The 120,733-nt window shown below is 41.1% G+C and overlaps 6 protein-coding genes and 1 pseudogene across 23 annotated transcripts in view; 4 read left to right on the plus strand and 3 right to left on the minus strand.

Moving 5' to 3' along the window:
* si:dkey-103g5.4 (uncharacterized) overlaps window positions 1-124 on the minus strand; it is a 28,785-nt gene extending 28,661 nt beyond the window's left edge. For 6 of the 17 annotated variants that reach the window (XR_009207025.1, XR_009207024.1, XM_058414340.1 and 3 more), the window contains exon 1: window positions 1-123. This exon is cut by the window's left edge and continues 232 nt beyond it. The gene's annotated coding sequence lies outside the window, so the exon portion shown is untranslated. The other 11 variants (XM_058414341.1, XM_058414335.1, XM_058414339.1 and 8 more) reach the window with 3 other exon arrangements.
* Window positions 125-1,938: 1,814 nt separating this feature from the next.
* Window positions 1,939-3,233, plus strand: LOC131367648 (uncharacterized; annotated as a pseudogene).
* Window positions 3,234-3,520: 287 nt separating this feature from the next.
* Window positions 3,521-5,195, plus strand: LOC131367647 (apolipoprotein A-IV-like). The gene is made up of 4 exons (XM_058413075.1): window positions 3,521-3,672; window positions 3,755-3,846; window positions 3,929-4,034; window positions 4,125-5,195. The coding sequence occupies exons 2-4, from the start codon at window positions 3,801-3,803 to the stop codon at window positions 4,909-4,911; spliced, it is 939 nt and encodes a 312-aa protein (XP_058269058.1). The 5' UTR covers window positions 3,521-3,672; window positions 3,755-3,800; the 3' UTR covers window positions 4,912-5,195.
* Window positions 5,196-5,309: 114 nt separating this feature from the next.
* On the minus strand, window positions 5,310-9,186 carry LOC131367646 (zona pellucida-like domain-containing protein 1). The gene is made up of 10 exons (XM_058413074.1): window positions 9,077-9,186; window positions 8,769-8,995; window positions 8,440-8,630; window positions 8,202-8,274; window positions 8,024-8,121; window positions 7,841-7,924; window positions 7,564-7,735; window positions 7,380-7,479; window positions 7,250-7,273; window positions 5,310-5,935 (listed from the first exon to the last, which is right to left on the minus strand). Exons 1-10 carry the CDS (start codon window positions 9,168-9,170, stop codon window positions 5,805-5,807), a joined length of 1,194 nt encoding a protein of 397 aa, XP_058269057.1. The 5' UTR covers window positions 9,171-9,186; the 3' UTR covers window positions 5,310-5,804.
* A 25,110-nt stretch (window positions 9,187-34,296) lies between these two features.
* Window positions 34,297-46,607, plus strand: laynb (layilin b). Of its 2 annotated transcripts, none has more exons than XM_058414445.1 (7): window positions 34,297-34,525; window positions 36,751-37,051; window positions 39,819-39,976; window positions 40,075-40,122; window positions 42,921-42,992; window positions 43,096-43,201; window positions 44,271-46,607. In XM_058414445.1, exons 1-7 carry the CDS (start codon window positions 34,450-34,452, stop codon window positions 44,548-44,550), a joined length of 1,041 nt encoding a protein of 346 aa, XP_058270428.1. In that variant the 5' UTR covers window positions 34,297-34,449; the 3' UTR covers window positions 44,551-46,607. The 2 variants fall into 2 exon arrangements, with proteins under 2 accessions (XP_058270428.1, XP_058270427.1); XM_058414444.1 differs by having other exon boundaries at window positions 34,298-34,525; window positions 43,084-43,201; window positions 44,271-46,606.
* Window positions 46,608-47,677: 1,070 nt separating this feature from the next.
* Window positions 47,678-95,779, plus strand: sik2b (salt-inducible kinase 2b). The gene is made up of 15 exons (XM_058413745.1): window positions 47,678-48,169; window positions 49,928-50,044; window positions 52,208-52,271; window positions 69,734-69,895; window positions 77,792-77,916; window positions 78,802-78,925; window positions 83,043-83,269; window positions 85,524-85,676; window positions 85,759-85,917; window positions 89,250-89,481; window positions 89,931-90,200; window positions 91,123-91,283; window positions 93,229-93,330; window positions 94,013-94,101; window positions 94,501-95,779. Exons 1-15 carry the CDS (start codon window positions 48,032-48,034, stop codon window positions 95,015-95,017), a joined length of 2,640 nt encoding a protein of 879 aa, XP_058269728.1. The 5' UTR covers window positions 47,678-48,031; the 3' UTR covers window positions 95,018-95,779.
* A 5,126-nt stretch (window positions 95,780-100,905) lies between these two features.
* Window positions 100,906-113,271, minus strand: ppp2r1bb (protein phosphatase 2, regulatory subunit A, beta b). The gene is made up of 15 exons (XM_058413747.1): window positions 113,125-113,271; window positions 111,099-111,189; window positions 110,317-110,417; window positions 109,907-110,139; window positions 109,661-109,808; window positions 109,136-109,291; window positions 108,230-108,344; window positions 108,054-108,124; window positions 106,421-106,555; window positions 105,232-105,405; window positions 104,741-104,801; window positions 103,399-103,553; window positions 102,470-102,612; window positions 102,297-102,388; window positions 100,906-102,189 (listed from the first exon to the last, which is right to left on the minus strand). The coding sequence occupies exons 1-15, from the start codon at window positions 113,200-113,202 to the stop codon at window positions 102,173-102,175; spliced, it is 1,770 nt and encodes a 589-aa protein (XP_058269730.1). The 5' UTR covers window positions 113,203-113,271; the 3' UTR covers window positions 100,906-102,172.
* Window positions 113,272-120,733: the final 7,462 nt, after the last annotated feature.

Consider the following 120,733-nt stretch of genomic DNA (forward strand, 5'->3'; position numbering starts at 1 on the left):
CAAAGAAAGAGGCTACCTAATGCAAGCAGGTCATATTGCAGCCTTTTTCAAACCGATTACTGATTTAAGCTGTGCTTTACCTGTCTCTCAGCACCTGTTTGTGTTTGTGACCTTTAATAATACATTTTTCATGAAAGTAGTAAATTGCCTAATGACTAAATCGAATGGGAAATAATGCCCATTTCCAAATAAGAGGAATGATTGACTTTTTGAATGTTTGCTTTCCTCAAAAACAGGTCAGTCCTGCCCAGCCTGTTTATTTGCAAAGCTTCTGTGTTTTCTGGGCTAAAGTTGATTCCTCTGGAAGCTTCCATATCCCCCAGTATACAACAAACATTTTATATTAACTTAAATATGACCACATGAGCAAACCATTAAAAAGTTTTTTATCTCTGCCTATGTCCACAGAAATGGTAAATAGATAATAATAATAATAATAATAATAATAATAATAATAATAATAATAATAATAATAATAATAATAATAATAATACAATTTGAAGTAGTTGGAAACAGATGCTGTTTATACAGTTGCTGTACTACCAAATAATGGCCTTTGGCAAATATACAGATACTACGACCCAAATGTCATTATTACACACATGAGCTAGACTGACTTTTCACCTACTTCATTCAGTGTGAGTACTTTAACCTTGTGAGACATAACTGTCATACAATCATTACAATGTCGTCATCCATAATGAGGTTAATTAATAGTATGTACAGTTTACAGTAATACACTTTACTGGCTTCTTCTCAGCACTATAATTCTCTATGTAACACTTATGACAAGTCATACATTAATAGCCTGTTATAACCGTTCGGTTCAGTTAAATCAAATTTTATTAGTCACACACACACACACACACAAATACACAACCATACACAGTACGACATGCAATGAATTGCTTTTCATGACTGTCTGCTGCGATCAAAAAGAACGTTTGCATAAAAACAGAATTTAACTACATACATATATAGAAAAAGAAGCTATATACAAATAGAAAATATAAATATAAAAAAAAGTTAAGACTGCAAAAAATATATTAAGTGTAAATCTGTGTGGTTGTATGTGCTATAGAATGCTTTGCAGCATTCAACCGAGGTATTTGCAGGGACAATATATGCATGTATGTACTTGCAGTGACAACAGAAGCAGGAAAAATGGGCAAGCGTAAGGATTTGAGTGAGTTTGACGAAAGTGTGATGGCTAGACCACTGGATCAGAGCATCTCCAAAACTGCAGCTCTTCTGGGGTGTTCCCGGTCTGCAGTGGTCAGTATCTATCAAGGAAGGAACAGTGGTGATCCGGCAACAGACTCACGGACGCCCAAGGCTCACTGATGCACGTGGGGAGCGAAGGCTGGCCCGTGTGATCCGATCCGACAGACGAGCTACTGTAAGTTAATGCTGGTTCTGATAGAATGGTGTCAGAATACACAGTGCATGACGGATCAGGGCTGTTTTGGCAGCAAAAGGGAAACCAACACAATATTAGGCAGGTGGTCATAATGTTATGCTTGATCAGGATAAGTAGTCTTATTATAGCTATAAGTAAGTAGTAGTCATATAAGTATTCGTATTACTTGTGACTTCCTTATTACAATGACATAAATATCAACAATTAGGTATTTGCTGTCTAAAAATTTATTTGAAGGTAATATAGCTTGATTCTCTACTGCATCAGTGACATACTGATATTAACTTTGTGTGGTGGTGCGGTGTATATTGTTGCTTTCTCACAGTTCCAGATCTTTTATAATCTGTACAGAAATTCTCTCCATGTCCATGTGGGTTTCCTCTGGACATGCCAGTAGGAGGCCTGGCCACTTCAAATTGCCCTTTGTACACCATGGGGTCCTTTCCAGGGTTTATTTAAACCTTGTGCACAACATTAGGGTTAGTGGGGTCAAACTCAGAATCCAGAGCCAACTTTGCATTGCGCTGTTGCAACACAAAAACTGCATGAATGAGTTGTCCTAATGAAGTTCTCAAACAAACAAAGACCTTAAAACAAAGGCATTTGATGCAGTTGAGGAGGACTCCCTTACTCTCTCCTTGTCCCAGCCACCCCCAGGTCACTACATCTAATATCCAAGAGCTTCTGTCTCCCTTTGCAAAAGGCCTCCAGATGGCTCTCGAATCCAACACCCATCAACTCAATAGAGAAGAGGTAATAAAGAAGATCAGCCAAGCTATGGACGAGAGTCATAAGCAAAGATGCGCTGCTTTTGAGAACATTAAAACAATGTGGAAAAGCCATGTGGTGAGCAGTGACCTTTATTCCCTGGACTTTTTGAACCCCATGGCAGCTGAGCTCAGGCACAAAAACTGAGTCAGGAATCAGACCTTCTCTTTGAGCTCACTTGAGACAGGAACGTCTGGATCTCCGTCAGAGACTCTCTGCTTACCCCAGCCACCCCCAGGCCACTGTGACTAATATCCAAGAGTTTCTGTCTCCCTTTACCAAGGGCCTCCAGACGGCTTTCGAATCCAATACGAAGGCATTTGAGGCAGTTGTGGAGGACAAAGACAGGAGTAGGAAGGATCTATGGGAGGAAGTGACAGCCAGTTTGGGTCAAGAGATCTTGTCATACAGTTACAGGGCAAGATTGCAGCACTGACAGTCTCATTAACAACACTCCTCACTTCATCAGAGCCTTCAGAAGATGAAATGGTTTCCAAAGTGGACCAGTTCTGTGACGGTTCCTCAAGGCAGAACCATAAATCAATAAAAAAAACTTAAAACTTTTTAATGCTATTTGATGTGTGCTCTTTGTTGCATGTATGCATGCTTTGCTTCAAGGACTTCAAGGGCAAACAGAGACAAAAGTAAAAGCATTGAGCATGTTTGCCTACTGGAAAGAATCAATGACCAGAGCAGAGCAAGACCAATTCCACCCACAAATCCCTGGAATCGACCTCACTTACCGTGTAGCTTAGTAAGTAACATCATAATAGCCTTGAGTTTTCTAATAACTGTTAATGTTTTGTGGGCGTAACCTGCAGCTTTACGCACTGTACGTAACGATGAATTCTTGTTTGTTTGGCTGTCAGAAGTTCAGAGAGCTCCACGCTTGGCGTTGATTATCACTCAGTACATCCCAGAAGACAAACAAAAAAGCTCAAACAGCACCTTTGTTCTGTGAATATCAGATATCGATTTTGGAAAGCGTTTGCTGGAACTTTCTCGACGTTCGTGCCACGACAGTTACGTGGGACATATCCTTGTTAAGAGTAATAGCGCCAATTTTATATCCTGCAGCTCATAGAATGACCTCACTTACACGGCTTTTCACTGGGATTTACAGCCAATCTTTCAATCAATATCTAGTTTTATGTGTGGAAACACGTTTGTCAGTCTGAACCAGTGTCTAAACTACATGTGGTAGGAAAATGATCAGAAGTAGCTTTGACCTCGCCTGACTCTGCGGTGCGTCATCGTCGACCTTGCTATGACGACGCTAAGATTACTTTGAAGAAGAATGTTTCAGCTTCGAGACAGCCAATCAAAGGTGCCTCTGCCACTTCTCGCAGCACTCTGCTATCATACTGACCCTCCACGTCTCTGTTGGTCTCTGTTGACACAGGCAGAGTGCAGAAAGGTCTCTGATAAGGGATTGCTTTAAAAGACCGGATTGAGAGGTGTACCTTACAGACCCTTACTACAAGGTAAGAACCGGACACATCATTCTGACCGTGAGCTGTGACGTTCTGATCATCAATAATTCACTTTGTCTCTCCTATATTTCAGACTGGACACGAACGTTGCTTTTGAATTAAAAAAAAAAAAAAAAAACATGCTTCTATATGTGATCTTTGCTGTGATACTGGGAACTACAACAGGTTTGTATCTTTTGTAATCTATAATGAACAGATTTATTCATGAAATAGTCTGCTTTAAAGCTCGCTCTCGTCCACCATGTAGCATTCCCTGTCAATCAAGATGCTGCCAGTAGAGAAGGATTTTGGAGTATCCAGGATGAAAGCACAAATTTGGCCATTGATAAAAAATATGCCCCCAAGAATTCTGAGTGAGTTTTTGTTATTGTACTTTATATTTAATATTATTAGAAAAACAGAAGAGTGAGTCTAAATTCAATAAATCAATTGGTATGTTGCAGTGGAATGTGGAAAAGCCATGTGGTGAGCAGTGACCTTTATTCCCCGGACACTTTGAACCCCATGGCAGCTGAGCTCAGGCACAAACTGAGTCAGGAGTCAGAACGTCTTCGAGCTCGCTTGAGACAGGAACTTCTGGATCTCCGTCAGAGACTCTCTCCTTACCCCAGCCACCCCCAGGCCGCTGCGACTAATATCCAAGAGCTTCTGTCTCCCTTTACCAAGGGCCTCCAGACAGCTCTTGAATCCAACACCCATCAACTCTGCAGTCATCTCAGGATGACCATCCAAGAGGTTAAAGCTGACGGACCTTCGCTCCACCAAGAGGCAATAGAGAAGATCGGTCAAGCTATGGATGAGAGTCATAAGCGAAGAACTGCTGCTTTTGAGGAATTTAAAACAAAGGCTTTTGAGGCGGTTGAGGAGGACAAAGACAGCAGTAGGAAGGATCTATGGGAGGAAGTGACAGCCAGTTTGGGTCAAGAGATCTTGTCATACAGTTTGGAGTTACAGGGCAAGATTGCAGCACTGAAAGTCTCATTAACAACACTCCTCACTTCATCAGAGACTTCAGGAGATGAAATGGTTTCCAAAGTGGACCAGTTCTGTGACGGTTCCTCAAGGCAGAACCATAAATTTGTTGCTGATTTAGTGCAGCAAATATTCATGATTGAGGAAAAGCAGAATAAAGGCGAGCCATCAAGCCATGTAAACATAGACTCCATACAAGAGGATTTCTCCACCAGACTAAACGCATTACTTCAGGACATTGTACACACCATCAACTAGAGATCCTCTCCATTCACGTCATAATTACCTCCATAATGTAAATAGAAGTGCAACTGTACAGTGTGAATTATTGTCTTTTTGTAGAAGACTCCTAAAATGTCTGGTTAAGACAACTTTTGTATATAGAAAAGAAAAATGTCTGTTTGTCTAGTTTTCTCTAGACAAACAGTCCAATGCAAAAAAACACCAACAGACCATTTTTTTAGATGCAGGTTTATTGAGCTTTGTGTAATCAATATCTAAAATGTTCTATTTTTTAAATAAATGCACAGAAATTAAAAGATTATGGTGTGTGTGTGTGTGTGTGTGTGTGTGTGTGTGTGTGTGTGTGTAGATATATAAATAAAATCATCACTTGTTTACAGTCATCTTGAATAAAACTAACAAAATTTGCTTCAGCTTAACACAATGATTTCTAAACAGAAGCACAAAGTGGACACAGTGTATTTAAACCCAGAATGGACATAAGATAAGATTAGATTAGATTAGATTAGATTAGATTAGATTAGATTAGATTAGATTAGATTAGATTAGATTAGATTAGATTAGATTAGATTATCTGTGCAATCTCCAAATGTAAGTGCAATAATAATAATAAACCATTTTATTACCATTTTAATACTTAAGTAAAACATAATATGATGTATTTACATATTGGATGATTGAAAAAAATAGTTTTTATAACCTATAGCACAATATTAAAATATCTTTAATGATATCCTTCCAGTTCCTTCATGCATTTAAAACATATTAGATTGCATTGTGCGGACGTATTAACATTTCTTAAGAATTTTTCGTGTCTCATTAAGGTGCTCTGATATACTAAACTGTCTAGAACAGATGACCAGCTGCTACTGGCTCCTTTATTTGAAAACATAAGGTAGGTCACTATCCTACCAAACCTTCTTCAGCACAAACCATCCAGCCATAACGAGAAGCAATGCACCAGCAGAGGCAAATATAGCCCCTACCACCACCCCAGCCATGTTATCCTGGCTTTTATTGGACTGTCCAGGGCCTCCTGCTGAATGAATAAGTCAAGTCATGTCAAATTTATTTATATAGCACATTCATTAAACAAGGAGCTGTGTAAGATACATTCTGTCTAATAAATTAAATTAAAGTAAATTAAATTTATAATTAAAAAAATAAAAGATAACGGGTTAAAAAAATTAAAGTGGAAATTTGTGAAAGGAACAAACCCAAAAGCTAGACAGAAAATACTTTTTTGTATTCTCCTGTAGTTTTTAACCTAGATCTAAAATGTTCAGAGTAAGGGTGAAGATGGTCCAGTGAACAAAAATAAATATTCATACAATTTTGTTTTCACTTCTAGTGCATATATCCACTTCAAATGTGTACACATAATTTCTTTTGACTTTGCACGAAAGCACATATTAGACATAAAAGAATGTATTTATGAGAGCATTTATAAGGGTTATAATAAATAAATCAAGTCCGCACACAGGTGTCCTCAATGTGCAATAAGAATAATGATAATGAAAGAGAGATGCTGGCAATCGATCAAAAAGAGCTGTAGGACGACCTGAAATTAGCAGAAGCATCAGTTACACAGAAAACAATAAACAGCATCATAATCATCTCTGTTCCTTGATCCCACACAAAACTCCTCTGCTTAAAGAAAAGCACAATAATGTGTGTCTAAAAAAATGTGTGTCCACACACTTATTTCAGACAACTCAATATATTCTGATCCAATGAAACATAAAACAACCCTCTAGCCATAATAATGTTTAGCTTGTCAGGATTTGAGAAAGAATGTGTACGATTACAAGAACATACAGTGAAGCATGGTGGTGGAAGCACTTAATGCTGGGACTGCCTCATCTGCCTAGAAACTGAACCTCTGACGAAGGTGATTCCAAATATACAGCCGGAATGTGGAATTTTTATAGTTGTTAATGATGTGGTCTCTTTACACTATTCAATTTTGTTTGTTTATGTTCATATTTATAAGTAGAAATTAATTACATGTGTACATTTGTAGTAGATATGTGCACTGGAAGTTCAAGTCGATTCGATTTTATTTGTAAAATAGTCTCAAAGCAGCTTTACAGATCATAAGAAACATATATATTATTATATATATATATATATATATATATATATATATATATATATAATACATATATAATATTAGACTTATATTTAAATTTATTTCTATTAATTCCTAATTCCTAAAGAGCAAGCCCAAGGTGAATGTTTCGAGGAAAAACTTAAGAAGTATAAGTTTATAAGAAGTATATTAAACAGTATAATAACAGAACTTTAGATCAGCAAATGACATTCTCAACATAAAGCTTAGAAAATTTCTTACCATAAGCAGAAGCAGTTGGCTCAGCTGAAAAAATCAGTTACAGGAAGCTTTTCAATGATGGATCTTCACAGCTATTTTGCATTCAAATACTTTGTGTATATATTTTGCATTGTGGAGCTTGTATACATACTTTGGGCAGCTGTATAAAGTGGCCCGATCGACAAAGTAGCCGTGGACGGTTGTCCAGACTCCTCCTCCACAGATCTCTTTCTTCTCTTTCCACTGCAACCCTGCACAAGCAACATACCAACCAATGGTAAAATCACACATCGCATCAATCTGCCATGATTTAAAAAGTGAAAACCTTTGCTTACGTTTAAAATGTTCAGGCACTTGTCAGGTTCACAGAGTCTCAGGATGCAGTGAATGAAGATGGAGGATTTGTCTTGGTTGCGATGCTCCACAAAACGAAACGCCTCAAAGGAGAACCTGCTGTTTTTGGATATCCCATTGTTCAGGACAACAGTCCGAGGGTCAATGTTACATCTGCGGAGGAACAGAACTGACTCTTTATTTGTAAAACAGAGTGGATTAAAACAGAACAGTAAAAAGAGGCAGGATGTAGATGTGGACAGAAACTGTATTTCTCACACAGAGAAGAAGTCAAGTTTTTCGCTGTTGTTGAAGGTGTAAGGCGATGGAGTTGCAAAGCAATGGTCCAGGAGGAGATTAAAGCTATAACACAAACTAAAAGTTACTCATTTCTTTCAAAATAAATGAACAAATCTCTAAAAAAAATTTTTACAGTTTCCGCTAGTAAAGAGGTTCACATACTTCCCAGAAAGATTAACTGCTTTGACCTCTACGTAGACCTTGGTTCGCAGTTGTAGTCCATTAGTTGGAACCACCAATGGATAGGAAAAGCTAGAATCCTAAGAATAGATTGGATTATAGTGTCAAAATAAAAGGTATATTTTTAAACTATTTAAAGGATGCTGGTAAATGAACTCACATTGTACACGCTCATGCTGAGAGTATCAATAAAGCTTCCATTTTTTTCATTAGTGGCCACCGACACTGATGATCTGGAAATAAAAATAAAATAAATGCTAAAAAGTCAGTTGAGTTTTTTGGTCTTGGATTTGGATTAGGACAAGACGTCTCATGTACATCTTGCTCACTATTCTACACTACAATTTTGCTTTTTGTCTTTTAACGGGAAATAAAACAGACAGAAATGAGAAACGTACGCCACAATCTTGGTGTTGTTGATGAGGTATTCCAGAGGATAACGGCAGGAAAAGTGATAGTAGAGGTCCGTGGAATAGCTGATGATACCTGCTGAGGAGGTTGGGGTGTCAATGAAGCTGGTGATGATGACCGACTGAATGTTGGAGAAAGAGCTGAAAGGTCCAGAGGCGCTGGGAACCTCGTCTACAATCTAAAGAAGAAAGAACACAGTGTCCATGCCGTTATTTGGTGATAGCATCACTTTTACCATTATACATTTCCCACAGATCAGTTTTATTTATACTTCCATAAGAATTCAATGAGTACAATAAAGATGCCTTGTGTTCACCTGAAGTGACTGCCGGCACAGGTTACCCTGACTGTCATTGACAGCTAGTTCATACCGGATGACAGGAGGGTCCACACTGGTGTCTATAGTACCTTTACACTGGCTATTATTGTGCATGCCATTCAGGGCCAGTCCGTTGGGGTCGAAGCCAGCCCATTGTGCTGTACACAGGTTAACCTCCAGTTTGATGACTCTGACTCCACAGTCCACCTTCAGGTCATCATTATCTGAGTATACAGCCAGAAGATTAGTATCTGGTAACATGAGAAACATGGCAAAAGGTCAGGACTCATAGGGTTGAGACTCACTTGGAACCCTCTCATAAAGGGAGGAGCAGTTATAGAGAGAGAGTACCGGTTTCCAAGCCAGGGTCAGCACTGTGAGACAAAGTAAACGCAGCATCTTCACAGCTGGAGAAAATCCTAAAGAAATTATTATGTACAATTTTGAAGCATTATGCTGTCAAATGTTAGCAAATTCAACGATATTTAACAAAAATCAAGACTATAATGCAAATCTTTTTCTTTAAATGAATCATTATTATTAAAAAATATTTGACAGACTTCTCAGGCTAATGATAATACATGACATTCCAAATTCTCAGAGTTTTAGTTGAAAAGTCAGTATACGCTACCTTGTTTAGTCCTGAGACAGATATGCACAAAGCTGCCCCTTATATAGTGTCAGAAGTCCAGATAAGTGTGAACAGGTGATTATTCAGGTCTAGGGGAATCCCACACACACACACACACACACACATATCACCCCTCCCACCAATGCTGTATGCAGAATGGCTCATATTTTCTTCATCTCTAAGGTGTCTCACAGCTTCAGGGACCATGAGGTCGGTTTTCCATCCTCTATCTACTTGGGTTTCCTCCAGGTTCTCTGGTTTCCTCCTATCACTCGATAACATGCTGACTGGTGGATTGGCTAGGTGTGAATGTGTGTGAATGGTGCCCTGTGACATCTCTGCTCTGTGGATCTGTATTTATGCCTCACATCAAGTGTTCCTGGGATATAGTCCAAATCTATTACAACCCTGACCAGGATAAATCAGCTCCTGGCAACAATGTAGAAATAAGTGGTCCTGAGTGGCTGACAATCAACTATAAACAACTACAGTACTGTGTTATTAGGTTTTACATATACAGAAATCTGTTTCAGTAATTTCTAAAAAAAAATATATATATATATATATATATATATTTGGATTCAACATGAAATAATGGCAGTAAGGTTGAAGTGATGAATCACTGTAATGTAATATCAGTTAAACAACACATTTATATTTACATTCCTGGCATTTGGCAGACGCTCTTATTCAGAGTGACGTACAAGTGTGCTTTGAAGTCTCTATCAATGAATACATTAACGCTGGTTCAATAGGTCACAGACTGAGGATACCATCAGCATAAAAAACTGTGTTGATAAATAAGACCTAGTTTAAGTGTTTCAGGAAGAGGTAGGTCTTCATCCGTCATTTGAAGATGGTTGGTGAGCGGGCTGTTCAGACATCTAGGGGAGGTTCATTCCACTACCTCGGTGCCAGAACAGAGAAGAGTCTAGATGTATCTGAGGGAGCGAGATGCAGTGTGAGGAGTAATAAAAGCTTTGAGGTAAGAGGGAGCTGGTCCGTTCTTGGCTTTGTAGGCAAGCGTCAGTGTTTTGAATCTGATACAGCTACCAGAAGCCAGTGGAAGAGCAGCAGCACTGGGGTGGCTTGGGAGAAACAAGTCAGGCAACTGCAACACATTAGGGCAGTGGTGGCTCAAGTGGTTAAGGCTCTGGGGCATTGATTGGATGATCAGGGGTTCAAGCCCCAGCACTGCCAAGTTGCCACTGTTGGGCCCTTGAGCAAGGCCCTTAACCCCCTCTGCTCCAGGGGTGCTGTATCATGGCTGACCCTGTGCTCTGACCCTATTCTCCAAGGATGGGATATGTGAAGAAAGAATTTCACTGTGCTGTAATGTATATGTGACAAATAAAGGCTATTTCATTTCTGTTCACACTGTTACTGGATATCCGCATACTAAACACTGCATTTTACACCCTGGTAGAGGAACGTTTCACACTTGTAATTTTCAAGCACCACTTACCTGACGAAACTTACGTGCTCTGAAGCTGGTATAGACACGCTATTGTGGTTTTATCCCCACAGTGCGATGCTAAACATGTGCAACGTGAAACTAGATGCTTAGCAACAGACATCTAATCAGAAATTCACTTGAAAACCAGGAATGAGAAAAGTCTTAGTTGCATCAGATGGTCAAGCACGGAATATCACATAAGGAAATAAGAAATACATAACACTGAATAATTAGGAGAATTTGAATATCAGGAAACATCGGGTCAACTACAGGACACACTTCTATAGGCCGAAAAAAGATTACAATGCCATGATGTGTCTTTTTTGTCACTGATGCTAAAGCAGATTAAAAGACAAGCCATTATTTAAAATAGTCGCATGATATATTTATCCAATCTGGCCGGTACAAATATGCAAATAAAAAGGTTAGCCTATGGTTTAGAAATGTATAGTGTGCATTATGAGTAGCCAAAATTAATTGTTAAGTATGTTAAGTATGAACAGTGTGAAATGTAAAACAAGATAATCCAGGATTATCCAGAATTACCCATCAGTAACTAGTTCAAGCCCTGTTCAGGCACACTGCATCTCTGGGACCACAGGTCCTGTCTTCTCATATGTTCAGTGGAATATTTAGGTGATTAAGCTAAACACAAATTCTTATATTTTGCCCTGAAAAACTCCGGGAAAAACCCCTGAAAAAGCTGTTCAGTTGTTTATAGTTTAGTGGTGAGCACTGTATATTGTCCAGCCTCCATGCTTGTTTCTATCCATTGAATTCGGAGGTATTTGGAAGGATCTGAGCAGCTTTGAGCATGTCAGAATTCATCCTGTCAGCCTCATGTCACAATGTTTCACAGTTTAGCCAGTATGTTTTAGATCACAAGCTCTTTCTTTCATTCATCTGCAGTAAGCGCTTTATCCTGGTCACGGTTATGCTGGATTCAAAGCCTATCCAAGGAGAATTCAACCCAGATGGGATGCCAGTTTATCGCAGAGCACTTCACACACACACACACACACATACAGACCCAAAAGCAATTTACAGCAACATTTTTTATACAAAAGACGGTGAATCTAGAGGAAAGCCGTGCTGGGGTTCATGCTTTGAGGCAGCGATGCTACCCGCTGTTCCATCATATACTATCACATCCATTATACATATAAATATCCTACAGCTACAACTACAGCTGTTGTTTCATTCAAACCCAACTCTCCAGCATGTCGGGTATTTCACATACAAACTACGCAATAGCTTTTAAAAACTCCCATCATTTGCTTTTAATTGCTTTGATAAGTACATAAACTACCCTCAAGCGAAAAACAGGAAATGGATATACACTGGAATCAGTGTATAACATTGTGAGCAGTGAGAGGTGAAGTGAATAACACTGATGATCTCCTCATCATGGCACCTGTTAGTGGGTGGGATATATTAGGCAGTAAGTGAACATTTTGTCCTCAAAGTTGATGTGTTAGAAGCAGGGAAAATGGACAAGCGTAAGGATTTGGGAGAGTTTGATGAAGGGCCAAATTGTGATGGCTAGACAACTGGATCAGAGCATCTCCAAAACTGCAGCTCTTGTGGGGTGTTCCCAGTCTGCAGTGGTCAGTATCTATTGAAAATATCATTTAAGTGCTTTAAGTCCTGTAAGTTGTGAGGTGGGGCCTGCTAACATCTTGGTGCCAGATACCACAGAACACCTTCAGGGATCTAGTGGAGGCCATGCGTAGACGGGTCAGGGCTGTTTTGGCAGCAAAATGGGGACCAACACAATATTAGGAAGGTGGTCATAATGTTATGCCTGATTGATATACAGTATTCACAGCTATAAACCCTTTAAACAAAATAAAATATTTGATGGAGCTAATAAATCATATAAAATAACATACAGTTTAAGACCACATGGCAAGCTAAATTAGGTATCATCCCCTGAGGATGTACATGTATGAATACAGCAAATATGATATCACATACAGCACAGTGCCATAAATAATCAACGATAGTCAGCTTTATTATGTTCCAGGATCTGAGAGAAACCCTGACAGGCTAAAAGCCTGTCTGAATGAGTGAAAGGTGTTGATACACAACATACAAAGAAGTAAGTAACATGTTTCTGTCACTTTTGGCACTCACAATATTCATCATCATACAATATTAAAGTCAAATATCTCGTGCTCAGATCATATTAATCCTGTGTGAGCGTAAGGGAACAGTTTTACGTTACACACTCTTCTTTAAATCAAACATAATACTGAAAGGAATATTGTATTGTAATTGACGTAAGAGGTTAGGGCTCTATAAGGCTCTGTTTGCATGAAATACTGTATTGAGCATTTTAACACACATACTGTAAAAAACAAAATAAAGAGGAAAATCAGGAAAAATATTCACGGATATCACCTTGTGGATTGATTTTCTCATCACATTTTGTTTTTATGTTGTTGTTGTTTTCCCTCGGGGTTTAATGCCGAAATTTGTTTGAGCTTCTTGAATGCAGCTTTCAAACCGAGAACAGAAGTGACTCCTGATTAATGTCATACATTGACTCTCATGTAATGATCTCAGCTAATTTGTTATTCACGATCTCATTAGTGAGTACTAACTGCACATAAAAAAAACCTGCTGGATTTTTATTATGACACATCTGATGTATTCAGAGTCACTAATTACACAAATTATTAGCTTGTAGATGTAAGGCCACAAGCGCATCATTAAGAAGTTTTTGTCTTTTTAATTGTCACACAATTAAATCAGTGACTAATTTTAAGACATCTTTCGAAAAAATACATGATCCGGTGTCCTACTAAGATATGTGAAACCATCTGGAGGCCTTAAACAAGCTCGAAATAGAGGCAGGATTAAAAGAAGGAATTTTCATCAGAGGACACAGAAGCTCTAACCTGCTATGTCTGTCATTGTGTATTCGTCCTGGATATGTTTTCAAACACAAACAATTGCATGATCACATTTCTTGAAGGACCTGTGGCCATCAGACTCATTTATGATACCAGTTTAAGAGTGTAAAGAGATACACTGGGAATTGTGAGACTAGACGGACAGACTAGGAAGACTCTGATGCTACGATGTGAAAGGAGTCGTGACTCCATCAGTCCGTGAAGCTCTGAAAGAGGATTCTAGCGTGACACGTCGGTGCATCAGAGGATTTGGTGTTGGTCAACTGCTTTTGAAGTGTACGCTTCATTCTAGGCTGAAGTACGGTGGCTGAGAAGTGCAAAACAAAATAACGAATCAAAAAACACAAGGACAATTCAGACAAAGAGGATAAGGTAGGTATAGCTTGGAATTCCTCCCTCTGATTGGACGAGACATCTGTCACATATACAGGAAGTAGGAAATTGTGTACCTAACTTTATTTCAAGATTCAAGATTCAAGAAGCTTTTATTGTCATTTCAACCACATACAGCTGGCGCAGTACATAGTGAAATGAAACAACGTTTCTCCAGGACCTGGTGCTACATAAACATATAACTACTAGTACAATACAAAACAACAAACAACACCACAGAGCTAGGACAGAAGTTTGTCTTAGCCAAAAAAAAAAGTGCACAGTGTGCAGCTAGGTGCAAACAGAGCATAGACAAGACAGTGCAAAAAAAAGACAATAAATACAATAAAGACAACACAAAAGAACACAGGACACTTAGCGCTGAAAGGAAATAAAAGAACGTGTACTGGAATGTAAGTGAAATAAAATAGATAAAGTGAAATGATGTAGAAAAAAAAGTATTGTGCAAAAATATTGTGCAAAAATACACAGCAGCGGTTGAGGTAGTGCAAATAGAATAAACATAAATATAACTATAGCAGCGGATGACAGGTAGAGGTAGTGCAGTAAGTAATGAACAGTATAAATTATGTGTGTGTGTGTGCGTCCACACAGTCAAGAGAGAGTGTGTGTATCTGTGTATGAGAGAGACAGAGAGTTAATATACAGTTCAGTCCTGAGTGAGAGTGTGTGTGTGTGAGAGAGTGTAGAACAGTTCAGTCCTGAGTGAGAGTGTGTGTGAGAGTGTAGAACAGTTCAGTCCCGGGTGTTGAGGAGCCTAATGGCTTGAGGAAAGAAACTGTTACACAGTCTGAGGGCCCGAATGCTCCGGTAGCTCTTTCCAGATGGCAGGAGGGTGAAGAGTGTGTGTGAGGGGTGTGTGGGGCCAGCCACAATGCTGATTGCTTTGCGGATGCAGCGTGCGGTGTAAGTGTCTGTGATAGAGGGGAGAGAGACTCCGATGATCTTCTCAGCTGTCTTCACTATCCGCTGAAGGGTCTTGCGATCTGAGACGGTGCAGTTCCCAAACCAGGCAGTGATCCAGCTGCTCAGGACGCTCTCGATGGTCCCTCTGTAGAACACAGACAGGATGGGGGGAGGGAGATGGGCTTTACTCAGCCTCCTCAGGAAGTAGAGGCGCTGCTGGGCTTTCTTGGTGATGGAGCTGGTGTTGAGTGACCAGGTGAAGTTCTCCGCCAGATGGACACCAAGGAATTTGATGCTCTTGACGATCTCCACAGAGGAGCCATCGATGGACAGCGGAGAATGGTCACACCGTGCTCTCCTGAAGTCAACAACCATCTCTTTGGTCTTGTCGACGTTCAGGGAGAGGTTGTTCTTGTACATGTGTGGAGTTCTGCCCTCAATTTAAACCATTTTTTTTCAATAGTGCAACTTTAAATCTTTAAAAGAAAATAATAAACATATATATTTATATTTATATTTATATTTATTTAAAAAATGGAATTCTTTTAGCTCTACTTTGAGGAAGGAGGTTCATATGGCGTGATGTTGGATATACTGATAGCGTATCATGGCGTAAAGATTAGTTTGCCATCTCTAAAAACACACCAGGTACAGTATGTTTGGAAGACCAGATTATTCCAGATTAAGGAGCGCTATAAGAGCAGTGTTGTGTTCATACACACACCAATCCACTTTCTACTGCTGCAGACTGCTGGACATCCTGTATATCCTGAGTGACCGATGTCTCGTCCAGTCAGAGGGAAGAATTCCATTTGCAAGCTATACCTACCTTTTCCGCTTTGTCTGAATTGTCCTTGTGTTTTTGGATTTGTTATTTTGTTTTGCATTTCTCAGCCACCGTACTCTTGACAGTGGCAAAAGATTGAAGCAATTATCAAATTGCAAAAAGGCCACAATGAGCAGCAAGAATTATGGAGGAGTTTTGTCTCTTCAACAAGAACTGGCAGCAAGAAAAGCTTACTTTTGGGAAAAACACAATAGTGGTAATTGATGAAACGGTCCCTTATGCAACATTAAAGTCAATTTCTTCAAACAATTGATCAGCCGGAACATTATAATCACTCACAGGTGAATTGAAGGACATGGACAGTTGTAGAGATCAGTGACTTTCACAAGGGCCAAATTATGATGGCTAGATGACTCGGTCAGTGCATCTACAAATCAGTAGGTCTTGTATGGTGTTCCCAGTATGCAGTGGTCAGTATCACTACCAAAAGAGGTCCAAGGAAGGACAACTGGTGAATCAGCAATAGTGTCCTGGCCGCCCAGGGCTCATTGATGACCAAGAGGAGTGAAGGTCGGAATATCAGGCCTAATCCAACAGAAGCTACTGTAGCACAAAAGTTAATCCTGGCTATAATAGAAAGGTGTCAGGACACATAATGCATTACAGCTTGCTGCATAGCTGCAGACCAGTCAGAATGCCCACGCTGACCCCTGTCCTTTGCCGAAATCGCCTACAATGGGAATGGACCTCAAGCAATATGAAGAAGCTGGACTGAGCGAATGAATTACATTTTTTACATCATGTTGAAGGCTGGTGTTTGTGTGCCTCTTACTTTGGGAAGAGAGAGAGATGGCACCAGTATGCACTAAAGGAAGAAGGCAAGCTGCTGGAGGCGGTGTAATGCTCTGGGCAGTGGTCTGCTGGGGCCCTGGCTTTCAAGTGGATGTTACTTTGACAATAAAACCTGCCTAAATGTTGTTGCACTCCAAATATACCCCTTCATGACAACAATATTCCTAAATGGCATTTAATTAGAAAAGATTTTACTCAAAGTTTATTTTACAGATCAATATTCATCTTCAAGTGCTTTATGCTGGTCAAGGCTGTGATGGACTGAGTGTAAGGCAAGAATACATCAGTAATCTATTGCAGGGCATCTCACACACAAGCATTCACATCTAGGGGCAGTTTGGAGTTTGCGATCCTGGCATGTTTATGGGAGGAGGGAGGAAACCAAAGGAAACCTACAGGGACATGGAAAAATGGGAAAATCTACAGTCAGTAACCTGAGATCAGGGAGCCTGGAGCTGTGAATCGGAAACTGGCGCCAGTGTGCCCCCATGGCCAACGCTTTTTGTTTTGAAATGTGCTTTATAAATAAAGCTGACCTTCCTTGACTCTGAACTAACTAGTAAACAAAATAAAAGTCAGAATATATTTATATATATTTTTTTAATCCGGGTGATGACCTTGACCAGTTGACCTTGACCACTTAATTCACTTTAAATATGTGAATGGAATAAAATGTATTTTATTTTTCTAATGGTTCGTTTGAGTTTTATAGTGTTTTAAGAGGCTAATCTGTATAATCCATGTAGAATTGTAGAAACAGGACTATCAGCGCAGAAACATGGCCATGGGAATTTGTGATGAGTTTGTAACCATAGTTCTTTGACCAAGGTCAGGACCATGACACTATGTTCTGACTAATAATGCACATCAGATGATGGTACAGAATTAACAAGCATCTTGATCCCACTTCCCTGACACGACAAGCAAGGGAAAAAGGCCGACTGTGATGTTTTTATAGGCTGCCCATGTGAGGTCAGAGTCAGAGTCTCGACAGCTAATGGTGTTTGGTGAGGAAATGAGAAACAGGAACATTCTAGCTGTGAAGGAAACCACCCTGATGGTCTGGAATGAAAGAAAAGCCATACTGGTTTAAAGCTGTGGTATTTAAAAGTAATACGTTTATCAGAACTTCTTGGAACTGGTTTCTATTTGTAGTGGATGTGGACAGTGGTTAGAAAATAAACTCAAAAAGAAATTGTAGTGACTTTATATTGAAGAAGCTTTTATTTATTACATATACTTTACAGCACATATCTTTACATATCTCAGCTTGTTAGGGTCAGAGCACAGGTTCGGCCTTGATGCAGAGCCCCTGGAGCATGGTTAGCAACTTGGTGATGCTAACTTACAACCCTCTGATCAGTAACCCAGAGCCTTAACTGTTCAAACTGCCCCTTACTCAATGTGCAGCAATGTGTCCTGCAGATCCTAGTAACATTTCCTACTGTCTCTTATGGTGGGGACATGAAATTTTGCAGCAATGCTAAATGTGTAAGAAAATATAGGAGAAACAAAGAGTACATACACTATATTGCCAAAAGTTTTGGGACACCCCTCCAAATCATTGAATTCAGGTGTTGTTTTTCAGGGGTTTTGCTCGGCCCCTTAGTTCCAGTGAAAGGAACAACATACCAAGCAACATACCAAGACATTTTGGACAATTTCATGCTCCCAACTTTGTGGGAACAGTTTGGGGATGACCGCTTCCTGTTCCAACATGACTGCACACCAGCGCACCAGGAACTTGACTGGCCTGACCTCAACCTGACAGAACACCTTTGGGATGAATTAGAGCGGAGATTGTGAGCCAGACCTTCTCGTCCAACATCAGTGACTGACCTCACGAATGCGCTTCTAGAGGAATGGTCAAAATTTCCCATAAACACACTCCTAAACCTTGTGGAAAGCCTTCCCAGAAGAGTTGAAGCTGTTATAGCTGCAAAAGGCGGGACAACGCCATATTACATTCATGTGCATGTAAAGACAGGTGTTCCAAAACTTTTGGCAATATAGTGTATAAATACATTTTTTTTAATAATCCAAAGCCTTGAAAAAGCATTTAACACTTTTCTTCCTTTTATTTCTATCAAATTATTAATATTAACGGTGGCAATAATATCTTAATTAGTAGGAAATGTAGGAATGAAACTCAGGTGTTAAATTGATAAGAATTATTATTTTGGTGATCAATTTTGATCATTGTCCTGCATAGTTATTGTTTTTATTGCTATCCAGAGTATGCCTCACTAAACTTCCACACTTAATAAAATATTAAGTACTAGCAACAGTGAACCAATGGACATATGAAAGAAATGCTGCCATCTAGTGGACAACTGCATGGATTTGGTCTTCTACTTTTGTCAGAGTCGGACTGGGTATAGAGTTGACCATTCGACTGGTTTTCTGATTCTGATTCTGGAAAGTAATTCAATAGAACAAAACATAAGGTTTGGGGTGATTTGTCAGATTTTTTTATTTTGATCTTTGGGATTCTTACTACATATACTGATGGTGTTAAGTGGAAGGTTGAAAAGAAAAACCTAATTATTGTTAAATACAGTAACTGGAAGTGAAATTCATTGTGCATGCAGTATGGTACACTGGATCTGAGTTCTACCAGCTCTACTACACAACACTAGATGGCTCCATCTGTTTCCTCAGAAGTGGTCAGGACACAGGAGGAACAGGACGCATCAGGAGGCCTCGGGGACAAGGGGCAGATCACTGGGCAGAGCAAGAACAGAGAAAGATTTAAGGCCCTGTCCACTTGTCCATGCATTTTTGTAAAAACATAGGGGTTTTACATCCACACCAACATGTGTGTCCACACAAAAATGCAATAATGATTCACCCCCATGAGCACACCACAAGACAAGCTCTTAGGAATTAAGCAAAGGGGAAAAACTACTCATGGACTCATATCACAGCTCAGGAGTTTTATAATTTCATTGGCGTTGTCTTGTATTCCGCTTGGAGAGGCTAGAAAATGCCCAGGATTAATTTTTTAAAAATCCCGAGTGTTGTTTTTAGTGAGTATTATTCATTATATGAGTGATCCAGAGGATGGTGTTTAAAATGACAGAAGATTATGACTGCCTGTTCTGCTTGAGAGCGACAAGACCGCCTTTACCCTTATAGATGTGATGATGGACACTTGCAGGCTTTATACCATCCTCAGAAAAACATTCCAGACTCTCACATCACAGTGTCCCAGTATATGAAGTCTATACCAACCAAGTGGGGGTTTAAAATGTTTGCCTTGAATTACAGCAGTAACGGCTACACAGTGGATTTCACTGTCTTCATGGCAAAAAGAAAATTCTCTCTCCCTCAGGCACAGGACTCGCATTTGTCTCTGATCAAGCCAGCATTCCTAGGCTCTTGTTACCGCTTGTTTGTAGATCATTTCTACACAAGCCTTAAACTGATCCTAAACATAACATACTGTATTGAGAGACAACAGAATGGAAATGTCACCAGTTTTCAATGCTTTGAAGAAAAAATGATCCCAGAGGCTTTATCCCGTGCTCTGTCTGTCTGATTGTCTCACATTCCTCACATTCGGATGTACACGTGTGAGGAAGCTGAATGCTCTACCATACATAAGCCACACAGTACAGAGATGAGTGAAGGCTATTGGACTGTCAAAACGTTCCCCTGAGGCTGGGGCTGATTTTTTCCTAGCCTAGACTATATATCGCCTGCAGTCTATCAGTGACAAGTTATGTCAAGTGATTAAACAGCAGGAAGATTTCATGTCCACATGTGAAATATATCCAAGGATGTAATTGATAATAATTATTCTCCCCAAAATGCATACTACACTAACAGCTCCCTCTTCCGCAAGAACTTCCACAAGCCACAGAGTTCGATTTTCGGGCAGGGTGCTAACCCAGCCATGGAATAGTTAACTCTCAGTGCTGGTCCCAAGCCCGTATTAAATGGGAGGGTTGTGGCAGGAAGGGTATCCAGCGTAAAACCTGTGCCAAATCAAAACATGTGGACCAAATGATCCGCTGTGGCGACCCGGAATAAGGAGCAGCTGAAAGAACAACAACTGTATCTCAAAGTAGAGTAATGAGTTAGCTTTTGGAACATATGCACTGTGTTTATTATTGCTTACATATATATATATATATATATATATATATGTATATGTACACTTATATTGCTAAAAGAGGAATGGTAAAAAAATTCCCATAAACACACTCCTAAACCTTGTGGAAAGCCTTCCCAGAAGAGTTGAAGCTGTTATAGCTGCAAAGGGCGGGACAACTCCATATTACATTCATGTGCATGTATAGGCTGACGTCCCAAAACTTTTGCCAATATAGTGTGTGTATATATATATACTGACTGACCCAGATGTTGATCAGCAATTTGGCTGCTTGTTCAGTTAAAAGACTAATATAGATTAAGTTTTTTAAAAATACAACCTATAGCCAAAAGTTGGAAACCTGACTGTACTCATGCTTGAGCAACACCCCTTTCCAGATTTACTCCCCCTTTTGTTGTAATAATAAACTTTTATACTCTTTAGGAAGGCTTTCCACTAAATGAAGCGTGGCTATGGGGATTTGTGATCAGTGAGCGTTATGGTCAGATGACCACAAATTTTTGGACATATAGTGTAGTAAGAGATTGATGGTAAAGGAAGACGACATGTTGACTGGGAAAAAAAAATATAGCAGTTTTCCAGGTGCAGCAATTTAAGAATATTTCACTCAATCAAAATTTATGTTTGCATATGCAAATCCCATCTTATGTCAATTACCAAAGCAGATGGTTCCAAAACACACATTTTAGACCAGAGAAAAGTCTGTGGAATAGTTTAGCAGGTTGAACGGTTCATGCTGAAATGTTTTATGTCTAGACTTTGTGGTGTGGTGAAACAAGTAAGCACAAATTAATTAAAAAAACACATATATACGTATATATATACACACATATATATATATATATATATTCAAGATTCAAGATTCAAGAAGCTTTTATTGTCATTTCAACAACATACAGCTGGCGCAGTACATAGTGAAATGAAACAACGTTTCTCCAGGACCTGGTGCTACATAAACATACAACTACTAGTTCAATACAAAACAACAAACAACACCACAGAGCTAGGACAGAATTTTGTCTTAGCCACGTAAAGTGCACAGTGTGCAGCTAGGTGCAAACAGAGCATAGACAAGACAGTGCAAAAAAGACAATAAATACAATAAAGACAACACAAAAGAACACAGGACACTTAGCGCTGAGAGGAAATAAAAGAACGTGTACTGGAATGTAAGTGAAATAAAATAGATAAAGTGAAATGATGTAAAAAAAAGTATTGTGCAAAAATATTGTGCAAAAATACACAGCAGCGGTTGAGGTAGTGCAAATAGAATAAACATAAATATAACTATAGCAGCGGATGACAGGTAGAGGTAGTGCAGTAAGTAATGAACAGTATAAATTATGTGTGTGTGTGTGCGTCCACACAGTCAAGAGAGAGTGTGTGTATCTGTGTATGAGAGAGACAGAGAGTTAATATACAGTTCAGTCCTGAGTGAGAGTGTGTGTGTGTGAGAGAGTATAGAACAGTTCAGTCCTGAGTGTGTGTGTGTGTGTGTGTGTGTGTGTGTGTGTGTGTGTGTGAGAGAGTGTAGAACAGTTCAGTCCTGAGTGTGTGTGTGTGTGTGTGAGAGAGTGTAGAACAGTTCAGTCCTGAGTGAGAGTGTGTGTGAGAGAGTGTAGAACAGTTCAGTCCCGGGTGTTGAGGAGCCTAATGGCTTGAGGAAAGAAACTGTTTCACAGTCTGGTTGTGAGGGCCCGAATGCTCCGGTACCTCTTTCCAGATGGCAGGAGGGTGAAGAGTGTGTGTGAGGGGTGTGTGGGGTCAGCCACAATGCTGATGGCTTTGCGGATGCAGCGTGCGGTGTAAATGTCTGTGATAGAGGGGAGAGAGACTCTGATGATCTTTTCAGCTGTCTTCACTATCCGCTGAAGGGTCTTGCGATCCGAGACAGTGCAGTTCCCAAACCAGGCAGTGATGCAGCTGCTCAGGACGCTCTCGATGGTCCCTCTGTAGAACACAGTCAGGATGGGGGAAGGGAGATGGGCTTTACTCAGCCTCCTCAGGAAGTAGAGGCGCTGCTGGGCTTTCTTGGTGATGGAGCTGGTGTTGAGTGACCAGGTGAAGTTCTCCGCCAGATGGACACCAAGGAATTTGATGCTCTTGACGATCTCCACAGAGGAGCCATCGATGGACAGCGGAGAATGGTCACACTGTGCTCTCCTGAAGTCAACAACCATCTCTTTGGTCTTGTCGACGTTCAGGGAGAGGTTGTTGGCTCTGCACCAGGCTGTTAGATGTTGCACCTCATCTCTGTATGCTGACTCATCATTCTTGCTGATGAGACCCACCACGGTCATGTCATCAGCGAACTTGACGATGTGGTTGGAGCTGTGCATTGCTGCACAGTCGTGAGTCAGCAGAGTGAACAGCAATGGACTGAGCACACAGCCCTGAGGTGCTCCAGTGCTCAGTGTGGTGGTGCTGGAGATACTGCTCCCGATCCGGACTGACTGGGGTCTCCCAGTCAGGAAATCCAGGATCCAGTTGCAGAGAGAGGTGTTCAGGCCCAGGAGACTCAGCTTCTTAATCAGCTGCTGAGGGATGATTGTGTTGAATGCTGAACTGAAATCTATGAACAGCATTCGAACGTAGGAGTCTTTGCAGTCCAGGTGTGTGAGGGCCAGATGCAGGGTTGTGGTGATGGCGTCTTCCGTGGAATGGTTAGGACGATACGCAAACTGCAAGGGGTCCAGTGGTAGGGGTGGTAGCTGTGACTTGATATATGTATATATATATATATATATATATATATATATACTGTATATATTTACTGTATATACGTATATATTTACTGTATATATTTATGAGAACTCTAGGAACCTGACGATTTTTTATACATGGACACGTGTAATTTTTGCACATGGACATTTTCCCCAGCTTTAATTGCATAATCAGTTTGTTTTCTTTGTCGGGTTTAGGGTGAGAATGAACAGGAATAAAACAGGAGAAGTAAAAGGATGCTTTTTTTTTTTTTTTTTTTTACAAAACTGCGTTTTTCCTTCCTCTCTGGTTTCCTTTGCTGATTTGGGCTTGTCTGTGTTGACATTGTGCACAAGCCACAAGAGCAGCATGATTCACTTCGACTGATTCGCTTCTTACTAATGGGCCATTAAGTGATTCCAAATGTTTTAGGCTTCGATTCATTTGATTCACTTGATTCATTGATTCATGACTCAAATGATTTTATTACCACAGTGTGTGTTCAGTGTTTGTTCAGTGTGTGTTCAGTGTGTGTTCAGTGTTTGTTCAATGTGGGTTTAGTGTGTTTTCAGTGTGGGTTAAGTGTTTGTTCGGTGTTTGTCCAGTGTGTGTTCAGTGTGGGTTTAGTGTTTGTTCAGTTTCTGTTCAGTGTGTGTTCAGTGTGTGTTTAGTGTGTGTTCAGTGTGGGTTTAGTGTGTTTTCAGTGTGGGTTTAGTGTTTGTTCGGTGTTTGTCCAGTGTGTGTTCAGTGTGTTTGGTGTGGGTTCAGTGTTTGTTCAGTTTCTGTTCAGTGTGTGTTCAGTGTGGATTTAGTGTGTTTTCAGTGTGGGTTAAGTGTGGGTTTAGTTTGTTCAGTGTTTGTCCAGTGTGTGTTCAGTGTGTTTGGTGTGGGTTTAGTGTTTGTTCAGTGTGTGTTCAGTGTGGGTTTAGTGTTTGTTCAGTGTGTGATCAGTGTTTGTTCAATGTGGGTTTAGTGTTTGTTCAGTGTGTGTTCAGTGTTTGTTCAATGTGTGTTCAGTGTGTGTTCAGTGTTTGTTCAATGTGGGTTTAGTGTTTGTTCAGTGTGTGTTCAGTGTTTGTTCAGTGTGGGTTTACTGTTTGCTCAGTGTGGGTTTACTGTTTGTTCACTGTGTGTTCAGTGTTTGTTCAGTGTGGGTTTACTGTTTGCTCAGTGTGTGTTCAGTGTTTGTTCAGTGTGGGTTTACTGTTTGCTCAGTGTGTGTCCAGTGTGTGTTCAGTGTGTGTTTGGTGTGTATTCAGTGTGGGTTTGGTGTGTGTTCAGATTTTGTTCAGTGTGTGTTCAGTGTTTGTTCAGTGTGGGTTTATTGTTTGCTTCGTGTGCGTTCAGTGTGTGTTCAGTGTGTGTTTGGTGTTTGTTCAGTGTGTGTTCAGTGTGTGTTTGGTGTGGGTTTAGTATTGGTTTAGTGTTTGTTCAGTGTGTGTTCAGTGCTGGTGTAGTATTGGTTCAGTGTTGTTGTAGTGTCGGTGTAGTGTTGATGTCCTATTGGTGTAATGTTGGTGTAGTACTGGTGTAGTGTTGGTGTAGTATTGGTTCACTATTGGTGTAGTGTTGGTGTAGTGTTGGTGTAGTTTTGGTGTAGTATTGGTGTAGTGTTGGTTCAGTATTGGTGTAGTGTTGGTGTAGTTTTGGTGTAGTGTTGGTGTAGTGTTGGTGTATTGTTGGTTCAGTATTGGTGTAGTGTTGGTGTAGTATTGGTGTAGTGTTGGTGTAGTATTGGTTCAGTGTTAGTGTAGTGTTGGTTCAGTGTTGGTGTAGTATTGGTGTAGTGTTGGTGTAGTGTTAGCATAGTATTGGTGTAGTGTTGGTTCAGTGTTGGTGTAGTGTTGGTGTAGTAGTGGTTCAGTGTTGGTGTAGTATTGATTCTGTATTGGTGTAGTGTTGGTGTAGTATTGGTTCAGTGTTGGTGTAGTGTTGGTTCAGTGTTGGTGTAGTATTGATTCTGTATTGGGTCAGTGTTGGTGTAGTATTGGTGTAGTGTTGGTTCAGTGTTGGTGTTGTATTGGTGTAGTGTTGGTGTAGTGTTGATTCTGTATTGGTGTAGTGTTGGTTCTGTATTGGTGTAGTGTTGGTGTAGTACTGGTGTAGTGTTGGTTCAGTGTTGGTGTGGTATTGGTGTAGTGTTGGTGTAGTGTTGATTCTGTATTGGTGTAGTGTTGGTGTAGTGTTGGTGTAGTACTGGTGTAGCGTTGATTCTGTATTGGTGTAGTGTTGGTGTAGTGTTGGTGTAGTACTGGTGTAGTGTTGATTCTGTATTGGTGTAGTGTTGGTGTAGTATTGGTGTAGTGTTGATTCTGTATTGGTTCAGTGTTGGTGTAGTATTGGTGTAGTGTTGGTGTAGTGTTGATTCTGTATTGGTGTAGTGTTGGTGTAGTGTTGGTGTAGTACTGGTGTAGCGTTGATTCTGTATTGGTGTAGTGTTGGTGTAGTGTTGGTGTAGTACTGGTGTAGTGTTGATTCTGTATTGGTGTAGTGTTGGTGTAGTATTGGTGTAGTGTTGATTCTGTATTGGTTCAGTGTTGGTGTAGTATTGGTGTAGTGTTGATTCTGTATTGGTGTAGTGTTGGTGTTGTATTGGTGTAGTGTTGGTGTAGTGTTGATTCTGTATTGGTGTAGTGTTGGTGTAGTGTTGAGGTAGTATTGGTGTAGTATTGATTCTGTATTGGTGTAGTGTTGGTGTAGTATTGGTGTAGTGTTGGTGTAGTGTTGGTGTAGTATTGGTTCAGTGTTAGTGTAGTGTTGGTTCAGTGTTGGTGTAGTATTGGTGTAGTGTTGCTGTAGTGTTAGCATAGTATTGGTGTAGTGTTGGTTCAGTGTTGGTGTAGTGTTGGTGTAGTAGTGGTTCAGTGTTGGTGTAGTATTGATTCTGTATTGGTGTAGTGTTGGTGTAGTATTGGTTCAGTGTTGGTGTAGTGTTGGTTCAGTGTTGGTGTAGTATTGATTCTGTATTGGGTCAGTGTTGGTGTAGTATTGGTGTAGTGTTGGTTCAGTGTTGGTGTTGTATTGGTGTAGTGTTGGTGTAGTGTTGATTCTGTATTGGTGTAGTGTTGGTTCTGTATTAGTGTAGTGTTGGTGTAGTACTGGTGTAGTGTTGGTTCAGTGTTGGTGTGGTATTGGTGTAGTGTTGGTGTAGTGTTGATTCTGTATTGGTGTAGTGTTGGTGTAGTACTGGTGTAGCGTTGATTCTGTATTGGTGTAGTGTTGGTGTAGTGTTGGTGTAGTACTGGTGTAGTGTTGATTCTGTATTGGTGTAGTGTTGGTGTAGTATTGGTGTAGTGTTGATTCTGTATTGATTCAGTGTTGGTGTAGTATTGGTGTAGTGTTGGTGTAGTGTTGATTCTGTAGTGGTGTTGTGTTGGTGTAGTGTTGGTGTAGTACTGGTGTAGCGTTGATTCTGTATTGGTGTAGTGTTGGTGTAGTGTTGGTGTAGTACTGGTGTAGTGTTGATTCTGTATTGGTGTAGTGTTGGTGTAGTATTGGTGTAGTGTTGATTCTGTATTGGTTCAGTGTTGGTGTAGTATTGGTGTAGTGTTGGTGTAGTGTTGATTCTGTATTGGTGTAGTGTTGGTGTTGTATTGGTGTAGTATTGGTGTAGTGTTGGTGTAGTGTTGATTCTGTATTGGTGTAGTGTTGGTGTAGTGTTGAGGTAGTATTGGTGTAGTATTGCTTCTGTATTGGTGTAGTGTTGGTGTAGTATTGGTGTAGTGTTGGTTCAGTGTTGGTGTAGTATTGGTGTAGTGTTGATTCGGTATTGGTGTAGTGTTGGTTCAGTGTTGGTGTAGTATTGGTGTAGTGTTGGTTCAGTGTGGTGTAGTATTGATTCTGTATTGGTTCAGTGTTGGTGTAGTATTGGTGTAGTAGTGGTTCAGTGTTGGTGTAGTATTGGTGTAGTGTTGATTCAGTGTGGTGTAGTATTGATTCTGTATTGGTTCAGTGTTGGTGTAGTATTGGTGTAGTGTTGTGTAGTATTGGTGTAGTGTTGGTTCAGTGTTGGTCTAGTGTTGGTTCAGTGTTGGTGTAGTATTGATTCTGTATTGGTGTAGTGTTGGTGTAGTATTGATTCTGTATTGGTGTAGTGTTGGTGTAGCATTGGTGTAGTACTGGTGTAGCGTTGATTCTGTATTGGTGTAGTGTTGGTGTAGTATTGGTGTAGTAGTGGTTCAGTGTTGGTGTAGTATTGGTGTAGTGTTGATTCAGTGTGGTGTAGTATTGATTCTGTATTGGTTCAGTGTTGGTGTAGTATTGGTGTAGTGTTGTGTAGTATTGGTGTAGTGTTGGTTCAGTGTTGGTCTAGTGTTGGTTCAGTGTTGGTGTAGTATTGATTCTGCATTGGTGTAGTACTGGTGTAGTGTTGGTTGAGTGTTGGTTCAGTTTTGGTGTAGTATTTGTGTAGTGTTGGTTCAGTGTTGGTGTAGTATTGATTCTGTATTGGTTCAGTGTTGGTGTGGTATTGGTGTAGTGTTGGTGTAGTGTTGATTCTGTATTTGTGTAGTGTTGGTGTAGTACTGGTGTAGTGTTGATTCTGTATTGGTGTAGTGTTGGTGTAGTGTTGGTGTAGTACTGGTGTAGTGTTGATTCAGTGTTGGTGTAGTGTTGATTCTGTATTGGTGTAGTGTTGGTGTAGTGTTGGTGTAGTACTGGTGTAGTGTTGGTTCAGTGTTGGTGTAGTGTTGGTGTAGTATTGGTGTAGTGTTGGTTGAGTGTTGGTGTAGTGTTGGTGTAGTATTGGTGTAGTGTTGGTTGAGTGTTAGTGTAGTGTTGGTTGAGTGTTGGTGTAGTGTTGGTGTAGTAGTGGTGTAGTATTGATTCTCCATTGGTGTAGTACTGGTGTAGTGTTGGTTCAGTGTTGGTTCAGTTTTGGTGTAGTATTTGTGTAGTGTTGGTTCAGTGTTGGTGTAGTATTGATTCTGTATTGGTTCAGTGTTGGTGTTGTATTGGTGTAGTATTGGTGTAGTGTTGATTCTGTATTGGTGTAGTGTTGGTGTAGTGTTGGTGTAGTGTTGATTCTGTATTGGTGTAGTGTTGGTGTAGTGTTGGGGTAGTATTGGTGTAGTATTGATTCTGTATTGGTGTAGTGTTGGTGTAGTATTGGTGTAGTGTTGGTTCAGTGTTGGTGTAGTATTGGTGTTGTGTTGGTGTAGTGTTGATTCGGTATTGGTGTAGTGTTGGTTCAGTGTTGGTGTAGTACTGGTGTAGTGTTGGTTCAGTGTGGTGTAGTATTGATTCTGTATTGGTTCAGTGTTGGTTCAGTGTTGGTCTAGTGTTGGTTCAGTGTTGGTGTAGTATTGATTCTGTATTGGTGTAGTATTGATTCTGTATTGGTGTAGTGTTGGTGTAGCGTTGCTTCAGTGTGGTGTAGTATTGATTCTGTATTGGTTCAGTGTTGGTGTAGTATTGGTGTAGTGTTGGTGTAGTGTTGGTTCAGTGTTGGTGTAGTATTGGTGTAGTGTTGGTGTAGTATTGGTGTAGTATTGGTGTAGTGTTGTTATAGTATTGGTGTAGTATTGGTGTAGTGTTGGTTCTGTATTGGTGTAGTGTTGGTGTAGTGTTGGTTCTGTATTGGTGTAGTGTTGGTGTAGTGTTGGTTCTGTATTGGTGTAGTGTTGGTGTAGTGTTGGTGTAGTATTGGTGTAGTGTTGTTATAGTATTGGTGTAGTATTGGTGTAGTGTTGGTTCTGTATTGGTGTAGTGTTGTTATAGTATTGGTGTAGTATTGGTGTAGTGTTGGTTCTGTATTGGTGTAGTGTTGGTGTAGTGTTGTAGTGTTGGTGTGGTATTGGTGTAGTGTTGGTTCTGTATTGGTGTAGTGTTGGTGTAGTGTTGGTTCTGTATTCGTGTAGTGTTGTAGTGTTGGTGTTGTATTGTTTCTGTATTGGTGTAGTGTTCGTGTAGTATTGGTGTAGTGTTGTTATAGTATTGGTGTAGTATTGGTGTAGTGTTGGTTCTGTATTGGTGTAGTGTTCGTGTAGTGTTGTAGTGTTGGTGTGGTATTGGTGTAGTGTTGGTTCTGTATTGGTGTAGTGTTGGTGTAGTGTTGGTTCTGTATTCGTGTAGTGTTGTAGTGTTGGTGTTGTATTGTTTCTGTATTGGTGTAGTGTTCATGTAGTATTGGTGTAGTGTTGTTATAGTATTGGTGTAGTATTGGTGTAGTGTTGGTTCTGTATTGGTGTAGTGTTGGTGTAGTGTTGGTTCTGTATTGGTGTAGTGTTGGTGTAGTGTTGGTGTAGTATTGGTGTAGTATTGGTGTAGTGTTGGTTCTGTATTGGTGTAGTGTTGTTATAGTATTGGTGTAGTATTGGTGTAGTGTTGGTGTAGTGTTGTAGTGTTGGTGTGGTATTGGTGTAGTGTTGGTTCTGTATTGGTGTAGTGTTGGTGTAGTGTTGGTGTAGTGTTGGTTCTGTATTCGTGTAGTGTTGGTGTAGTGTTGGTGTTGTATTGTTTCTGTATTGGTGTAGTGTTGGTGTAGTATTGATTCTGTATTGGTGTAGTATTGGTGTAGTGTTGGTGTAGTGTTGATTCTGTATTGGTGTAGTGTTGGTGTAGTGTTGGGGTAGTATTGGTGTAGTATTGATTCTGTATTGGTGTAGTGTTGGTGTAGTATTGGTTCAGTGTTGGTGTAGTATTGGTGTAGTGTTGGTTCAGTGTTGGTGTAGTGTTGGTGTAGTGTTGGTGTTGTATTGGTGTAGTGTTGGTTCAGTGTTAATGTAGCATTGATTCTGTATTGGTGTAGTGTTCGTGTAGTGTTGGTTCAGTGTTGGTGTAGTATTGGTGTAGTGTTGGTTCATTGTTGGTATAGTGTTGGTTCAGTGTTGGTGTAGTGTTGGTTCAGTGCTGATGTAGTGTTGGTCCAGTGTTGGTGTAGTGTTGGTTCAGTGTTGGTGTAGTATTGGTTCTGTTTTGGTTCTGTATTGGTATAGTATTGGTTCTGTATTGGTCTAGTATTGGTTCTGTATTGGTCTAGTATTGTTGTAGTATTGGTCTAGTATTGGTTCTGTATTAGTGTAGTGTTGGTTCTGTATTGGTGTAGTATTGGTGTAGTGTTGGTTCTGTATTGGTGTAGTGTTGGTGTAGTGTTGGTTCTGTATTGGTTTAGTATTGGTGTAGTATTGGTCTAGTATTAGTGTAGTGTTGGTGTAGTATTGGTGTAGTGTTGTTATAGTATTGGTGTAGTGTTGGTGTAGTGTTGGTGTAGTGTTGGTTCTGTATTGGTGTAGTGTTGGTGTAGTGTTGGTGTAGTATTGGTGTAGTGTTGTTATAGTATTGGTGTAGTATTGGTGTAGTGTTGTTATAGTATTGGTGTAGTATTGGTGTAGTGTTGGTTCTGTATTGGTGTAGTGTTGGTGTAGTGTTGTAGTGCTGGTGTAGTATTGGTGTAGTGTTGGTTCTGTGTTGGTGTAGTGTTGGTTCTGTATTGGTGTAGTGTTGGTGTAGTATTGGTGTAGTGTTGTTATAGTATTGGTGTAGTATTGGTGTAGTGTTGGTTCTGTATTGGTGTAGTGTTGGTGTAGTGTTGGTTCTGTATTGGTGTAGTGTTGGTGTAGTATTGGTGTAGTGTTGTTATAGTATTGGTGTAGTGTTGGTTCTGTATTGGTGTAGTGTTGTTATAGTATTGGTGTAGTATTGGTTCTGTATTGGTGTAGTGTTGTAGTGTTGGTGTGGTATTGGTGTAGTGTTGGTTCTGTATTGGTGTAGTGTTGGTGTAGTGTTGGTTCTGTATTCGTGTAGTGTTGGTGTAGTGTTGGTGTTGTATTGTTTCTGTATTGGTGTAGTGTTGGTGAAGTGTTGGTGTAGTGTTGGTGTTGTATTGTTTCTGTATTGGTGTAGTATTGGTGTAGTATTGGTGTAGTGTTGGTGTAGTGTTGGTGTAGTGTTGGTTCTGTATTGGTGTAGTGTTGGTGTAGTATTGGTATAGTATTGGTGTAGTGTTGGTTCTGTATTGGTGTAGTGTTGGTGTAGTGTTGTAGTATTGGTGTAGTGTTGGTTCTGTATTGGTGTAGTGTTGGTGTAGTGTTGTTATAGTATTGGTGTAGTGTTGGTTCTGTATTGGTGTAGTGTTGTAGTATTGGTGTAGTGTTGGTTCTGTATTGGTGTAGTGTTGGTGTAGTGTTGTTATAGTATTGGTGTAGTGTTGGTTCTGTATTGGTGTTGTATTGTTTCTGTATTGGTGTAGTGTTGGTGTAGTGTTGTAGTATTGGTGTAGTGTTGGTTCTGTATTGGTGTAGTGTTGGTGTAGTGTTGTTATAGTATTGGTGTAGTATTGGTGTAGTGTTGGTGTAGTATTGGTATAGTATTGGTGTAGTGTTGGTTCTGTATTGGTGTAGTGTTGGTGTAGTGTTGTAGTATTGGTGTAGTGTTGGTTCTGTATTGGTGTAGTGTTGGTGTAGTGTTGTTATAGTATTGGTGTAGTGTTGGTTCTGTATTGGTGTAGTGTTGTAGTATTGGTGTAGTGTTGGTTCTGTATTGGTGTAGTGTTGGTGTAGTGTTGTTATAGTATTGGTGTAGTGTTGGTTCTGTATTGGTGTAGTGTTGGTGTAGTGTTGGTGTTGTATTGTTTCTGTATTGGTGTAGTGTTGGTGTAGTGTTGTAGTATTGGTGTAGTGTTGGTTCTGTATTGGTGTAGTGTTGGTGTAGTGTTGTTATAGTATTGGTGTAGTATTGGTGTAGTGTTGGTTCTGTATTGGTGTAGTGTTGGTGTAGTGTTGTAGTATTGGTGTAGTGTTGGTTCTGTATTGGTGTAGTGTTGGTGTAGTGTTGGTATAGTATTGGTGTAGTGTTGGTTCTGTATTGGTGTAGTGTTGGTGTAGTGTTGTAGTATTGGTGTAGTGTTGGTGTAGTGTTGTGGTATTGGTGTAGTGTTGGTGTAGTATTGGTATAGTATTGGTGTAGTGTTGGTTCTGTATTGGTGTAGTGTTGGTGTAGTGTTGTAGTATTGGTGTAGTGTTGGTTCTGTATTGGTGTAGTGTTGGTGTAGTGTTGTAGTATTGGTGTAGTGTTGGTTCTGTATTGGTGTAGTGTTGGTGTAGTGTTGGTGTAGTGTTGTTATAGTATTGGTGTAGTATTGGTGTAGTGTTGGTTCTGTATTGGTGTAGTGTTGTAGTATTGGTGTAGTGTTGGTTCTGTATTGGTGTAGTGTTGGTGTAGTGTTGGTGTTGTATTGTTTCTGTATTGGTGTAGTGTTGGTGTAGTGTTGTAGTATTGGTGTAGTGTTGGTTCTGTATTGGTGTAGTGTTGGTGTAGTGTTGTTATAGTATTGGTGTAGTATTGGTGTAGTGTTGGTTCTGTATTGGTGTAGTGTTGGTGTAGTGTTGGTGTAGTGTTGTTATAGTGTTGGTGTAGTGTTGGTGTAGTATTGTTTCTGTATTGGTGTAGTGTTGGTGTAGTGTTGGTGTAGTGTTGTAGTATTGGTGTAGTGTTGGTTCTGTATTGGTGTAGTGTTGGTGTAGTGTTGGTGTAGTATTGGTGTTGTATTGTTTCTGTATTGGTGTATTCATGAATTCACAAGCTTGCATTCAAGGCTTCCACATTGAATAAAATTTGAACACACCTAAGGTATGTTGAATTTGCTCATTGCCAGTGAGCCAGGAAAGTTTGCAAGCCAGTACTGAAAAATGCTTATGTACAGTCAGTTCTTTGGAGAAAAAAATGTTTTTTCTGTTTGTTCAGCTGGCTAAGAGTGTCGTTCAAGTCATAGATTTTGCCAGTGACTGTTCTGGATGTCACTGTAACTGTGTGTGATTATTTTCCCAGACTAATCCTGTCTGTTATAATACAAATGCATAAATGACTATCTAAATTTAATTTTTCAGCTAACGATAAATGTTTTGCAACTATGCCATACTATCAGTGTGGAATTTTTGATCTACACACTGCACTGCATCCATACTCTTCATGCATTAAACAAGTATGTTAACTCATCAGGGTCATAGTGTTACCACAGTGTGTGTCCAGTGTTTGTTCAGTGTGTGTCCAGTGTTTGTTCAGTGTGTGTCCACTGTGGGTTCATTGTGGCTTAATTGTGTGTCCAGTGTATGTCTAGTGTGTGTTCAATTTGAGTTCAGTGTGGCTTCATTGTGTGTCCAGTATGAGTTTAGTGTGGCTTCAGTGTGTGTCCAGTGTTTGTACATTATAGCTGCAGTTTGAGTACAGTGTGTGTCTAGTGCTGATGTAGTATTGGTGTAGTGTGTTGGCAGACAGCTTTATCCACTTTATCTTTCTCTCTCTCTGTCTCTCTCTTTTTTTTTATAAGACCGAGCAATAGAGTGTTAAGGGCCTTGCTCAGGGACCCAGCAGTGACAGCTTGTTGGACCTGAGATTCGAACACACAACCTTCTGATCAGTAGTCCGTCACCTTAAATACTAAGCTAGTGTAATATGGAAGCAGACTAGAAGATGATGCAGTTGTAGTTCTTCAGAATTTGTGTCATTGGTTGAATTTTCTCCCAGCTGGGAAATCAGACTAGAGAAGTTTCACCACTGTGTGCATGCATCATTTTCGTTGTGGTTGCAGTGTTCCTTTAAGTGCACAATTTATGGCCCTTTTTTCCCCCTTTTCATACCCCTCCATGTAGCCTAGACCGATTTTTCTTCCTTTATCCTTCTTCATGCAGGGATTTTTAAACGTCAGGAAAAGAAGCAAAGGGGAAAAGTAGCAGAGGAGTAGGTTCTCGTGCTGTTGTGCACCACTTGGCATACTTATCACACAGTGCACACTATTTAGTAGGCTTCTCTAGTGTGTGTGTGTGTGTGTGTGTGTGTGTGTGTGTGTGTGGGACATGAGGATTGGAGGACTTTCTGAGACCGCCACACTCTTCTCTTCACTCTTTCTGTTTATTTGACAGCACGACTTTTGGACAAAGCAGAATTGTACTTCAGCATCGATGTAAATAAATATGTGGAGATGGATTTTATGAAGCTGATCGGAACCGTTTTGGCTGTTTGTTGTCATCCAGGCTGCGCACTAAAAGGCTTCAGCAGTAAGTAAGCGGATGTGTAGTGGACAGTGTGTGTGGAAAAAAAAAAACTAACGGTCAGTAGGCCTATTCACTCGTAACAGCTGTCATGTGAGGGTTGCTTAAAAACCTAAATATGTTACGGATAATGGTTCTGTCCTGAAAGTTTCATTAAAAACTAATAGAGGAGAGGGCACTGTAGCTATCGCATGTTTTTAATGGGGGGGGGGGGGGGGGTCTTCGAAAGTGTCCTTGTGGTTACAAAGTAGTTTTAATGTCGTCTGTAGGAGTGAAGTTTCCTTTAGAGTTATCTCAGGAGTCTCCTTTTATTTGGACACGTTTTTAAACACACAAGATAGCCTTCCATGTGTGTATTATTAACTACAGCTACAGCTCTCTTTGTGTAAGAGAAATGTGGGATATTCACCGTTTCGGAGATCAGATCGCTTAATAATGTATTAAATGAAAATCTATATCATTATAGAGTCATTTCATCCAATAATATACACGCATGATGATACTCTGTATAATAATATTGTGAATCCGATCCGATTTCCTAATCCGGATTATTATTCAGGGACTGCTTCTGAATCCACATCTGCACAGGAAATCTGTTTTTCCGATCTCATTTCCTAATCCATTCGGTACAGGGATTAATCATGAATGTGATCTGTAAAGGAACTGATTGTGAATCCGGATCAATTTCCACATCTTATCCTGACAAGACCTGACTCTGAAGAATCCAGTCTCATTTTCTGATCTGCACAGGAAGCGATGTTTGAATCCGATCCGATTTCCTAATCCGGATTATTATTCAGGGACTGCTTCTGAATCCACATCTGCACAGGAAATCTGTTTTTCCGATCTCATTTCCTAATCCATTCGGTACAGGGATTAATCATGAATGTGATCTGTAAAGGAACTGATTGTGAATCTGGATCAATTTCCACATCTTATCCTGACAAGACCTGACTCTGAAGAATCCAGTCTCATTTTCTGATCTGCACAGGAAGCGATGTTTGAATCCGATCCGATTTCCTAATCCGGATTATTATTCAGGGACTGCTTCTGAATCCACATCTGTACAGGAAATCTTTTTCCGATCACATTTCCTAATCCATTCGGTACAGGGATTAATCATGAATGTGATCTGTAAAGGAACTGATTGTGAATCCGGATCAATTTCCACATCTTATCCTGACAAGACCTGACTCTGAAGAATCCAGTCTCATTTTCTGATCTGCACAGGAAGCGATGTTTGAATCCGATCCGATTTCCTAATCCGGATTATTATTCAGGGACTGCTTCTGAATCCACATCTGTACAGGAAATCTTTTTCCGATCACATTTCCTAATCCATTCGGTACAGGGATTAATCATGAATGTGATCTGTAAAGGAACTGATTGTGAATCCGGATCAATTTCCACATCTTATCCTGACAAGACCTGACTCTGAAGAATCCAATCTCCTTTTCTGATCTGCACAGGAAGCGATGTTTGAATCCGATTTGATTTCCTGAACCTGTAATAAGAACCGATTCTGTTTCAACTCTGATCGATAGGAACCGATTCGAAATCCAATTATCTGATCGCTCACCGAACCAGTACTATTTTCAGATCTCATTTCCTGATCCGATCTGTATAAGAACCGGACCTGGTTTTCCTGAACCCATCTGTACAGTTTTGTCTACAGTTTGTATTACATTGCCTGTGTATTTACATTGTATTTATCTGTGCCTCTGGTGTACGCTACAGGCTTCAGTGACAACATGATTCGGGTTCCAGTTCCACACACATCCTGGAAAACCTGGATATTTATAGTCTATTTTTCTAGTTAGGCAGGCACGTGGGGAAAAAAAACAATCGAAAATGGGTAAATGGTCCTGTAAATAGTAAGTGACATCATCCTAAGCTGCTGAAATAGCGTTCATACACAAAATATTTTGAATTGAACGCACTTTAAGATAACCAAGTAAAAGGAGTTTCAGAACCTGCTGCTCTGAGTTTAAGGGTTTAAAGATGTTGGCAGATGTGAGTCATTCTAAAATGACTTTCCTTGTGCAACAGCTGTTATGTATATAAGTCATGGGAAATGTCTTGGAAAAAGGATTTTCTAAAAACATTGGGAATGACTCTAATGTTTAATTTGGTCTCTCAGTTCACTTTCATTTCTTCAGTGTCCTACCAAACGTATACAAACATTCAGCACGTAGTTTACGTAATTAATTATTGTGCATTTTGCTTCACAGGTCAGCGCATATGCCGGCGAGGTACCGAGAGGCCGTGCTATAAGATAGCTTACCACCAGAACAGTTGGTACAGAGCGAGCTTTGAGGAGGCCAGGAGGACGTGCAGGGAAGATGACGGCGAGCTGCTCAGTATTGAAACAGAAAGCGAACAGAGGCTAATGGAGAAGTTTGTTCAAGGCGCGCCGGCCACTGAAGGTGACTTCTGGATTGGACTTCGAAGGAATCAAGGGTCCAAAGAGTCAGGAGCTGTAGATTGCTCATCACAGTATTACTGGCTGGATCATAGCCAGGCCACCTACAGGTACAACTGCTTACATTTCTGGCCCAGAAACTATGGAATGATTGAAGATGTAAACAACTGTCTCGAACACTCCCAGGTCTAGAGACATGCAGTGGGGTCTGAGTCTGACACTACCAGGGAAAATTTTCATTTAAAATGAAAAGGAAACAGAGGATTTGGGAATTTTGTGATATTTTAAATAGAAAAAATAATTGTTCAATATCCTGAATATTTAATATAGAAGATTCTGCTCTATTTCTAAGTAAATTAGTGAATTAGTGATATTGTTCAAGTTAAGTGCTCTGTACAGAACGTCAGATTTTCCACAAGTCTAATCTCTCCTACTGAAGCATGTATTCATAAGACTCTCTGATGGATTTGATCTAAAATAAGTTTTTGTGGAGTCCATGCAAGCTTGAGTACACTGTCATTAAAGCAAAAAGGGGAAATAACTAATGCTAAGAAACAACAAATTCATATATACATGCACTCAAGTCGTTATCAATTATGAAATAAATTTATATTAAATTGTAATTTAATTGTAATTGCATTAAATTAGAAAATAATGCAATATAGAAGCATTTTTATTGGTGCTCAAAATTTTGGACCTGACTATATGGGGTTAGTCTTTGTTTGTTTTTTTTCACTAGGGGGCAGAACAGAGCAATAAAACTAGGGCCCCAAGCTTAGACACATATTGTGTTTTGACATACTGTAGGAAATGAAATGTAATTCTTTATCAGCAAACTGAAGATTTAACATGATAAACATGTCACTTTTCCAAAGAACTTTTTGCCTCACACCTCTGGAATTGGGCATTAAGTGCACAGAGTTTGCATGTTCTCTCTGTGCTTCAGGGGTTTTCTTTGAGTACTCTGGTTTCCTAAGATAGGACTAAGATATATGTAGTAAGCTGATTGGCATCTCTAACTTGTGTGAGTGTGTGTAATTGTTCTCTGTGATGGGTTGGCACCCTGTCCAGGATGTACCCTGGGTCATGGCCTGAGTCTCCGGGATAGACTCCAGGCTTCCCACGACCCTCTGTCGAATAAACGTTATAGATGATGGATGGATGGATGGATGGATGGATATTTGATTTTATTCCCCCACTTTCATATTATGGCCTATTTTGTGTAGATCTCATTTAATATTCAATTTAAGTTTCTAAAGTATGGAAAAGTTCTTCACTAAAATGAATTTCTGGTCCAGCTAACATGACATAAATGAGTTTGGTCTAGGATGTAGTCAAATTCCTGGCAGCAAAGCCCTTAAAGGGCCAGTTCGCAATTTTCTAGAGCCCTCTTCTGCCCTCGGGGTGAACTACAATGAACTACATTACAGTGGTACCTCGGTGTTCAACCTGAATTCGTTCCAAAAGTCTGGCCGAATTATTTTTACCCATAGGAAATAATGTTTTAATAACGAATTAATCTGTTTCAACTCTATGGTTGATCTCACAACTTTCCTCTTGGCAACATGGATGCCTGATTTAGCCGTTTTTCAGAGACATGGCAACTAAAATTATACCACAAAAGATAGCATGGGGTTATAACACAAGCACTCACAGACGATGCTTTCAGAACAGATGACCCGTGTAAATTGCTTCATCTCTATTGTCTACACCAGAGTATACCGCATGGAAAGCATGTGTGGTCAAAATAGTTCTTTTCAGGTCGGGTCGAACACAGAAAAATATTTTCGGAAGCTGAAAAATTGTCGAAAATACAGTTCACATTAACATTCGTTCGAATTTTGTTCAAAATTTTGATATCCGTTGCAATCCTGTATGAAACATGAACCGACATACGGAGTTGTATACCAAAAATGTTTTCTTACACCGAGGTCAAATTGACTCGAAAATTCGAATCGGATACCGAAAATTCCAACACAGGGGTGGTCCGAGGTGCCACTGTACCAAGCCTTCACTATTCCCGAACTGGCACCAGCGTCTCTGTTTGAAACTATGTGTACCTCTGTGATTTGTTTTTAAGGAAACAGGGCAGAGCTGAGCAGCTCTGTTCCAGCTGCTGGTGGAGCAAATTTCCATCCTAAAAATGTAAACAGTAGCCTGAAATACAGAACTGGTTATATTGTGAATCAGGTTTTATAAGATATCTTTGATATTATATGATTGTCTTTCCAACCCGAAAAATGTTCACTTTTCTTGCATCTTAGTTAAGACAATTAATAATAACATTAGCAGCAGCTTAAAGGAATATTTATATATCTCATATTGGGATCTGTATGTCCAGCTCTACACTATACTGGACAATTTGCATGTTTGTTCCAGCTCCTAACACACCTGATAAGCTTATTGCTTAATTAGCAAAACCATGAAACCATTGGATTCTTACTAAACCCATGCAGTCCCAAACAGTCTCTTCCGAAAGTATTTGAACAACTAGGCTGATTCTTTTGTTTTTTCTTTTTTGACACTGGGGTTCAGATGAATATTAGACGACTTTCATATCAAGTTTTTGTTTGAATTGGCCTCGTCTTTCCAGTACTTTTGATGTGGACTGTATATTTGAGTTTTTGCCTCGTAACAGTAAAAGAAACAGATGTGACTGTGTAGGCCTGGTCTTCTTATACCAGAAACCACAGGACTTTGGATAAAAGTTGCTGCCTTCATTTAATGCTGGCCCACCCACCAGGAATCCCTGTGTATACTAGAGGGACAAAGGAAACTTTATTTGAAGACACATTTACTGGTGTAATTATCATAAAAGATCTTGTCTCTTATAATAGCAGCAGTTATTCAGAGGCTGTGTTGTGTTGCCTGTTGTAGGAACTGGCTGCTGAATGAGCCCTCGTGTGGTTTTGACCAGTGTGTGGCCCTGTACTACAGACCCAACGCTCCTGCTTCTCTGAAAAGACTCTATATGTACAAGTGGAGTGATATCAGATGCAACAGCAAAAATAACTTCATATGCAAATACGTGGAAGGTGTGTTACGCAGATTTTATTTATTATATCATATCCTAAATATCATTTTCTAGTCATTTTTGTTTGTTTAAATTTCTGCCTATAATTTATCTCTATAGAAATAACTCCGGTTCCTACTCCTGCTGGAAATTCCACTCCTCACTCAGGTAAAAATAGTCAAAAAATCAGTCTGAATGGTCTAGTTGCTCTTTTATTTATTCTCTTCTGCAATTGTAATCAGCTTACCACAGCAGCAAAGCGTCCAATCGTTCAAACATAGAGCTTTTGTCTATTCTTTTCAGCTTGATTTGTCTAGAATACTAAAAAAAAGAGCACTGGGGCAATACTGCTCATAAATTAAAGCAAAGCACAGTGGATTTTTTCATTTTGACCTGATTTCAAATGAAATCTTTTGGTCATCCATACACATGAGGACCTCTAATAAAGGAGGAAGAATTTATTATTATTATTATTATTATTATTTGGTCGTTTTTGCCACTACTAACAATATTAGAGAAAGAAGTCATGACTTTAATGAATACAGAACCCATTTTAAGCACACAGTCCCCTGTTGTAATACTGAGAAAAGTGTTCATTTATTTTTGCTCTACAATGAAGACATTTAGAGATCCATAGAGGAATAAAAAAACATGAATAGATACATAGACTTTCCCCTTCCACAGATCAGACTTTCCCCTTCCACAGATCAGACTTTCCCCTTCCACAGATCAGACTTTCCCCTTCCACAGATCAGACTTTCCCCTTCCACAGATCAGACTTTCCCCTTCCACAGATCAGACTTTCACCTTCCACAGATCAGACTTTCAGCTTCCACAGATCAGACTTTCCCCTTCCACAGATCAGACTTTCCCCTTCCACAGATCAGACTTTCACCTTCCACAGATCAGACTTTCAGCTTCCACAGATCAGACTTTCACTTTCCACAGATCAGACTTTCACTTTCCACAGATCAGACTTTCACTTTCCACAGATCAGACTTTCACTTTCCACAGATCAGACTTTCAGCTTCCACAGATCAGACTTTCACTTTCCACAGATCAGACTTTCAGCTTCCACAGATCAGACTTTCTAATCTATGTTTCAATCTCAAACCCAAATATCTTTGGGTATCTTTGGGTTAGCCAAAAAAAAAAAAAAGAAGATAATAAAGTGGATTTGTTGTTCCGATACTTTCGAAAGTGATCTGTATCTCAGAGTTTACATATGGGATTATGTTAATTAACATTCTCTGTAGCATCCTGGAGGCTAATTATTACTATTTCTTAAAGAGAAAAATAAAAACAAAAGCATGGGTGGAAAACATTTGAGTAATTGGACCCTTTTACTAAAGTATTATTATGTATCAGCTAGGACGTCAACGTGTAGATAAATAATAAATTAATATTGATTATTTGAATAATGAAGATATTTTACTTTGAAATAACAGATTATTAAACCACATTGTGTTAATCATGCATATAGCCAGCACAGTTATGATGTTATCAGGCTTTAAATGTTATCTAAAAGCTTTAAATAAGTTAATTTTTTTGTAAAAACCTGGCACTTGGCCGGATATGTCCACTTATAATAACGTTTTTTTTTTAATACAACTATCTATACTTTCACTTAGGCATCATATCTCTGACCTTTTTTCCATCCCTGAGAAAAAGAATAACGATTGATAAAAACCCAACAGGAATAGGTATGGCCAGAGTAACAAGCAGTACCATCGATCGTAAGATAGAACGTTCAGGGAAGTAGGCGTCACAGTCGGGAAAACATTGCGGCCCTTATAAATGAATGGAATTGCTTGCAAACATTAGATAAGAATAACAAACCTCATCCATCATAGCTTCTGTTGTTCTACCTGAAGCATGTTTGTTTTCACAGGTTCGAGCTTATCTTTGTACTAATGCGTCTGTCACACCCAGCACAGCTGCTAAAGCAATGGCACATGCGTTCACATGAAAAACTTTTGCTTGCAGTATTAACCCAGTGGGAGAACGTTTTATACAGTAAAACTAGCTTGTAGATCCTTGATTGGTTATATACACTCACCATCCACTTTATTAGAAATATCTGCTCATTTATGTAGTTATCCAATCATGTGACAGCAGCACAATCCATATCAACACACAGATACAGGTCAAGAGCTGTCCAGAGGGCCTGCAGAATTAAATACACTGTTGATGAAAGAGATCAGAGGAAAATGGCCAGACTTGTCTGAGCTGACAGGAAGTCTATAGTAATTTACAACTGTGGTTAGCAGAATAGAAGAATCTCAGAATCTCAAACCTTAAGAAGGATAACCTAGGTTAAGAAGGATGAGCTAACAGCAGAAGACCACATCAGGTACCACTCCTATCAGCCAGGAACAAGAATCATGAAACTGGAAATAGACCAGGTGATATTTTTCAGGAAAATCTGGCAATGTGTAAAAATCCCAGGAGAACAGAAGTTTCTGGAACACTCAAAACCAGTTCATTTAGCATCAAGAACCATGCCACAGTTCACATCTGTGACAGTTCACAGCTCACGTCACTAAGATCAAATTTTTTTCTATTCTGATGTTTGATATGGATATATTTTAGGATGCTTTTAATGGATATACTGTATTTTAGTGGCGAGCCAGCCAGGAGGCCTACAACCTAACTAAAGCTCTTGACCTGTATCTGCATGATTGTATGCATTGTGCTGCTGCCACATGACTGGCTGAAAAGATAACTGCATGAATGAGTGTTGATGTGTTCACTGATAGAGATTTCAAAGCACGTTTGTATGTCGCTCTGGATAGGTGCGCCTGCCAAATGTCATAAATGTAAATGAATGTGTAGGTGTATAGGTGTTACTAATAAAGTGGATGGGATCTAATGAGATGTACTCGTAATTGTAAGAACGGTTCTTTACAATTTAGGCAATGTGTGAATTAGATGTCTTAAATTTAGGCTTTCTCTTCTCTTACCAGCCATAACTCTTAAACCACTTCCTGTCACACTGAATGATGAAAAGATAAACACCGGAATTTCTGAATCATCAGGTAACTTATTTGACCAGCTCATTATCCCATTCCTTTTTTGGCCTGAATGGATTAAAACTTCTTTGTATGGCTGATGCCATCTTTTACTCAGTCTCTCTTTCAGATGAAGCCATCAACATTACCTACATCCTCCTGGCTACTGTACCTGTTCTGCTTGTGATCATACTGGTGGTCTCTGGGGTGTTCTGTTATAAAGTCATGGCGAGGAAGTGAGTGAAAACTTCTAAAACAAACATCTCAAGCACCTACTGTATTTATATTAAGTGGTTTAAATAGCTAAGTCTATTCACGTATGATCCGCTAACTACAGACAAGCGACATGGAACGCATTCATGGAGTGGTCCAGACATTAGGTAGTGATGGATGAATCGTTATTTGCAATAAATACGAACTTTCCCTTGGAACTTGGTCACTGCACTGGCATCAGTCCTTAAAGATAAGGAACTGTGGAACGGTGTTCATAGATGAGCATCCTTTTTACTTTACTGGGAAGGGTAATGTTAACCTTGTAGAACATGGATAAAGTGACCAGTCAGAGAAGAGTCCTTGAAGAAGAAGAGAGCACTCCTTGTAGACTGGCTTGTCTATAGTACTAGACAAGAAACACACTTGGCTTCATGGAATACTACAAGGTCAGTCAACTGATTGAGTGCGAGGTCAAGCACAAGATCGGGTCATATGATGTTGGATGGTATCATTCCAGAGCTACACTATATGTACAACAGTATGTTGAAACCTGACCATTACACCCAATTGTATAGAATAAAGACTTTGTCAGCTCTAGCTTTCCATTCACTGGAACTAAGAGGCTTAAACATCCAGTATGATAGTGCAAAGTTTATGTGCAAGGCTAATACAAGGTTTGCTAAAGTTTGGAGCGGAAGAACTTAACTGTCCTGCACAGAGCCGTGACCTCAAGCCTAATGAACACTTTGGGATAAATTGGATTCCAGGCCTCAACACCTAATATCTAGAAATTCTCAGAAATCCTTTCAGGTTAGCTTATGTTAGCTAGCTGGTTAGCTTTAGTGTGGATTATGTACATCTAGAAATGTTCTCAGAAATCGTGTCAGGTTAGCTCGTGTTAGCTAGCTGGTTAGCTTTAGAGTGTGGATTATAAATATCTAAAAATGTTCTCAGAAATCCTGTCAGGTTAGCTTATGTTAGCTATCTTGCTAGCTTTACAGTGTGGATTATGACTGTCCAGTCACCTTGACTTAGTTCTACTAGCTATTTGTAATTGTTCTATTGAGATTAATAACTTTAATATCTTTTCAGGAGGAAGGAACAAAATGACATCTATGCTGTGCCAGGTCAATGGGTACCTGCTAGTGCCCTGAAAAGCAGCGGAAGCCCAGGCCCCAAGGACGGTCCCAGGCGGAACAGGGCCCAACTAGAATACATGAGCTCAGAAATCAACAGAACATTTAGTTCAGCAGACTACGAGAACGTCCCCAGCAATACCGCTGGCTTTGTCACCAACGACATATATGAGACCTGCAGCACTCCAGCCACCATGGAGGCAGGATGGGTGGATAATGACATTTACGGATACTGAACCTCTCAAGTGATGTGATGGAGACCAGAATCGAGTGACTTCCAACCCACCTGGCTAGAATTCATCTCAACTTCATCTGTGTTTGTGCTTTGACTTTCATGCAATCTAGAGCAACCCAATGCGATATGGGGTCCTGTAAACGCTCATCCCTGAGGTGGACAATAATGCCGGCTTCTCTGAAATGGGCAGTACAAAGAAACACAAAGATGTCATCACCTCATAGCCACTTCCTCTGTGCACAGGAAGAAGACAGTGCATACGGAAACTCGCACAATAATGCCCTGAACTCTCTGCCCATCTGTCCTGACTCTCCTTTTGCCTGCTCACTCTGTTTTTCAGACTCTGTTGATTCTGCAGCAGCCTTACTGGTTCAAAGGCAAAATAACAGCATTCATTTTGCTTAGCTTGGATATTTTTAAGGTGTTAAAAATCCTGTTTGCAGCATAAAAGCATAAAACTGTCAATGTTTCACTCTTCCTGTTGTGCTTTAAAATTATAGTGAATGAAATACAGTCAGAAATTCTGCCATACTGTTTTAACCTGTTTGCATAACAAACATAACATAGGAAGGAATACTGAATTTTTTCAATTTCAGGATTTGTGTATATGTGGAAATACACTACATTGCCAAAAGTATTGGGACAAATACCCCCACCCCCACTGTTTGTGGGAACAGTTTGGGGATGACCCCTTCCTGTTCCAACATGACTGCACACCAGTGCACAATCCAAGGTCCATAAAGACATGGATGAGTGAGTTTGGTGTGGAGGAACTTGACTGGCCTGCACAGAGTCCTGACCTCAACCCCATAGAACACCTTTGGGATGAATTAGAGCGGAGACTGTGAGCCAGGCCTTCTCATCCAACACCAGTGCCTGACCTCACAAATGCACTTCTAGAGGAATGGTCAAAAATTCCTATAAACACACTCCTAAACCTTGTGGAAAGCCTTTGAAGCTGTTATATCCATATTACATTCATGTGCATGTAAAGGCAGACGTCCCATAACCTTTGCCAATATAAGTGTACATCCTGACAGTTATGTTTAATACCTGTTACACTATGATTGAATTCTTCTTAACTCTTGATTGTATGGTATTATCTCAGAACAAGGTATCATTCAATCTGGACAGTGTTTACATTTTTACATGCGTACATGGTCAATATGTTACATTTACACTATTTTGCACCTTTGCTAGGAATTTAATAATGAATTTTTACACATAGCTGTTTTTATTATTATGTCTGTGTTTAAGTCTATAGTAATCAGTCCAACATTATTTTACACACACACACACACACACACACACACACTACACCGATCAGTTATAACATTATGAGCAGTGCCAAGTGAAGTGAATAAGACTGATTATCTTCTCATCATGGCACCTGTTAGTGGGTGGGATATATTAGGCAACAAGTGAAAATTTTGTCCTCAAAGTTGATGTGTTAGAAGCAGGAAAAATGGGCAAGTATAAGGATTTGAGTGAGTTTGACAAAGGTCAGATTGTGATGGCTAGACCACTGGATCAGAGCATCTCCAAAACTGTAGCTCTTGTGGGGTGTTCCCGGTCTGCAGTGGTCAGTATCAAAAGTGGTCCAAGGAAGGAACAGTGGTGAACCGGCGACAGGGTCATGGGCGGCCAAGGCTCATTGATGCACGTGGGGATAGAAGGCTGGTCCGTGTGAACCGATCCAACAGACGAGCTACTGTTGCTCAAATTGCTGAAGAAGTTAATGCTGGTTCTGATAGAAAGGTGTAAAAATACGCAGTGCATGACGGGTGACCGACACAATATTAGGCAGGTGATCATAATGTTATGCCTGATCGGTGTATAATCATATGTGTTGAATGTCATTGCATTTTATTTAATTATACCTTTAGGACTAATAAATATGTTATTAGTGCATTGTGGTGTTAGTTTTGCATATTTCTACCTTACATATTGAAACATACTAATACTGTCTGTTACAAAATGGATGTTGCGTTTTGTAAAATACTGTTAAAAATACTAAAAAATAAAAAAAAACTAGAGCTGTTATTACCGATGTAATAATGAGCCTCACCAGCAGATGTCCCTGTTTGAATGCGCGTGCCTAGTGAGTTGGTCAGAAAAACACATACTAGGTACCTTCTGCTCTGCATGCCAAAGCCACAATACTTTCATGCAGCTTAAGACACAACTGTCAAGAATCAGATACAATGCTGTTAAACATGAGGAAAACATTGCAAATCAAACACATGACGTTCTGTAATGTGATTCATATATGCTACCAATAAAAAGACTTTAGCCATTAGCTGCTTTAAATGGCAGAGTTAAATATTAGGTTCAACTCCAGGTAGTGTACACATCTGTACAATGTTTGGGCCTAAAGATCCAGAATGCAATGCAGTTGCACAGCTACAAGATGACTAACACAATAGTGGTGTTGATGGTACTAAAGCTGAAGCTCTGAGTGTGCAGATGAGGTGAGAAAGTTCTCAAGCGCCGCCGCATCGGTCTGTTTAGACAGAAATGAAGTAAATCGCACTACTGTACAGTGGACTCCTGATCAGAAGGTTATGAGTTTGAGTCCCAGGTCCACCAAGCTGGGCCCTTGAGCAAGGCCCTTAACCTTCAGTTGTACAAAATGAGATGAAGTGAGAGTCATTCTGGATAAGGACGTCTGCAAAAATGCCAACATGCAAGTTCTTTGTGGTGGAGTTTTCCTTTAAGCCACCAGTATAACAGGTTGTGTTTATGCAGTGAGGTCTCCTACATTGTCCTGGTTGGTCTACAGGGTGCAGGTTATGATTATAGTGGAATTAAGCTGAGTGTTGTTCAATATTGTAAATGTGAGCTGTGAGAAACTCTGGACACACTATCGTGAGATCGGAGATCATGTTTAGAGCGCGTGCCACCCCCCTTACAACAAGCACTTGAGTAGTTGATGGAAGTTGTGGCCGACATTACTTCACCGCTCTATCCAACTAGAAAGCAAACTTTTTTTTCTTCTCTTGACGTCAGCGGTGGCTCTGGTCGCCCTGGCGACGAGTTTGGCACTGATGTGTGGAAGCGCTTCAAAGCCCCGCCCCTCTCCGGTCCAAATAACCCCCCCCTCGGCTCTGACGTCAATACACGTCAGCAGAGAGAACACGATGCCTCCCGCGAGTCAGCTCGCGCACTGGCGCTAATAAGAGCTGAAATATTATAGCTCTATTGTATCGGGGGGAAAAAAAAGACACAGAGAGAGAGGTGGAGGGGGGGCGGTTTTTTGGCGTGACACGTCGCACTTCTCTCAAACCTCTTCCCAATTTCTCTCGCCCTTAGTTCGGCTACGGCGGCTGGCAGCGGTCAAAAGTGGCCGCGCGCGCGCGCTGGCGATTCCGTTTCGCTCCGAGACATGGTTCTTGTTTTTACTTTTGGCGCGTCGGTGCCTTCCGACCACCGAGGCTGAAGTCTCCCTGTCTGTTTTTCCCTCCGTGTCCTGCAGTAAAAGCATGGTCATGGCTGACTGTGAGCCGAAAGCGGCGCTCCGCGGGCCAGTGCGTGTGGGCTTCTACGACATCGAGCGCACGCTCGGCAAGGGAAACTTCGCCGTGGTCAAACTGGCGAGACACAGAATCACCAAAACTGAGGTGAGTGCACAGGCTCGAGCACTCCAGCAACAAACACCTGTTCATAGAGCTGTGCAAACTTCATGCACGACTGTCCTTCTAATTGTGCATTACATTTCCGCTGCAACTTCAGTCACCTAACCTCAGTCACATAATATCAGAAAGTATCCACGCGCTATTACTGTGTCTTTGCAACTTTTTTTTTTTTTTTTTAAAAAAACACACACTTTACAAATGTAGCGAATCCTAATGGACAGCACAGCACTATTGCTTTTTTTATTTTATTTTATTTTCTATCTCAGATTTGCTCTGCACGAGACAGTGTTCATTGCTAAGTGAACACTAAGCCTTTCCACCTTTATCCATAAAACCAATCAATACCTGATACTGATACGGAGCATGACGTGTGTGCTGTGTTCACGTGCACGATCTGTGTCATAAAACAATCCGATTCAATTGGGAAAAGTGTAAAAATATGCAATTCTGCTATTTATTGTTGTAAAAGCCCATGGAGCGTGTGGATGTGTGGTGTCTGCTGCTGAATTGTGTGACAGTTGCGATATTGTGATAATAGCTGCTGTTTTGTTCATGTTCAAGCCCTCACTGGTGTAAGCTGACATCTTGTTTATCTCTGTTTTTTTTTTGGCACTGGCCCTCAGGCAGATTTTTATTTATTTATTTATTTATTTATTTATTTTTGATAACAGCAACATGCTCATGATATGCATCAGAACTTTTTAAGGTTTCAGATAACTTCTGCAGGGATCACGTCCGCAGTGGAGAGAGAGAGAGAGAGAGAGAGAGAGAGCAAGACAGACAGATAGAGACAGAGAGAGAGAAAGAAGGAGAGACAGACAGAGTGAGAATCAGAGAGAGAGGGAGAGACAGAGTCAGAGAGAGAGAGGGAGAGAGTCAGAAAGAGAGAGACTGTCAGAGAGAGAGGGAGAGACTGACAGAAAGAGAGAAAGAGCGCGCAAGACAGACAGATAGAGACAGAGTGAGAGGTGAGAATGAGCAAGTGAGAGTCCAAGAGAGAGACACAGAGAGAGAGCAAGAGGGAGAGACAGACGGGGAGAAAGAGAGTCAGAGAGAGAGAGAGAGAGACCGTCAGAGAGAGAGAGAGAGAGCGCAAGCAGTGTGTCAGGGAATGAACACAGCTCAGACGACTGTAAGAATATTGTACACGTTTCTTGATGTGACCTGAATGCTGCAGTTCGCCATCAGGAGTGTTTATGGCTCAGTTTGTCACTCCATGCAAGGCGTCAGCTTTATCCAAGAACCCTGAGGTCATTCAGCGGTCAGCTGGACAAGTCACCACAAGTGATGACATCCACACACTGACAGATTTGATATAACGTGATTAGGACAAGACTGGTGAATGAAAATGTTAGCTTCGCTGCTCGGGGGGAAAAAAAGCACTGAAATAATAGAGTGCGTCCAGTAAACTCTGTAGGACGAACTCATTTATCTCTTCTTTGATGAGGTTGCACTCCTCCTTTCAGAGAGCTGAATTAAAAGCAAATGAAACTCAGAACATTTAAATCAGAAGTGTTTCTAGAGACGTAACCTTATTTCATGTGCAGCGCCTCCGCAATCCGCAGACTAGCCTGAGGGAATTATTTGAAACATTAAAGTTATTTAATCAGTCATGGCAGACAGGTATCTGTCATCACGTCGGTCATGTCATGTGACTTTGAACTTTGCGAGGGCATGTGCAGACTGGACGTGAATCTCAGAGCCTGTCCACTAACTACACAGTGCTGCTGTGTTCTTCGACAGGTGGCCATAAAGATCATAGACAAGACCCAGCTGGACTCGGTAAACCTGGAGAAGATCTATCGCGAGGTGAAGATCATGAAGATGCTGGATCACCCACATATTATTAAGATGTACCAGGTAACGTTAATCCCGCTTGTTACAATAAGCAGACCATGTTTCAGGACGGAGTTAATGGTTAATCCTTCTCTCAGAGTTACCTCACAGCCCCCTTATGTAAGACCGCCGGTCATTTTAGTTGTACGGAATGTGAACAGCGCTTCGTTATGATACGAGCGGTCCAAATGTGGCCACGTAATCGCTGTGTATCATTATTTCCAACAGCTCTTCCATTCAGGCTGCATGGGTCAATTAGTCATTTCCTCTCGGGCCACATAAACAGAGGGCAGCTCGGCAGGCCCGTGCTGTGTCATCTTAAACCCCCAGCTTCCCACAGCCCTGAAACCAGGATACACGCACACACACACACACACTAATATACTTACTCTGAGTTTGGAATGTGTTATCATAATGAAATACTGTATTCACTTAAGAGACAGAAGAGAGATGGACAAAAAGGACACTGCATGCAGATGTTGTAGAATCATCCATAGACACATCCCAGATGTATATAAAATGTTTCATATGCATCTGGAATTATTGCTGAGGAAGACTCTATTTGTGTGTTAATGAGTTATATACACCGATCAGGCATAACATTATGACCACCTGCCTAATAGTGTGTCGGTCCCTGCCAAAACAGGTCTGACCCCGTCATCATTCTTACACCTTTCTATCAGAACCAGCATTAACTTCTTCAGCAATTTGAGCAACAGTAGCTCGTCTGTTGGATCGGATCACACTGGCCGGCCTTCTCTCCCCACGTGCATCAATGAGCCTTGGCCGCCCATGACCCTGTCGCCGGTTCACCACTGTTCCTTCCTTGGACCACTTTTGATAGATACTGACCACTGCAGACCAGGAACACCCCACAAGAGCTGCAGTTTTGGAGATGCTCTGATCCAGTCCTCTAGCCATCACAATTTGTCCCTTGTCAAACTCGCTCAAATCCTTACACTTGCCCATTTTTCCTGCTTCTAACACATCAACTTTGAGGACAAAATGTTGACTTGCTGCCTAATATATCCCACCCACTAACAGGTGCCATGATGAGGAGATAATCAGTGTTATTCACTTCACCTGTCACTGCTCACAATGTTATACTGTGTGTATATATGTATAACGCCTTTATAATTCAAGCCCGATTTGACTAAACACTGACTTCGTGGTCCGTCACATAGAACACTGGCAGGACAATTGTGTAATCTGATTTACATCAGATGATTCGAGTTGGCTTCGAGAGATTTGCATATTTGGCAGCCGGCTTGGAGGAGAAGTACTTTGTGGTCAGCATGTTATGAAAATCTCCAGAAGACAATGCTTCCCATCTAGGGAAGACAAACAGCAGGAGAGCATGCTTTTGGTGGATATAAAGTAATAAGAGGGCCTGTAGGACAATAATCAGGGTGGTGTGATGTGACCCAAAGTGAAGCAGAGTTACCCAGAAGCACATTGCGAAGTGTGTGGGTTTTTGCTTGGTTTTTGTCTGTTGTTCAACCGACACATTGTTCATCCCTTGCTTCTTGTCATGTTATCCAGACACCGCAAAGTGTTTAAAATATTAACAAGTCCCTGTATCAAGCTGGCGGTTCTGATGATCTAATGCTGCTGTAGAAAACGCATCAACATCTTTAGAACAATCCACACTGCTGTGTTTAAAAAGGCCAAGCAGGAATTTTACTTCATCCCCGTAACCCCACACAGTGTAAAATGAATGAACGAATGTTGAATATCAGAAGCCGAATCCGTACCGCATCTATGATTGGCTGCGTTTTATAATAGATCCTCTCCGCCTCCTACTTCTTTTAAAAGCCGTATTCATCTCTTTGTTTTCTCTTCGGCTAATTTTGGAGTCCTCCCACGTATCGCCGCCTCGGTCACGGCACTATGAATCAAGCTTACGACGGAGCAGAGAACCGAGCAGCCGGGCTGATTCACGCCGATGCCATCGTACCGCTAAAGGAGAGGCACGGGTCCTGCTGCAGCGGCGACACAAGGCCCTAAACCAATTGCACATTTTTTATAAAAGTCATGCACTTGTCTTTTTTCCTGCAACCAGGTCAGCTGATTCAAGGCAGCGTTTTTGTGTGTGTCTGTGTGTGTGTGTGTAGTGCAAATATTTAATAGACTGTATATGGAGAGTGTGAAAATGTGAACATTGTCGGATTCTGTGTTCTTACACAGGTCATGGAGACCAAGAACATGCTCTACTTGGTGACCGAGTATGCCAAAAACGGGGAAATTTTTGGTAAGTGGCTCTTAGATTTCATTTGATCATGTTATATAAATGATCTAATATAAAACTCTTTCCTAATCCAGAAGTGAAGTAAGAAGTGTGGTTTTTTTTCTTTCTGTTGCTACATTTAAAAAAATCCCTTTGTTGTAAAGGAGAAAGTGAAAGTAGTGCAGAGAAAAATGAAACTACATGCAAAACGAAATGTTGCCAAACGTTCAGTTTCTGTCTCAAGCTGCCGAAGCTGTGCAGCAGCAGTAAAGCTTACTTCTCTTCTTTCTCTCTTTCTTGTTTAATTTATTTTACCAGAAACACCACAATATCACTCCGTTAATCTAACTCGACTCAGCCCCAAAAACGGCTCCAGTACGTTATCATCTTTCACAATGTCATACTCAACACGTGGCAGCATGTTTATCACAGATGATAACGGCCAAGGTCAGAGCGGAGCAAACGCAAAGACGAGACTAAACACGGAGAGTGTGAACAGCCGTCATGTCCAAATAAGCAAATCGGCTTTCCGTGTGCTCTCATTAGTCATGACTTTCATGCCAAAGCGAACAACGATTCCGTTACGCAACCTGGGCTCGCAGGATCGAAAGCAGAGTGAGTTTCGAGAAGTTGCTTTGGAGTCGCCATCATGAGAATATCCTCCGGGGTTGAAGAATGATATCACGCTAGAGTTAGCTCTAATGAGTTATATAGCAATATAGCAGCAATATAGTCTGGTTAAGGGATTTTTCTTTGCTGCTCATTTCAATACTTGCATCACTATTTACCCCTGGGGAATTTAAGGATGAGTAACACACCTGCCTGAGGTTTATTTTCTGGCTGACCCATTCAGAGTATGCAGATATATACGTTATGTTTAGAGCCAATTTTCCTTGAGTCAGTGCGTCTAAAGTGGTCTAAAGTTAATCTAGAATACATTTATGTTGACAGATGGCTTACATTTTGTACAACTGAGCTTTAAGGGCCTTGCCCAGGGGCCCAGTAGTGGCAGCTTGGTGGAGCTGGGATTCAAACTCAAAAGTTTCTGATCAGTAGTCTAATGCCTTAACCACTAAGCTGCTACATGTCTTAGACTACAGCCTTTAATCCCAAGCACTAGCCTTTAAGAATGGAAACTAAAATCAGGGATAGAAAATACAGACCGAAAAAAGTGTTTCTTTTCTTTGTAATTCAGTGACTAATATATTCATTCCATCACAACCAGATGTTGTTGTTTTTTCGCCTGCTCACTATTCGGGGGTCGCCACAGTGGGTTATTAGATCCACATGTTTCAATTTGACACAGGTTTTACACCGGATGCCTTTCCTGACGCAACCCTCCCATTTTATCCAGGCTTGGGACCGACACTGAGAATTAATTCTTCAGTGGCTGGGTTAGCGCCCTGCCCAGGATTCGAACCCGGGCCACGGTAACAAGAGCGGGGGAGCCTGCCTCTGGAGCACCAGGAGGCATTCCATCACAACCAGATGTGATTTATAATAAATAAAAAAATAAAAAAAAAAAATATTAAAAAACCTTACAGATTTGGGAATTGGTCTCAATTTTTGCCCTTTTTGGGAAGCATTTTGAAGCATGACTGTGAGGTGTTGCGTTGTCAGGTGAGGGGGTCTGGGATGCAGTCAGCATTTCAAGCTGTTCTCTGTGCAGGAAACTCAAGTTCTTTCACACCAACCTCAACAAACCATGTCTGTATAGAGCTTGCTCTGTGCACATCTGCGTTGTCGAGCTGGAGCAGGTTTAGGAAGATAGTGAAGTGTATTCCTCTAGCACATAAAAGCCATTCTAGCAACTCATATCTACAAACCTTTGGCTTTATCGTGTATAAATAGTTCATGATTGTAGTTTTTAGCTCAATGTTAATTTGGTTAAATTGAACAATATGGCTCTCAGCCACGTTAAAGTAAAATAGCACTTGATGCAGCACATAAGGCCTCCTGGTGGGCCAGCGGCAGATCCGTGCTCTCATTGCAGTGGCCCGGGTTCAATTCCTGGGCAGGGCGCTAACCCAGCCACTCTCAGTGCTGGTCCCAAGCCTGGATTAAATTGGAGGGTTGTGTCAAGAAGGTCATCTGGTGCCAAACTGAAACGTGCCGACCAAATGATCTGCTGTGGCGACCCCCCAAACAGGGAGCAGCCGAAACAACAACTTGATGCAGCACATGCAGTCATTTTGCTTTCTTTTTTTTTGTTTGTTTTATATCATGCACTGACTGCTTCAATAGTTTATTCCACCACCTGATCACCAGCACCAGTACCAGAGTCTTGATGCATGTCTTCCTGGTATCTTGAGGGCTGGTGAATCAATTCGAGCTGCGATGAAGGCTCGAAGGGAGCGTGGTGCAGAGTTTGACCTCTTCCAGTTAAAACTGGCTATCGGCATCGATCTCACTTACATAACGTTGTTTTCTCATTCGTGGTGCATGATCCTTTGTGGCTTTTTACCGAGAAGTCACAAAAAAAACAGTGATTCTTGCTGCACTTGATTCCGATACTCCAGGGGTTGACTCAGAATGAAGCAATGTGGCATAGCGGAATTCAGTGTTTTTGTTGGATGCTTCTGATAGGGGTTGTGTTCACAACACCCAGAGATCTGACTTGTTGACAGTCAGTGAAGGAAATGAAAGTCAACCTTCTTGTATTGCCTCCAGGTTGAAAATGAAGCACTAATATAAAAAAAAAATCATTTATCTTAGGCATTAACACTATTCCCAGTACATCAGCCAGATATTATATCAGGCTTTTATTTCCCTGTCTACTGAAGGTTTATACAGGACACAGATATAGACTATGAAAATAAGATTGGTATTGATTCATGTTTTTTTTTTTTTTTCGTAGCCAATCAGAATATTGAATTTGGAAAACAATGGTCTATATTCAAATATCTAGCAAAACATGAAAAATAAAGAACCACATGTCTTAAGAATTAGAATTTTATTAAGTTATTCAATCATTTTTTCCATCTGTTAAACACATTGCTATTCTCAAACCAACCCTTTTTTGTCAGAAATAATTTTGCAGAAATTGTGTTCTTTTAAATAACCTCCAAGAATCGACTAGCGGAGCTGAAAGGTTAACTTGCGCTGCTTCAGATTTGACTCGTAAGTAATAATTTGCATGACGTCATGTTTTCCGCCTCGGGATGTTTTGCAAAAAATCTAGAAAGCTAGCAGTGATGTAACGTTAAAATGATCAAGAAAATATATCTGTAAGCTGAGAGAGCTCCAGCTAATGCTTGTATATAGACCATAACCTTACACTACCGCTCAAAAGTTTGGGATCACTTGCATATTTCCGCTACGGAGGAAGACTCCATCAAGCCAGTCCATCTTGTGGGAGATGCTCCAGGAAGCATGGGGTGAAATCTCATCGGATTATCTTGAAAAACTGACCGCTAGAATGCCCAGGCTGTAATCGCTGCAAAAGGTGGGTTTTTTGATGAAGGCAAAGTCTGAAGAAAACATTCATTATTTCTATCAAAATCATTATTTCTAACTCTGACATGTCAGCATGTCCTGGTCTTTTGCTATATTTTCTATTCAGACCGATTTCGTTTGTGTTTCCTTGGAAAACAATACAATTTTTGAGTGATCCCAAACTTTTGAGCGGTAGTGTATATAAAGGTAAGAAGTGTTGCGTTGTTTATTTCTGAGAAAGCCATGTTGCTGAACTGGAGGTTGAGAAGACCAAGTTCTGAGTTAAAAATCTGGAAAGGTTGCATGGGCTAAATTAATTACGCTTACGTAAAAACGCAAGCATTAATGTTCATGAGATAAATTTAAGTCAATTCAAGGTCAATGAAGATAAAAAAAATAAAAGAACTAGAAAGGCAGGTTCATAGAAAGGTTGATATAGAACATTTAAATGTGGAAGTCCACCATGTTTTCGTATTTAATCATGTCATCGGTTATCACCTTTGACCCACTCTAGAATGCGAAGAACATCTCTAAACGATAAACACCTCATGACCTTAGTATTACAGGTTTCTGAAACCCAGCCGGAGCCACAGAATACTGACGTGAAAACGTTTGTGACACTTGGACTGAAATGTGGCAACAGCGCTTGTTTTGATAGAACCTGATAAAGAACAGTGTCAGGGGTTGAACCGGCTGATTGTGTACGGGGATTAAAATCTAGAACAGGCAACCCGCAGTGTGATGAAGTCCACTATACGGTAGAAACTGGGTCAGAAATGAGAATAGAAAAGATTGTGCAAGTCATTCTCACGAAGACTGAAACGAACAAAAAAAAAATGTATTTGAGACTTTATGAGGAACACAACTGTGAGGGGAATAAATAAAAGCCATGCAACCTTAATAAGATTTAATTCACATCATTTCGATTTACACATGTAATTCACAGTGAGAGCTCTGTTTATGCTCACTATTTATGCTCCCTACATAGGGGATGCCATATATACCTGATCACAGAAGTGTAAAGTTTTATGATGTGAGATTTAGTTCTGAATAAATATCAATGGACCATCTCCAGCGCCCTGCTGAGGCATTTCAGGAGAGTTTCTCGGTCACTGACTGAAAATAGCACACGAGGTATTTGAATGTGGATTTTCTGCCTTTAGATATCTAAATCTTATGACATAGTATTCAAAGGCTGAAATTTATTTTTCTAACTAATGGAACTACATCAAGATTTCTTTAGTATTACGTGGAAGTGACTTTTTTTGAACTACATTCCCACTGCTGGATAATTTCAAGAATCTGATTTGTGCAGAAATTGATTGCAAGGATTCGAGGAATTAAGGAGTCAAGAGTCAGAGGAAAGTCAGTGGAAGTTCAAGGAAGTTCATGCCGTGATAGATAGACATTTAAGACCTTTTATTGTTTTATTAAACTGTTATTATAGATATTATTATATTTATGGCTTTATAGCCGAGGGCACGGCGGATTTGTTAGATCTGGGGTTGATGGATTGATTTCCTGTCTCCATCCTTTGCTGATGGAGATTGCATGTGCTTCAGGGGTTTCCTCTGGGTATGCTGGGTTTCCTCCCTCACTTGAATATGAGTTGTAGCCTGATTGGCATCTCTAAATATTCCATAGTGTGTGTGTTTGAGAGAGAGATTGTGGCTTGGAATGGATTTCCTGTAGGATAAGCTGGTTAGAAGATGGATGGATGGTGGAATTGATGGATGGTGGAATTGATGGATGGGTGGGTGGGTGGGTGGTGGGGGGGTGGATGGATGGACCAAAAGATGGTGTTGGGAGAGTATTTATTCCAGTCCACTTGATCATTTAGTAACCAGCTGAATTGATATTTTGAATGGAAATGTGTGGAAATGAGTCCCCTTTTGATTATCTTATTAACTGTTTCATTTATTTTAGAGCTTCATGGTCCCAGCTTAGGTTCTTTGAGGGGTTTCATGTCTCATGTCTCCTAAAACATGCCAGTAAGTGCACTGGCCTCGAGATGAACCTGTGGAAGAACTGACTTCACATCCACAGCGTATTCCTGTTTCACACCCAGCGTTCCTGGGATCCAAAAGTTGGTGACTGGAGAAGAATGAATAAATGAAATGATGTCATTTAACATCTACATTTATTTTGAAAACTACAGATTTCTTCTTTCAAGTCACATTATTTTCTTTAATAGCTGAACATTAGTTTGATTTTCCGTTCGTTTCTGTGATCGCAAGATCCTGGAGAGACTGTACAATCTTCATAGAGTTCTTTGCAGGAGATTTGTGTAGCTTATGTCATCTCAGTGTGGATTTTAAACAATGTTAAACTATAATGCGCTAAAGATGCTGAAACTTTCCCACTACTTAAAACAATGAGCTTGATGGTTTACGTTCTGGTCCAGAACTGGAAAAAGCCAAAATTTAGACTTTTCCTTGTTTAACAATGAAGAAAAAGTTTCAAGGTCCATAAAACATCCACCATGGATTGTATCTGGTTGGGTTTTGTAGCTATTTGGCTTAATGGTTTCAAAAACCATTTCATAATATGAATTCCGTGATATTTTGGTGGATATTAGATATAAAGCATTAATCATAAAAAAAGTAGAATCCAAGGCATCTTCAAGAACCCAGTTGAAAAATCCTGTAAAATCAGAGGTTCTCGCCTCTCTGATATTTAATATGAACAATATTGGTGTGATGGGTGTGGTCGGGCGTGTAGGATAGAAGCGTGTGGATCCCGGCTGGAAAGAAATGTGCCAGGAAAGCTTCGTCAGACCGAGCTGCTACAAAACCAGCTGAGCTGCTGCAGCAGAGGAACCTGGAAAGTGGGTCAAGCTCGAATAATGAGCTGTGCCAAAGCAGACAGGGAGAGAGAGAGAGAGCAAGAGCACTCAAACACAGGGTACCGGTTTGAAGCTGGAATCAGACTGGAATGTAGGCCATGCATATTTTAGAAATTCAGAATCCTGGAGCTCAGCATAAGGAAGTGCTTGTCATGTGAATCAGATCAATCACAACGTTCACATCAGCCCGCAGCTAAATCCCCTTCCACCCTCCTTCCCACCATCCACCTCGTTATAGTTTCTAATTAAACCAGTAGCTGGATGTTGGTGCGTAGAGACTGTGTTCCACCAACAGTGTTCGGAAAATACACCTTTTTTTATTACTATTTAAAATGAATAATAAAATGACATCAATCGGACAAAAAGGTGGACATTTCTCCCATCATCCTTCCAACACTCCGATTGAAATGGCAGCCATGCTGTACAGATCTGACTTCATGTGCATCTGATCGCTTCCTAGTGGAAGAAAGATGCTGAGGCTTGTTTTATCTCCTGAAGGGAAAAAATGGTTGCGTATGCACTGTAGGCATTGTTAAGAAGACTTTTTTTTTGTCACATATACATAACAGCACAGTGAAATACTTTTCTTCTTATGTCCCAGAGCAGAAAGACCTTAAGTAAGTACCTTGCTCAAGGACCCAACAGTGGTAGCTCAGTGATGCTGGAACGTTTTGATAAGTTGCTTAGGTCCATAATCATTTAAGCCACCTGACGGTAACTCAGGTTGCATCAGTAAGACCACCAAATCCTGGCCAGTAGACCACCAGGGACATGTTAGCCAGCTAGAACTAGCATACATAATGGCACTCCACCATCAATAATACGGATGTTCAGGATGCACAGACATGGTACACTGATCAGCCATAACATTATGAACACCTGCCTAATATTGTGTTGGTCCCCCTTTTGCTGCCAAAACAGTCCTGACCTGTCGAGGCATGGACTCCACTAGATCCCTGAAGGTGTGCTGTGGTATCTGACACCAGGATGGTAGCAGCAGATCAACTTACCAGATTTAAAGGACACTTTTGAAAGATACTGACCACTGCAGACCAGGAACACCCCACAAGAGCTGCAGTTTTGGAGATGCTCTGATCCAGTGGTCTAGCCATCACAATTTGGCCCTTCGTCAAACTCGCTCAAATGCCCTATTCTCCTGCTTCTAACACATCAACTTTGAGGACAAAATGTTGACTTGCTGCCTAATATATCCCACCCACTAACAGGTGCCATGATGAGGAGATCATCAGTCTTATTCACTTCAGCTCTCAGTGCTCACAATGTTATGCCTGATCAGTGTATATTGGGTATATGACTGTATTGAATCCCAGAACAGGACGTTAGCTAACATCACCAACGCTAATAAAGCCTTTCGACATCAAGCGCATCCTCTACGCTTTTAACAAGCGCCTCACTCCCCACCCGCTGAGACGGTGTATATCTCCAGCCTGTATGTCACGCTGCCATAGTTTTATGTCTATTTTTTTAACGCTGGACTCAATTGATCAATAATTGTCAGCGATTTATTGCCTAATTGCTTCAGTGTGGGATTATTTTCTCATAATAACCTGCAGCATTACAAGCGGCGATTAAGAAAAGCCAGTTTCCTTTTCACCAGGACTTAGTACTTAGTATGTGGTAAAAATTATCTACAGGCTTTGATTTATCAGCAGGGAAATCACCAAAATATAATAAAACTTTCCGGTTTAGGTTACGCCACATTGGGTATTAAATCCAATACAGCTGTGGCACTGTTACAGATATCCACTGTTGAGTTTTCAGAGAATGCATGGCATTTATTTATAAACTAACTATCAAACATCAAAATCTTATTGACGGCATTAGATTTCAATGAGGTAATAGAATATGATGAGCAATATGTTACATGTAGTAACAGTACCAAATGTACAGATGTTAAGCTACATCTGGAAAGTCTACCATTGCTCGACGTCTCCCTCATTCACTCCCTCACTCCCTCAACTTTTCAGGTCAGCAAGCAGCATCCACGTGGTAACTCTGACAAAGAGAAGAACCTTTGAGTTTACTCATGGAGTTCACTCAATCGCAGAGAGTAAATACACATAAGATTAAGAAGAGTGCAGCTCTACACCCCGGACACTGATATTCAGCAGAGTCGGTCAAAGGGCAGAGCGTTCGCTAAAACAGTAGCGATTAGCATCTTTCTGAGCAGTGTCCAGAGAGAGAGAGAACTGTGGACGAGTGTAGTTTAGAAAACGCTCTGCTTGCCAGTTCAGAGGAGAATGTAACATTCCTGGGATTGGTGTGTGTTTTTTGATTAGCGGGATCCGTCAGAAGAGACGCTCGACAGAATTTTGCACCCTCGTTCTAATCAGAAGCCTTTATTTGTCACATAAACATTAGAGCACAGTGAAATTCTTTTCTACGCCTATCCCAGGTTGTTCGGAAGACGGGGTCAGAGCACAGGGTCAGTCATGACACAGCGCTCCTGGAGCAGAGAGGGTTACGCAGAGTCGTGGTCAAGGGGGGACAACAGCGGCAGCTAGGCAGCGCTGAGCTTTCTGATCAACAACCCCAAACATTTGAGTCACCACTGCCCTAGTGACCGGTCAGATAAAATTTCTCACGAAACCTACCCATTGCGCCTATATATGCTGCTGCTTATTTTATACTTGAATGCTTTCATTATTTTATGGATTATTAATCAATCGTTATTTATATGTGAACAATGTCCTGGTTGGTTATTGCAACCCTAAAGCTATTATTTTCCAGGACTTTCCAGTAAGCGAACACATTAGGCGACTTAATGACTAATCAAGTAAACTATTAACTGTAATAGAGCTATAATATTTGTAGGAGCTTTGATAATAGCGCCTTGTGATTTCTAGCATTGTAACACAAACACAATCATAGAAGCAGAAGGTTTTACAAAAAGTCAATACGGAGTTGTTGTCGATAACGGTCATTTGTAGTATTTTGTAATTATTGATCGAAAGGTTATTGCTAGCTAACTTAGTAGATCAGTAAAATCAGTTCCCTAAAGTTAACCTGCCTGTAAACTACACAACCTAATGTTATCAAGCTTTTTAGGAACTGTAGCTATTGCTAATATTGCGTCATTCGAATTATCTCAGAAGTCATCGTCGACCTCTGTGACTTTAAGCTTAATTGGAAAAGAAACATGGCCGTCTCCACGCGATGAGGGTATGTGTTTGTTTCTCAAAACGGCAAAGAGTTTAGTCAGTTTTATAGCTTTGACAAATATGTTTGTATTTGGATTGATCTACACAAAGCAAATACGTAGCGTAACTTATTTGAATGTAAAAAGTGTTCGTTTGGTTACTGCTGATATCGTGAGCAGCCATGTTGATTTGAACTCAGGGGTTGAGAGGTTCCCAAATTCCTAGTTCTGAGGAATGGATGTCAGAAGTTTCGAGTTACGTCAAATAACTCGATGCCGGAAAGGGTATGTTAGCTAATCTAATCTAGCTGGCATTTCCTGAGTCGTGCTAGCTCAGTTGACTAATTTATTCGTATAGCATCCATCTGTATTTTAACAATGGTATTGTCTCAATGCAGCTTTACAGAAGTATAGAAACACAAAAAATGGGGAAACAAATGATAAAGTTTAAAGTTAAGTAACTATTTTATCCGTAATGAAAAGCCTGCGGTGCGGGAAAAACTCCCTGAGATGATATGAGGAAGAAAACTTAAGAGGAACCTGTCTCAGAAGTGTCCGGTGTCATCCTCATTTGGGTGACCCTGACAGTCAATAATGTAACTTTTGATAATGTCCTTTTTAGTGTAATTAACAATTATTTGAGCAACAGAAAGTGTGGCCTTCACAGCTCCCTCATCCTGGGCTTGATCCTGAACCCGGGTTAAGTTTCACATGCTCTTCCTGTGTGGGTTTGTTCGAGTTCTCTGGTTTCGACTCATGTTGCAAAAATATGCACCTGTCTGCTGCAACCTCAGTGTTGAGGATTGATACACGATCTCTGAATCTTCTCTTTAGTTTACAAATTTATACTACAAATATCTCTAGAGCTACAAAGACCGGTATGCAGATGGTATTTCAACAATTTTTTGGTGCTAGCTTAGGAGTTCAGCAATAAAAATGGATAGTGAGTGACTCAGCAGAAGAGTCAGGTCCAGGTTGAGAAAATGAATTACTAAGGTCCATTTGATCCAGAATGTTTGGGATTCCCTGCAGTCAGATAGTTGGACTGAAAGGTGTATCCTCAGTGTTGTCGTTGTTGCTGTGCTCCGGATCCACCTCAACCCTAACCAGGATACTAAGCTTACTGCAGACGAACGCAGGAATGCTCAAAAGCTCTTATTTTAGGCAAAACAATTGTTTCAATAAAAAAGCCAACAAAGTAAAAAGGTCATGTGATTTGACACTTGGCTTATTAAATATAGGTTTGTTTTTGTGTGTTTAATGTGCAAATAGCTATAAGCCAGAGCTGTTTTCCTAGGATAAATGACTCCTTTAGTAAGCACTCGATAGATTCGGTGTGAAGTGGTTGGGCATTTTCTGCCTGGTCGTGTTTGCCCAGTTGTCTTGTGCTAGAAAAGGCTGTGACATGTGCAGAGCAGGTTGTGTTGCGTTACGTTAGATCGACTCACACTGTAAACACGCGTTGTCTACATTTCCAAACTGCTTCCACACTAACCCATGTGTTTGCAAGCAGGCTGAGGTGGGATTTACAGCTCACAGGGTAAATATTATGAGCGAACGCCGCCATGCCGGCCTACGTCACGCCTATTGTGCCCACCGTAAGATCTGTTTGTCACTTCGCATGAAGAGCCGTGCCCGGTGCTGCCAGGCTGACTCAGAGCTGGAATGTGCGAGTGCTGCGGGTTTTGGCCTCACCTGAACCCTCCTGAACGTGAGCACAGCATTCGGGAGATGTTTACCCAACTCCCACACTACAGAGTTCGCCTACTGTGACTCAATGTCACCTGAACTAATTCTTCACGCATCACTCTTTTCCAGCTAGAAACCCAGAAGGTGTTGATTAATTATTCCTGGTACATTTACACTAACATAGTTAAAGCTCTTTAAGATAAATGCTTCAGAATCTGGATAGAGGAACGGACTAGTGGACATTACTTACAATGCATGCACAAAATTGGTTTGTTCGTTTAATGATGAGAACATTGTGAAATATTCTGCTGTATTTTACATGAATTTGACATTATTGTTAAGATATAAAGAGCGAGATTGGGCTTTAAGTTAAAAATTTTCAGCCAACTTTCTGACAAAAATCACAATAATGCATTGTAGAATTTAAGATGAGGTTAAATACAATGTGATTCCTGAAGAATTGTGAGCTTGCAGGATCATCTATCCGTGGCTGGACGGCATATCGTCCCTCTATCATGGGTTTCTGTAAGCCCATGTATGCAGAAGAGGGCAGATAGCACTTCAATTTGGTTGTGTTACCCTGCCCTGTGACACTGTATGTGTGAGAAGCTGCAGATGTTGGCTTCACACCTCTCTCAGGAAGCACAGGTTTGCCTTCACCCTTATGATAAGGGAGAGCTGACCGGTGGTTAAAATCACACTGCTCTAATCACTGATACTTGTTCAATGTTGCCAGATCTTGAGATTTTATTTTGAGCTGAAAAACTTGGGCTGGTATGTGTAATTTGTCCATTGCAGGGTGTTTACTGTGACATGAGGTGACTATTAAGTGGACATGGATAATTATTAATTGGGTAATATTTGGACTGGAGACAGGGTCTGGCTACTGGTGAAAAAGTCTCACAGTGTATAATTATTACAATTAGTATAACACTGCCGTGGCTGCCGGGCTTATGCGGTATAATGACGTTATCATCACTACACGATATCCAGGAATGTTTACTCCAGACCTGCTAAAATTTTGTGTTTCGAGAACAAGGCGTTGCTGCCAGTAGAGCAGTATTTTTCCAATGGAGCCAATGGAATGATCTGCGCAGGAGATTTGAGCTCTTCAGTATTAAATATGCCCCATGATCTCATGGACATGAACACGGCCTTCCTGACTTTCTGTAAAGAGAAATGAAGAACTTCATTCCCACAAGCAGTCAGAATACACACCAGTCAGGCATAACATTAAGACCACCTGCCTAATATTGTGTTGGTCCCCCTTTTGCTGCCAAAACAGCCCTGACCCGTCCTGCACTGTGTATTCTGACAGCTTTCTATCAGAACCAGCATTAACTTCTTTAGCAGTTTGATCAACAGTAGCTCGTCTGTTGGATCGGATCACACGGGCCAGCCTTCGCTCCCCACGTGCATCACTGAGCCTTGGCTGCCCATGACCCTGTCTCTGGTTCACCACTGTCCCTTCCTTGGACCACTGTTGATAGATACTGACCACTGCAGACCGGGAACACCCCACAAGAGCTGCAGTTTTGGAGATGCTCTGATCCAGTCATCTAGACATCACAATTTGGCCCTTTGTCAAACTCAAATCATTACGCTTGTCCATTTTTCCTGCTTCTAACACAACAACTTTAATGATCTTTAAGAAAAGAAAATTTATTTTATTTAGAGACTTTATTTAACATTTGAGAGAGTGCTGGCTCAGCATTGTGTGTTTTCCTTTTTGTGTTAGTTTAAAATTAAGAATTTAAGATTAAAGTTCAGTTCAGGTGAGAGAGAGAAAAGAAGAGGTTGATATTATGTTTGTACTTGATATAAAGTAAGTGATGGTGGCTGAGTGGGTATCCTGTTTGCCTCACACCTTTGGCGTGTCATTGCTTAATTTCCTGATTCTGGTCACAAAACAAACAAACAAGGTAAAAATAAAAACAGGGTTCAATGCACATTATTATAAAAATGCATTATTTAAAAATGCATCTTATCCCATCTTATGCATTTTTATAACATTTTTATAAATACATTCATAATGAACTGATGATGATGATGATGATGTTAGCTCAGGATTCCTGAAACATGAAATCATTTATCACGAAAAAAGTCAGTGACCGATGGTCTGTTTCCGTATTAATAACAGGAGAACGTAGTGAGCTGACCTGTGGGGATTATTTACACACGCGACACACAATATGAACATTTAAGTACATTATAAGTATATTATAATAAAAACACTCTGTCTGTAAGTTCTAATCGCTTTTCTTGTCAAAGGTTTTGATTTTAGACTGGGGTTGGATTGTTTGGTGGTATAGTGCAGTAGTGTTTACTGGTGTGTGTGTGTGTGTGTGTGTGTAAGAGAGAGAGAATGAGTGAGGGAGGGAGAGAGAGAGAAAGGGTAATGAGTGAGAGAGAAAGAGAGCGTGAGCAAGAGGGAGGGGGGAGACCGAGAGAGAGACGGGGGGCGAGAGAGATGAGAGAGAGAGAGGGAGTGGGGGGAGGGAGGTAGAGAGAGAAAGAGAGAGAAAAGGGAATGAGACAGAGAGTAAGCGGGAGAGAGAGAGAGATGGGGGGGCAGAGAAAGAGAGACAGAGGGGGGGCAAGAGAGAAAGAGCGAGAGAAGGGAATGAGAGAGAGAGAGAGAGATGGGAGGCGAGAGAGAGACAAACAGGCACTCCAGCACTATAACCAATCAGAGTCAGCAATTGTGTCAAGCTGGTAAACACACCACAGTGAACTAGAAAATACACACACACACACACACACACACACACACAGGTGCATACTCTGTCCCAAAGCACATCATATGCAACAGTTTTGGTAAATGATTTATCTCAGCAGTTCCTGTTCAGGTTTGAATTTCTTAAATAATCTTTAAAAACCTTTTATGCGTTCATTTTCAATTTTTCCTTCTGTCCGTTTTCTCTCTGCTTGTGTTTTCTTATTGTTTAATATAACATGCAAATCACGCTCAAGAGCCATGTTTTTCTGTGTCATAACAAACACTCCCTGTGAACTGAACCCGCTGCCGGATCTGCAGCCGCTGTGACTGATTTGCATCGAGCTCATGCCCCATTTTCACCCCAGTAAAGCACATGTAAAGCAGCAGCTCATGAAAGCTACCCCGCTCTCGTCGTTTGCACTACAGAGTTAACATTTTATTCTGCTAATGATCGTCTTGCTGCTTGTAGTTTTAAAAAACCTTGGCGTTTCATTAAAAAAAGGGAAAATGCTTTAAAAAAATAAATAAATAAATTCTGTTGTCCCAAACAAAGCAAAAAAAAAAATTCTGAGAATTTGTTTTTTGTTTTTGAATTGTAGTAAATAACAAATATCTTTTAACTTATAAATAACAAATATTTCAAATAACTTCATATGTTGTGCTCCAGAATTTATATTTAAATTGTTTAAAATAAGCTTTGCGCAGAATAATAAGAATTTTAAATAAAAATAATTATTAAAAAAATAATAAAAAAATTATTTTACACTCAGCATAATGGAAGAAACAATTTCTCATGATTTTTTTTTAAAAAAAATAAACAATACTATTTTTCTCTCAAATATATTGTGCATGTTACATATGCACTCAGAATTCTGTTGTTGTTGTTGTTGTTGTTGTTGTTGTTGTTGTTAATAATGTCTTATTTCCCTGGAGTTGGTTATGAGGTTATAGACACGTGAAATGTTTTTGTCCTCCATTACCATGTGACGAACTAAAGAATGTTAAATATAAAAAAAAATAAAGAGCACCAATAGGTTAACGGATATATAACCTATACATTTAAATAATGACCATTATACACAATTAAGGCCATAACAATAGACAATAGATAACAAAAATTAGCGCACTGTTCCCCCACACAGGGGAACAAAAAGAACCTAAAGGGAAATAAGAGCCGAGTGTCTGAACTGCACACTTCAGCTGAATCTCGAGTTGCAAAATCAGTCGTTAAACACCATACAAGCTGTTAAACAACGAGTGGCCTGGACGTGTTGAGAGAGTTTCCCCTTGTGTTATTTCAAATACACTATAACTGCCAAAAGTTTTGGGACACCCTACCAAATCATTGAATTCAGGGGTTGGGCTCGGCCCCTTAGTTCCAGTGAAAGGAACTCTAAATGCTTCAGCATACCAAGACATTTTGGACAATTTCATGCTCCCAACTTTGTGGGAACAGTTTGGGGATGACCCCTTCCTGTTCCAACATGACTGCACACCAGTGCACAAAGCAAGGTCCATAAAGACATGGATGAGTGAGTTTGGTGTGGAGGAACTTGACTGGCCTGTACAGAGTCCTGACCTCAACCTGATAAAACACCTTTGGGATGAATTAGGGCAGAGACTGTGAGCCACGCCTTCTCGTTCAAAATCGGTGTCTGACCTCACAAATGCGCTTCTAGAGGAATGGTCAAAAATTCCCATAAACACACTCCTAAACCTTGTGGAAAGCCTTCCCAGAAGAGTTGAAGCTGTTATAGCTGCAAAGGGTGGGACAACTCCATATTACATTCATGTGCATGTAAAGGCAGATGTCCCAAAACTTTTGGAAATAAAGTGTTTTGATCATATGGTGATTTCTGGTGACATTAGACCAGAGTCAGACGCCATTAGCAGAAAAATAAAAAAGGTGTAAAGTATGGAGGTGAATCATCAGAGCTTTGGGGTTGTTTTGGTTCAGGAGATAATGAAATTTGTTCAAGCCGGTCAGTTACATATTCATAAGAGTGCGGATCATTGCAAAAAATGTGTGTTGTGTTGACATTGTGTCTTGCTGCATGATGAAGTTCCTCCCAATTAGATAAGAAGCATTTCTTTATAAATTGGAAGACATCTCACTTCTGAATTCATTCTGCTGCTACCATCATGAGTTACATCAATAAAGTACAGTGAGTCAGTTTCAGAAGCAGCCATGCAAGCCCAAACCGCTATGACTCCACTGCCACCATTCTTGACCGATGAGCTTGTATGTTTTGGATTATGAAGCTTTTTTTCTCCACGTTTTGGCCTTTCCATCACTTTGGTAGAAGTTAATCTTGGTTCCAGAACTTTTGTGGCTCATTTCTGTATTTCTTTGTGAATTCCAGGCTGGTCTTCTGAATCTTACTGTTGATGAGTGGTTTAGGTTTTGTGGTGTGGCCTCAGTATTTCTGGTCTCGAGGTCTGCTTCAAACGGTGGATTGTGGTTCAATTCAATTTAATTTTATTTGTGTAGCACAATGAACATTGTCGCAAAGAAGCTTTACAAGAATGTAAAAAATTCAGGAAGGAACGTTGTGAGGAACCAGACTCAAATGGGAACCCATCCTCATCTGCATGATTAAAAATTATTTACTTTCTCATTTACGTTTTCGGCATTTGGCAAATGCCCTTATCCACAGCGACTTACATTTTATCCCATGTTATACATCTGAGGGTTAAGGGCCTTGCTCAAGGGCCAAGAAAAACATTGGGGAGAGAGAGAGAGAGAGAGACTAAGAGAGAGAGAATGAGAGAAAGAGCAAGAGACAGAGAGAGTGAGAGACACAGAGATGGAGAGAGAGACACTGAGAGATATAGAGAGAGAGAGAGAGATAGAGAGAGACAGACACTCAGAGGGACAGATATATATATATATATATATATATATATATATCTATCTATATATGAGAGAGAGAGAGAGAGACACACACACACAAAGAGAGACACAGAGAGTGAAAGACACAGAGAGAGACACTCAGAGAAACATATATATATGTATGTATATATATATATATAGAGAGAGAGAGAGAGAGAGAGAGAGAGACACTGAAAGAAAGAAAGAGAGATACCTCTGTGAGAGAGACTCCAGTATTTTTGCTTCTCTTCTTTACACCTCTCACAATGTTTCCATCCATTGTTGTTGTTGTTTTCCTTGGCTGACCTGGTCAGTGTCTGGCTGTTAGTACACCAGTGGTTTCTTTCTTTTTTTGTGCAATGCCTCTGATTAGTTTTCTCTCTTTTCTCAACAACAGAATTTCCAGATCTCTGATCTTCATGTTGGTTTCTCCTTTTTAACAAATCCAAGTCTCAGACCAAGAGTAGACATTCAGCGCTTTTAAACGCTCAGTCTAGCAGAGCACACCTCAATAATAAGGCGTGTTCCGATATTTTTGATCACTCAGGTGGGCCAAGTTGTTTAACACATCTAAACGTAAATCTCAGGAAATAAAAGCTGAAATTCTGATTTATCGTCTCATATTCATGGTTTGATCTCAGTGACTTCAATGTAGAGCCAAAACAAAAGAATCGTCACTGCTGTTCCAATGCTTTTAGAGTGGACATTATATTAGGTACATTAATAGAGATGACTGATTTAATTCTCACTTTTTTCCCCCCTACAGATTATTTGGCCAAACATGGACGGCTGAGTGAGCCTGAAGCCCGTCGCAAGTTTTGGCAGATTCTGTCTGCAGTGGAATATTGCCACAACCGCAACGTTGTACACCGAGACCTAAAAGCTGAGAACCTGCTGCTGGACGGACACATGAACATCAAGATCGCAGGTAAAACATGACCATTAGAGCTTCAGAGCCACGCAACTGATGACTAGAAGGAAGCTCTAGATTTAGCTACGAGTCGAGTACAACAATTCTACATATGAGAATGAATAAACAATACAACAAGATGGAGTTATAAGATATTAAAAGCACTTAATCTGATGGTCCGATGCTAAATTTAATTAGTACTCCAAAGTTGATTTTCCAATAAGAGCTCATCACAGAATGTTTTATTCCTCTTATTCTGCAGCAGTTTTCAATATAAATATAAATTATATAAATATTATATATAATAAATTATATTAAAAACAATAAGTTTTTAATGTAGTAAATATCATATATAATGTTTTTATATTGTTTTATATATTATATGTATTATATTACATAAAATAAATTATATTAAAAACAATACATTTTTAAAATAATAAATATTATATATAATATTGAGAATATTTAGTCTTAATTTTAACAATTAGAATTAAAAGTCTTTTTCCATAAAATGTTAATTAAATGGTTTCAAGCACCTGTGGCCATTCAAGAGCCTGTAAATTAGCTTTTACTATAGAAACAATAATATATAAGGGTCAGGGCATTAATATAAACCTGAATTACTAGGACCAAAACCTTTTGACCAATCAAAGTCAAGTATTTAATAGTGCTTTTATAATAAATATACATGTATATATAAATATGTTTTTATTGCTCATGAAACTTTTCTTCATTTGAAGTTGATGTGTAACTCCTGTAGCTCAGTGTAACTTGATGACCGTGTGGAGGAGTCATCCTCTGATAATAGTTCCACACCCTTGCATACAGTATTCCTTGCTCATGGTCATGTCATCCTCCTTCTCCTATGATGTACGTGTGTGGGAGCTTTAAACCCAACCCTTCTCTGATTATAATTGTGCCTCTGACTTCATCCACGGCCGTGTATCCAGTGACTTCAGCGCTTCTCCGATCCTTTCTGGCTCGGTTCCTCGGGTTCCTCCAGGAACACTGCTTACAGTAAACACATGCTGCTGTTATTAATACAGATGATATGTGTGGAAGGAGATAATGACATGATAGGGGCACTCAAACACACACAGCCCAGACGCGTCTGGTTCTTGGTAGTGACTTTTAACAAGAGCCAGATTCAAGCGAAATGATACTAGAGAGATATCTCTCGGCGAAATGAGGAAAAAGGGGGGGCTTGATTCGATCTGACTCAGGTTCAGCCTCCTGAGTAGGTGTGCTTTGATTAGGAAGCGGAGCTCCAAGAAACGGATCTGATATGCGGGAGGTAATGAAGTCAGCAGGCTGTAACGGGCACATCCTGTGCCGACCAGACGGATACACACGGCCATCCACAAACAGTATTTACTCTGGGCTACGAGGTATTAAAGGCCAGCAGTCCAGCTCAGGCTCTGTTCCCAGGATGACGGCTCTATGAACAATCCAGCCAAGTGTGAGAGAGAGAGAGAGAGAGAGAGAGAGAGAGGCTTCTACACGATAGCATGAAGCTACACTTTTATACATGAACACAAACAGTAGTTGTTCCCAACCTGCTGAGCACATTAGTCATTCAACTTAATAACTCGGAAATAACAAGTAATTTCTGAGTTTCCTACAGATGTATGCGGACTATTGTCTGGTCTCACAAGTCTGGTCTATTTCTAGAGGACAAAAAGAAGAAAGAGGGCTTACTGAAATGACTTTTCTTTAATCCGGCGATTTTATATTGTTCCATTTGTATTCCTGTTAAAATCCAGCGTACTGAAGTTCATATACAAATATGAGTGACTAACCAATCAGAGTGCAAGCTTTAAGATTCTGAAGCTCATTGAAGCTCTGAAGTGTACACAAACATAACAAGCAAAGCGTCTGAGGCTAAGACTAACAGTACAGTGGTCATTGTACCAGGAATCTCCAAAGGTCCCGTCTTGTAAGGCTCTCTGTTTGATGCTTGATCAAACCTTCAGAAGCCACCTAGAACTGCAGGCTCTCAGAAAGGTCACTGCATTAAGGTAGGCTTTTATGTACAGCTTGAAAGAGCAACATGACTGTATGTGGAGATCAGGGTGAGTGGACACTCAAAGTGATGCACATTTAAGTGAAGGTGCAGATGTGCCCTCATCCAGTTTGCCTTCACCCGGGAGCAATTACAGGTTTGGTCATCTATTTAAGCAAACATGTAGGAGTGGAAGACACGTCACGGACATCGGACGGTTGTGAAACGGCAGCGAAGCGTGTCATGACTGAATCCGCGGAGACTTGCGTAAGGCTGTTGTGCTCACGCTATGAAAGTCGTTGCGAACCCAGCAGCGCGCTTTGGGGTCCACAGGAGGGTTCCATTATGAAAGAGCTCGTTCTTGCTGACCTCTGTACAAGCTTTTGTTAACACCAGACCGGCCGAGCGCTCTGTTATGTGCTTCTGCTTTAATAGCAGTCAGGGCTGGATAAGAGAGTGATTGCAGTATGGAGCACAGAGAGACTCACCTCTGCAATGTCAGCCGGGGCAGCATTGACGTCAATCCCTGCCGCTCGGCATTCCACTCGTAAAGTGGGTCAGCTCTTCTCAGGAGTCTTCACCATCCCTGCCTCACACATCTCAGACGTTTTTTTTTCTCCCTTTTCCACCTCCCCTTCGTACCTCTCACCTCCCCTCTGAATTAATCCCTCTGTCATTTTTGTCTCCTGGCCTCGGTCTCTTTTCTTTTTTTTTTCCTCGTTACTCACAGGAATTGAGACGAAATTGCAGCACTGCCATGCCATTCATCATTTGACCTCCTCTGATTGAATCTAGCTTTATAAATCGCACGTCCCGCTCGGAGCACAGCGTAGCCCCGAAGATCTAGCTCTGTTTGCAGAACTGATATCAGAAAGATCCGATAGGGTAAACAAACAGGCCGCGTTTCCATGTTAATCTCGGGACAAACGTAATCGTTATGAATCGGTTTGACGCAGAAGCTCAGCTCTGGACGCGGATTTTTTGGTTTGGTGGGTGTGATTTTTATAAACATGGTTTAACTTCTTTCCATGCATCATGGAGAAGAATCGAGACACCTCCTGTACTAAGAAAATAAGAGAAAATCCGTTTAAACTCTAGACTCGAGGGCCAGTGTTGAGGCAGCCAATGAATTTATGAATTCTTCACATGAAGTCATTTGTAACTTGAACCCTTAATTTGTCCTTTGAAAGATTTGTTCGTGGTGAAGAATTTTTGGTTTATACATTTCCAAAGTGCACACGTAAACACAGAAGTGCCTCACTTTCTGTCTGATTGTGTGAGGGTCGGGAAATTTACTGTGCTCCATTTTATTTAGTGCTCCATTGTTGGGAAGTTTGCATCTACTCATATCCGTCTCATCCTACGACTTCTTGTCATCTTACGCGATTTTGTCATCTAAGCTGTATTTTAAAACTTGACTGATACGTTTTGAGTAAATAAGTCTTCCAAGGTATTTTTTCTTTGAGCACAGGGAAATTTGTCAGAATTCAAACACACACACACACTGTACCGACACACACATATTAGGAAGATCAGATTGATAACACGTTAAAGTATCAACCTCTCACGAATTCCCCTTCTCAAAGCAGAACAACCTTGTCATGAATTCCACTTCTCAAAACAAAACGGCGTGAAATCAGTGCTGGGAAATCCGCCATGTGTACTCATTGTAATATATTGAACTCATTTCTATATTCTCTACTTCCTGATTTTATTTGACTCTTGCTCATGTTTCTATTATTATTTTCATTTAATTCCATTCGCATTTGATTGGACTCTCACAACAGACTGATTTTTTTTTTTTTTTTTTTGATCGCTGCAAATAAACAGCACACTGTTTGCACCCACTTGCATCTTGTCTTCACTAAACACATGGTTCATAAACCCTTTATAAACTCACCAAAGGCTCCACCCACCTCAGTAACCGTGTGTTCAGCTTGCTGTAATCTACAAACACTTCCTTAGTCTGATTTGATCAAATGGAGAGGTTTAGGAGGAGCTTCTTCCCTCAGACACAGACTGGACCTGTCCTCCTTACAGATTCACTTCACTCCATGGTCATTCCACACACTGCCCTTTCATCTAACTCACCTGTACGCTAAATACATCACGTAATATCTGCACATTCTGTACTGTAACATATTGAACATCATATTCTTTTAGTTCTTATTTCTGTTTGTTATTCATCTGTATGCCGTATAATGACACAACAAATAAAAATCCTGATACTGATTCTGCTGCACAAGCATTTGGGTTGACTAAGATTCATTTATTTTTTAGCGCTGTTCCACCAGCAGATTGGAGACATTTTCAAAATCTAGATAGATAGACAGACAGACAGACAGATAACCAGATAGATAGATAGATAGATAGATAGATAGATAGATAGATAGATAGATAGATAGATCTGGATAAGAGCATCTGGCATTTGGCAGATAGATAGATAGATAGATAGATAGATAGATAGATAGATAGATAGATAGATAGATAGATAGATAGATAGATAGATAGATAGATAGATAGATAGATAGATAGATAGACAGACGGACAGGGCAGATAGAAGGATGGATAGATAGACGGGGCAGATAGAAAGATGGATAGATAGACAGATGGGGCAGATAGAAAGATGGATAGACAGACAGGGAAGATAGAAAGATGGATAGACAGACAGGGAAGATAGAAAGATGGATAGATAGGCGGACAGGGCAGATAGAAAGCTGGATAGATAGATGGACAGGGCAGACAGGCAGGCAGATAGACAGACAGGGCAGACAGACAGGCAGATAGATAGATAACCAGGCAGATAGAAAGATAGATGTATAACCAGACAGATAGAAAGATAGATGTATAACCAGACAGATAGAAAGATGGATGGATGTAAGGATGAACAACCTACTGGTATAGACAGACAGAAAGGGACAAGAGAGTAAAGTTAAAGATACAGAAAACAAAAAAAGTAAAAATAATGAATGTCATAGGGATTTAAAGAAATTCAAACGAAAAAGCAAGAAAGAAACGAGGGAACAAAGTGAAGAAAGAAATGGAAAGAACGTTGGATAGTTGAATATAGAATGAAAGACAGTAAAAGAAAAGGGTCAATAGACAAAGAAAGCAAGATAGTGTAAAGAAATGATGGATGGATAGATAGATAATAAATAAGGCTGTCAGTTAGTATGTGCAGAGAAAACTATGTACAAGTTGTATTTACAACACATAACATGTAAACAAAAATTAATAATAATAATAATAAATAAAATAAATGAATTATTTTATTAATGCAGGTCTGAATTTTAGTGGTTGAAGATAACATTTTAGATGTTTATGAACAAGTACTTTAGGGATCTCAGAGAGGAGAAGTGGGTTTAATAACATTTACTTTGAAAAATAACCGTTTCGTTCATTTTAAAACTTCTTTATGAAATGATTGCCTGTAATAAGCTAGGTATAAAAGCCAAATACTTCTGAGAAACTACATATTCTTACAGCCCTGAGTGTCTACTCTGATGCGAGTCACTAAACACCACTGTGGAGTGTGACAGGACAAAGAAATCACTGAACATTTTGGCCCAAATTCCATTTTTTTAGCCTTTGGGGGAGAAAACAATCCTCTTTCATGTCCTAAACACATGTTGTTGATTTCAATCACTGTTCAGGATAAGGTTCTCCAGTGGTTCGGGTTTTCTGTTCTGCTTTAATGAAGCGTAAAGTTGAAGATTGGCTATGTTTATTTAATACAGTTTATTTGTTAGGGCTTTTAACGATGGACATTGTCTCAAAGCAGCTTTACAGAAGTATAGAAGCAGAGAAGAAAGAAAAAAATGATAAAGTTTAAAGTATTTTATCCCTAATGAGAAGCCTGAGGTGATGGAGGTGATGAGGAAAAAATCACTGAGATGATCTGAGGAAGAAACCTTGAGAGGAACCAGCCCCAGAAGGGAACCTTCATCCTCGTTTGGGTGCCACTGGACAGTAAATAATGTAAATGTCGATAATGTCCTTTCCCTAATGTCCAAACTCACAAATCTTGATGTTTGTGTTTAATTAACCTTATTTCTTTTATTAATTAGAACGGAATAAAACTGGTCATGGATTTTTGTGTTACACGTTCAGGTTTCTCCATTGTCCTGTAGGGTCACTATGGGAATTTAGCTGAGCAGAGAGGCGGGGAATTTCGATTAGTCTTTGCTCTGTTTGCATGCCATATTTGGTGACCTTGCCCCATTGTTCTGCCACGAACAGACGCTCTATCTAATCTGTAAGCACTTTGCCCAGCGTGTCTGACCGTGTAAAAAAAAAACAAAAAAAACCCAACACCCTAGCTGCTTTTCTTTGACTTTAACAGTACCAGCTTCTGCAGCTGATGGAACATTCCGGCTTGTTTTGAAGTCTAGAGCGCAGTGTTATCGAGATGTGAGACGCTGATACACCAGCTGAGCGAGTGCCGTGTGCCACATGGGTGCCAGTTATCACGGGATGAAGCGCCGGATTGAGTGGTTTTATGTAACCAGAAAGAGAGAGAAACAGAGAAGAGAGAGACAAAGGAGATAGAGACAGAGAGAGGAGACGGAGAGAGAGAGAGAGAGAGGAGACGGAGAGAGAGAGAGACAGAGGAGATGGAGATAGAGAGACGGAGAGAGAGAGAGAGAGAGGAGACGGAGAGAGAGAGAGAGAGAGAGAGACAGAGAGAGATGTAGAGGGAGGAAGGGAGAGAGAGAGATGGAGAGGGAGGAAGGGAGAGAGAGAGAGAGACAGAGGAGATGGAGATAGAGAGACAGAGAGAGAGAGATGGAGAGGGAGGAAGGGAGAGAGAGAGACAGAGAGAGAGGGAGGAAGAGAGAGAGGAAACCGAGAGAGAGAGAAGGAGAGAAGAGACAGAGAAAGAGGGAGGGAGAGAGACATAGACCGAGAGACAGAGGAGAAAGAGAGAATCACAGAGACACAGAGGAGACAGAGAGGGAGAGAGAGACACAGAGAGAAGAGCGAGAGAGAAGAGAGAGATTCTGTGGCATGATGTTGAAGCATGTTTTCAGATTTGACTTCAGCTCAACAGTACAGTGTGGAAGTTCTTATTCTTAGTTCACATAATGCCCTCAGTTTTTGTTCTTATTACAGGACATGACCTGACAGAGAGGTAACCCAGGCTGTTAATGACAGCGTTAATGACAAAAAAAAATGAAGATTTATATGCAATCCCCAAGCTCTGATTCTGGACACAAGGGAACTGTAATAACATCAGAGATGATTCACTACACTGATTGAAAACGCACCGTCCGAGAGCAGGACCTTCTCTTGAAGGTCAGCTGAGAAGCATTCGTCCCGCTCTTGGTGCTGAAAGCCAAAGACACCGTCTCACACAAGGGGAACGAGGGTTAATGAGCATATGTCTGGCTGTAATTATCTCTCCCACCTCCTCATGACCTGATACACACACACACACACACACACACGTACACGAACGCTGCTGTAATTCTAGCGGCTGTCAGTCACTGTGCGCTTCCTGTGAGTCAGGCGTCTAATCCCCGTCTGATTTGTGCTCCGGTGCTGAAGAGAATCATCTCACTCTTCTTCACTCATCTCCTTTCCACCAGTCCACCCCCTCATCCAAAACACAGCAATCTGTCATGTTTATCATCCATCTCTATACTCACATTATGCCTTTCTTTCTTTCACTCTCTCTCTGTCTCCTCTGTCTGTCTCGCTCTCTCTCTCTGTCTCTCCCTCTCTTTTTCTCTCTCCGTCTCTCTATCTCTCTCTCTCTGTCTCTGTCTCTTTCTCTCTCTCTCTCTCTCTCTCTCTCTCTCTCTGTCTTTCTGCCTCTCTCTCTTCGCTGTTTCTCTCTCTGTTCTGTCTCTCTCTGTTCTGTCTCTCTCTCTCTCTTTCTCTCTCTCTCTCTCTCTCTCTCTCTACTACAGATTTTGGATTTGCAAACTTCTTCCAGCCGGGAAAGCCTTTGGCCACGTGGTGCGGCAGTCCACCATACGCCGCTCCTGAAGTGTTTGAAGGCCAGCAATATGAAGGACCGCAACTGGACATCTGGGTAAGCCTTTTGTGGCTTCGGAGGAGAAAAAAAAACAATGATTCAACAGGAAATACCCGAGCGATGAGTTCACGTTACAGATATTTCATCAGTAAATTCCCTTACAGATTAAAATGAAGGAAAAATGACAAAAGCACATGTCTTAAAGTGTTTAAAAAAAACCTGGCACTGTTTAAGAGCCACAGTGAGTGTGTTATCCTTCTGGAATAATCTACACTGATACTTATTCTCTGTGTGTTAAGCTTAGATAGCCAATAGGAAGCCATTTAGTGATGTTACTATAGTAACATATTTGTGAAGTTATGATGTCATAAGATTGATTTCTGGGTAAATAGTTGCCGCTGAAACGTCTTTCTGACTCCAGTGACAATTCTTTACTGTATTTGAGCGGTCAGAGATCTGGACTATTCATAGCTCCGCCCCCACATTCCCCTGTTTAATGCATTTAGTGATTGCATCCCGGCTAAAAGTGCCATCAAAAACCTATACCGGATTGAACCGGACGCCGTTCTCCTCTCCTCCTCATCCTATAAAACGCCGCGATCCTGAGAATAAACACATTTTTCCCCATGTGAGCCTTGAGGAAATTTCCATATTTGGTATGTTACCACTGTTTAAATTCTATTCGAAGTGGCCCTGAAAATATTACAAGGAGTGCAAATTTTATTTAGACGACACCCAAGCGGTTAATTAGTCATCTGACAGGCTGTTTGCATGACCTCTTGAACTCGGTGTGTAAACAACCTCTATAGAGCACGAGATAGAGAAGAAGCGTCATGTGAGAGCACCTGTACCTTGACACCTAATGCGTGGTGTGTATCTGATCTGCTGACTCTGATTATGCACTGTTAATGATTTTACTGTGTGTGTGTGGGCGTGTTGCAGAGCTTGGGGGTGGTCCTTTACGTGCTGGTGTGTGGAGCTCTGCCGTTTGACGGTCCCTCTCTACCCGTGTTAAGGCAGCGCGTGCTGGAAGGCCGCTTCCGAATCCCGTACTTCATGACCGAAGGTGAGTTTCTGTTGTGAGTAAATGTGGTAAAGGGAAAAAAATAAGCCCTCTGTGACGGGAGCAGGAGCTCGAGGCGAGCCGTGTGTTATGGGATAAACAGAGAAACAAAGCACGCTTGATTCGAAATTGACTATAGCAGGTTACAGAATTCCGTGAGGTTTGCCCCCCTAAATTGAATCCCGTTCAAGTGTTTTACACAATCTACCTAGCACGAGTCCCACACACCAGCTGCTTCCTGGATGGGTTCTTGCGTATAGGGGCGGAGCTTCAGCCCCCACACCTCCTCTCAGTTCGAGCAATTTGAGCCGTTCTCTGAACGCGAAGGGAAGAACATTGTGTGCTTTTACTTTACATTTCCTCCCTGCATGTCCTCATCGCACAGGACTGCATCCCCACAGAGCAAGCACATTCCATCTCTCTCTCACACACACACACACACACACACACACACACTGTTTCTCTACTTCAGACTTCACTACATACTCACTCAATACCCCCCAGAGGAGCCTTTCCAGTTTTTCTTTTCTTTTTTTTTTAACATGCTGCTCAGAAGTTTGTAAAAGTTTGTATTAACACAATTACTCAATAACTTCATGTATTTTTCTAAACTTAACCTCTATCTGTAGGTCCAGACTGCAATATTTCCCTGTACTGTAAATCTTTTACTCTGACTTGAGTGCAAAAAAAGGTTATATATTCTAAGAAGTTGTTTAGGTTATTAAGGTCATTATCATAAGTAATAACATGTTAATAGAATACTAATAACAGTGGGGAAACATCAGTTCACCAATTTTCATCTGATTATATGAATGTGATTGAAATATTCAGTAATGATATGATGAATATCTCTTCTGTTTTCAGATGAACTGAAGTCATATAATTATATCAATTATACAAATGCGAAGCTTATAACCAGTACACTCTAAAAATAGTTGAATAGAAATTTACGTTTAATTGAAAATTTAGAAATTTCTATATTCATATTGAATATGTAGCATACACTATATTGCCAAAAGTTTTTGGACACCCATCCAAAACATTGAATTCAGGTGTAGTTTTTCAGGGGTTGGGCTTGACCCCTTATTTCCAGTGAAAGGAACTCTTAATGCTTCAGCATACCAAGACATTTTGGACAATTTCATGCTTTATGGGAACAGTTTGGGGATGACCCCTTCCTGTTCCATCATGACTGCACACCAGTGCACAAAGCAAGGCCCATGAAGACATGGATGAGTGAGTTTGGTGTGGAGGAACTTGACTGTCCTGCACAAAGTCCTGACCTCAACTTGATAGAACACCTTTGGGATGAATTAGAGCCTTGTCTTGGTATGAAGCATTAAGAGTTCCTTTCACTGGAACTAAGGAGCCGAGCCAAACCCCTGAAATACAACACCTGAATTCAATGATTTGGAGGGGTGTCCAAAAACATTTGGAAATATAGTGTACATTGTCTGTGATGCTACATATTCAGGAAGTTTGAAAAGGACATATTCCTTTTATCTCTATTCTAAAAGGGCTTGTTACGCTTCATCAGAACTTCTGGAAATGATGCGTGATGCGTAAAAGTGACATTTTATTGTACAGTCAAAGCACGTCAGAGCTTTGACCACACTGGGGACGTTGACGTCTTTATTCTGTCTGTATCATCATGAGGAAGATGAAAACGTCTCACCGTCTGGCAGAAAGCACAGTTTAAAGCTTCTGAACTTTTCTTATCGCTTGATTAAAAGCAGAACACTTACGACTCTTTTCCAAACTCGTCTCCTATTACGATTTAAACATAAATGAGCGCCTTCGTTTTAAAGTCTGCCTCGCTGTTAAGTCTCGAAATATAAACAGCTCCGCTGCGCTGACTCAGAAGTGGAAAGCCATTCAAACTCACTCGAGCTCGACTAACGGAGGACACGACAGCGCGCGCTGCTAGAAGGAAATTATACCACAGCTCGGTGGAACGCTCAAATCTGATTGGTCAGAAGGTCTGTATTATTTTTGTACAAGAGAACGGATCGGACGTTTCGTTATTTGGACATAGCATTGTTTCTATAGTAACCTCTCGTTCATAAAGAGCCTGGTCGTTTCTTATGTAACGTTTATTGAAGGAGTCTCAAGTATCAGCACTTAACTGTAAAGTTTCCCAGCTTTCCCAGTGTGCCTTCCCAATGCTCCAAACACACTCCAGATGGGAATTCTAAAGAGAAGGGAAGAAGTAATGGGCAGAAGTGAAGAGAAAAGGGTCTTCGCGTGAGTTTATGGATGTGGACTTTCAAGCACTGGATCATTCAGTGTTAAAATAAAGGAGGTGAAATAACGTATTAACGGTTAAAGCTTAGTGACTCATAAAGGGGTGTGGCCGAGCGGGCGGAGATGTCCACAAGAACGCTCAGAACACATTAACCCCATCGCTGTGCCAGCTCATAACGTCAGGTCCGTGAGTCACACGCAGCTGATGACACACAAAGGTCTCTGTAAAATTGTGGGATGAGATAATGTGGAATAAATCCATCCTGCTTTGTCTGGCTCGTCTACAGAACTGAGCTGTTTTTTGTTTTTTGTTTCATCCTTTCTAGCTGCGTATAGCAGAGACGGTACGTACGGTCACTGGTCTTGTGTGCTTCCTCAGTGTCCGTATCACAGATACACTGCCTACTTCACACTTACATCTGTGGCCTTTCTTTCACTCTCCTACAGGACGCTCAGTGTTCGGGGTCTTTCCATTTTTTATGCTTACTGGGAGAATCAGTTCAGTCAAAGAAAAAGAAAGGAAGGAGGAAATCAGAGCTGTCACTGCTGTCTCATTCTTTATTGCGTTAATAAAGTCAACAGTGTGGATTGATTTTAGCGTTTATAAGCCTCAGCAGCAGGGACATAAAACTGCTCTTGATGACGGACATGATCATTTATTTTCTTTTTAACCATGTTGCTATCTCCTTTATATGTGTAGTGTACATGGGATTATGACAGACAATCATTTCCCTGTACTGAGAAATGAACCGGTAATCTGTTTATTCTACCCGTCAATAAACATTCAATACGCATGGTTATATTAACTACAGCATTAGGGTGTAACAGTAAAGGTATTAGGATGGGACGTGAAAGTCTAAAAGAAATGATGTCACGCTCAGTGGAATGCTCAAATCGGATTGGTCAGAAGGTGTGCTTTATCTTTAGCATTAGAGAAAGGTGAAATTACTGTTGCTATAGTATTTGTTTTGAAGATGTTCCACATAATCTAGCATAATAAAGCATACACCAATCAGGTATAATATTCTGACCACTGACAGGTGAAGTGAATAAGACTGATGATCTCCTCATCATGGCACCTGTTAGTGGGTGGGATATATTAGGCAGCAAGTGAACATTTTGTCCTCAAAGTTGATGTGTTAGAAGCAGGAAAAATGGGCAAGCGTAAGGATTTGAGCGAGTTTCACAAAGGGTCAAATAGTGATGGCTAGACCACTGGATCAGAGCATCCTATCCCTATCCTATTCACACTGCCCCACCTCGTAACTTAGAGGACTTAAAGTTGTCTGTCACATATACATTACTGCACAGTGAAATTCTTTCTTCGCATATGCCATCCTTGGGGATTGGGGTCAGAGCGCATGGTCAGTCATGATGCAGCACCTCTGGAGCAGGTGGGGTTGAGGGCCTTGCTCAAGGGCCCAACATTGGCAGCTTGGCTGTGTTGGGGCTTGAACCTCAATCCTCGAACCTTCCAGTCAACAACCCAGAGCTTTTACCACTTGAGCTACCACTGTCTTAATAAGGATCTGCTGCTAAAATCTTGGTGCCAGATACCACATCACACCTTCAGGGATCTAGTGGAGTCCATGCCTCGACAGGTCAGGGCTGTTTTGGCAGCAAAAGGGGGACCAACACAATATTAGGCAGGTGGTCATAATGTTATGCCGGATCTGTGTATAATTGTTCATGTGTTGAGGGTTTTTCTTCTTTTATTGAAGGAGTCTCAGGTCCCAGCACAGGAAAGTCTTCAGGATAGAGGAGTTTAGACTTTACATGTATCATTGCAAGAACACGCAAACACAGAGTGGACTCCACATAATGTAAAATCAAAGATTTTTTAACGTCCAAACTTCTTTTTCTATCTCCTTTTCAGAATGCGAGCATCTGATCAGGAGGATGCTGGTGTTGGACCCATCCAAGCGGCTCTCCGTGGCTCAGATTAAGGAGCACAAGTGGATGGTGCTGGAAGTTCCCGTACAGAGACCTCTCCTCTACCAGCAGTCCAGCACGGCCGAGGAAGATGCCGGACTGGGAGAGTACAGCGAGCAGGTGCTGAGGCTCATGCACAGCCTCGGCATCGACCAGCACAAGACCGTAGAGGTGAGGGACATCGAGTCCAGAGTGGCTTTTCTGATTCTAATTACCCATAACCATGAAAGTGTTTGTCTTACACATTACGTTATTTTGTCATTATTAGGATCTCTGTATGATCTCATTTGAACGCTCAGTCCTCATTAACAGAGCCGAACAAGGAAATTGGTCATGCTAGAACAATGTCCAAGACATCTAGTTAAGCTCATAGTAAATGTGTTTATGTAGCACATGGAAATATACAAAAGCAAAGACGTCAACAAAGAGGCTGTGTTTAAAAAGCAAGGATTTATAACAGCCGGAACTGCTTCTATAACAGAGCTGCTGTTCTAGAAAATTACACTTCTGATCACAGTTCTGTTGAATCCTCAAAACTAATTTCTCAGAAAGTGTTGAATCATTTCCTATAACAACGGCTCCGGCTGCCAGGCAAAAATCGCAGGTACATATCCGCTTATTATTTCTAATATGTTATTGTTTCTATAGTAACTCGGATGTCAGATGCTCCACATAAGACTAATAAGAAAAAAATTACAAAATGTGTTATTGACAGAGCAGTGCATAATCATTTACAGGATCTGGTAAAGGTTTCTGCAGGGAGATACACTACATTGCCAAAAGTTTTGGGACACCCCTCCAAATCATTGAATTCAGGGGTTGGGCTCAGCCCCTTAGTTCCAGTGAAAGGAACTCTTAATGCTTCAGCATACCAAGATATTTTGGACAATTTCATGCTCTTTGTGGGAACAGTTTGGGGATGACCCCTTCCTGTTCCAACATGACTGCACACCAGTGACCAAAGCAAGGTCCATAAAGACATGGATGAGTGAGTTTGGTGTGGAGGAACTTGACTGGCCTGCACAGAGTCCCGACCTCAACCTGATAGAACACCTTTGGGATGAATTAGAGCGGAGACTGTGAGCCAGGCCTTCTCGTCCAACATCAGTGCCTGACCTCACAAATGTATTTCTAGAGGAATGGTCAAAAATTCCCATAAACACACTCCTAAACCTTGTGGAAAGCCTTGCCAGAAGAGTTGAAGCTGTTATAGCTGCAAAGGGCGGGACAACTCCATATTACATTCATGCACATGTAAAGGCAGACGTCCCAAAACTTTTGCCAATATAATGTATTTATTTAACATTAATGGAAGGAGATCCCGGGTGTTGGTTCGTTCGGAAGCATTGTTTATTGTGTCTCACTTCTATTTATTTATTTTGTCTTATTCAATTCAATAAAAATAAAAGAGAGCTCAGTGAGGGCAGGACTTTTTATAGCTGTTATAATGTAAGTGAGAGCAAACTCATTTCACAAATAATCCTCAACGTTAAATGTAACATTAAATGGTTAAAAAAGCATGCGGTGTGATTAAATAATGGTAATCTTTGGCAATTTGCTGTCATACAATAGGAACTTTAAAGTGTGTTGTTGTAGACAAGACAAGTAACCACCCTGTTGTGGATCATTTTCCTATAATTGCTTACCCTTTTGTGTTTTATTTTTGCCTAGATGGAACTTGACCAATATCAGTTGCTTGTATGTTGCAAATATTCAGGTTTAGCCTGGAGCAATGCAAACTTTACAACGTTCAGGATAAGGGTTTTTTTTTTCTTCCATGCTGTAATCAACTAAAATTTCAAAGACGTTCTTTCTATGAACTAAATCACACAGTTACTGCAGGACATTTTTAATTGCTAGTTCACACTCACTAGCTAGTTTAAGACAAACTTCATTTAATACAGACCTCAGAAGGTGAAGGCCAGATCACACTTACATCACAGCTGAATGAGAGGTAACTGTATATTTCCATAAACATGAGCTGAATGTGACTGGCTAGTGTTTGACAGGGGAAAGAGGAAGGGCATATTTCCCATCCAGAGACCAGGGCCAGTTATTCTGACTTGGACTCATGCCCAGTGCCATTGTCAGATTCCAACACATGATCTCCCAACAATAGACTGAATGCTTCAACTAGTGCCAGGGGCCAAAGTCCAGCTCTATAGGGACGGATTTCAGCACAGTTTAGTAATTTTCCTACTCGGAGGAAAATCTCTAAACTGTGACAAAGTGTAACTGGTTCTGCAAGAATTTACAAATAATTTACAAACACACACACATACTTGCACTATACATACGGGCCAACTCCATATTACATTCAAGTGCATGTAAAGGCAGATGTCCCAAAAGTTTTGGCAATATAGTGTACATACGTACATACATATATATATGTTATATATAAAATATTTCTATCTATGTTTTGCAGTCTCTCCAGAACAAAAGCTATAACCACTTTGCTGCAATTTACTACCTGCTGGTGGAGAGACTGAGAGCGCACAGATCCAGTTTCCCAGTGGAGCCACGTCTGGATGCTCGCCAGCGCAGACCCAGCACCATCGCTGATCAGACCATGGTGAAGGTGAACCCAGCCTCATGAACATCAGCGTTTGTGTTTCATGTTATAAATTCACACAGACTGACTACGTCTCTCTGTGTTGCAGTCGAGCAGCGGCGCTCCCCAGGTGAGCCTAATGCCCCAAAATGTGCGTCTGCTACGCTCCCTGGCTGTGCCTCAGGCCGGGAACGACTCCTACGCTTACCCACAATCCTCCTGTGCACCCGATCACAGCCTCATGGAGGAGGAGGTGGGGACTCCCAAAGTGAGTGCGGGCTGTTTTATCTCTTCATCACACTGCAGGACAGAAACTTTCAACACTCATGTCTGGGCTTTTTTTTTTTTTTTTTTCCTAAGGGTACTTTTATGTGTTGCAAAAGACAATATGGCGTTGCTGAGTGCTCACAGTTCAGTTCCCAGCTTGTTGCAGGCAGGAACTGAGATACTGCATCCGTGTGAGAGCATCACCCAGACACTGATTTCCACATTCAGTTTCGGTCAGGCCACTTAGCAACTGCCAGATTTGCCAAAAATGCGCTCCAGGAGGTTCTTTGTCTTTGGAGGATCTTTTGAAGGCTGTTTGATGCCCACTGCTTTCATCCGTCTGTCTCTCTCTCTCTCTCGCTCTCTCTTCTGACTCTTTCTCTTTCTTTCCACTCGAGGCTAGAAGCAGGGTGAGAGATATAGAGACAGTGCAATTCCCAAACTAGCCTTCAGTCCACACACAGCTGCCAGACTTGCATAAGAGACACATTGCTGGCTGCGGCGTGTCGGACGTGACAGCTGACCATTCGTCCCAGCCCAGGCATCCTCCCCAGTCTCCCAACAAACACACACACACACACACACACACAAACACACACAAAAATACTCAGCGTGCCCATGTGACTTACCACACTAACAGACTGTCTGCCACAATCATGTCCTTCTGGCCCAGCTATGATACACACACAGACACACAGAAGGTTGTTTATTACTGTTGTGGTGTTAGAAAGCTTTCATATGTTATGTGGTGTGACTGTGTAGGGACTAGGGATTAGCTAAATAATGCATCCTAATTGAATATGAATATAGGAACAGTTTTCTGGAAAAATCCCTGCTTTCTCTAAGGGAAAGAAAACCCTTGTATTTTATCCATACCTACTTAATGAAAATATTTTTAAAAAATCTAAATATTTTAAGCATGTATAAGACGGTGATATTTGCCTCTTAAAGAAGCTCTGAGTGTTTTAAAATAGATGGCTGATTCCGATTAAACTCAAATCACTAGACAAGTCTAGACTTTCTCAGGTCCTGCCTTAGATATATATAAATATATTATATATATATATATATATATATATTAGGTAAGTAAATATGAATAATGTGAGTAAATCAGATTTGCGAGCTTTAATCTATTGTATTGGATGACATGATGCCCAGAAACAATTACCTGTGTTACCTAGTGTCTATTACCTGTGGTCGCTAGTGTCCACTACCTGTGTTAGCCAGTGTCCATTAACACAGGTAATATACGCTAGCTAACACAGGTGATGGACACTATCCAACACAGGTAATGAGCACTAGCTAACACAGGTAATGGACAGGACACTAGCTAGCGCAGGTAATGAACACTAACTGACACAAGTAATGGACACTAGCTAACACAGGTAATGAACACTAGCAAACACAGTTAATAAACAGGTAATGGACACTAGCTGACAGTAAATGTACTGTGAGGAAGAAAATAGTTTTGACTGATATTGTGTATGTTAAATAAACATTAAAATACTAAAATACTCAAGTAAAATACTCAAGATCATGGTCAACTTGTGACAGCTTGTGACAGTGGTGAGCTAGTTAACTAGCATGTAGCTAGCCCTAGCTAACTAACTTAGCATTGGGACTGAAATTTAATTAGCAGTAGTTGTCCCTATCTGTTCCCATTTTTATGATTGTGTTGGTCCAAAACCAAAACAATCCTGATCCATCAAGGCATGGAGTCCACTAGATCCCTGAAGGTGTGCTGTGGTATCTGGCACCAAGATGTTAGCAGCAGATCCTTACAGGACTTTTAATAGATACTGACCACTGCAGACCGGGAACACCCAAAAAGAGCTGCAGTTTTGGAGATGCCCTGATCCAGTCGTCTAGCCATCACAATTTGTCCCTTCGTCAAACTCGCTCAAATCCTTACGCTTGTCCATTTTTCCTGCTTCTAACACATCAACTTTGAGGACTAAATGTTCACTTGCTGCCTAATATATCCCACCCACTAACAGATGGCATGATGAGGAGATCATCAGTGTTATTCACTTCACCTCTCACTGCTCACAATGTTATGGCTGATCAGTGTACAATCTAGCATTTTTTGGAAGGAGTCTCCAGTGTCAGCTCTTCAAGATGGACAGCTTTTTAGTTAATCAGCTGCTTTTTTGTTTAAGGAAAGGCTGGTGAAGCAGACTGTTTATGCTCTAATGCTGTAATCATAGTTCATGGACATTCTACATCAACTGTAACTATAAGTGGATAAAAAGTATAAGATGTTGGATGTGCTGTTATGGAAAAGTATTTTTTTTAAAAACATAAGGGATAATCATCGCTTCGTATCAGACTTCATGACTTTTCTGTAGATTGTAATAGTATTTATTTTTCTTCATTATTATTATTATTATATAGTAATAAATATGTAATAACCTTTATAAAATCAGACAGAACAGAGCATCTCTTCTGGTGAGAATTGGCATGATTCGTCCCGCGATGGTAATAGCTTTTGATGACAAATGCCGCGAGCGTGTGAGCGCCTCATGATGCATCTGTGAGAGAGGAGGGTCTGTGACTCGGCCTGTACTCTTATTGTCCTTCGGTGTGTTGGGTAACAGCATTCCTGGTCCAGTACGCTTCAGGAAACTGTGATCAGGAATCATACAAAAGCTGCTCTCACTCTCAAGCAGCTTCAGGGCTCCGGTTTCCCTGGCAACACATCCAGATGATCCATGCCAGTTAAGGATGTGTGTGTGTGTGTGTGTGTGTGTGAAAGATTGCATGTCTCAGTTGGTTCTGGCCTGAACAGAGTTCTGACTGGCCTTTCAGCCAAAACACACTTCCTGTCCCTGCATTCCAGACGTCCACCCCACCCCCATCCCCAAACTCACACACTCACAAGAGAGAGAGGGAGGAAGTGAGAGAGAGAAGAAGAAGAAGAAGAAGGGGTTCCAGACATTTGTTTCCTTACTCAACCCCACAACCATGCATTAGCTCATGTCTTCCTGAATCTTCTGCTGTCAGCTTTAAGCTCATAATTCCACATAAGTCTTGATGTGTGCTTGGGTAGCGGTGTGTGTGTGAACAGTGTTATGATGGACAAGGACTAATGTGTACTTCTTACACAAGGCATTTTTTAAAACAAAGGCTTGAATATGATATGGTTGTGTTTTATATAAAGGTTTTATAAAAATAGGAAAGGAAGGTCGAAATAAAGACATTGACGATTCAACAAAGAAGTCGATGTTGATGTCTAAAATGTTTTAGAAGTGCACACTGTGCACATGATGTGCTCATATGATCATATTAGTTCCAAGCCAAAGCTTTAACAAGTTTCATTCTCATCGTCTTCAGGTGGACGGCTGCATGCTGGACCCTCTGCCTCCGGTGGCCGTGCGGAAATCCAGCACATCGTCCCCCAGTAACATGATGGAGACATCTATAGACGAAGGCATCGAGACGGAGGACCCAGATGCAGAAGAGGAAGCTGCACACGCCTTCAACGCCTACCAGACCGCCCGCTTTGGTCAGCGCAGACACACACTCTCCGAGGTCACCAACCAACCCGGAGTGCTAAGCAGCGCAGGTCAGCTGATGTTCGAAACAATCCGAGCAGGTCCACGTTAAATAACTGATCTCGAGTCAATGATGCAATATGAAATAAGAAGGCATGACTCTCATTTGCTGTTAAAGGGGAAAAAAAATTTCTAATGTCCAGTTGTCACACTGGACTTCCCCCTCACCTCACTTGTTTATTCCTAATGGTGCTTGGAAAACATCTGCATAAAAAAAATAAATAAATTAGATAAATCAACATACTATATACAGTGAGTTTATAGACATATCTATGTATATCTATAAATCAAATAAAAAATTTAAATAAAAAACATTTCTCCATAATAACAGTTAAATGGATTTGTAGTTTTTGTAAACAAAACAACGGATTCATCATTTAGGGAGATTTTAATGCGCAAACTATTCAACATGATGCGATTATACGTCACCAGACGTGAATTTACTGTGAATATTTTGCAGGCAAGCTGTTCTCTCTGGGCAGCATGGACTCCGAGTATGACACCGGCTCCATGCACAGTGACCTGAGCCTGCTGGAGGACGCATCATCCATTAACGGGGCGGTCCTAGGCAACGCGTCCATCAGCCGCGTGACTCCGCCCTTTATCAGCCGCGTGACTCCACCCAACCCGGCCATGCACGTGCTGAGCTCGCAGACGAGAGAGACTCACAACCGCTCTCCTGTCAGCTTCCGCGAGGGACGCCGGGCATCCGATACATCACTCACACAAGGTCAGCGTTCCTACTTTCTTACTTTCTGACGTTTCTCTGCACCAGGGCTGTTGATTAGGAATTGGTATTAGTACACATACACAGCTTTAGCATACATAAGCATGTCAAAGCAGTCACTGTGTAATCTTTACGACTTCGGAAGTTCTAGTAAACATCATTCTTTGCTATCATGCCTCTGGGACAGTCGTAAGGAGTAAATACTGTGAGAAGTGTTGTTCTTTGTGCCACCGCTGCTGCTGAGCCCTGGGAGCAGGTCTGAACCTGAGGCACTTTTAACTTCTCAACACATGATTCATCTGAATCAGCTACTGAACCCCATTCTGACCTGTATCTAAGTAAAGGTGTTTAGTAGCGCACTCATATTTCCCTGCTTCTCCTTTTTTTTTCTTCTTCTTCTTTCTTCCTCACTCGGTCCCTGCGTATAGTCTGATGATTCACTGAGTGAATCAGAGGCAGCGCTGAAGCCTGGTCCCATGTTGTCCCGTTAAGCTTGCCTGTATAATTATCCTCGATCACTTCGGCAGCCAAAAATAACCAGAAGAATATATTATCGACTCGGGCTAGCCGCTTCTTTCCGAAGAGTGTAGGAGTGAAGAGACCCTGAAAAGCAGAAGTGTGCATCAAAGCGAAGGGTGAATCAGTCGTGCTGTGAGAACGCAAGCCACGGGCCATCCTGAAATAACCTGATTAGCACCGCGAGTCGGGTCACATGAGGCAGCAGAAGAGGAGCGCTGACAGTTGGCATGTGTTCAGATGCTGCACTTGAAAGCATGGTCTTTATAGAACCATGCCTCGTAAATCACAGATAAAGATAGTGACACGTGTAATCCTAGATGATCAGTGATTATTTATCTCATCTCTCTCATACCCTTCCCTGCCTCTCCCTCTCTCTCTCTCTCTCTCTCTCTCTCTCTGTCTTTAGGTATAGTGGCATTTCGGCAGCATTTACAAAACCTGGCTCGTGCAAAAGGCATCCTGGAACTCAACAAGGTTTACGAGCAGATGGGCTCGGGGGAAAATCCCTCACTAGGACTGCTGAACCCTCAGACACACCTACATAACCCTTTGGATCCCTTACTGCAGGTCAGCCCTCACTCTTGTACACTAGCATTAAAAGGTTAAAGTTCAAGACAGCTGACACAGCCCTGAAGTCAGTGTTTAAAGATAATAAGCAGCTGGGCCTGCCTCTACCATTCTTACCATCTTCCATCTCTCTCTCTCTCTCTCTCTCTCTCTCTCTCTCTCTACACACACACACACACTCTCTTACGTAATAGCCAAGTAGTTGAAGCAGCAGACCGCTGGTTGTTTACTGTCCGTCCTGAGAGCACGGTGAATGCTGTCATTGTTGGTGTAATAGGCTACTGGTGGCTGGTGCCCACTGCTCCAAAAGCTATTCACTCCACATAGGGGTTACTGGCTAGAGATTTCTGAAAAAATGAAAATAACAAGCAAACATGTTTATTAATCAGTGTGGACTGGGGGAAAGTCCACACGTGTTTGCCAGAGCACTTTTCCAAGATCGGAAGGGGGGAAAAAAAGTGTACAGATCTTTTAGTGAGAGGATTAGTCGATGCTGAATTGTATGAACATGATTCGTCGGCTCTTCTGTGCATGTTTCATAAAGTCCTTTCAGTGCTCTGTGCTCATTTGGCAAAACTGACCTCCACATCATTCTTCAGTACTGGACACTGTAGAACTCCAGAGTAAAACCTTTTACTCCAGAGTAAAACCTGCTGCTGTAATCTTGAAGACTCTACAGTGACCAAGAAGTGCAAAATAAAATAACAAATCCAAAAACACAAGGAGAAATTCAGACAAAGCGGAAAAGGTAGGTTATAGTTTGCGAATGGAATTCTTCCCTCTGATTGGACGAGACATCTGTGACTCAGGATATACAGGAATTTCTTGTACATGTGTGGAGTTCTGCCTTCACTTTAAACTGTTTTTTTATTCGATCATGTAACTTTAAATCTTTTAAAGAAAATATATAATATATTATATATAAAAAATATATATAAATATATTTATATTTATAAGAAAATGGAGTTTATTCAGTGCTACTGTGAGGAAGGACGTCCATATGGCGTGATTTTGGATATACTGATAGCGTATCACGGAGTAAAGTTTAGTTTGCGATCTCTAAAAACACACCAGGTATGTATGGAAGACCAAACTGTTCCAGATTAAAGGATGTAAGGAGCGCTATAAGAGCAGAGCTGTGTTCATACACACACTAATCCACTTTCTACTGCTGCAGATACTGCTGGACTTCCTCTATATCCTGAGTGACAGATGTCTCGTCCAGTCAGAGGGAAGAATTCCTTGTGTTTTTGGATTTTGTTTTGCACTTCTCAGCCACTGTAAGACTCACCACTGACCATCTGACCGTTATAGTAGCATTGTGGTGCCAAACGTGTACACTGTGAAACAATGCTGTTAGAGTATTACGACTTGCTGCTTAACAACAGACACTCGAAGTCAAATACAGAAACAGAAAACCAGGACAAAGCAACACTACGAAAAACTGCACTCTGGCATCAGACGGTCAAACACTGAACATCATGGAAGTGCGTGTCATAGCAAGGAGGAAATATACGACACTGAAAAATTTGTGGAAGTTGGGTGCTGAAATATAACAATACCTGCCCAGGGGCCTTTCTTTTCACTGATTATAAAGCGGCCATGCTGTATTTATTCCATCACGCTGGTGACACCAAAAATATATGGTTTAGGAATTGCGCAGTGTGAAACGTCTGATTATGAATCTCCAGGATTCATTCTTAACTATGAGCAGTGTGAAACCTTAAACAAAATGACCCGGGATTCTGTTTACCCCGGAGTTTATAATGACCCACGAGGAACTAGTTCAAGTTCCTCCTTAAGGTTTCTCCTCATTTTGTTGTTCGTGTACATCAGGTTTCCTGTAAAGATGATTCGTGGCAAAGGTTACGGTTAAACGTTCTATACGAATAAAACTGAACTGAATTAAATGTGTGTGTGTGTGTGTGTGTGTGTGTGGATGCAGGGAGGTGGATGTCACCAGCATGACATGGCACTGTACTCAGGTGGACCTTCACTCACCAGGAGACAGAGTCTGGAGCCTCAGTACCCCTCCCATAGAATTCCGGTAATGCAATATATGTATTTTCTTTCACAGTAACTGTAATATACACGATTGACAAGAATTTTGAGATTTCCCCTGAGAAAAAAAACCTGTTTATTTGAAGCTGGCATGAAATAATGAGCTAAAATGCATGACTTGTATAATGCAGATTCATAGCAAAGCTTTATATCTTTATATCTTTATATGCAGCAACGCATTCATTCATTCCTTCATCTTCAGTAAGAGCTTTAGCATCCTCCTCACAAACTCCCCTCTTCACACCCATCTTCAGTTGCACCTAGGGGCAGTTTACAGTAGCCAGTCCACCTACATGCATAGTTCCATAAGGTGTAAGGAAACTGGAGAACCCCAAGCTCAGGAGAGAACCGAGAGCAGTGAGGCGGTGACGCTACCCTGTGTGTTGCGCAATACACTAAAAATGCTTTCTCCAATATTTTTCTTGTCCATCTCGGATCAAAATAAAAGCTCAAGTAGCTTTTAGTGGTTTATGAAAATGTGTTTTGCGTAAACCGTTATGCCTCAAGTGTTTTGAACAAACAAGTTGGATGCGCTTTCCTCAACACCGTCTAAATTCTTGTTAATCCATGTTAAAGACAAAACGCTGAATTATTCCTTTAAGGTTTTCAGATGCCATGTTTTGCGTCGGTTTATTCATTATTCATTTCTATTCCACACCCATCAACAGAAAGCGAACCTGATGGCAAGTCCTGGGAGCTGCCATATGTTCTGTAAAGAGACCCCTCGCAGCCTAGAACAGCAGCTGGCTGAGCACAGGTACACACACTTCCCCTCGCTTCCATAGATTTTATGTTTACTCATCAACCACTGTATTTATTGCACACTTTGCTCGTTCATGCAATTATCCAGTCAACCAATCAGCAGCCTGGACAGGTTGAACATCAACATCATCGTTTTCCTGTTCTTGCATTGAGAGCCATGCTGTGGTCTTCTGCTGTTGTAGCCCATCCACCTCAAGGCGTGTTTGAGATGCTTTTCTGCTCATTGCGGTTGTAAAGAGTTGCTTATTGAGTTAGCCCAGCCTTCCTGTGTCACCTTCAGCCAGTTTCCTCTGAACACTGTTTGACCTCTAATTGCATGAGTGAGCAGATGTTGCTAATAAAGTGCTCAGTAGGTGTGTGATAGAATACAATATAATAGTCTGTATTTCCACAGGTTGCAACAGAAGAGGCTGTATCTTCAGAAGCAGTCCCAAATGCAGGCCTATTTTAACCAGATGCACATAGTGGATGGGACCTATGCCTCGTGTCCACCGATCAGCCACCAGGACTCTCAAAGCTCCATATCACACCAGCAGCAAAATACGCAGCCTTATAATCCTATGATGGATCCCAACACCGAGACCTTGAGCTATGACCCTTACCTGGGTCACTACCCCCAGCTGCAGCACTCCACTCTTTCCCCCAGCATTACCGCCCAGCTCCAGGGTCAGCAGCCCTACAGCTACCCACAGCATGAGCAGGGCCACTGCCAGCTGGGTGAGGTTCTGTATCAGGAGCAGTATGACCCCCCGCTGGAGCCTGGCCAGCCTCCTCCTCCTCTGTGCGCGGCAGCAGGCATGGCATCACCTCCAGCACCAGGGTACGAAGGCCTCAAAATGGCAGATGCATTTGTAGACAGCGAGATGATGGAGACAGTGGACTCGCAGCACGGCTTCGTGCTGGTCAAATAGACCTGACGGATCGTGAGAGGTACACAGTATCACCTTGAGATCTGATTTCGGAGAAAGGAAACAGGTACAGCATCTGACCACAGTGTGCGTAAAAACAAGAACTTTGCGGTCGTCATTTTTTTTGTTTGTTTGTTTTGGTTCAACCTGATTTCTCCGGAACTCCTCTCCATTGCCCGCGTTCTCCCAGGAAAAATGTTATTGGAGGAGCGTGGCTGGAACTGTGAAAGCGCTCTCCTCATCCTGGACTGACGGACAGCCGCGTCAGCTCAAGCTGGATGTTTTTGCGCCGCCTCCACAGCCGAGATACGCGCCCAGCGGAGCCGGAACCCAAACTCATGACGCGTTTGGTATTGACATGTTTTCTCTCTCGTCATCTGTACTATGTGGGCCGTCTCAGAGGACGAAACCCGTTCGATTTGCGCGCCTTGTTAAGTGCAGTGTTAGAACTTCTACAGCAATACTGAAGCAATAGAATCATGCTGGACTGAACAAAGCCATACGTTTGGGAGAGTTCAAGACGGGTCACAGCCTACTTTGGTTTTCATCCCCACAATCCATAAGTATACATTATCTATCCTGTCGTAGTGTTACTTGCTGGTTGCAGAAATAAATCCACACGGACACAGAGGAGCGGAATCGTGGACCACGTGGCGTTTACCATGCGAGTCTGACTGACACTACATGGATGTCTGAAGGAATGTGTTCATGTAAAAGGTTTCATTGGAAATTTTAGTCACTTAACACTGGATTATGGCCAACTGATCACGTTCGTTCTTTTTTTTTCTTTTTAAGCACTCGGCAAATCTACTTGAATAGGGTATGTGATTACAGAAATCTGGTAAATAGGAGAAACGTGTAAAAGTTGGGAAACCGTCGAGGCTAGCTTCAGACCAACACCAGTGATTCTGCAGCACTTTCTGTTGCTTTGAGTTTTGTTTTTCCCCCCAAAAGGAAGTAAAAGGAAATGTAGCAAATGTGGATGTAGCAGTCCGACCTGCTCTGTTAGTCCCGTCAGCTAACACCGAGAGACGTCGTATCCTGCTCTTGCCAGAGACGTGACCGACAGCGAGCCGCTCTGTCCGACGCCGCAGGAGGTGCTCGTTGTACGCTTTGTAGAAATCCGTGGCTCTGCAGAGCTTCTACTACATAAGGAATCCTTTTCAGTGTGATCGTGCTCAGTGTGCCTTTTCTTTAATCTTCCGTAAATTAAAATCCAAATGGGTTTTATTTTGATTCCCCTACTGGTCTGGTATAAAATAACAGAATTTGAGAGGGAAAAGGTACAAAAACCAAAGTCTCCGCCGTTTCCCTGTACGAGGAGGCCATCGTGTGAAGGCGCTTTTTGTCTTTAGTGCTTTTCTTCGTCGATCAGTATACACAGTTGAAAAGAATTAAGAGCAATATTTGTCATGAATAGTTAACAAAGAATCATGAATGTGTTACAGTTATCATAATCACAATTCCAGCTGCCAAATACCGTTTCTTTAGAAATCCAGCTCTACATTTAGGCTCATCGTTGTGACCACACATAAGCTAACTTGCAGTCGAGATTAAAAAAAAAAAAAAAGGTTTGTGAACAACAGTTGTTGTCGTCGTTATTTGTGTTTATTATTTTATTAATGATTTGGGGAACAGTTCATATAGTCACTCGTATGAAAAGAACAGATTAGAAAGAGGTTAAAGATTACAGTATGCTTCCTCTGAGCAGCTCATCTGTGTGTTTTTAAACTGCTGCTGCATCACAGGGCAGTGGAACAGCCTTGGAGGAAAGCGCCGGCTACGCTCTTCCACATACATCAGCTACGATTTTTCTGCTCCAGAACAAATTCCGGAAATATCCCCATGTGATAGCTTCTAACTTTTAGCAAATTATAAACAAACCACTGAGACTCAAAACAAGCTAAATGTATTTATTTCTGCTTCAGAATACACAACTATTATTAGTTTTTCTTTAAAGAGAATCAGTGATATATTGGGGACAGTCCAAGCACGATGTGGTAGCTTAGTGGTTAAAGTGTTGGATTACTGAGCAGAAGGTTGTGAGGTCGAATCTCAGGTCCACCAAGCTGCCACTGCTGGGCCCCTGAGCAAAGCCCTTAACCCTCAATTGTATAAAAAAATGAGATAAATGTAAGTCGCTCTGGGTAAGGGTGTCTGCCAAATGCCAGAAATATAAATGTAAGGATACACGAGGAGTGCATCAAGCCGAAGCAGTTAATGAATGAATGAATCCGGTAAATGTGTCACTAAGCACCCAGTACACACCCATGTGAAGAAACGTGTTTCTTCATCCCCCGAGCCTCAAATCATAAAAGTCTCATCTAGTCTCTGCTCTAACACGGAACCGAAAAGAATCCGATGTCACGATATGTGAAGGATTTCAGCTGAGATCATTCATCATGCTGTGTTGATCCAACACACTCCTCGACTCTGAACTTTGCCACTTTTATTGAGAAATGAAACCAAAGGTTCCGGAGTGTTTTAAGTGCTCCCACAGAAGTTCTGACAGCTTGAGATAAAGTCAGTAAGCGGTGAAGCAAAAGTCACATCCCCAGGCTGGGTTCCAGACAAGAACGCTCACAAAGCCCAAGATAACGAATATTTATTTTCCCTCTATTACACCTCGAGGAGCCTTTTTTTTTTCCTAAATGCAGCAGGTGGAGTGGCCAGGTCTCATATCTAACATCATCTAATGTTAAGTGGTGAGTATCTCTCAAAAGAAAGTCCTGCAAGTTGATCTGCTGCTAACGTCTTGGTGCCAGATACCACAGCACACCTTCAGGGATCTGGTGGAGTCCATGCCTCGATGGGACCAACACAATATTAGGCAGGTGGTCATAATGTTATGCCTGTGTAATTTAGACAGCCAGGGCTTCTGGTCAAACTGAGATGTTATCATCTGTTTTTCTTAACTGTAGTATGATTACCTCTGATTTTTGATTCCTTACACTAATAAGAACAACGATAATCATGTTTACTTAAAACCTGCATATAGAACGTCTAAGGGGAGTTCTGGGATCAACAGCTATTTTAAATATCTGTGAATTCTTCGAAGGGGCTTGTAAACTGGAATTTGCCTCTTGAGAGATGAGAGGTGATAAGTGACAGGAAATACTGGTGGGTTTGTTACACGGGTGTCATGGGTCAAGTCCACATAAAGAATGTACAAATCAGTACATGATAGGAGTGGTCTCATCTGTGGTGACTCCGCCCACATCTCCCAGGCAGGAGGGCTCAGTGATGCAAATGATATACTACGGCATACAGATTTACAACCCAGCTGATCATCTACATGCAAGATGAGTTCAAAATATACAACTTAGACTATCATTCGTTCAGATATTCCACCTGTGCATCTTTTCAAACTGCTGCTCACGCTGCATCACAGGGCAGTGGAACATCCTTGGATGAAAGCGCTGCCTACCCTCTTCTACATACAGGAGCTCAGAGTTGATGTGATTGACACGGTGAGAGATTATTCTTGTCCACCCAGAGCATGAATAGGTCCGAGAGACTATATAGACTCCTGGCATTGTTAAGATATAAAAGTTTTCCTGCTCAACAATCACACCGATATTTTTGTCATTTAGCAAAGTCTACACAAACCACTGTGCCTGACCAAGCTAGATGTATTTATTTCTACCTCTTTCAAGAGCTAAATTCTGGTCAGTGGAATAATAGGACCCCAGTTCAAACATGAACACAAGCGTTCACACGCTCAGTGACCACAGAGGGACAACTTAACAAGAGTAACACAGTGTAGTGCTGTACTGCGTCAAGCCGAGCAAACCTGGTAGTGAACCCAAATTTGGTCCAACACTTATTTTGGATGGTCAGTCTATTGGTCCAATTAATTAGCAACCCTGTCAAAGCTGAATCACCACAAGCCACCATCAGAAGCACTTTTTATAAAACCCCCAGTTATCACGACAAAAAGATTCACGCCTAGCTTTGACCCAACTAGACGGCTGACATCGGGCCAGCATTTGGCAAAGTGGATTTAAAGGAGGATGAAAAGCTGATGCCCCAGTGCTGACCCAGTGGGCAAAATGGTGTTGGCTGAACAGAAAGGCTGAGTTTGCTACCTGGGAAGTGAAAATGCCAGAAACTTTGTTCATTTGTAATCTCATGCACTGTTCTGTAGGTAACACTGAAATCGTCCTCTCTCTCTCTCGAGCTTTTATCTTGCTTAATGCACTCAGCGCTGTGGGGGTGCAATAACTACAACATTTGTTCCCGAAACAAATCACTCGCAGCCCAAATAATTGCATCCGAGCCCCAGGTCCTAGGCTATTCCTGGCTATTCCAGTGGCACCCAATGGTACAGTCTAATTAAACAAGTAAATGATCTTGAATCCGAAGAGCCTTATAGAAATTCGGTGCCGTTCATTAACGCTTCAGATTTAACGTCCCGCTGTGTCCCAATCGCACCGAGTTGTGCTCAGCTTTTCACTATCTGAAGTATTTAATGCAAGCACAATTCCACAGAGCTGGTTAAAGCGCTCATGCACCAAGAAACTCGCGCTATCTGTCCCTCTCTTCTTTCTCACTCATCGACCTCCACACGGCGTCCTCTAGCCACAAGTAAGTCTCACCATGGCAACCAGCCAGCAAGAAACCTGACCACGATTTACCAAGATCGGTCTAGCAAGAGAGATTATGCCTGATGAGAAATTAAATCTAAGAAGGAACGGTAACGATAATATGATGAGCTCAGTGTGTGAAACAACCGATGAACGTTTTCACAGAGGAAACTAAAACGAAAGGAGGAGTCCTCGTATAGATGGGAGGTGGCACTTGCATGCTAGAAAACACGTATGCTTTGGAAAGAGGGAAGCAGGGAAACGGTGGAATGGGTAGAGAGCGCTGTCCTTATCGCTCCAGATTAATGACAGGAAGGAGGGAGAAACTTAAATAAATAAATTGTTCAGCCATTTATCATTCTGTGAGCAGCCAGGAGAGACAGTTTCTAACAGAGCGAACATTCTGAGGCCTGGAAAAAGAACAATAAATTGCTGTCACAATTCTTTGCCTGATTGCATCATAATTTTTAATATGTAAAAAAAAATTAATTAAAGCCATGTCCCAAAGTGTTGTAATACACAAGCAATTTGTCAAATGATTACACTTTACTAGCCCTGAAGGGTAAATATGTTCTTTTACCTTTTCAAAAATTTTAGTTTAACTTGACCTGATCACTGTCCATTAGAAAATAATGCATGAAGAGATCAAGCCAAGTTCCCTCCTGATTAGAGACTTTGGAAAATGCTACATAGGTCCGTCTTTGTGTAGTTTTTCCTCAGCTGTATGGTATAAAAGTTATATAAAATAGTATATAAAATAGTATGCACCACAGACAGGAGATCTGCAAGTCAAGCAGCAAATTAAATATAATTTTCCCGTTTGCTAACGGATGTAGATTTCTATCGCCGAATCCCTCTCAGCACGGCCATGATCGCGTAATGCCGACTGTAACATCTGAAAACAATCGGCCACGGCGGCCCATCTCAGGCTGACAGGAAGTAGAAAGCCAGTTTGCTGACGAGAGCTGGGCTTTTACATGCAGGGTCGCTTCAACACAAACACGCACCATCTTTCTACACCAAGACAAGAAAGATACAGTGATTACAATCCCTAGCAAATGAAAGAAGCATCCCTGAGAAGAGGAGTGGCTGAAGGCAGAAATCAGATCGGTTTATTAGACAACTCGCTGACGAAAACGTGCGATCGCGCGTCAACAATAAGATCAGGCGCTGTAACAGTATCTTGACTGACCATCCATTTTTAACACCTATATAGAATATCGAAGCAGTGACGCAAAGGTTGCCAAGAGATTATTTAAATCTGTGTGTGTGTGGACATGCGTAAAGACTTGCGTTCACTCAAAATGACTTGAGCAGAATGTTTATTGACTTTATTTGGTTCCAAAAGTACAGTAAAGTAGTTTAAAAAGGGGTACTCGTGATACTGAACATGAACAAAAGGTTTACTCAGGATCTGATGCTGTGGCCGTTTATACTGGCAGAAATAATACATCCTTCTCTCTGTCCCCTTTAAAAGAACTCAAGAGCCTTCCAGAGGTTGAGTATAAGGTACCCGTTCTTTAAGAAGAGTGGCTGATGTTGGACAGTGTTTTCCTCTCACATTCTGCTGATCTTAAGTACTTTTATCATATTAACACATGTAGTCCAGGAGAGCAAAAGCTTTCCCATCCGACCACTGCTATACAGGAGGTGTATTTCTCTTCACACTGAAACCTAAGTCACATGTTTCCACCGAGAAAACAAATAAAAAAATTAAACCTAAACATACAAACAAACAAACTCTTAAAAATCTAAATGCATTCCTAAATCACTGGCACAGAAGAACTAGAACTAGAAAAAGGAGCCAAAAACCAAAACCTGGAGAAACTAATGCAAGAGCGACGTCCGTTACGGGAGAAATGACACGATGCAATGGTCCCATGTTGAATAGTCGTAGCACCATGTGCTGAGAGCTCTACCAAAAGAAACCAACATTTCACATCATCGACTGGACAAGCGTGAGCTTCCTGTCTGTGAAAGCAGGTCTCTGAAGTGGACGTGATCAGGATTTTAGCTAAGCTTAAAAGAAGAAACAGAGGTAGCTGGGAGGATTTTACTTACGGAGAATTTTTTTTTACTAAAGCGTGTGCAAAACTATTCATGTGGAACAAAATGACTAAAATGGTCAATAAGTGGTTAAGGGATTTTTCCAGTTACTGACCATGTTCCTGAAAACACATGAACTGTGTTCCTGTGCTAAATGCTTTCATGAATGTTATCTAATCCTGGTCCTCAAGTCCTTCTGCTCGGCACACTTTAGAGCTTTCCCGGCTCGGCTCACTGGTGTTTTATGAGGGAGAGAAAGAGAGAGCGAGGAGAACGTGAAAATGTGGTGCAGTTGTAATCCAGGAGAACACACTATCCATCATGCATTACCTAACTCCAGTGTCACTGTGGTTAAAGCAGAGATTTACAGCATGAGCATGGGTGCACCCTTTGATCAGTCAATATCATCGAGAGTAAATACGAGCTACACAGACTTTAGTACACAACCATTCAAAAATCACCAATAAATAGAATGCAAGTAGTCTTGCTTTGTCGTGGTTGTTCTGGTAAACCCAAGGAGAGATGTTCAGGCCAAGGCGAGAACTGTGGAGAGAAGCAGAAGAGAGTTGAGATGGATGAAAGGGGAGGGGGGAAAAAAAAAAAAAGTGATATGCGAGTCTTTCTCTAAGAGAGTAATACAGGATACGTACCACTTATAGCTTCCTGAGCAAAGTATTTCACATCCATATCTTGGTCTGTGGCGAGCTTCTCTAGAACTGGCTTCACCTCCGTCTGCAGGGAGCTGAGAAACAAAGTGGTGTGTGACTTCTTACAAAGGAAAGGAAAGGAGGTAGAGTGGCAGGCAGATTTATAATCGACTTACTTGCTATCTACAACTGGTCCGATTTTCTGTAGGCATTTGGCCACATTGAAGCGCACGTTGGCGACTTGGTCGTTGGACATCTTTAAGACGATGGGTAGCATGTGTTTGGTGGTGATCTCCTCCCCACAGGCCTCACAAAGGGCCTAGCAGACACAAAGACAACAACGGTGTCCTTTAAACCAAATCCTTGATGCACAAATGACACATAACCGCTTCAAATCCGCATTCATAATGAGTACGGTCTTTGGAACCTCATCTCAGAGGCGTACGACATTCATAAGTCTCTAAATGTTTCACCGCTGCAAGACCTGTGCACAGCTCCGACTGGTACGAAAGCACACAAAAAAGGTAATATGTTTTTGAAAGTTAAGACTCGTATTGTAATAAATTTAGCTGTCTCAGAACTGTACAGGACGTCTTTGTATGTTTTGGGATAAAGATCTCCCTTCACTCGATACAAGAGGTCCAAACATGTTCCAGCACCACAATGCAGCTGTAAACAAAGTGCACTCCAAAGACAAGGTTGAAGTATAAGAGCTCGAGTGGTTTGCACAGAGACCTGTCCTTAAACTGCACTGAACTCATCCGACATCAGTGCCTGATCTCACTAATGTTCCTGTGGCGGAATGAGCACAAATCCCAAAGGCCACGCTTCAAAATCAAGAGGAAATCCTACCCAGGACAGCTGAGGTTATTATAAAAGCAACTGAATATAGAATGGGATGTTTAACAAGCACCATGTGGGTGTGCACAAACGTCTGGCCATATAGTGTATATTAATGTATTTAGAAAATTCTACGCTCACTCTTAACTAAAAAAAAAATAATAAAATAAATAAAAGCACTGTGACATGAATAAAATACAAGGAGAGGAGAATTTATAATGCGAGCCTCTTCATAAACACAGGTGCTGATTAAACGTTAACTCACATTGATGCAGAAGAGAGTGGTCATCCTGTGCAGGTAGTTGGGGTCGTTAGCCATGCCGAGCACTTTGGGCACGATGGTGTTCTGAGCCCACTCTGCTCCAAACTTCTCCACCAGCTTCATGAGGTTACAGGTGGCTGCCTCCCGGATTGCGTAAACTGGCGAGAGTTAACACAGAAACATGCCTTTAACAGTTATGAGAACAAGCAGAAAACTGTGGCCCAGTCTGCTGATCTGACTCTGCTGTACTTATGCAAGAGGTCTGGCCTGCTGAGACTGACAGACACGAACATTCCTGTGATGTAACCCATCTGGTCCTGTGTGCATGCCCATAGAAAACTGGCTGTTTTACAGATACAAACGAGATACATCTGAAAAACGTTGTGACCAGACCACGATAGGAGAATCGATCCATTAACATCACCTTAAACCCTAACAGTAAACCATTAATCCCAGTGTGTGGCGAGTTCTAAATGACATTGTCCAGGAATAATTTAACTGGAGGGGGGAAAAAAAAAGAAAAAAAAAAAGAGGAAGTGTATGAATCAAGGTCAAATCCAGATTTGACCTTGATTCACATCTCCACTTGTGATGGAGCCAATGCGGCTCTTCAAAGCTACTAAAGCAGAGAAGCCAAGCCAGGCCAACGAGCTGACCTACATACTGAGCAGTGGCTTTTCCTGTGGGCTGACCACACAGCAGCCAGGAAAGCAGTTAGTGGAAAGGGTAAGGGGGCAGTGTCAGAGACGAGGGAAAACAGAAACAAAAAACTAAATCAAAACAAAACAACAAAACAGGATGTGAAAATTAACAATGGACCAAGTTAAAGCGAGAGGGCAGTACAAACATTTCGAAAAGACAGAGGAAAAGGCAGAACTTTCTGCCATTTCCTGGGTGCTGCAGGATTCTTATCAGATTCACAGAGAGTGAAAGCTGCAGAGAAGCACGTCTCCCTTTTACTCCTCTTTTTGGCGGGAGTGAGGAGGGGGGATGAAGGGAGGAGCCAGGAAGAAGAAACAGCGTCTCTCTTTGATAATCCAATCAGCGACGTGCCAAGTATGCTAGCGTGTGAGAAACGCGTCTACTACGGGGCTGTGAAGACAATACATTCTAATTACAAAAGAAATAAGAATAAGGGAAGCATCAATGTCAGTCCAGCACCAAACAAACTTCATTAATAAATTGGGTCATTTGTAACAAGTGGCATTTTGTGCTGGGAGTGGTTAGAGAGTAATTAGGAGCAGGAATGTCCCATCTGCACCAGATGACACTATTTTAGGTCAGTGCTGTACCACCAGATATCTAAACACACACACCTTCAACACACACACACACACACACTTACCATGGTCTACCAGCCACGCCATGCACAGAGAATTCAGCTTCTCATCAAAGAACTCCACTCCCTATGTGAATAAAGGGTGAAAAAGTTATGCTTTTACTACTACAATCATTCCAGGTTTATAAAACAGAAAATAAAATGCATAACAAGAAACATCAAAGACGTTATAGACATCACAAAAGCTGAAGCAGTGTAACAAAACAGACCTCCATGATTAAAAGATTTTTGTTGAGGAAGTACAGGCTGAAAAAGCTAAACATTTTCAGGAAAGTTTGTGTTTGTCCTATCAGTGGAGTTCAGGTCATGAGCCACTTGAACTACTGCTTGTGGAGAACTTAAAAGGGGAATCGAAATCAACAGTAATGAACCGGATCGGTTTCTCCACTCAGGAAACAAACATTTCAGGGCAGATAGAAATAAAACGGAACTAACATTTTTAAAACTCGTATTCAATTTTATTTGTAGCACAGGAGTGAAAGGTGGGATGAACTCACCAACTGGCCAGCCAGCAGTGGCATGTACTCGATGATGGCCAGGCGCACCCTCCATTTGGCGTCTTCAGCCAACTCCACAATAGCCGGCAGCAGAGACTGGGAGAGCTGGCGGATGCCTATCACCTCGTTCACACAGTCCAGGTTGGAGATGATGTTCAGACGCACTTCAGGACACTGCAGGCATGCACACAAGAATTTCTTACCTCATGTGATTCAAACGGTTTGGGATCCTGATAAATTAAAATATCACCACACACACTTCTTGAATGAAGGAGCTCTCTTTTTAGCCAAAGTGTGTGTGCCGGCTGTGAAACTAAACCAAATGTAATATTTCTTTAAAAGGTTGCTTGAGGACTTGACTCCAGATTCTGTGGCAGCTTTTGCATACATTTGCCAGACCTCGGATGACTTGCTACCAAACGTGATACTGTGACGAGTGACTCAAACCCAGACATCACTCTAGTTTGCCAAACACGAGGTTGGATCTGAGCAGCCAATGGAAACATGCTGAAGGACAGAATTTGTGGACTCCAGGTCTAAACATTTTGAGAGCAAATGTTTGACATTCAAGAGTAAGCCAATAAACTAGAGCAAAACACAAACACAAGAGGCAGGCTTCTGGAAAGGACCTCATCTAAATGTTTTGATTTTTGGCAGGTGACTGACTTTACAGGGTCAAAGGTCAAGGTTGTTTCAAACAGAAGGAAAAAATGGAATTGTTGACCAGAAACGTTTGACCGTGATGCTGTTGAAAATGTGATGCTTTTCGCTAAAACTAATCAAAGAGGTAATTAAGGGTACATCAAGTCAGGAGCATTTGAAATGAGAACAGTGATTAAAACCTTCAAACGCACCCGTTCTACATTACCCTGCTTTCTGAGTCTGCTAGAGACTTTCACTGCAATTTGCTTGAACTAGTTGTCTAAAATTACCCTCATTTCCAGACATCGGTCATGGTATTATTTAACGATTGATACTCCTCATACTGTCAAAAAACACATGAAGTCATGAAAATAGCCATAACTATTTTCAAAGTACTGTATCAGCTAATTATCTTGGTATTTCATCACACACTTTAATTACTGTTAAATTACCAGATAAAGGGGCTTATGGGAGAAAAAGCCTGCATGTGCTGGTAATGTGTGCAGAAGATAGAGACAGAGAGTGGGCAGAGGGCCCAGTGTACTACCTCGTCCTTCAGCTGGGCCAGGAAAAGAGGCAGCAGATGCTCCACGGTGTTGTCCTTGCCCAGGATAGTGGAGAGCCCCATGATGACAGAGGCCAGGGCAGACTTCACATGCTGATTTGTGTCTGACACCAGCTCCTGTCGGACGAGCGCGAGGGGGAAACAAATTAGTCGATTCATTCTTGAGTGCTTCTAATCAGAGACATGGTGATTACCTTTGAGCTGAAGAGTACATCCTTACATAACACTTGACGACCTTTTCATTGCAAATCACAACAGTACTACTAGGAAAACAAGCAAGGATGGCAGAAGGAGAGATGATGAAACAAATAAGAGTTCAAACCAGAGAGTCTAGGCTACTGGTCAATGTTTCAACAAGCGGCACAGGGATTACAGATGACTGCTTATCAGGTCTGTTGACGAGCTAAACTGGAAAATGTTTAGGACATGACAGACTCGCTCTTACATAAGCAAGCTAATAGATATCAAACATCAAGCAACTGAGCCTTGAGGCGAACTGTGACTAACAGCATGTCCTACAAATCCAGCAAATAAATAATAATAATGCTCCTGTTATTCAGCACATCTTAGCTTATTGTCAAGTAATTCATCCAAAAAAGTAGTAGTGATGTGAAGAGTTTATCTACTCTTGTGTCATGATAAACCAATCTAAGCAAGCTTACATTTTAATACCAGTTAAGTTCTACGTAATGCACTGTTCTTCACAGATTTACAGAACACTGTAGAAAAGAGGTTATATTTATGACATGCAGAAGTGGACGCTTGCCACATTTCATGAAAACTGCAACCAAGTGTTTACTGAAAAACTACGGAAAGCTGGATGGGAGTACATGTGGGCCGTGACTGGTGTTTTATAAGGTTCAATAAACCCAGTAACCTGAGATGCTGTAAATAAACTGATCTTGCGTCGTGACACATCCCTAAGGACAGACCAAAGCGGACGTCCAACACGTCAAGCTTTCATCAGCTCAAGGTGCAAAGGCACTCAAATTATAACTGCCTAAACAATAAATACTACAATAAATGCAATGCAATAAATACTACATAACAATATTGCAATAAATGCAATAAATACTACATAACAATATTGCAATAAATGCAATAAATACTACATAACAATATTGCAATAAATACTACATAACAATATTGCAATAAATACTACCCCAAGCTGAGGAACACACAACCACTGAACGACAGGTTCCTCTTAACTTCTGCTGCAACTGAGGTCTATAATGTCTGAAAGAATAGAAGTTAGTCTAATACTTTAATACAAAAAAAAACAAACTAAGGGTGTATGGCTTAGAAGCATGAACTTGGAAATTATACAGGAATATCAAACTATGCAGTGTCAACAGTGACCCCTGCTGCCCAGGAACTCCAGGGAACCTGAAGACTGACCTGATGACATCTACATTACTATTATGTAATAAACAGTAACCCTACATGAACTACAAAATACACTGGACTTGTACAAAGCTTGACTTGACTTAGCCCTACCATAACTGTATTTTTTGCATGCTGTGACCTCTTCTGGATTATTTTACAGGCTTAAAGAGTTACATCATGCAGCCCACCTGACTCTGATGAATTAAAAACAGCATTGAAAGCACTTTACCTTGACACAAGGCAGGACATGATTCATGATGATATTCTCCCGGCTGTCTTCTGGCAAATTTTCACAGAACTCTATACAGGGAGGGGGAAAAAAAACATAAAAGATGTTACCCAAACATGGTATCGCCCATATTACTTTTGCTTCTTGTTGAAGTAATAGGGGAAAGCCTCGCATACCTTTCACTTTATTTGCAGCAGCAGCCCGCACCTCTGCCTCACAATCTTTCAGTAAACTCTGAAATGCTGGGACCAAATCGTTCTTGGTGATTTCTGGACCCACTGCTTTTTGCAACTTAAACATAAAAACAAACAAAAATGCAGTCAATTATTTCATAGATTCACCCCGGGTTAGTTTCCCACTTTGCTAACGAGAAAATCCAAACAAAAACTTCGGCATGTCAGTGGACGGGGCAGGGCCATGTGAACACCCTAATGAACATACACAGGTTGAACTGATATTTAATGCAAAATGAACATGCCCAGAATGTTACACATCACAGTGCCTACAACTGCAGAGGTTCACTGATGATCAATGCACTTATCTGTAGTCATGTATAGATCTGAGATTAAATAAAGCATAAAAATTAAACAAATTAAAACTTGTAAGCCCAAATATGAACACAAATGTCAGCCAACATACTTAAAAATTATTATAGGATAAGATACAACAGATCCTTCCAGACACTTTTGATGTCTTGATAAAGAAATACATAATACATTTTTCTCCTTTTTGTTTATAAAGCCAAAACAAGCACATTTGACCTTTTTTCACAAACTAATAAACCATATAAATTCCTATTTCAAAGATTTTGGTAGCATGTAACTGATTACACAACACTATCGAGCTGCACACAACAGCAGCATGTTTATTCTGGTGGGATTCTGGAGAGCATGCAGGAGTAAGGTTCTGTCTATTCCCTCAAAAGTGTGCACCATGTGGTGCCAAAAAAAGACAAGGCAAAACACATTTGGGATCGCTTCTTAATAAAATAATGTCTACTAATGAGCTTCGATAACAAGCTCTAATAATAAGCTATTTTGCCTAACATCTACAAACATTTGAGCATTGTTTCGAGAGCCTACCTCAGAGAACTTGTCGGCTACCATGTAGCGCACCCTCCAGGACTTATCCTCAGCAGCCTGGCGCAGTGTGGGCATCACAAGACCCTCCAAGTCTTCCTGAGGCAGGAGGGTGGCAATGCTGACACAAGCTTCGACTGCTAGAAGGCGCACAGAGTCCTGAAATATACACAACACTGTTAGGTACCTGTAAATACTTTATGTGAATAAAGGTAGGGTTGATGGATGACAGTACATCAATGGTACTGATCAATTTTCCATTTTAAATACATAATATATACTGATCAGGCATAACATTATGACCACCTGCCCAATATTGTGTTAGTCCCCTTTTTGCTGCCAAAATAGCCCTGACCAGTCATGCACTGTGTATTCTGACACCTTTCTATCAGAACCAGCATTAACTTCTTTTCAGAATGTTGTGGCTGATGGGTGTATGCATTTTGCATAATGAAAGCAAGTATCGTGTCAAATATATTTTTTGCCATACTGCCCATTCTACTTAAGTGTGTGAGCATGTGCATTTACCTGCTCATCAGAAGCCAGTGCTGTAAAAAGCGGGATGATGTCACTCTTTACGTAGTCCAGCTCTAGCACCTTGGCAAACTCGCCCAGTTTGGAAGCAGCAGCACGTCTCACCATGGGCGTATCATCTGAGCAAAGGGTACGGAAGTACCTAAAGAGAATGACAGCAGTACCTCAGCACACCTTCAATGTATACTAAACCTCAAACATAGTTCACAAATGCAATGACTAAACACAAGCTGCGCTCACTGGCGGATCTCGGCCTTGACGGTGCTGGAGACACGTGGGTAACAGACACTGAACAGGCCACAGGCGGAGGTGCGTGATGTGAACCAGTCACCGCTGGCCAGACGTTTCACCAGGGGCTCAAAGTGCACCTCCAGGTCAACAGGGGAGTGCTCCTGAGAGATCTTGCGCAGTGACTCTACGGCTTTATCACGAACTACGGTCTCCTCCACAGTGGCCAGGCTCTCCAGTGGTGGCTGGGGAAAAGAGAGCAGTTCCTCTGTTTACTAATTTAAATAAATCATTAAAATTCTAGCAGCTTACTAGCTGAACTAAAGAGGTTTAAATAAACGTGTATAATCCTCTTTATTTACTTCTGGGTCATTAATACCTTTACATTCATCATTTCCAGTTTTACTGGATAAAAGTCTTACCAGGAGGCAGTGCACATACTCCGGCCCTCCGACCAGCATGGTGAAGTTCCCCAGCTGCTCAGCCAGGGCAAGTAGCACCTCATCCTCATCATAAATGGTGTCTGTATGAAAACAGAAGAATGCTTTAGCATGTCATAACTACTACACTAACGAGATCCTTACAGAATTTCCAACCAGTCCAGCTTTAGTTACATACACCAATCAGGCATAACATTATGAGCAGTGAGAGCTGAAGTGAATAACACTGATGATCTCCTCATCATGGCACCTGTTAGTGGGTGGGATATATTAGGTAGCAAGTCAACATTTTGTCCTCAAAGTTGATGTGTTAGAAGCAGGAAAAATGGACAAGCGTAAGGATTTGAGAGAGTTTGACAAGGGCCAGATTGTGATGGCTAGACCACTGGATCAGAGCATCTCCAAAACTGCAGCTCTTGTGGGGTGTTCCTGGTCTGCAGTGGTCAGTGTCTATCAAAAGTGGTCCAAGGAAGGAACAGTGGTGAACCGGCCACAACAAGGTCATGGATGGCCAAGGCTCATTGATGAATGTGGGGAGTGAAGGCTGGTCCGTGTGATCCGATCCAACAGACGAGCTACTGCTGCTCAAATTGCTGAAGAAGTAAATGCTGGTTCTGATAGAAAGGTGTCACAATACACAGTGTATGATGGGTCAGGGCTGTTTTGGCAGCAAAAAGGGGACCAACATAATATCCGGCAGGTGGTCATAATGTTATGCCTCATCTGTGTAAATTGTGTGTGTAATAGAGAGCAAAATGACTTACCAGTAAGGAAGGGCAGGAGCTCTGTGCGTGTCCTCTCCACACCCAGGGCCAAGGCAATAGTCGACAGCTTTTTGATGCTGTTCAAGCGCAACTGCAGATAAAATAAAAAGTAGTAATTTAAATCCACAGAAAACTTCAGGACAAAGGATATACATATACACACACACACACCCTACCCTTCTATTCCATTTCTTTGTTGTTTTTATTAATAAAAGGAAATTTCTCATTATTTATGACTTGCAACAGATATTCTTCCCAGATTATTATCCATTATTTAAAAAAACCTTGTTGCAAGTACACACCTCTTTACCTGTATCCCATAAAATAAATAAACAAACAAATAAACAAAGCAAGGAAACACCCCACACAGGGGTCCAGGAATCCTTCCCATTTTTATAGCACTCATTTCGAACAATACAGCACTAGTTCTCAGCTCTGGTCCTGGATTTAGCTGCTTCCAACCCACCGGATTTAATTCATCTGCTAATTAACAACCGTTTGAGTTGAAGCGAGTGTGGCTGCTCAGGGAAAACACTGACTCGCAGAAGACATTGACTAAAGAATCCTGTGCATTACAGCACGGTGGAATTTGAAATTGTCGGTTCTAATAACAATAATTGAAGTGCAGGATGTTCCTACACACACACCTTGAACTAGGAGATAGTGAGCTTTCTGATGTTTCACTTTACGATGCAAGTGAAGCTTGTAGAGACCCATCTTTACTACATGTCAAAGTCTAGACAAGACAAGACAGTGCAGACAAGCAACATATAGGCCGATGTAAGACCATCGGCCCATACTCAGGACTATCAGTAGCGAAAAAGGAAACGTATGGGTGTTTGGTTATATCTGAATCAATCCTGAACTCAGGTTACTGTTTTATTTTCTGGTCAGTTCACCCTAATGCTGCGTTCATGAGATTTTGTAGACAGAAATCAGAGTCTCGAAATTACGTTTGAATATTCGTTATGGTTCTGACGGACGAACATGCCAGAGGTTTGAAAGTTCCAAGAAGCCTTGGATGGTCACAGGCAAGAGGAGCATGCCTTTTTGTGCTACAAAACACCAGCTAATGAACTGCACTTCCTGAGTTGAAGAGATTCACGTATGACCATAGGTGTGTGAAGAGTGTGTCACGTATGACCATAGGTGTGTGAAGAGTGTGTCACGTATGACCATAGGTGTGTGAAGAGTGTGTCACGTATGACCATAGGTGTGTGAAGAGTGTGTCACGTATGACCATAGGTGTGTGAAGAGTGTGTCACGTATGACCATAGGTGTGTGAAGAGTGTGTCACGTGATCCAGGAGGATCCTCAGATTCCTCTGGATCCACCACGAGCCTGATGAGCATTCAAGCTCTAAATGAAAAGGAATTAATTTTCACATCTATATTCCTTGTACTCTCCAGAACTGAATACCTATTTCATTTGTGCTCCTAATCTCCATTAGAAATAGCATGAAGAATTATAAAAGAAGGGGGAAAACAAAAATAGTAGTATCTTGACTGAAATCACACCTTTACCGTAAAATGTGTTTAAATAAATGCTGTCTCTGAGGCTAGGACGGACTAGGGACGGGTCAGTCTGACTCGGACATCAATATAACGTTAGCTAATTAGCATTACATTAGAACTGTGCCACAGATTAGCTACATAGCAGCTGAGTAACTGACTAGCATTACAGGGAAACATAATAAGCAGGCTAGCTAGCTAGCTAGCTAGCTGAATGGATAATCGTCTTGCCATAAAAAAGCGAAAATACAACAAAACTCGAAAAAGACAAACTCCACATCTAACTATTAGTGAAATATCTGTGTATATTTCACAGTTTGGAACCATGGCGCTTTTCAGGATATTAAAGAAAAACCAGAGAACAGACGCCGGTCATTCGAACGCTACCTAACTAGCCCTAGCAGCGTTAGCTAGCTAACGTTAGTCAACGTTTCACTATTTAAAAAACAATTTTAAAAACTGATTTTTAGCCGTAAATGTTATTACACATTGTTACATATATATTTATCACATACTTGGACATCTTCATTCCTTAATTCGTCGATTAAAACAGCAATAGGATACAGAGAATCGTCTCCTTCAGCACCGGCCATTTTGGAATTTAGGCTTGGTTTGGCTGCTATTGCGCATGCGCAACTTCAACCCTGTTCTGCAGTGGTCTGGGACAAAAATCCCGCCAAATTAAAAGAGATTTTTTTCTTTTGTAAAAAAATAATCTTTAGATAGAGATATGATAGGTTTGTAATTTTATTAATAAACAAAATATTAAATAACCTAAACTGTGCTTGAAACGTCAAATATGTTGGCTTGTGAATGATATGATGTAGGATTGCATAAAAACTTTCCTATAACAAAATGACTTGAAAACTCTTAAAAGTATTTTTAAAGACATTATGACAAATGTTTTGTTTAAAAAAAAAATGTGTTGTATGTCAGTGGACAAAAATAATTTGTAATATACACCGATCAGGCATAATATTGTGTTGATCCCCTTTCACTGTCAAAACAGCCCTGACCCGTCATACACTGTGTATTCTGACACCTTTCTATCAGAACCAGCATTAACTTCTTCAGCAATCTGAGCAAGTCTTAAACTCCCCACATGCATCGGTGAGCCTTGGCCGCCCATGACCCTGTCACCAGTTCACCACTGTTCCTTCCTTGGACCACTTTTGATAGATACTGACCACTGCAGACCGGGAACACCCCACAAGAGCTGCAGTTTTGGAGATGCTCTGATCCAGTGGTCTAGCCATCACAATTTGGCCCTTCATCAAACTCGCTCAAATCCTTACACTTGTCCATTTTTCCTTCTTCTAACACATCAACTTTGAGGACAAAATGTTCACTTGCTGCCTAATATATCCCACCTATTAACAGCCATAACGAGCAGATCATCAGTCTTATTCACTTCACCTCTCAGTGGTCATAATGTTATGCTTGATCGGTGTATGTATCAAAAACCCTTACACGTAGTAGCTCTCAGTTATGTATAAGTAAGAGATTATCTGCGTTTTACTACCGTACTATAAGATACACATCTTGATGCATCTCAGAGAGCAGAAGTGGGTTTAATATCATTATTTACCTTTCTATGGAAATAATTCCTCTAGTAGGCATACTTAATAAAAACTACAAATTCTTGAAGTGTCTACTTGCACAATCACCACTGTCAACAGAAAGCTCATATTTGTTCCACCATGTATGGGACACCTAGTCATTACAGTAACCTTCAACAGACATGATTGAGATATTAATAATGACTAAATCTTCTCACTATGTGTGATTAATGATTCTCCAGGCCATATCAAAGCACGTTCTCTGAGCCCTGTTAAATGGTTTCATTTATGAGTCGCTCTCCTCCTCTGGGCTTCTTGGAATGAATGTTTGCAAGGAGACTAGGAGAGGACATGCTGAGAAGAGGAGGCGGGAGACTGTCAGCTGTAAATAATCAAGGAGCTGGAGGCCAGCGCGAGTGACGTCAAGCATTCCCGTCTCACAACACGTTCCCTCTGATCCACCCGCGCTACCAACGAACCATACGCTTCTCCTCACATGCCTCCCTCATACTTTCCATCCGGACCTTATTAACGTCAACGTGCAATTCCTTTACACTCGGACTCCCCGAGGTCAAGGTGCACCAAGGCCACCACACCCTTCTGTTAGTGTAAGATCCAGCTAAGCTCTTTTATCTGTTCTTTCTCTGGTCATCAAACTAAAGTAGTTTAAAGGGGAAAGTGTCTGCATTATAAACCGGGTTAAAGCTTTTTGAGCTCCACAACCTATATCATGTTGTGAAACACAGGAAATTATACTGCCACATTCAGTGACTAAATATAAATAATGTACGGTTGATATTGTGGAAGAGAGTACTGTACTGACTGTAATTTGATCTGGAGGAAAGGCTCACTGTATGAAAAACATCATGAGTTACAATGCCATTGGCATCATTCCAAAGATTTCATTTCATTTCCTTGTCTGTACCGCTTATCTGATCTATCCTCAGGTCATGGGGATCTCAGGCGTCATCAGGCATCAAGGCCATTCCAAAGATTATTATTTTTATTAGTTTTAAAGATTCATTAGAGACTATTTCAATAATTAACCCCTCGCTCTCTCTCTATCTATCTATCTATCTATCTATCTATCTATCTATCTATCTATCTATCTATCTATCTATCTATCTATCTATCTATCTATCTACACTATATTGCCAAATGTTTTGGGACACCCCTCCAAATCATTGAATTCAGGTGTTGTTTTTCAGGGGTTGGCCTTGGCCCCTTAGTTCCAGTGAAAGGAACTCTTAATTTTATGCTCCCATCTTTGTGGGAACAGTTTGGGGATGACCCCTTCCTGTTCCAACATGACTGTGCACCTGTGCACAAAGCAAGGTCCATAAAGACATGGATAAGCCAGTTTGGTGTGGAGGAACTTGACTGGCCTGACTGACTGACCTCAATTCGATAGAACACCTTTGGGATGAATTAGAGTGGAGACTGCGAGCCAGGCCAAAACTGGGACATCTGCCTTTACATGCACATGAATGTAATATGGAGTCGTCCCGCCCTTTGCAGCTATAACAGCATCAACTCTTCTGGGAAGGCTTTCCACAAGGTTTAGCAGTGTGTTTATGGGAATTTTTGACCATTCCTCTAGAAGTACATTTGTGAGGTCAGGCACTGATGTTGGACGAGAAGATCTGGCTCACAGTCTCCACTCTAATTCATTATCTATCTATCTATCTATCTATCTATCTATCTATCTATCTATCTATCTATCTTTACAGCACTCTTCTCTTCTCTTCTCTTCTCTTCTCTTCTCTTCTCTTCTCTTCTCTTCTCTTCTCTTCTCTTCCCTTCCCTTCCCTTCCCTTCCCTTCCCTTCCCTTCCCTTCCCTTCCCTTCCCTTCTCATTATTCCTGTAGCTACACTTACATGTTAAATGTTCCTCAATGTTCCAGCAATGAAGAGTTACATATTGATTATTTCATAATGTCTAAGTAGATGAACCTTCCCTCTCCCCTCCTCTGCATGCCTTATTACCTTGAAGAGAACATTTGCTCGCCAAATTAGTCTGTTTGTTCTTTTTTTCCTCTAATGCATTACCTTAAAAAAAGAAAGAAAGAACGAACGAACGAACGAAAGACCCTGGAAAACAATTTTCTCCAATTTTACAGTGTCATTTCCTCAGCACAGAGAAGTGAGTATTACTTTTGCAAATGGCATGTAGTACTTGGAATATTATGGTCAAGAAGGCAGTAGGTGATGGGGGTGGGGGGTGGGGGGGGTTCAAGACTGACTTGTGGGAAAAAAAGAGGCTCAGTTTAATCTTAATCTATGTGAAAGAATTCAGGAATCTACGCATTTAGTCCTCCGTATAGCTCATGAAGAACATTACTACAGTTCTCATGGTTTACAAAGAGTATACATCAATCAGGCATAACATTAAGACCACCTGCCTAATATTGTGTTGGACCTCCTTTTGCTGGCAAAACAGCCCTGATCCATCCTGCACTGTGTATTCTGACACCTTTCTATCAGAACCAGCATTAACTTCTTCAGCAGTTTGAGCAACAGTAGCTCGTCTGTTGGATCGGATCACACGGGCCAGCCTTCACTCCACACATGCATCAATGAGCCTTGGCCGTCCATGACCCTGTCACCGGTTCACCACTGTTCCTTCCTTGGACCACTTTTGATAGATACTGACCACTGCAGACCGGGAACACCCCACAAGAGCTGCAGTTTTGGAGATGCTCTGATCCAGTGGTCTAGCCATCACAATTTGTCCCTTCATCAAACTCGCTCAAATCCTTAAGCTTGTCCATTTTTTTGTCCAACATGGACATCTCTCTCTCTCTCTCTCTCTCTCTTTCTCTCTTTCTCTGCCTGTCAGCCATGTTGCATAAATGTTAGTTTTGTGTCATTGTAGTGAACGACATTGAAATGCGAGGGTTGGATTTATTTTTCCAGTCTGCTGACTAAACACAACCCACAGATTAGGTGTGTATACACATTGCTGTGCAAGCAGCAATTTGAAGAAGAGCAAGAAACTTCTTTTCCCCTCAACTTTAATTTGTAGGTAATCAAGAAATTGTTTAGAAACTGCCATTTTTCATATGTATCACTCCATCACAGGGCACCTACGGGCAATGTCCTCCTGCCATGATTTATTTTTCTTTGGGGAAAGGAGGAAAATTCTCGGAACACACAGAAAAACCACATGGATACTGGAAGAACACACCACAATTTCAGGAATTAACCTGGTCACAGGATCAAACCAATGGCCATGTCATCCAATCCTGCAAAATTGTATTATTTTTTGCAATCACTGTGAAACTGGACTTAAGTGGACCAGGGTTAAACGATTCATCAACACATAACTTCCCCCTGGTTATTATTAGATGAATTAAACGCATAAATCCTCTCCTTTAACACAGTATACGAGAAAGTGTGAGTCACCACAGATTTGCACGTAACCCAACATCCTGAAGCAGCCACCCTTCACCACCTATAAACAACCTCCAACAGTGTGTGTTTGGTCTTTCAAGCCAGATCACAGAGAACACTTAAGTGCCTGAATGAGACGTTGGCCGTGTCCTTGTTTATACAGGCTCTGAAAATGACCCGTTATGTTTGTTTCCTGACGTGAGCGGTGTGTCATTTAGCAACACTTACCACAAGTGGAGCTGGGGGGATGGAGGGAGGGTTATAGCTCACTGACCTCATTTGACCATGTAGAAGTGTTAAAATATGACATAATGAAATGACGATATATATTAATGTATATATAACACACTGTATGTCAGTGCTTTTATAACTGTGTGTGTGTGTGAAAAATGTGTCTCCACTCTTTATTTTGCTTTGCTAGCAAAAAATAAATGTTGTGTATTGTAAAAAAGTAAATCGCTCACCATTACTAAATTATATAACCCCTAAAAAATACCCTGGTGGCACGTAAGAAGTTCCACATCTCTGACTCCTCCTGTATCTGCAGTCATACAACACAGGACAGAGGGTTAAACATCTGTACCGATGTGAATCAAAAGAACACTTGATTAAAGGTTTACACCAACCAGCCATAACATTATGACCACTGACAGGTGAAGTGAATAGCACTGATGATCTCCTCATCATGGCACTTGTTAGTGGGTGGGATATATTAGGCAGCAAGTGAACATTTTGTCCTCAAAGTTGATGTGTTAGAAGCAGGAAAAATGGGCAAGCGTAAGGATTTGAGTGAGTTTGACAAGGGCCAAATTGTGATGGCTAGACCACTGGATCAGAGCATCTCCAAAACTGTAGCTCTTGTGGGGTGTTCCCGGTCTGCAGTGGTCACTATCTATCAAAAGTGGCCCAAGGAAGGAACAGTGGTGAACCGGAGACAGGGTCATGGGCGGCCAAGGCTCAATGATGCACGTGGGGAGAGAAGGCTGGCCCGTGTGATCCGATCCAACAGACGAGCTACTGTTGCTCAAACTGCTGAAGAAGTTAATGCTGGTTCTGATAGAAAGGTGTCAGAATACACAGTGCATGACGGGTCAGGGCTGTTTTGGCAGGTGGTCATAATGTTATGCCTGATCAGTGTCTTTTTGTCGTTATAGACCAGTAACACCACAATCACCTTTAACAATCACCGTCCATTCTCCATTCTTAAATGGAGAACAACATAAAGGTAAATAACATCATACTAAGCAATTAAAAGAACTTTTTGTGAAATATTAAGCAATATGGAATGCTGTTATATCAGCACCCTGAGACCTGGTTGTAGGAAAATCAGGCGATATATGTGTCTTAAACAGATTTCTGGTAGAAAGTTGTGGCTTTAAGTGATTGATTTCATGGTTTAGTTAATATTTTAAAGCAGCTAAGTAGAGTTTAATCACATCATACCATTAATACTAAAGAAACTATTAAGCTACTGAACCGTTTAGCTAAGCTAGTAGCTTCGCTAGTGCCCAAGCCCTGACTTTAATGAAGCATCAGATATTAAGTTAAAAAAATGATTATTTTCTTCCTAAACACATTAATCGAGTGCTATTTGTTGTACACTGCTGCCTTTAAATAAAAGTTCCCTTCCTCTTTTGCCTTATTCTCTTTTGTTAGCTCTCAATCGACAATCACAGAAAATGCCGTGTTTACAGTACGTCCGCAGTTCAATGTATTTTTAACCTTTAAGTGGTTTACATTACCCTAGTTAGTTATGTTCTGTTGATTTGCTTGCGTTTTTAGATATAGAACACCAGGCTCACTGCCCCATTTAGCTCCATAGAGTTATTACTTTCAGTGGGATGTAGTAGAAGCCTTCTGGGGCAAGATCCCTGCTGCCCCTTTCTAGGCTGGTGTGAAGATCTTTAATGTTTTTTTTATAGCAAGTAACCGTAATTAAATTGAATACGTTTCTGCAGGCAGTGTGTTAGTGATGTACATAAAACTGTAAAGCTGATTGCGGACAAATTCCAATGCCGAAGCTTGAAAATGTGTCTGATTTGTGATGCTAGGTTCATTTTTTTGTGTAGTTTTTGAGAAACAGCTGGCTCGGAAATTTGGCTGACACCTGGCAACCTTAGTTAATGGTGCTGGCTTTTTGTGTGACGGGAAACAAGAAGGTCAATCTAAAAACCACTTGGTAGGTTGTAGGCTCTCTTAACTGACGATTACAGGTTTTTATTAAAAGATAAAAACCCACACATAAACCCTCCTCGGTATAATTCAGGCTAATTAATGGTGTACAGCTGCACTGTTACACAGCTCAGGGTGCATGTTATTGCAAACACATCACTTCAGATGACAGACATGCTGTGCACTTTCAGGGCTGTGAACTAAATCTATTTCTCTAGAACACAAGAGGTTTATTTTATTATTCAGGCCATCTCTCATGTAAGTCTTTATCCCTTATGAAACAGCAGAACCGCCTGTCATGCTCAAAGCAAAGGTCAGTGCTGTGCAGTTACAAAAGCCAGAGTGTAATGCATTCTCTGTGATTTTCAACAACAGATGCAGCTTTTTGTAGAGAAGGCGAACTTTCTGTCCTTCATTGTACCCTATTTGGCCTGTTCATCGTGTCTATCTCGGTAATAAGTGCTTAATCTTAGTCCCTTATCTCGGTACTTGGGCACAGACTTCCTGTTCTCTTTCCTCTTTAATTCTCCCACTGTTTAAAAATGATTCCCCACATTATCACTGTCATGAACACCTTGCACATCGCATCATGTGCAAATCGCCAGGCTGTGAAACTGGTGACGTCTGAATTTGTGTCACACCTCGTGTTCCCATGGTAACCGTCTGGACTACACTTTGATGTGCAAGCTTTCTTTTTTGATCATTTAAAAGGTTCAGGAACACAGTTTATCAAAAGAGTAAAAGTGAACAGAACATTCTGTCATATATATGATATATATACACACACCGATCAAGCATAACATTCTGAGCAGTGTCAGGTGAAGTGAATAAGACTCATCTCCTCATCATGGCACCTGTTAGTGAGTGGGATATGAACATTTTGTCCTCAAAGTTGATGTGAAATTTGATGATGATGGAAAATTTGAGCAAGTGGACCACAGAGCAATAGAAGATAGTGGCCTGGTCTGATGAATCACGTTTTCTTTTACATCACGTGGAT

The sequence above is a fragment of the Hemibagrus wyckioides genome, linkage group LG17 (genome assembly GCF_019097595.1).
Source record: "Hemibagrus wyckioides isolate EC202008001 linkage group LG17, SWU_Hwy_1.0, whole genome shotgun sequence".
In the NCBI taxonomy this organism is placed as follows: Eukaryota; Metazoa; Chordata; class Actinopteri; order Siluriformes; family Bagridae; genus Hemibagrus; species Hemibagrus wyckioides.

Coding starts and splice junctions, on each gene's coding strand:
- ppp2r1bb (XM_058413747.1), bottom strand. CDS start 113,202: ATGGCCGGTGCTGAAGGAGACGATTCTCTGTATCCTATTGCTGTTTTA. Junction 105,406..106,420: donor TGGCCCAGCTGAAGGACGAG/GTAGTACACTGG, acceptor GCATGCCTGCAG/TGTCCTGAAGTGCGTCTGAA. Junction 103,554..104,740: donor GGCGTGGCTGGTAGACCATG/GTAAGTGTGTGT, acceptor AACTCTCGCCAG/TTTACGCAATCCGGGAGGCA.
- LOC131367647 (XM_058413075.1), top strand. CDS start 3,801: ATGCTTCTATATGTGATCTTTGCTGTGATACTGGGAACTACAACAG. Junction 3,847..3,928: donor GATACTGGGAACTACAACAG/GTTTGTATCTTT, acceptor TCCACCATGTAG/CATTCCCTGTCAATCAAGAT. Junction 4,035..4,124: donor TATGCCCCCAAGAATTCTGA/GTGAGTTTTTGT, acceptor GGTATGTTGCAG/TGGAATGTGGAAAAGCCATG.
- laynb (XM_058414444.1), top strand. CDS start 34,450: ATGGATTTTATGAAGCTGATCGGAACCGTTTTGGCTGTTTGTTGTCAT. Junction 37,052..39,818: donor CATAGCCAGGCCACCTACAG/GTACAACTGCTT, acceptor TGCCTGTTGTAG/GAACTGGCTGCTGAATGAGC. Junction 43,202..44,270: donor TATAAAGTCATGGCGAGGAA/GTGAGTGAAAAC, acceptor ATATCTTTTCAG/GAGGAAGGAACAAAATGACA.
- LOC131367646 (XM_058413074.1), bottom strand. CDS start 9,170: ATGCTGCGTTTACTTTGTCTCACAGTGCTGACCCTGGCTTGGAAACCG. Junction 8,996..9,076: donor CCTTTATGAGAGGGTTCCAA/GTGAGTCTCAAC, acceptor CTGTATACTCAG/ATAATGATGACCTGAAGGTG. Junction 7,480..7,563: donor AGTGCCTGAACATTTTAAAC/GTAAGCAAAGGT, acceptor TTGCTTGTGCAG/GGTTGCAGTGGAAAGAGAAG.
- sik2b (XM_058413745.1), top strand. CDS start 48,032: ATGGTCATGGCTGACTGTGAGCCGAAAGCGGCGCTCCGCGGGCCAGTG. Junction 83,270..85,523: donor ACCAGCACAAGACCGTAGAG/GTGAGGGACATC, acceptor TATGTTTTGCAG/TCTCTCCAGAACAAAAGCTA. Junction 94,102..94,500: donor CAGCAGCTGGCTGAGCACAG/GTACACACACTT, acceptor GTATTTCCACAG/GTTGCAACAGAAGAGGCTGT.